This window comes from Aquila chrysaetos, chromosome Z (assembly GCF_900496995.4).
Source record: "Aquila chrysaetos chrysaetos chromosome Z, bAquChr1.4, whole genome shotgun sequence".
Classification (NCBI taxonomy): Eukaryota; Metazoa; Chordata; class Aves; order Accipitriformes; family Accipitridae; genus Aquila; species Aquila chrysaetos.
Window position 1 is genome coordinate 21,499,406 of NC_044030.1, and position 144,179 is coordinate 21,643,584.

Consider the following 144,179-nt stretch of genomic DNA (forward strand, 5'->3'; position numbering starts at 1 on the left):
AATCATACTATTCGTACAGGTTTGAGAAACCTAACTAGAAATACTAGCATTTGCCAGCTTCCTAAATGTTATAAAAGTTAATGGACACTTTTTCTGGTTGGTGACTGCCATCAAAACTCTGGCATGAGACGTTTCCATGCACATCCTACTTGACTTATTGAGTTCTACATGCAGAGGACTTGAGAATGTACCATTAGGGTCTTCAAATCCACTCATCTTTTAAGAAGATTTTTTGTGATCTTGTTAGTCATCAGTCACTTAGTTTTCATTGTTTCTTAGTGGCAAAATCTGATGGCCTTTCTCCCTAGTTTTATATATAGACAATAAACTTGAAAACTCTCTCTTTAATCAAGCAAATATTCAAAATGTGGAAAGTAGAATTCTCCTAATTCTCTGCTTGACTGAGAAACTCACAATAGCTCTTAGTCACACAAAAGGCCCTGATTACCATTTCAGAGTCTGCTGTCTGCTTTTTTTCTCTAATTCTGGTTAGCTTTTCAATTTTTTTTTTTTATATCCTAGTGTTGTGGTTTAACACCAGCCGGCAAATAAGCACCACACAGCCACTTGCTCACTCCCTCTCCCCTGTGGGATGGGGGAGAGAATTGAAATAAAAGTAAAATTTGTGTGTTGAGATAAAGACAGTTTAATAGGACAGAAAGGAAGAAAACAATAGTAATAATAAAAGAATTAAAATATACAAAACAAGTAATTCACAATGCAATTGCTCACCACTTGCTGACTGATACCCAGTTAGTTCCCGAGCAGTGATCCCCCCAGGCCAACTGCCCCCAGTTTATATACTAGACATGACGTCACATGGTATGGAACACCCCATTGGCCAGTTTGGGTCAGCTGCCCTGGCTGTGTCCCCTCCCAACTTCTCGTGCTCCTCCAGCCTTCTTCTGGCTGGGCACGAGAAGCTGAAAAATCCTTGACTTACTATAAACATTACTTAGCAACAACTGAAAACATCAGTGTGTTATCAACATTCTTCTGATACTGAACCCAAAACATAACACTATACCAGTTACTGGAAAGAAAATTAACTCTATCCCAGCCAAAACCAGGACACCAAGTTAGAGATCTTTTAATCTTGGCCACTTGTATTTCTTCATACTTTTGAAGTACATTTTGACGTACTGTTTTGGGTTTGTGTGGTGGGGTTTTGGTATTGGGGGAAGGGCCGCAGGGGTAGTTCCTGTGAGAAGCTGCTAGAAGCTACCCTGGCTCCAAGTTGGACCTGCTTCTGGCCAAGGCCGAGCCCATCAGCGATGGTGGCAGTGCCCCTGGGAGAACAGATTTAAGAGGGGGAAAAAACCTGCAGCGGGGGGAGGAGACTGGCATGTGAGAGGAACCCCTTTGCAGACACTCAGGTCAGTGAAGAAGGAGGGGGAGGAGGTGTGCTGGAGGAGGGGATGCCCCTGCAGCCTGTGGTGAGACGGCAGGCTGTTGCCCCCCAGCCCATGGAGGGGAGTGGCAGAGCAGATGCCCACCTGGAGCCTGGGGAGGACCCCATGCCGGAGCGAGGGTATGCCCCCTGAAGATGGCCGGGACTCCATGGGAAAGCCTGCGCTGGAGCAGTCTGTGCCTGAAGGACTGCAGCCCGCGGAAAGGACTCAAGTTGAAGAAGTTCGTGGAGAATTGTCTCCTGTGGGAGGGACCCCACAGTGAAGCAGGGGATGAGTGAGGAGTCCTCCCCTTGAGGAGGAAGGAACGGCAGAGACAACGTGTGGTGAGCTGACCCCAACCCCCATTCCCCATCCCCCTGCACTGCTGGATGGGGAGGTGGAGAAAATTGGGAGTGGAGCTGAGCCGGGAAGGAGGGAGGGGTGGGGGGAAGGTGTTCCAAGGTTTGGTTTTACTTCTTGGTATTCTTGTTTTGATTTGATTGGTAATAGATTAAATTGCTTTTGTTTCTTCCCCAAGTTGAGCCTGTCTTTTGCCCATGACCATAAGTGGTGACTGATCCCTCCTTGTCCTTGTCTCGACCCATGAGCTTTTCTTTATATTTTTTCCCCCTCATCCCATCAGGGTTGGGGGAGGGTGGGAGGAGTGAGCGAGAAGCTTCATGGTGCTTTGTTGCCAGCTGGGCTTAAACCATGACAAGTACATTTATGATACATGATCATTCTATGGTGTTTCACGAAACTGTTTCTATCTTACTGAATAAAACCTTCAAGTGGTTCTTAATACACAGTTCCTGGTGTCAAAAGTGAAACCTTGGCCATGATAAGTCAAGTGGGGAGCTGTAAACAAAATGGTAAACTTTATTTTTAATAATTAAGCCTAATAATTTTGCTCCCATAATTGGTCCCATAATTTCGGACTAGTACCAAACTAACAGCCAGCATGGAACAATTTTATTCTCTGATCTGAAGTTTGTCTGCAGCTAACTAACATAGGCAAGTCCCCATCATGTGGGTGCTTGGAAAATCATTTTGGTATAGGACAGAGAAACTTAGGGAGAAGAAACAGAGGTAATTTTTCCTGTGAGAGGAAGCATTAACCTCATTGTGAGTTATTGGAGAAAAAAGCAACATAGCACTTCATAGTTATGATGGGACAGTTATCTTTTTATTTTGAGTTTTTCTCCACTGTGGCAGAGATATGTTTCTAAATGAAATTTCACCTTCAATACTTCTTCAAGTTTCCAAAAATATTCTGCCTTTCTCCTTCAGTGGTGTAATTTTTGTTAATGCCAATAATAAATATAGAGCTAAAAAAAAAAATCCATCAAATAACTTCTTTTGTGGGTTGCCTTTGATTTCATGGGTATTACTGTGTTTTCATGAGAGGGAAAGTTATGGCTGTTTCAGTGTGAAATAATTCTTTGCGTCTTTGCTGGGATGGAACCAGTGGCTTCCTATAAAACTGTGAAATCATAAAACTAGGGAAAGACCCTGAAAAAGGACAACTTTGCACAAGAAGAACCAGAAATTCTGTAGGAGATGAAGTGAGCAGAACTGTCTCAAATGGTCCCAAGGAAGATGTATTCCTCACATCTGATCATTATTTTCCATTTTTATGAATCATCTCAGCTCCTCTTCATATCAACTCCGCACAGGGATTTAGCAGTATCGAAAAATTCCCCTGCCCACAGTGAAATTCAGGCTCCACACAGTGTTAGACAAGCAAAACAGGGCAGAGCATACTCACATAGGTCCTGCTGACAGCTCCCTATGGGCATGATGACAGTCTGTGGCGTGCTAGCCAACCCTGCGCTGTGGACAGCTGGGAATCCCTGCCCAATTTCCACCACTGATGCACTGCCATGCTGCTACATACCAAGTGGTTGCCAGGTGGAAAGATTAGCACAGGACAATGAATCCCTGTGAGCAAAGGAGATCCAGAAACTACTGCCCTCTGACATGGACTGGTGCAAGCGAAAAAAGGCACATGCAAAAACCAGCAATACTACCCTCCACAAATAAAACTTGTTATACAAAACATTTAATTTGTCTGAGTGTATCTTAATCCATTTCTAATACCACAAACAACATTCTCATAGTCGATTATGGGGACAACAGTTCTTTAATCAATTTAATAAACATAATCTTATTAAAGCAACTCTTGAATCAACCATAGACCGTGTCCTCAATTAACCTGAGTTATAAAATACTCGGCTAAATGAACAGACATCAAAGAGGCTGCTGAATTCAGAGATAAGCTCCACTGTTTGGATGGTGAGAGAAAGGAGAGAAAACGCATTTTCTAGCAGATGCAGTTTAGCTGGTTTATGTTTGCTTTGAATACAAATAAGCAACAATATTAGCCACAGCTACCTGCAGGAATAAAAGGCATCCTGGAAAAAAACCTACCAGAACACGTGAATTTGAATTATTGCAGAGCTACCCAAGCCTTTATATTCTCTTCCCCCCCCACACACTGCAGCAAGCAGATCAGTTTATTTTACCCACAGATGTCTCATGACACAGATGTTGTCCAAGACTCTCACTGATATTTTTGCAGGGAACTTCAGGTGTTTGAACCACAAACCTACTGGTCCTGTTTATTCTCCATTAAAGCCCTGCCCCACAGGAAAGATTTACAGACAGGACAGAGGGTAGGAAAGCATGTCTTACTATGTTAAATAATTACTCAATCCACAGTGACTTTGTTTGAAGCCTCCCCAAAAAATTAAATGTTAATTTCGTTGCTTTGCAACATCAGAGGTTTCTGCTGTGCTGTAGACAGGAAACAATGCAAAACTTGTGAATGTCTGCACATCTTCGCCTTGCTCTCCACCTGGCTGATAGCAGAGGAATCCACTAGGATTCATATGGAGTCTCCCACAGCATTGCAATTCCTTCTTTTCCTCCTGAAATGGCTTAAAATTAAAGGAGATAAGAACTGCACTCTAGAAAAAGAATGCAGATTACCATACCAGTCTAGCTGTGCCACAGTATCTGAGCTGAGAACAACTCCAATAACAGATTACAGATCTGAGAAAGCACAAATACCCAGAGACATGAGTTATCTATGTTCCCGAACTGCTAAGCATTCTGTCAACAAAAGCAATTAAAATTTCTTAACAAGCTATTTCCGACCCCCTTCTTCCAAGCCCTAATCTGAACCTTAAATGTGTGTATTTTTACAATAGTTGTTAATAGTATTTATCAACCCCTTGTGTATTATAAATGCATTTATTTGTAAACAAACAAATGCTCAGAGTATAGTCACAAAACCAGCTTAAAGATCTGTTCAAATCCATATTAGTTTGCAGTTGTTTGCAAAACAAGTCCGGGGCTGGAATGGTAAGGGGAAACACGTGTAGGCAGTTGCAGCTTCCTGGTCAACCCGTGCCTTATTAGACTGTTATAAAAGTGTAAACATTTAATGCAGCTTCTATATAGTGCTGCTTATTTATACATCTCAAAAAAGCACAATAAAAGAGACCTTTAGCTTTATATACATTTTTGTATGGAGAAACAGAGCTGAAAAATTATTTCCCTATGTTTTTTCTTCAGGCCAGTGGTAAAACTTAGAAGATAAAACAGGTCCTCACAACACGAGGCCATCATCTACTTATGAGGAAAGCATTGACTTAGGAATTGAGAGGTAAGTGAGTTCACAACTAGGACATGAGCATAATTAATATATCTTATTACTTTCACATGATTTCTATGTAATCAATTTGTGCTATTCCTCATTAATTTTTTAATTGTTTAACACAACAATTAATTTCCAATTTTATTTAAGGTTGTTTTGAAAGAAAAAGGACTAGAAAGTTTCTTTTTAAGGTGAGCAATAGATTTTTTTGTTTTAAAATTAATCATGGAGAAACTGTTAGAATTTTCTCCATTATAGGAGAAGACCATCATTTTGCTCTTATTAGATCCACAAAAGGAGTTACATCTGGAGACAGGAAATCAAACATAAACCTAAGATTTCTTTATTTCTTCAAGCCAGTTTTACTAAACATTAAAAAAAAAAGGGGGGGGGTGTGAAAAGAAAATATTATAATTACAGTATCATGGAGGGAAACAATAAACACATTAAACTATGAAGGCATGATCATTACCAAGGCTTAAAGAGGACGTCAGGGTCTAAGTCAGGCATTTCTAACAAGAACATCACCAAGGTTCATTAACTACCCTTACAGCTTTCTGAATATGGTAATTTACATAAAAACGGATTTAGTGACACCAGTTGCTTATTACTGTTGGTTTGCTTTTAGCTTCATAAAGTATCATTGTAAATAAATACACTATCAATATATTTTGAAAGGAATATTCCAAGGGTTGAGAAGGTTGAAGATTCACACTGTTCTTAAGTATTATGCAGTTACATCTATGCACAGACACTGCTAAAACAGTGTCCCAAGACAGGTACTCCACATTCATTTATCTTCACATGGGTTGTGCTCTCTCTTAGACCCCCTCATCTTATTTTGTGCCAGAATTTTAGCCTCTGTTATTCTTTCCTGCACACTTATCAAACTTCATGATTTACCTTCTGCTTATTACTTCTTTCTAGGAGTTGCTGTCTACAGACTGTGTACTGGTTTAACTTAATAATATTTTAACTCAATTTAACTTTTTAACTTAATAACATTTTAACCTAATAACATTAATAACATTTTAGACCAATGTCAAGTAAATCATGAAAGCTATGTAGGGATTCTAATTCAACTTCTGAAGTAGGCATAGGCCACTTGAATTTAAGCACATTCCAACTGTTTAAACAAGTCACTGACAGAAAGGTAGAAGTATTCCCAAAGAATACACAAAGTAGCTTAAATTGGAAAAGCAAGTCTCTTGGCCTACTCTGCTTCTTCAGAAGATGCGATTAGCCCAAAGGAACCATTGCACTAACAGATTTCTTAGGCTTCTGATCCCAAGCTGGATCAAATAAATGCATGCCAGCTAAACATTTAGCAGGCAAAATAATATTTTAATAAATTAAGTGATGGGAGGGGGAAAGGTTTATGGACAAGCACAGTCTTTGGACCTGAAATGGAAGCAATCTATACATCAGTGCAAGAAGGGACTGGAAACAGTGATTAACATTATTAACTTAAATGCAGAACAATTAGTATGATTGAAAGAGTACCTGTGCTGCTGAGGGTGATTTTAACAATGGGAAGGTTATTAGTGCCTTTGGGACTAAGAGTGACACATTTTGTCATTGCCTCTAGAAAGGTGAAAAGTTAAACTCAGGTTGCCATATGGCAAACAAATGTGCAATTAAACAAATATTTCAATTGATACCATGATTAATACCTTTAAAATAGACCTTAGAGGTAAAATTAACAATTTTATTAGTTATTTCCAAAGTCTTCTTTGCAGGGCTGGTCTAAAGAAAGCCAAAGATAAGAGTATTTTTCTATGGAAAATATGCTCCCTTTTCCAGGAGAAAATGGAACCTCTTTTAGTTTTCTCCTGTGCATAATAGTTAGCTGGTTTCACACATACAGTTTCTAAAAGGGTATTTTGTTTTGCTGAATAAAAAACCAGTACAGTCTAGACATACACATAGGAACTGTGATTTTTTTTCTTCCATAGGTGTTATATAAATTTGTTGTTTGATTCTCTATTTTTTGTTTTGGCATTGTTCTATTGGCATACCCACAACGAACAACACATTAACACAAAATACGTTTCTACATAAGGTAACTTCTCTTGATCTTTTCTCCCTCTGAAGAGAAAATATTTAAGCATTACACTTCATCTTCTCATCCCCTCTGCTGCCCTCTCTATGCTTTTTCTCTTTGAAAATAACTTCTCTTCCTCAAATTGTCTATTTTTTCTACATTTCTTCCTGCAGGCTCTACCATTTTAAATTCAAATATTCATTTATATTTCTTTTCACCTCTCAGTTCTGTTCTGTTTAGTCCTTTAACTCTGCTGCTAATTTAGTTCTGTAAGTAATAATGCCAACACATGTTTTGCTAAGAATAATTGTAACACTCCAGACAAGTTAAGCAGTGCCGTATGTCCTGAGCATAAGACAAAGTTTGGATCCCCAGAACCATAAGGCTGAAGATGAAACCTAGTTAGGTAGAAATAATTTTTGAAACAGCAGTATCCTACTCCCACAGATCTGTGTGGCTCTGGGGTGATATGGGTTATCCCAGACATATGTTGCTACAGGGGATGAAGTTGAACACCTCCCAGAAATAGTTCAGAACAAAATAATTCCAGAGGCAGACAACTCTCTTCGTCCTATGTTTGAAATATTTTAATCAGAAGCTACCACTGCTATTTCTTCCATAGCCTCTACATGAAGTCACGATCTACAAGTGCTTACTGAAAGAAAAAGCTGTAAAGAAGGCAAATCCAGGCACTAATTTTCCCATATATACAAAAGCTACTTAGTTTTAACTATAGATAGAGTTGCCACAGGGCTGATATACTGCCTTTTTTGAAAAACATACTCACTCTATTAGCAATATAATACAATTTAGTACTTGGGAAGTGTCCAAACTCAGCACATTACAGAAAACAGAAAATTTTCTCACTGCCTGAAAAATCTTAGAAAAAGCAGAAGTTGAATTTTAAAAGTTATGTATACTACATTATGAATTCCCTGTTTGCACAATCTGTTTTAACTATACAAGGTTGAAAGTGACATTTATTACAATAGGGTTGCATGTAGGCATTTCCAGTGACACCCAAATGGGCTAGTGATATGCAAACAGACAAAAAGACTATTCTAGCTTCAAAGAGTTGACGTTTAACCTTGTTTAAACAGAGGTATGCTGCTGTAAAAATCGAGATACTGCACCATTTGATCTTGGAAACATAAAGCAAGAAGCCAAACCAAGTAACAATCAGTAGACACAGATGTCATTGTACTAGAAGAAACTTCTCTCTGCTATGGAGTTCCAGCAATTCAAGTGTTATGGTTAAATAGCAAAAAACCCACCAAAACCCCAAACAATCACCATCCTCAAAGCCTGAAAAAAACCCCAAAGACCCTACTCCAAATGAGTTACTTAACACACAGTTTTGTGCTAATGATTCCAATAAACACACTTAGAGTGGAAGATGGGGAAGACTTTCCAAACATAAGCATGTATTATGTGAAAAGCTGAGTATTGTATGAATTAAAGAGGGTTGGGAAGTTAAAGATGGGACTTTATGGCATCTTCAACCATTTGGCATTTCAAAAAATACACCACAGATATAGTTTGATGCAAAAAGCCTTACCTGGCTGTTTGTTCATTTTCTTTTTTCACTTATATTTTTAAAATAATTTCTGTCAAAATCTAGCAGAATACAATAATAGGCTTGCCATCTTCAAACCGAACTTTCTTCCTATTCCCTTGCAAAATTTTGAGACATGGTGCATGACAGCATGTACTCTATTTTACTTTAGACTGAGGTCAATTGTGATAGCAGAGTCAGAAGGTGAGGCTAAACAATATTTTTTAGGTCTTGAGTATTCCTAATAAAGTTGGAACTCCCACAATCCTATATTACAAAGCTATTCTTGCTAACTGCAATGGGGTAAGCATTTGACCAGTAATCCTGGGAAATCCCACTCTTTTGGGATATTTCCTATATAGCTTTTTAAAAATTTATTAAAGAATTAATATGATTAATATTAATTAAATATATTTAATATATTAATATGTTTATTTATGCAAGCATAATATACCCATAATTTGACATACAATGAAATCTACCAACCGACAGATAATGGGGAAAAAAATTGCAGAAAGACAAAGTACTTCTTTCTACTGGGCCATGCAAGTCCTATCGGAATCCATTTTTAGAAGATGTAGCTGTCAATACATTCTCCACCACCAAGCAGAAAACTTCCGATGAGCCAGAATGGAAATGTGCATCTCATATTGCAGGCAAGCACCATCTTCAGCAACCTGTGCCTAAATCTAGCTACTCAAAACCTGGGATATGAAACCACACATTAGTTTAGTCATTTGTAACCAACAGGAAAATTGCACTAAGATACTATGATTCTAAATACACAGTATTGTTAAAAAAAAAAAAAAAAAAAATAAATTACACATGCCATTTAGCAGCCAGAACACAAATAGCTGCAACAATTTTTTCCCCATTCCACATGGTTAAGCAGTACTAGTAAAAAAGTATTTCATTTGCAAATATTACTGTAAACACACATGGTCAATTTCATATTCCTTCTAAACTGTTTACTTAAAATATGTTAATGGCAGTGCAACACAAATCCTTTAGTAGATGCTTTATGGTTAAATAATGAGGCAGTATTTATTATATTGTTTGCTTATGAAAGCATTGCCTGCTTTCATGCCAAAGCTTTCCCAATCAGTTGGGACCTGCTAAATATTCCCTATTTCTGAAAAGCAGTTCACCAACCTAGATTCCAACAGAAGGTATTCTAAAATGACACTTAAATCCAGAATAAAATCTCACTAAACCCAGCATGCCAATGCCTAATACTTTTTGCTGTATTTTTCAAAAAGCTGCTGGTCTATTTTGAGCCAAATGTGTTGAGAAAGGAGCATTTATGAAAGTTTTCAGTTCTCTGTTTGGATTTAGGCTACTGCTCTCAGTTTACATCATCCAATGAACTCTTTGTACATCAGAAACCCTTTGTAGATCAGAACCTAAATTTACCATAAAGACTCTCTTAACAAGAAATCTTTTGCTATATGCCCACAATAGCATGCCAAAAATGGAGTACAAATCTACATATTCTTTTTTCCTCTCAAGACAACTGGAATTTAGTCATTGACTTCACCAGTTCAAACACAAGCTCCCAGACATAAACGTCACTCAGTCATGAGATGCTCTGCCTTTTAAACAAGACATAAATGGAAGTACAAGTTAAACAACTCAGGTCATGCATGAATTAAGTGGGAAAATTCACTGTGAAAAATGGGTCCCCAGATTAGGGCTTTTTAATGTCTAATCTCTTAAAGATGAATTCTGAAGAAGAATAAGAATTTAGCCGCTTAGATGAGAATTGTCATGTCATGTCTGAGAAGCTATCGGTAGATAGTTATGACATGCTGGTTGTTATTTAGTACTTATTAGTGGTGCATCTGAAGTTTTGTTAGAAAAAAGATTTAGATATATTAGATTTTCTCTCTACCTACACATGAAAGGGATCTTTTTGACAATTTTTAGCACTATAAAGTTTCAAAATCTGTCCCAAGATGCTTTTTTCCAGTCTTGTATTTTGTACAAAGGCTGAACACGGTCATTTTTGATAAGCACAGGTATTAGACTACTACTGTTCCCCGATAATAATTACCTTAAGAAAACAGTTGAGGGAAGGGACATGTCTCCACCCACTGCTCTGAGCAACTCAGGAAGAAAGGTGAAACAGTCATCACCTGCATCAATTCTGCACATGGTCCCTTTTAATTCAATGGCACTGGGTATAAGCACTTTCATTGCAGATATCAGGCTGTGCTATCCTTCAAACACTTTCAGGGTAAGGCTAGTTTTGAGAGCTAGATGCTCAGCTATTTTAAGGGCAGAAAATTTTTTCTTTGCTTGAAAGTACACCAAGAAATGGTCTTGTTCAAGTGATTGAAAGTAACTAAACTTAAGAGCAAACCCTGTATCTCACAGCTCTGTCCAACTTCTACTTATCAGCTTAATCATATTTACTTTGTGCAAGCTCACTGGCATGGAAATAAAAGCATACCTGTGCTGTAGGTTAATAACATAAGGATCACCTTCAATGCTGGCTGCAGCTAAAGAGTTAATTGTGTGTGGATGTCAATCATCATCAGTCAGTCAATCATGCAACTAATTCCTTCAGGGGTCACAGTTGCAACAAGGACAGCAGTTGACAGGAGAGCTGACAGACTGAGAATCCTACCACCTAGGTAACAGCTTATGCATACCAAGTCACTCTTCACACAAACAGATGGCATAGTCCATTCAGCAAAGGGTAAGCCCTTGGGTATTTTTGACATTTTAACCAAAACAATCCTTTGAAGAACAGGAAGGAAAAAAAGTTTCCATCTTTGTACTGCCATTGCATAAAATTTACCACAGCAAACTGATTTTGTCTTCCTTCTTCTCATCCCTCCCTCCACCACAAGTGTCTTTTGCCAACAATAAAATGGGAACAAAATGAATGCAACTGATTTTTTAAAATATTATTCTTTTAATTGACATACCAATTTATGCAAGCATACATGCAAGTGGCCTGCATCCTGTCACTTCTTTAGAAGAGATAATTATCTTTGCCTGGCTATAATGTATTTGTTATTGCTTTGAAGACAATTTTTATGTAGACAGACTCCCATCTACTTCTATAAGAATGAAAATTTCTACTTAAGAGTCTGTCTTATCATAAAATGAGCCTAAAAGATGCTAACAACTTTTCTTAGTAGAACCAGATAGCTCCAAAATATTTTCCTTCACTTTCGAAGCAAAAAACCCCCAGTGGTCTGCTGCTAAGTCAGTAAGATTTGGAAAGGGGTACTAATGACAGAAACTTTGAAAAATAAATAGCAAAAAACCCTTTGAAGACCCAGCACAAAAGCAAGAAGTGCATATAACAGAGGGAAATAAATGCTCTCGTATATACTTAGAAACTCATCAACAGAAGACTGATAGCCATTACCTGCATCACTGAGTTAAATTCTTTCCTTCCCTGCTAACTCTAAGGTGCCCGTATGAAAGCGAGGTGGAATAAGCGTTTAGTGTACACATACCACAAAACACCTTCCAGCAGTCCAGTAACCCCCTTCAACAACTGCTGTAATGCCCAAACCCACAAACTAAAGCAGTACAGGACAGGAGAAAGAGAACTTAAAGGGTATCACCACTGTCCTAATCCCTGTAGTAGTCAGGCTGCTCTCCTAGGAAAGGGAGCACATGCCTCACAAACCAGCCAGAGGTAGTTCACAGATTCCCAGTACTCCCTAGAAATTTCATGCATGGGAAAATCCTTTCCAGATTTTAATCTATCCATTTTTCCAATTCTGAGTATAGAAGGAAGGTAGTTGGTTTTGGGGGGTTTTTGTTTGTTTGTTTGTTTGTTTGTTTTGTTTTGTTTTGTTTTGTTTTCCCGAATGGAAGCTGCTGCCCAACACTAACAGTAGCCTACCTCAGATACTTCAGAGAAAAGTCTAAAAATCTGCAGAAGCCAATATATGTCTTTAGGGAAGGAGACGTCCTACTCTGCTTCTGCAGTTGACTATTAGAAGCTCCAAAACAAGTGTCTAACATAAAGATGGTGCCAAAAATGCAATCAACAAGCAAAGGTTAAGTCCTTTTTCTGTTTTTTATACCATTAGCTTCACTTCAAGACTATTTCAAACTGCTTTTGTTGGCTGCAGAGACAGTGATTTCAGAAATAGCTCAAATCATTCATTAGCTTCATATTGTGCCACTATTGAAGAAAAATGCTTTAAATTGACTTGGATTGCTCCTCGCATTTTCAGCACAGCCATCAGATTAATTATAGCTGTATTATGTTTTTTTCCTATTCTTTTTTTCTGCTAGTTACCAGCTAGAGATAAAAGCTCATATTACATTCGTGGACTTGCTGCCTTCAGAGAGCTATAGACAAATTTTACACCAGTTGCAGCCAACAGGACTGCAATGTAATGTGAACTGAAGGCAACTGTATGATCCAGTTATTGGCTTAGTTCTCTGATATTGTAATCCTGTCACCTTAAAATGAGGTTTTTATAGTGGTCTGCAAATCAAGCTGTGACCTTCAAGTTGTTACACTTTCTATTAAGGTTATGCACATGAGGCAGACAAAGAGTTAACAAATGCTGAATGACATGTATAAGCAGGTAGTAGATGTAAACATGAAACAAGTATAAGGTGCAGTTAAAAGTGATCTGTTGCATAAGTGGGCTACTAGTCTCCATGAGATGAGCAATGATTCATATATGGATTGGTAATATCAAAAGTTAATGTTCAGAAAGATTTAAAGGTTTTACTTCTAATCATTTGAACTTAAAGGAGCCAAACAGTGAAAACAAACTCTAGAGAAAACAGAAGAAAACCACTAAAGTTCCAAAGTGAAATAACACATCACAAATTAAGTGCAAATTATGAGCCATAGTTGCTAACAAAAATGAAAAAGTCAACACTTTGAACTATAGTATCAGTTTTCATCAGACAGCTTGGGAATTTTCTCCTGGAAATTCAGCAAAGAGGATCCCACACAAAAAGAAGATTTTTGATTGATGGAATTATTTTTTCCTATTGTATAATTTTGGTCTGATTTGGATCCAGACCAGACATTTTTTTAAATTTCCCATGAACCGGAAACTCTCTGAACTCTGCAGCTGTTAAGTGAAATTGATGATCTCATCAGTTTCACTGCTTGTACCCGCAACAAATTGACAAAAGGGTCGAATTTACTGAGCAGCTGGAGGAGGTTCCCAGGGACAGTTTCCCCAGAAGATTGCCTCAGACCAGGAACACAATATTTCTCAGTTTTGTGGCCACAGGGTGGACCCTCCAGGTCACTGCCCCAGGGTCAGTGATATGACAATTAACAGATAAATGAACAGCAGAGTCCCTTCAGCTGCTTAAAAATAATAATAATAAAAAAAATCTTCCAAGCTTTTGGCAAAGTAGAGAAATAGAATTGAGAAAATTGCTATCTATTTCAAGAGAAAGATCAAATCTCCACATAAAGATGCTCTTCATTACTTCCAGTCCTGCCTCCTTGGAGGATAATTGGCCAATCTCATCTCCAAAATAGCACAAAGAACTGCTGACGGATGTATAGGAAATATTGTTCTGCTTTTCCAAAAATATTTCAAAGAGAATCCCCTCCCTAAAGAAATGTTCTGAGAAATTATTTAAGCATGTCCCTAGTTTAAAGCACATCCTTAATGATTTTTCCAAGAATAGTCTGCTTTTCTTACTCAGCTCACATCTGCATTGCTGTTGCATCAGGGTGACATGCACCTTTAAGAAGGAGGAAAAATGTTTTTCCAGAGACATATTTCACTGATATACCATATCTTACATAAACCATAAACCCCCCCTTTTTTTTTTGATACAGACTTTTACATTCCTTTCTTCAACTCTTTCTACCACGTTCACCCTTTTCCACTTCTAATGCAGCTTTTTCTTGCTGCAGTACCTCGGGTACACTGTCCTGGAAGGGGGTGTGAGGCAGTGTGTGGGGGGTGTATTTTTGCTTACTCCACACTTACTGTTGCCAAGGCACATTAGTGTGAGGATACATGTAATTTTAGCTGCTCCTTGATATGCTTGCCGTATATTTTGTGCCCCAGGATTATAAAAGAGGAATGCTCAAATATCCATCAACAAGTACTGTAACAATTGTCATACAGGTAAAGTAAGTGTCTTGGCAGAAAACATAAACTAGTAGTAAACCGAAAGAGCTGTGCAATCACAGATTTTTCTTTTTGATTTGTTTTAAAAAAACAATCAGTTCCGCAAGTCTCTAACTCAAGCTTATGGATTGACCCTTAATGGGCCCTGGCAGAACTCCAGCGCAGTATTCAGGAGATATACCAGTTTCCACCAAGGGTGAAAACATTTCATATCCATCTGCTTGTTAGCCAGTTACTAATCTGCTATCTATATTTCCAAACAAAACGAAAAAGTAATGGTACAAAATTAAAAAAAGGAATAACAATGCAAGAATCTTACCAATGTCTGGCTACAATTACCAAATGCAGCATGCACTTAAGAGGTAAGAGTCAGTAGTATTGAAGTTCTCTGAGAAAAGATTTGAGAAAAGACTTCTCCCCCTACCTAGCTTGCAGTGAATCATGCATAGTCTTTGGAAGCCTACTTATTCAAGACAGCAGGCTAAACTAAAATATATTCTAAGGTGCTGCCCCTAAGGAATTGCTTTTGTTCAGAATTGGAGGTATACAAAAAGTGACAATCTTGTAAATTACAGACACCCCCCCCCCCCCGCAAATTGCTTTACATCTTTCAATGCATAACATTTCGTAACATGAAATTTTTAACTAAATAGCAGCTTGCTTTTAAATCTTTCAAGTTTGCAAAAAGTCTTCACATTTACAAATTTTGGGTGTGGGGGGAGGAGGGAGCAGAGGAAGAAGAGAAAAAGCTATACAGTGGTGTCTGTGGTAAATTCACACCCAACACTAAACATGAAAGGGGAAGGCAGTTAAACTACTACAAAGATGAAGTGCAGTTAAAACCTAAAAGAAGCTTTCATAGCTGCAAGAATTTTACTTGCTTTCCAGAATGGGATGAGAAATCAAGCAAAAAAAAAAAAAAGAAAAAAGAGAATAGAAAAAACAACTTCTTCTGGATTCATTTTGATATACTAACCTTGCCAATAAAAATGTTTAAACCTCAGTTACAACTCCCTGGGGAATGGCAGCTATTATCCCCTATTGAGTTGGTGCTTACCATACAGAGCCTGAACAATTCATACAGAAAAATAAACCATAACATTCCTGTTTATTATTACTTCAGCTGAGAGGTGCTGACATTAAACAGTTCTGCACTGCTGCTATAAATCAGCATGCTGTGGATGTTCTCAGCATGGGACTAGGGCTCCCTGGTAACAGCTCTCATCAAGGCAACCAGCTGTCAGAATTCTTCAAATTAAACTGTTACTACTGTAGTATTCATTAGTCAGTTACTGACTATTAAGATATTTTTATATCTGAGCCATTGACATTGGATATTGCTTTATAATATGCAAGTTATATATAAACATGATTAAGTGATTCATGTGGGGTTGACAGCTTCTATTATAGCTTGATCTCCCCTTTGTAGGGACTACAGTGTTGGAGATAACATCCTGGTCTGTACTAAAATTAATTTTCCATTTAAAAGTCTTGTATTTCTGCTGTGATTGATAGGCTGTTTCCTTAAGCACCAGCATTTGTGTTGCAGAGGTATAACACAATACAAAAGGGATGTGTAATACATTGTTTTGACCATGATATAGAGTGACAAAAATTAGTAATTTTAATTGCATTTCTGTCCATGCTAGACTTCTGGTCATGTTGTTTAGGTAAGAATCATGTAACTGTGGCTGCAAGAAAGATGAGATTCAAAAGCTTTTAATACATGCTTTAGTTGTTTAATTACTTGGTATAGCAATATAACTCATTTAAGTAGGAGCATTCTTAACATTTCAGCAATTTTTTTTTTTGGCTAAAATATTGATTAAAAATTACTGAAGTTTCCAACACACAAAAGTCTTTCGTCTAGGATATTTCTCTTACTTCCAAATAAAGATGTTCAATTTTAATTTTTTCCTGCCTTTCTCTACATTCACATGTTTGGGGACTACTTTCTATGGCCGTAATCCTGCTTGCATCTCAGACATCCTCTTTGTTTTCTGCATTCTTTGGATAAGTCTCCTTTAGCTAAAATACTGTTTTGATCCTGTTTCAAACTGTGTTCCCCATTTCACTCTATGTAGACATTTGTGAGGCATTGCAGAATTTACACCATCACTACTGTAGGGTTTTGTGGCCTTGACAAAGCTTCTTTAAGCTAGGAAAAGTAAATTTTCCTAGCATTACTCTATGCTGGCAAGCACAGCAAAGCTTTGTACAGGCCTACTCTTAAAAGTCTGTACGCATCTAACCAGAAAGCTTTCCCCATTAATTCATCTCCAGAAACTAGCAATGAGTTGTAAGTGCAGCAGTAACTAAGGCAGTATGGTATATGTATTTCCCTGTCATCACATCACAGCCTTTCTTAACCAGAAGCGTATCATAAACTCACATACCAACACTCTGATAAAAACTTTCAGAGTTTCCTATTGATACAGCTAAAGATCATAGAAAAAGTGTCCTACTATGGGTTGCACAACAGTGAAAATAACAGCAGAATCTCAGCCAGCATCTCATCTGCTGGGCGTACATAACCCTTAGTTCCACAAACTGCTTCACATGCCCCTGGAAATAAATGCACTCAGTGGTTGGTTTCAGGCATCCAGAAGAGCCACCTTCCTCCTCTCCCCATTAGCTGCAAACACACACCAAAACTTCAGAAGAAGCAAAACCTGGGACATGTTGTGGTCACATTTTCTCTAGTGGAAATCTAGAGCAGTTTTACTGAAATTAATAGAATTACTAAGATCAGAAAACAAACAATAGTCCTGAAAATTCTTGCAGTGAAAGCAACTCAGAGAAAATATCTTTTCAGAATGCCGTAAAGAGGAAGGTGCACACCATTCTTGGGTTACCTGACAGAACTCCATATACCTCTGTGGTAGTGAAAGCCCTTCAGTACATATGACAATAAAGATTTTTGTGCCTTAACCATGCTTTGATATGAGGTTAACCATAGAACTAAACAATGAGAAGAGATTCTTACGTCCTCCTCTTTTGTCCTCCACTTTGACAGTTAAACACTAGAAGTAGTTAAAAAAGAGAAGATTGGGAAAATCATCCCAGAGAAAGAAAAAGTCAAGATACTTTATACATATCAAAACCCGCACACAGAGTAAAGTTGTGGCACTTGACAGTTGTATAAAGGAGTTCCCTATTCCATACAGAGTTTAGCTTTCTGAACATCTCTGAAAATGGGTTGAGAGAAGTGGTGCTTAATCACTATTGGGGCAGAGTCATGAAGGTTTCCTCCTGCAGTTATCCTGGTGTATGCCAGTCCAGACTGGCATGCTGCCACCTGTTCTTAGCTTATTCAGGCACTTTTATAGCTAATCTACTCAGTTATCTAATTTGGATTTCCATTTGTAGTAGCTTCACATAAAACTAGGGCTGTGTAATTATATCTGAATCCATTGTCCACAGGCATTGGTAATCTTTTTTAAAAAAATATTATGCCTTTAAATTTCACACAGACCTTACAAACTTATCAATCTTCAGTTGTTTCTAAACACTGTCGAAATGCCCTTGAATTTCTTTCTAAGGCTATGGGTAGTGAAAACTTCTATTACTACACTTAAGTTTCAGCAGCACACCAAGTAGGTTATAAAAATGCTTTTTAGATCATTTACAAGAGATGGAGATCTGAAGCCTCAGACTGGAAGAAAAAATCTAATATGCAGGGTAAAAAGATGTATCTGGCTAGTTTGGACTCAGAATAGAAGTTTGCCCCACTGGGAGTAAGTGTACTGCCAGCAAGCCACACATGCATGATGAATGAGACAGTAAAAATGTGCTTATGGAAGTGTGATGACAGTTCTGTGTCCATAAGACATCCATCCCCAAGGTACACTTGTGCATCTGTTATATATTTTGGTATTGTTTCTTCTTCAGCTTCAAGTTATTTAAGAAGGTGAGAATCTATGCCCAAAAGCCCATAAAGAGAGAAAAGTTAGCAGAGGCCATAAGGCAACAAAATGAGTGGCCTGAAAGATTTATCATCAGGAAGAGCAGAGAATATTGTAAATACTCTAGAAGACTCTGCAGCAGATGAAGACAGTTCTGCCATTCACTCTCCCATTACATCAAAGGTGAATTATGTTTTCCTCCTTACTGTGCATCCCCTCCAACTCAGTGCCCAGTCTGTTCTTCTCATAGAGCAGATTTTCTGAAGCACAGCAGCCTCCTCTCCAATACTCAGTTTTCTTTCTCACCATTTCCAAGGCTGGCAAAAAGTAAACAGATAGTAAGTTTTCTGCAAGAACTGTGAAGTCTGTATTTCCTCAGCTAGAAGAGGCAGGCGCAAATGGGAGTAGAAGGGCAAGAAAAAAGGCAGCAAAAACCCACCCCTAACAACCAAACCACAAAAGAAAGTGTTTGAAAACCCTACATGTTATTATGCAGCATGCTGTTTATACAAACTCCTAAATTTTACTGACAAAGCTTGAGCCTAAGGGTTACAACATTCAATGCTCTCCTACTCTTACCTCAGCATGACCTGTTGTTTGCATACAAATAAGCCAGTCTCTAGCCCAGTGCCTGGGTTAGCTATTGTCTGTTTTCTGCTTTGAAGATAGCAAACACACAAAGTACAACATCCAGGACCATGCTGTAAAGTTTATCTGAAGCAACTGGAAAGAAACCCTGGTCTCCAGAGCTTAAACAAAGTGCTACAAGAAATGAAAATTTAGATCAAATGATACAGATGAAAGGAGTTCAGAAAGACAGAGAACACGACAACATAAATGTCCCAGCTAAATGACACTCTGGATACATGGAATGTTTTGCAACATAAAGAAAGGGAAGTTCAGCATACATTGTTAACCAAGAGACATGCTTTGAAGCTGTGTAGTACGCTATAAACAATGCTAAAGAGCCATATCCTGCCATGAAGCCAATTTGCATGTAGGGCAGTTCAGAAGCACATATTTACAGGAATTCAAAAGCTAGACATATCGCTACCTCAAACCAGGTGCTAGCTCAAGGTAAAATTGAACTCGTGTACATGATGGGGAGTTGCACAAGGAAAAAGATTTGATGCAGCCACATGTGACCCAGATATGACAGCTTTCTCCCACCTTAATTGTTCTTCCTTGCCTCAGCAGTAAGTGTAGCAAAGTTTCTGTGGGTCCATTGGATCATGCTTATGCTGAAAAAGTCTCACCAGCTTGATCAGGACTAAGCTAAATGGTCAGTCCTATATGAGATAATTGTACTGTGCTAAATACTCTTATCCATTAAGTCAGTGCATAAACGAGTCAGCTGTTGTTCAGACTTCTTCATGCTAAATAAAAGCAGCAGTGGCAAAATTACCTTCGTCTTTACAGCCTAGAAGGACAAACTATTTAGGACCAATATTCAAACATTTAACTTTACAGGAGATGAAAAATAATAATAATAAAAAAAAGTGGATGCATTTTGGCAGCTTTTGTGCTAGATGTGAACTCCAAGGTGTTTGTAAATAGCCAATACTGCTTTAGGACAGCTTACATACTGTAGCTGTCAAAAGAGAAACCCAGAATTTTTCCACATATTTATTTGCAGATATGGGAGATTAAAATCAAATATAGGTTAAGAACATCCATCATTCTCAACATGGCTGCTTCAATGTCTTAATGCATGCTTTGCTGCAGGTTAATAGGAAAAGAAATTGACAACTCTTTTATGCCGCATTCACTCTCCCCTTCTTACATTTGGCAGGACTTCTCTTCACCTGGAAAGCAAGCCATAATACTCTATTGTTGTGCAGAAGCTGAAGATATAAACATCAGCCTTTACCTTCATCAGTTAAGAGAAGGCAGCAGAAAACACTCAGTACTGCTAACTGGGAGATGTAGAGCAAAGAATGATTCAACCAGCAAAATGATTGGTCTGATCTGATGTTTACAGGAGCAACGAGAAGAACTCTCTTCTTAATGTTAAAAAAGATCCTGTTGGCATGTGCTTTCTAATGATTTGTTTACTGACCTAAAATAGTCTTCAAAACTGGACATACTGTGGCCCATTGCAGAAATCAGGTATTTTCAGTGAAACTATATACTCGGTCAAAACAAGTGTGAAACAATTGCATGTATTTAAACTAACTTCAACTTTATTCCTGACTTAAGTGTCTGATATTGACCAGTGTGACAGAAAGACATGCTTTTAGGGCAGTAGGATTTTATGTGCAGGTGTTACATATTCATTTCACAGCAAGTAAAATTTACAAAAGCTATCTGTGTCAAAAATACTAGGAGATAGTACAGTAACTGAATTCAGTGCATATTCAGAACTTACATCTAAAATGCTTCATGTACAGATATTAACTCTGCAAAAATGTGGCCTAACTATTATACCAAGGCCCACAAGAAGACCATCACTCCATTTCTATAAGCTATGAAACATGCAGATGGTAATAGCCTTCAGGAAACTAAACAACAGTTTTGCAACAATGACGTGTTAGAGCAGGTCATGTTGAGAAAAAACATGCTTTAGATAAGTTAGCACCAGTTCCTCTGGTCACTGCTGGACCCTGGCAGCCAGATGTCTGAAGTTACAGACCCTCAGAGCGTTACCTGGCTTGGGAAGAAAGAATGGGATTACTACAAAAAGTGAGCAACTGGTCTTTATGAAACAAAAAAAATGTTTTTATCTCTACAAAAAAAGCCCAAGAAACAAAATCCAAAACACGCTTTGTCTGATATGTAAAATAGAGAGGAATGAAAATTCTTGACTTCTTTTAAGCCTATAAGAGGTATAATGGAGATACAAGGGCAATGTGGGATGACTGTGGTTGATTGCCTGGATGGAATGGTACATTTTGAAGCCTGGTCCATTTTTTTTTCTTCCAACCACAATCTTGCAACTAGGATCTTCTGGAGAAGGCAGCCAGTAGGAACTGGACTAACTTGTAACCACATTGCTAAGCCAGATACAGAACATGACCTCAATGCCTGAACACAACATTCTGCATGTGTTTTCCCTGCAAAAGTCAGAAAAACAAGAAATGAGATTCTTCCCAAAGAAGTGAGGAAATAGTCTCAGTCTTGGATATTAGCAAGATCAAACAAAATGTATTTATGATGTAGCTTGGGTTTCAGTTTTTAAGGGGTTTTAGCATAGCATACATCTACTTCATTTCATGTATTCATCCAAGAAAACATCAAAATATTTTACCTAACCTAGACAAGACAGGGTTTTGCAGTTTTACTATGTCAGCAAATTCTCTCTCTTAGGAACTAGAAAAGTTTTTCTCCTCACTCTTAGACTGAACTAGGAGGTAAGGTTTTCGCCTACTTTCCTTACAATTCCTCCTAGAGCCGCTCAGCAAGTTAGCATAACAGTCATGTTAGCAACAAAAAATTATACATACAGAGCACTTTCTTATCAACAGACGCCCATTCTAAAGTCATGTTAAGAAAAGTGATCATCAAGGAAAACTCTCTTTTGCTATCTTTTTAACCTGTGTGTAAGGGGAGATTTGGTGGATCCAAGTGATACATTCACCATTATGTTGAATCAAAAGTGACTCTGTGATGGAACAGTTTACTGGGAAAAAATAGCTTGTGCTGGATAAGTTATTGACTGAGATTTCTCAAAACATCTCACACAATGAAGTTGCTGCTGTATCTGCAGCTCACTCCTGGTGCCTCATTTTTTTTATGGTATACTCAGTAAAACAGCATGGATTTTCTAAATTTAAGCTTTCTCATAGTGGTCAATGTTCTGGGTGAATCAGATTTCTGAAGATCAAAACCATTTTTTTTTAATATGAAAAAAGTTAAGTGCTTGACAAGAAAGTGCAAAGCAAAATCAATATTTTGTTTCAAAGAATTGGGTTGTTCATCCTCTCTCTGCTAAGATTTCCTTAACTTTAGGTACTCCTCTTTCCAACACTGTTAAGTAAAATACAGAAAGCAAGGCTGCAGCATATTTTTTAACATGAGACTATTTATTGCTTAGAAAACTTCTACTTTTATTTGAAAAATCATTTAGAAACAAGTTGATGACAATGGTTGGTTTAGTTAATAACTATGTGGAAAAGATAACACATTCAGTGTTACTTCATTAGAGCTATTTAAACAGCAGTGGCAACATGCTGATCTCAGTCAAATCAAACCATGTTCCCTAGAGAATGTCCCAAAGTTAGGATTTCGTCTAGACTTCTAACACTTCACAAGGTTAAGGACCTGTTCTTTACTGTTCGTCACTTGGGATGTGTGACTACTCATTTTCAAAGAAACAGTTGTCTGCTTAAGGACATCTATATATGCTTGTTGTCTGTTTGCTTGTTTAAATGTGGGCATTCTCGGATGACTGCTTAGGACTATCTACTGAGCTCACAGTAAGTGAAATTTAGTTGAAGCTGAACGATTCCCAATTGAATCAGTTTAACCCAAAGCCATTTGTTCAGTTCTGGCTGACACAGGGTAACAGTCTTTCTTCTTCATGTAATGTTTGAGCAAAGGGGGTGGGGACGAGAGGAAGAGAAGAAGAAAGTCACAACCTTGTGAGCATTCTCAAAGTGTGAATGTACAATACTATTTTCATCAAACAGCTTATATTTAAAATATAAGGCAGTAACCACAGGGAAAGAAAAAAACCCCTGTGTAATCTCTGTGCTGTTTCCATGAAGATTGACTGTGACTTAGAATAGCTGGAGGTTATTAACACTGTAAATCTTTCTGAAAGAGATTTCAGTTGCATTCAGAAAAAACAGCATATTGTGGATCTGACATAAATTACAGACTTTCAGGCTATGTTAGAATAATTAAATCATTTATTATACCCAAAGTTATACGACTGACCTTACAAGCCACCCCTGTCCCCCAAGAAAATCTCTAACCAGTTGATCAAGTCCAGCTAGTCCTCCAGTCTGGCAAACTGATTTTTCTCCTGGAATATTTTTAAGTTAGTGGAACATTTTTAATTAATGCATGAGAAGAATCATTTCTGTGTGGAGAATTTTATGGATGAATCAAAATTCATCTACACTATTTGTAATAATTGGAAAAACATTGTGACTCTTCACTATAAAAGCACTTCTTATTTTTGCTAAGGCCCTTAACCTGACCATACCTAAGTATGAATTAACTTTGCACCTGTGCATCCCTTGTCTATATTGTTACTCGTGTATGAGATATAAGCTCCTCAAAGGAGTCATGGTTAGAGGCGTGAATTAGACCCAAATGTTTTTAATGAATGCCACACTTTGTCATGTTGAATATTCCAATAATGTACAAGTGAAGGAAGGCTAGAAAGGCTAGAAGCTCTGCATATAAATTATTTCCTTTGCATTAAATTCACAATAAGTACTGTTACCTTAACGCAAAAATAACTAGATGGTGTGCTGGAGCCTGTGAGATTAGAAGTGTGTAAAAATTCTTTCAGACATGAGATCCTAAGACTCTCCCAATCACATTTTACACTTCCTCTGTATGATGTTTGGGTTATAAACCTATAATATTTTTGCAGTTCCCCCTGGGAGAAAAAAAAAAAAGAGACATTCGAAGACATTATGATGTGCATAAGAGATATGGATAGAAAAATAAAGGTAAATTTACTGCAGGTTCCTCCCCTCCCCCACTCCCAACTGCTTCAGACTAAACTAGACTAACTCAAATATGTAGTACCTAACTATATTTTTTAAACCCCCCCGCTCATTTCCAAACACTTTATTGTACCATAAAAGTTATGTAATTTATATTAAAAAATGATTTGAGGTTTATAACTCAAAATCTTACAAAATATGTAAAATATCATTGTAGTGGTACTCAAACATCAGTTGGACTAATAAAATCAATATGCTTACACATTCCATTTTATTTACTAGTAAATAATAAATGAAACATCTATCCAGGGATGCCCTTATGGCAGTTTCTAAAGGAGAAGAAACTTTAATTGTAAAGCTGAGTTAGTAGAAACTTGAAATGTAGTTTACTGATTGACTGAAATGGTGCACAAATTGCCACAAGTATTCCATAGTAATAAATTAAAACACACTTAAAAAATATTGGTTAAAATCATACTGAAGTTTGATATTTTACTGCACTCTTCAGAACTTACAGAAATACCTGATTTTTGATACACCCAGTATGCTTATTTCCTATTTTAAAGTTTTCACAAAGGAGAAGACAAACTTGGAATGAAATCAGTACAGGGAAATGCATGTAAGGAGAGCTTATGCTGGGTTAACCTGTATGCACAAAAATGTTGACACAAAGAGAGGTTGGTAAAATTCAAAGTAGAAACAGCAAATAGTAAAATACTGCCTCTTAATCCCATGTAAGTCTTCTCCACACCACTGGGGAGGTAAAAAGAATACAACAAGGTTACAGATAAGAGAGAATTTTACACACTTCCACACACTATAATTATGGTATTTTGAAAGGTGTGACCTGACTTTACAAGCTGAGTACTGAGGAGTCATCAGCTGTGTAAACACTATCCTTAACCTTTTGCTTGGACTCCCACAACTGTTGTTTCTTGTCTTTTAATTACCTGTTTATTTCTGTTCATTGATTTTCTAAATACAAAACAGATATAAGGGCTAAACCACAGGTCCTGTATTAAATACTTAATACTAATATTTTGGGCCTCTGCAAAACTTCTTACTTCTCTTAACTGCCTGTGAATTTATTTTATTTTCCACCATGCTACAGTTAACTGTGAAACCTATCACACAGCAAAAATCTGGAAACTGTACATGAAAAACGATGAGGGACTTGATGTGTAACAGAGGTAATCACTGTGAATTATCGGAGTCGATAACACTTCAAAAATCAATAAGAGAAAAAATGTTACTCTTTTTAAGTGTCATATTACAACAATGTTTTGCTGAAAACTGTTGTCTGCATCCAATTTAGGAAGGCATCTGCTCATGTTTGCTTAAAACAAAAGGGTGGTTGACTTAATGAATTATTTACAGGCGTGCAATATGGCAACAGTATCATTATGAACTCTCTTCTAAGATCTCCTCTGGCTACTCCTGGCAGGGTGTCAATTTGCTTGTTTTTATGGTAGGTGCATAAAATTATGGAGCTATTCTCTGAAATGAGATTCTGCTATTCTACTCGCTAAATGTTAGCAAAGTCAATGAACAAACCACATCATCACTATATCTCTGGGAAAAGGCTTATTTCTTAATAAGAGAACAGTGTTCACAAACACAGTTTTAAACCAAAATTTTTGAAGTAGATGTGCAGCGATTTACCACAAATAGGTAGTTTCCTAAAACTACCAAATTTTAGGGAGCAATCTTTATGGTAACAAGAATTTGTCATTAGCTTTTAAGAGGAACCTTTTAAACACAAGGATATTTTTTCATGAGCTTCCCTTATTCTGCAGCAGCATATTAAGGGCCTAACTGGCAATCACACCAGCATTACTGAATTACAGAGGCCAGAGGAAAACTATTTGCCAGCAAGGATCTGGAAGTACAAGGACTTTTTCTGAGCAGCAATGGATACAACTTTCAAACTGGTTGCGCTACGGAAGCATCAAGACCTCAGGTCTACAAAGTTTAGAAACGCCACCCCACCACTTTGTTCCAACAAATAAGGTAAGGAAAAAAGGGATTGATGAAAATATCCCACACTTACATGAACCCACTAAGCAGTTACTAATAGAATAGAAAAGAAAAATTAAGTGGGGATTCCCCAAAGCTCTGCTCCCAATCTCATAATATTTCAGTCACTAATGACCTAGATAATAACTTAGGGTATAATTAGTACATCTGAAGATGACACCAGGCTAAAAGCTGTTACAAGTGCTGGAAGGCAACTCTGGAATGCAAAATGATCTTGACAAACTGGACAAATAGCTGGGGGGCGGGCAAGGGGGGAAAGAAAGAAAGAAAAAAAAAAAGAAGGATTACAGAACTTTATTCTCATCCGTTGGTAGGAACAATCAGTCACTCAAATGTGGGACAGGGAACAACTGCTCAGTGGCAGTACTACACAAAAGGATCTGCAGGTTATGCTTAATCATAAGTAGAACATGAATCCACAGCGTTATGTCACTGCAAGGAAGACACTTAAATTATCAGGATGCGCAAATTATAGCAGGACTACAGACAAGTGAAGTAACACCTCTGCTCAGTGCTGCTACTGCCTTAGCTCTGTTTGCCTCACTCCATGAAAGACATTTTTCTAACCTGTCTCCAACTGGTCTGTAAGAGAAGACTAAAAAACATGGCTCACAAAGACTGAAATAACTGTATTACTTTATCCTGAGGAAAAACAGACAAAGAAGAAGAGCCCAAACCTTCAAACCTTTGCATGCCGAAGTAGTTTTCATGCACATGAATAAATATAAATCAATATTCCATCTATCTAGTTAATTTCAACAATTTCTGTGGTAATTCTTGACTTAGTAGTTATCAGATTAGAAATAAACATGTATTATAACAGATGTATAATTGAGCTGCTTAGGCATTCATCCGAGGAGACAAGAAGTTAGAAACTGCCAAAACCTAGTGTTTATATTATAGTTAGTACATTGTACATAGAAATTAAACACTGACTATCAAAATGTTACTTTGCTCCTTTGATGGCAAAGCTGTTTGCACAGAACTTCTAATACAGTATGATCCAGGAGACACTGCATCATCTCTCCTTAACAGCTGCTTTGCAGCAAAATACCTCACAGGTTAAAAAAAAAAAAAAAAAAAATAGGAAGGAGAAAAAAAATATGTGGAGAAGCCTCATCTCTTTCATAAGCCTAAAGAGCATGGAAGCCATATTGCTTTCAAGTGCACCTGTTTGTAATTGGTTTAATAAACACTGTGGTTTTACAAATTACCTTTGTGTGTTCAGCTAGGGTGATAAATTGAAGTTCCATATTAACACAGACCTCATTCCTCTCATTTGTGGTCAATGTCACTTGTTTTCTGACCCAAGCAGTATGCTTGTTTCTCTTTGCTTTAAGTCTTCTGGGAATTATAGTATTTCCAAAACAGGTCTAAAGTCACATGGAAAAGAATTCAGGGACACTATCAACTTGTTGTATAATTGGTTAATCTGGGCAGGTTCTGGGTGACATTGTGTTCTCTGTGCCGAGGTCTTTTGTCTGCAGGGAGACAAGGACAGGAAAGCTAGTACTTGTGTGTGTCTGGCATCCAGAATGAACCACTTCCTCTGCATTTATTACACCCCAGTTATGTACTGTGAGAGAAACTGCAAGTGTGCTTTTCCTTTGGGGGACAAAAACCTGTCAACTTGACAAGTCTATGGTCAGTTTGAATAACATATGAGTAAATGGGTATTTTTCAGAGCTATAAGAGGGCTTTAACTCTTTCAAGAGAGGCAAAGCTGAGGAACTGCAGTGGAATATCCCAAAACACAGGAAGAGGTAACTGGATAGTTTTTATTATAGACTCGAAGGAATGATCTTTAATGTTCATGTGCAGTGCTAACTCTAGAAAACTCCTTATTCTGTTATTTTGAAAAAATAATTTCCTCTGAAATCCTCTTAGAGGAATCTTCCCTTATCTGATTCGAAAGGGAGACATTCAACCCCTAATATTTACAACTCAAAAATTAACAAATACAGGTTTTAACTGTGCTATATAGTATGTTTACCACTGCAGTATTTCCATTATGTTCAAAAAAACTATTTGAACATAAACAGGCCAGAGGCTTTATAGCTTCACAGAGAAGGGATGAGGCTAATGCTGTTATTTAGTTCTATTTCAGCACAAAGCAGGAAGCAGTGCAGAACACTTATAAGCATAGTTTGCAATTTTAGCTAATCTCCCTGGCTCATAAAGACATGTTGCCATTTAGCATGGCTGATAGTGTCAGTTTGTGACAACGGTGGGTAGACATAGGTTGGACTCAATTTATTAAGTGGGAGTCTAGCTCATGCAGCCTTCAGCAGTTCCAGACTTTCTGCTTAGCTACAGACAGTGTAATCAGTCTTCCCCTTACAACAGCACTAAACTTGGTGTTGGAAAAATACATTGTATTTATGAAGAGAGAGGAAGAAGGAATAAAGAGAACTGTTTAAGAATAACAAATTAAATTAAATTTGTAGGTAGAGTGCAGTCCTGCACTTCCTGTGCTGTTTTAGTCTTAAAGACATTCCTTGATCTATCTTCAGTGAGGAATTGTACTCTTCTAACAGTGTGCTTGTCTGCACTGCCGGGGTCCCAGGATGACCATCAAGCATAGGCAATATGAACATCTGGGTTTATCTGACAGGGGTAAGCACAGAGGTATGTGACAGGGCATTAACTACTTAGTAGGTTTATACCATTGCCTTCCCAGGGTTCAGCAAGGCTTTGCAGTCCCAGAGATGCCACTGCCTTCCTATAATGACTGCTGTACTCCCTTTGTGCTCTTGGCAGCTATACTTCAGGAGTGTTTCTAGCCAATGCTTCTGCTGCCATTATCTATCTGGTCACATATATGGCAGAATATCAGAGAACAAGCCTTGAACTCTTTCAGACTGTTTGGTCAAGGTTATGCTGTTTGTTGATGAATATGCTTTCATGACTTGGTCTTCATCCAAGCTTTCATATGAGGCTGGATATAATGCATCCTGCGGCTCTGAACCATCTCCTGTATGCTTTCACTTCACAGCACAATGTCTGTCTATAAGCTGTTTTTTCTCTCCCTTCCCCTCCGCCCCCCCCAGCCCCAGTTTTGAATTTTCCACTGGAAGAAAAAGACATTTGATGTTTTGAAGAAGCTGAATGGCCTGAATGTTATGGCAGAAGGAAACACTAAAATATCAAAGCCAGTGTTTTCTTAAGTAAACTTAAATCTTGCAAGCTGCTGTCTCAGGTACTTAATTCTGTGACATGTGAGCTGTGGCACCAGTGTAGCAGCTCCAGAGGACACAGAAGTTTTGGGAGATGAGGTGGAGGCAGTGCCTCTACATGAGCCTGGCTCAGCAAGCGTGATACATGCTGGTCCCCTGTTGCTGGTGGGAGCTGCCTGCACCTTGCAGACCCCTCCATCACTACTGCCACTGCACTCAGCCCTGGTGCAAGCAGCTGTCTTGAGTCAGGAGATTTCACTTAACCTACTGTCAAATGAACTTCTGGGCACCAATTTAGGTGTTGAGGTAAAACCAGACATAAGCATTTACACACATCCACTGAGGTGAACACCTGTCTTCCCCTATCCCACTCTCAGGTCCCCTTGTTTTCACAGGTTGCAGGGTCCTCCATGGCCACAGTTCCTCAGGGGTGTTCCTAGCCTGGTACAGGTTCTGAATGGCTGCAGTACCTTGGGGGTGTCCCTGTCCTGGCATGTATGTCCCATGGCCACAGTCTCTCAGGGGCACCTGTACCCCTTTGGCACATTATGACCTCCCCAGAATGCGTCTTCAGCCCCAGCAGCTGGGGCCTTTCTTAAACACATCTTATCAGGGTCTGCCTGTGCTTCTCCAACTGACATAGTCATGGCTCAGGATGGATTTTGTTTCCAGTGTTGTTTCCGTCAGTGTCAGTGGTGGCTGCATCCAGCTGCCATGGGCCCACGTGGGTCCATGGCCTCCTCCCACACCATGCACTGCTGCAGCCCCCACCACTTAAAGCTTGTTGCTCCTATTGGTACAAGCCTTGAGGGAGCCCATCCTGCCTCATACCAGGAGAAAAAAGAACAAACATGGCTGATTTAATCCCTCAGCAGCTCTGTTCTCTGTTTTCCACCTTTCTTGTGTTTCCTGGGTGACCCTGTAATGGCGGCTGAGGGCCTCCCCAGCACTGTGTGCAATACAACTTCCCAGGCAAATGAATAAATAGAACTGTGCTTCCTTATCCCACACAGGTATTTTGAAGATGAGTGCACTCCTGGGGATCTCTGACATAAGCACAGCTCAGTATGGGGAGGATGGCTGGGTGCTGCTGCCCATCCCCACGGGAGGAGGCAGGGATCCCCAGCATGAGAGTCCCTTGCACGAATCCTAAAACTGATGTAAACCCAGGGGGTGGACTGCTGGTTTGCACACTGAAAGCAGCCCCAACAAATGCTGTCAAATTTATATCTGCCATTAATCATGCCATTAGTTGTTTCTCAGAAGTCTTCAGGAAAGTGCACTGGAGGGGCTGTCATAGCCCCGAGCTGTCTTTTGTCAGGGCATCTGTCTTTACATCTTTATTTTGACATGATGTGGATAAAATTGCTAACAGCAGCTAATGGTTTGACTGTTGTTTTTATATTTATTAAGCTTGCAAGCTCAGAAGCTGCAAATACAATTGGGTCCCAAAGAGGTGGAAATAGATGAGGACACATTATTGTCAACAAAAAAATGCAAAGGGAAATAACTATTATCGTGGATGTGAAGAAAGTAAGTTATTAAATAAAGCACAAGAAAATTGCAAAGCAAAGTTTTGTGTGCTTTACATATACTTCTGTACAGAACTATATGATAATTTAAAAAATAGTTAAATTATGCATCTCTAGATACTAATGCCCCTCAGTTGACCTAATAATTGCTTGTAGATGTCATTTAAAGGGGCAGGTACTGTGAAGTCAATTGAAAAGGAAGACAAGTTCAGAGTATTTGTGTGACACAGAGATGAAGCTGGAGAAAACATGAAGCTGGTCATGGCACATGACTGAGAATGAAGGATTGTAATGGAGGAGTGCAATAAAAGAGAGGTGGTGGGAAATAAGGGAGAACAAGTATCAGAGAGGAAATTGTAGAAATTAAAGAGTGCAGGTAGAAGAAGTTATAACAATTAGTATGGAAGAACATCTGGCACCACTTAGGAAATTTCTGTGAAGAAAGCGTTACATACCAAATAAATTGTAAGCTAAATGTCATAAAAATTTTTAAAAGTCATCTACCTCTTGAATTAATCACAAGTCACTTATAATAAGTGTTTGATCTCAGTTTCTAAATGTGTAAGAATGAATTCATTAAAATTGATCTCAGAAGTAGTATGATATTATTTCTATTCTTTAGTTGGATATTTGTGAGAAAATACCTTCTGAAACACATGCATAAAAAAATCATTTTCACAAACCTTTCCAGACTGAAATTAGCTTTCTACAAATATTTTACCAGAAATATCTACTATACAAGTATATGCACAGTCTGCTTACAAAGGAGGTCAGGTCTGTGTCATGCCTTTTTGAAATGCAGATACAAGAATATCCAAATAATAAATCAGTTCTTGTAGTTTTGAAAATCTGAAATAGTCACAGAAATAATAAATCACTTCAGTGTAAAAGGCCCATAGTTGTTACCAGGATGCCTTCTCTGCCATTGTTTCAATGTGAACTATTATTTCCTATATTTTCTATGAATACAGGCCATGATAAAAGCAAAAAGGAAATGAAAGATGAGGCTGATAGATGAGGCCACGGATCCTCAAAGGTTGTTTTTTAAGAAAGAAGGAAGGTCAATTTTATGGACAAAATTGTATGATGCCAGAAATGTTTTGGCACAATTATTTTATAATCACTACTGCATTTCTAAAATTTGTTGTAATCCCTTTTGTTATCTTAGGTCATTATATGATATAACATATAATCTATGAAATAAACTATGAAACAAATACCAATTCAATACAAATTGTCCTATTCTGGTGTTTGGAAAGAAATAAAGAAGAGGGAGAAAGGGTCCAAGAAAGGGATTGCTGGTATGACGGAAGCTTCCATATTGTTATTCCCAGTGATCACTGGATGTAAATGCATCTGCAACTTAAAATGAAGTGCCCGAGCTTTTTAATAATAAGAACTGTCCAGACATCAGTCCAGCAGATATGACATAGGTTGTTATGATTTTACTATTTTCCTAATTAACATTATAACAATAATAATTTTGTCAGATTCCAAGATCTTGTTTCACATAATTATTCTCCAAACATGCCTTTTAATAAGGCTAGTCACAGAAACAGATAGTATTCACATAGTACATCAGATTTAGCTTCCTGTACTAGAGTAAATATGCCACACGAATAGTAACTATTAGTACACAACAATTACAAAAGTCTATTGCAGAACAATGTATGTCATGCATTCTGCTGCTACAGTGATGAAGGCCATATCAAGAGAGAGAAATAATTGTTCATACATTCTCAGAAGTTGACAAATTAAAAAAAAATCCTTAAAATTGTAAAATTAAATTTAGTCTTTGACAATATTCAAAACACAGAAGCTCCTGCCACTAAGCAAATATACTGTACATACTAAACCAGTATCAAGGAATGGAGCTACACTGCCTAGAGTCCTGCTGAGAATGTGTTATATTAATCAGCTCTGTAGCCAAAATGCCATGCAGTGCTGTTCCAATTTAGTCTTGGGATAAATAGAAACATGGTCTTGTAAATGGCACCGGTTAAAGAAGTGTTCTTGCCATGTAGAATACATTGCTTTTCAGGGAAATAGAGTGGTAGGATGTGACATAGGCTTTAGCCCCTCTCAGGAACACCTAAGTTAACAATGAGAAAAATTCTTTGCAATGATATAGTGCAAACATTATTCCCCATGGTTTGCAGCCAGGCTGCTCATGTAAAATACATTTGGAATATAGAAAAGAGTATAATGCTTCTTCCTAAGAATGCTGAAGTGTTAATATTAATAGAATATTTCATTTAAATGTCAAAAATAATTAATATCAGGTTGAAATTGTCTATTGAGGTAAAAAAAACACACGTGAAAGCAGTTGACTTAGATACCAGTTTTCTGTCCTGTAACCAAATGTTGACACTCTCAAAGGAATCATTGTAGCAAATGGTGTAAGGAAAATCAATATGTCCAAATCAGAGACAAGGCTGGTACCCAGAGACTGATGAAATATCTTTATATCAATAGCTTCTCACGATAGCTTCCAATAAATACAGGATTATTCTGATGAATTCATCAGGTAATATCAAGGCTTTATCTAGGTTTCAATGGTCAAGAACAGGATAGATAACAGTATTTCATCATAAAAATTATAGTTTCTACTCTGTTCAGAAAAGGTTTTCACCAGCCCACAGGTATTACTAGAACTAAATAGAAGAGCATAACCTTGAAGTTGGGGCTGTGGAGGAAGGGAGAGACTGATGAAAAGAATGTCTGTCTTACCAGAAAGTAAGAATAAGGTCTTGCTCTCATGATGTAAAGATATGAATTTTTGACATCCTGCTCCATCCCTCTTGTGGGTGCTGGTCTCTTCTGTCAGGTGGCTGGTGATAGGATGAGAGGAAATGTCCTCAAGTTGTGGCAAGGGAGATTTAGACTGGATATTAGGAAAAATTTCTTTACTGAGAGGGTTGTCAGACATTGGAATGGGCTGCCCAGGGAAGTGGTTGAGTCACCACCCCCAGAGGTATTCAAAAAGTCTGTAGACAAGGTAAGCCAGAACATGGTTTAGTGGCCATGGATGGTGGTTGGACTCGATGATCTTGAAGGTCTTTTCCAACCTAAATGATTCTATGATTCTTGATAATATGGAACGGCAAAACACCTTTCCATTTCTTCCAGGAAGAAAAAAGAGTGTTCTTTCTACATTTCAGGTCAACAGTTCATAAAAATTCACAGTAGACCAGGCATTGTGACACAGAAACTAGTCATGCCAGTCTTTGGTCAGGTTTCGTTAGAACAGGCTCCATTGCACCTCTGCATTTTGGAGGATCAAAAGACAGGAATAGCCAAGTTTTGAGGATTCTTCTTAGTGGAAGGATTCCACTGCACTCTGTTTTATATGGTACTGCTCATACAACTTACAGCTCAGATCAGTTACTTCATTGACAATTTTTTAATGTTTTGAAGATCAGAAAAGTAAATTGGGATAACTTGGTCTGAGTCTGCTGGTGAAAGCTACTAGGAACTTTTTGATCCACAAGCTGGCGAAGGATTTATATCCTAACAATTTTGTGGTGAATTAGCAGTAACATATAAATGTACCAAAAAAAAAAAAAAAAAAAAAGGGAAATAAAAAAAAAATAATCCTTAGAAAGGTTTCACTATGCTAGAACTTTGACAGCTTTACTCCTTCAAGATTTCCAGCTTTGCAGACTCAAGAGATTCAAATACTTGAAGAAAAATATAGTTACATTTATTTTAACTTTAACTAATCTCACCCGCCACCATGTGAGCTGTGGTTCTATCTCAAAAGAATTAAAGTAGATGTTATCATCTTTTTGTTTATTTTCTAAACTGCAGAACTATGAATCTTCCTTTTAGCAGAGTGGTTATGTTTTCAAGTTTTCCGATATTTCGCACCCTGCCCCCCCAAAAGACCCACAAACTTGCTGTAAGAAGGAAGAGCAAAACAACAGCTTGTTTTTGTGTTTCTCCTTCCTACAACTTCTCTGAAGATATTTAAAAGCTGTCTGGGCATGGTCCTGGGCAACCTGCTCTAGCTGACTCTGCTTGAGCAGGAAGCTTGGATGCAATGACCTTGAGAGGTCCCTTCCAACTTCAACTATTGTGTGATTCTGTAACTTCAGAGAGTGGGTCACTCAAAGCAATACCTATGTGACAAAGACCATGCAGCTACTGCATACAAAAGAGCCCATGTGGACAAGACATGCCAGTAAAATGCTGTCACTTCCATCAGGACAGATGGATCAGCAAGTTGTGACCAGCTGTGTGATAATACAGCAAACTAACCATGGATGGAACAGGACTACTGTAGACAAGTTGTGTAATGTCTATCAGTCAGAGGGAGGGGGGTTGTTAGTTTTTTTAAAAGATGTTTTGTGTATTTTATGTCTTCTATTCTGTGCTATGAAGGCTGGTACATTATACATACAGATATTAAAGATGATAGGAGAAAAACATAACCTGTAAGAGAGGGGTGGGGGTGGGGGCAAGATTTTTCAGTAATGACGAGTTCCACAGTGTTGTAGCTTTTATCTCCCTCTTCAACTTCCTAATTTCTCCTAAAAAGGTTACATACACTAGCTTTCTTTTTATGATTTTGTTTACCCATTTGTTTATGTGGAATTTGACAAAGCACTGTGATGCTCATGACTATTAATCAATCAATAAAAATTGGCCTCAGTAGATCAGTATTTAAAAAAAAAGAATTAAGTCCTTTTTCAGTTCACAGTATCCTAATGCATATCATACTTTGATACAGCAGTGTGTAATCACAAAGAAAAACCTTGATTGTTTTGTATTTCTGATTTCACTGCAGTTTCTCATGTCATTGGTATGCCCCACTTACGGCAGGAATTTGAGATGGAAGATATATGTTTGTCCCCTCTTACTCTAGCAAGCAAAACTGAAAAATGCTACAGTATTAATAAATGTATTTGTGCTTCAAATTCTTCTCTTCATGGAACTGAGAATTTTGAACATCAAAAAATAATTACGTTGTTCCCTCAGATTAGGTCTGTGTCTTTGAAATACACTGTGTTAGAATGTTAATTGAGTTTGACATAAGCATGGATTTAAAATGCATCATGCCACTCAACTTACCAGCAGTGAAACTGATTACCAATTATAATCATTCTCTGCATGGTGACAGCATACCAAGATGGAGATGTTGAATATTTCAGTTTGCAATATTATCTGGGTTGTTTGAAGTACTGACTACGTGTCCTGAAACCAATAGAGGTAATTGGTATGCATGTAAGAGCTGGCAGGCTGAGCACATCACTTATTTATAGAGTCTTTTGATGTAACTCTGTGGAAAAAAAATGTTAATAAAACATGGTTCAAAGGAAAATTTACACTCACCATTATAATATGACATAAAGTACAAATTATTGTACCTAAATAACTGTTTTCTAGTGAATAGTGTTCCTTTTTCTTTTTATTGAACTAGTCTACTGAAACCTAACAGAAGGGGGGAGGGGAACACAAAGAACAAGAAGGCTATTAACTCTTTTCATTTTGTGATGCAGCTATCTGGAAATTAAGACACATACACGAGACAGAGTGTGGAAAATCACTGGGTATGTCATTGCTTTCATAACCTTCTAATTTGCTCCACAAATTGGTTTATGGTCCTCTTAGGGCACGTTCATCAACAAACTCCATGTCAACAATTGATGTGAAGCTTGAAATGGACCAGAAAACAGGATACAGGAAGTAACACGGTGACCTTACTTGAAAGGCAGCGAGCCAGTTAAATTAGCCTTCACATAAGTCCTTCTACTGCAAGGACATCAGCAATCCTAAGTTCTCTTTGAACAGGAAGGCAAATGTAAAATCTTAAGATAATACTTACTGAATGCTTTGTTTTTGACAGAACTGGTTGTAAACCTTATGGGACGTATGCAGAATCAAACTTTGTATCAGAGGCAAGAAAAACAGAGCTTCTGGTCACCAGATAAGAAGTGAAAAGAGACACAATATTAGCAAATGCTGGTAAAAAGCAGTTTCATTAGACTCTGAATTTATTTTCTATTAAGTGAGGAAAATCTTTAAAACTGGAGACAAAGGGGAAAAAAGGAGGTTAGAGTGTCCAGGTTATCTCATGGGTGTTAAATATTAGGGTACTATATATAATATTTACTAAGAAATCCCACTTAATCTTGTCATTAATGACTGAATTGTTATGTTCATGCCCTCATGGTGGCAAATGAAAGCTGACCAAGCACTGACCACTGTCATTTCCGTAAAGCTGACCATCTGCCTTTCCTGCTGTTAAATGCTTCACTGTGCGACTTCAGTGCTCTGGGCATGTATTTTTAAGGAACTGTTATCATTTCATGTAAGCTCAATAGCAAATTAGTGATGCCTTTTGGTCTTTAATTTTTGCCCTCTGATGCCTGTCCATCATGGCAATGAAAACACCACACAAGCCCAGAGATTAGTCAGTAATGTCTCCCAAAGCCTCTTAGCACCTCACTGATCTTGCCTTACAGAGAGGCAGATGCCAGTAAAAATAATTAATAGTTAAACAATGAATGAATTCCTAATAGAGAGTTCCATACCCAGGTAGTCTCATTAATGTACGTTAAAGCTTTCGGTTATATATGGCATGGAAGGCTACATTTGTCCATCAAATATACTTGTTGATCTTGTGGCTTGTCTGCAGAGCTGCAATCATAAAGATCTTTCTGTTTTCATTTTGGCTCTATGGAATACCTGGGATCACTTTTCAACTCCACTTTAAGAATTAAAGTGGTTGAAATGAAATGCTTATTTACAAGCACATCCTCTTAAGACCATAATTTTGCTGAAGCAATATTTAATTACTTATAACATATTTGCATGATTATAACATGAGGAGAAATATGGCAGTGAAATGTGGGTAAGGCCAAATTCCTTGCAAGTTGACTGCTATCAAGATTGTAAATCCTGAAGAAAATACCATGGATTTGAGGTGGGCAGGAAAAAAATAAATTCTGCTAACCAGTATATGTTGCTGCTGGGCTAACCAAATTCATGTTTTATTCATAAAACACATACTGTAATGCTTGAATGTAGAGCATTATTTCCCTGATGCCAAATTCCTCAATAGATGTCAAGACACAGGAGGAAGGAAGAACACAGGATTGCACATGCTCCATCCCCCAAGAAGCTCTTTAGAACTGTATTGTGGGATCAAGTGAAGCCCAGGCACACTGCCAATAAAAGATATTCACACAACATGGGGAGTTAGGGCCTCTTAACGGTGTGAGCATATGGCATCCTTCAGACAAGTGAGTAATCAGCCTGTTTGCACCCAAACTACATCTGTATAACCTGCTTTGGCAAGGAAAGCTCTAGTCAGATGACTTAGAGGTCAACTTTTTCCAAAGGCTCTTGAGAAAGGTGGCTCTACAGGAGACGGGTACCGATCAATCAACAGGACCTAGATGTGCATACGAGCAGCTACTGCAGGAGTTAGTTTTAGAGAGGAGACTTTGTCCAGTGGTGGAGCATTGAAGTTAGGCCATTGCTTACTTCTGCATCTGTAATTGGGGCACTCGAAACTTATGAGTTATAGCATTGTTTTGTTAATAACTGAAGTGAAAGAATCCTTAAATTCAGAGGCAAAACTCCTGTTGATCTCTGTGAGAAGGGAAATTGGATACACTGCTAGTACCTGTAATGATACTCATTGGTACAGGTACTGTAACTCATTAGTATTCACTAGTAACAGGTACACCTAACACCTGTTAACCTCCCCACCCCTGCAGAGCTTTAATGTACTGTGATGTAAAAATTACTGTTGCAGTTTTAAGTTGTTTTCTAATAGTCTTCAACCAACATGAAGACTTACTTTTCATGGCATCAGTTGGGGTGAGAACATGTCCCATTTGCTCTCATTGAGTTCACTCAGCCAACTTTTTTACCCCAGTCTAGCTGTCTCTTTGTCACTGAGACCCTAACTCAAGTCCATCGCAGTGGTTTCATCACTACTACCTGCTCAAAGCATACTCTTATGTCAGCCACTGCAGTCCACCACAGCTGGCTCTGGGTGCAGAGGCAGAGCAGTCGACCTCTGCCTGAGATCTAGAACCAGTCGAGTCCAGTGCAGCCTTTTCACGGGTGCCAGGTTTCAAGGCTGGAACTATTCCTTGAGTATCATCAAGGATGCAGCTGTCAGGAGGGGAAAATTAGATTGATTTACCCTCAGAGAATGCTACACTAATTCAGGAAATACACACAAAGGACATGAGAAACAAACATCAATTAGAAGAAGAAACATGAAAAATATCTTTCAGCATCTGCCCTGCCCTTTATTATTATTCCAAGTGCATTCAACCAATCATCCTCTCAGTCTGCTTCATTATTAGCAAATTGTAAATTAAATACTGAGTATTTTTATCTTCCTGTTAGCAGTGCTGAATCTCATTTCCTTGGCAGGAAGATTTCCATGACTGGCACAATGGGAAATATCCTGTGGTGGTCACCTCATCCACAAAAAATGTCTTTGAAAGAATGTAAAGCACAATTTGGTCCTTTTGAATTTGTAGAAAAAGAAAGATGTTAATGAAATGACAGCAGCATCTTTATTAGGGCATCAAGTTTTGAGCTGAATATTGAAAAAAACACAACAAACTATTTAGTGAAGAGCCATAGGAGTAAAGAAAACAGGAAGAAAATACAGGCGGAAAGAGCTTCTTTTGTTTAAGGTTTGAAGTGTGATGACTACAGTTATTAACGTATTAATATTGAAGAACATTATGATTTCAGAGGCTACATATTATGTGGGAAAGAAACAGGTTTCTCAGTGACTATTTCGCTCCCATTTCTAGGTGATACAGAATACAGATAAGGTACCAAGAAATCAGAGATTATGTCTACAAAGCTCCTGAAGAGAGGAGTGGCTGTGAGCAAGACGTGCTCTTGATCTTTCTGTGGGCTCTGCACGCAGCCGCTCTGCAGCCTGCAGGAGGAGGGCCCGTGCTGAGGGGCTGTCAGCAGGGTGGCACTTGCTGCCTGCGTGGGCAGGAAATTTATTTTCTTCCCTTTCATGTGAACTTCTAATGCCCTGGAAAACACAATGCAGACAAAGCAGGAAAGCTGCAGAAATTTCTCTCTGTACAAATGTATCTAATTAGTGGACACCAGCCACTCTCCACCCCATATCCAGCTGGGTCCTTCATCTACTTCAAGTGTTTTTTCTTTATAGGGGATTGAGAAAGGACAGTCCGTGTGTCAGAAAAAGAGAGAAGCAAACACAAAAGGGAAATAATGCACAATTTTCAGAACTTTATTCCCCTTTTGAGTGATCATGCTCAGACTAGCAACTAGTTCCTGTTGGATGGCAGCTCCCTGTATGGACTCCATACCTCTGATGTCCTAACTGACAAAAAAACTTCCTAAGAAAAACCCTCTGGTAGCCCTCCTCTTCTGAAAGATCAGCTCATTTTTCTATTGTACTATGGATTATATTCACCTTGAGAACCAATGTAAATAAATTTCTGAGTACTCTTTTAGGTTTAGGTGTTGCTGTTGTAATGTTTTCTTTGCTGGCTATATAGATCTGCACAACAGTTGTTTTGCAGACAAGATGTTATAACAAAACAGGCAATCTGCACCCCTGAGTAAGCAATTTAACCACAGATAAGAAAATGATGGATTCTAGTCTATCTTATTCCATAAACAGAGAATAAAAATAATAATGAAGTGGTCTGTAATAAAAAAGAAACAAATTACAAATATTACAGTATTGATTTTGAAGGACTGTAATTTTAGAGAGGTGCTTTCAATTCTGTCAGCATTATAGATCCTGAAAATGAATGGAGTCTGTTTCAGGAACACTGCCTTCCAAAAAACCACCTCTCATTATTTGCAATGTTTTGAATAAAAACTAAGGTAGCACAAATGTTTAAACAGATGGCTCAATGATAGGCCTTTTTTCTTTACTAATCATAGTTATTAAAGCAACCACTTTATTTTTTATTGTGTTTTAAATGGGCATAGAAAATTTGAGTCTGATAATGACCTTTGTACATCATGCTGCAAATTGATTTTGATGACCTTTCACTCTCAGATAATTAGGCTTCATGTACATTCATCTTGTTCTCACTGCACTGAGACTGTCTACTGCAATGGGCCCTGCAAATTCCCCCCTTTCCAGCACGTTGTCTCTTATTCTCCATCACTGATTTGTTGCTGTTGGAAAAGTTAGTGTTTTTTGTGTGAAAATTACAATTGCAATTTAGCTTCCCCTTAAATGTTAACACTTGTGCAATGTCAGAATGTGAAAATGGTAACAATAGTTTCTCTCTTTTCATAATGGAAGGTTCAAAAAAATCAGTGGCCAAATAGTCTTCTACTCATTGCCATGCCTACCTCAGGTTTATTTTCCCCTCAAAACTAAATCTAATGTGGATGGTTTGGTGATTCAGCTTAACTTCTCATTCAGTCCTCCACAAACTCCATGGATACAACATCATAGTTACTGTAGAAAATACTGTGATAGCCTAGAAAAGACTGATTTCCAGCAGGGAAAAAGCACCAAATGTAATCACTGAGGGGCAAAACCACAGCATACAGACAGAACACATGAGCATAGCTGTCTCTAATGGAATGTTTTTCCTTAGGCACCAGCTGCTCTAAAAGTAAATGTCTTATAGGGAAGTGCACCTGTTGCACCAAGACACACACTATGAGTGTATCTTCAACATATTCTGTGAGTGATCAGAACTTTCTGAATGTGAACTGGCAAAAAGTACATTGAAAGCAGACATCCTGAAAGGTGAAATATATTAAGTCTTTCAGTAGAAAATGCTAAAGGAATTAAAAGCCTCGTATCAGGCTATAGGCAATTACTTAATCCTAAACACATTATTCTAAGCAGGATTCTTTCTGTCTTTTGACAACAAAAGTTGGTCCTATGTTTCATGTCCGACAAGCTAGTACAGGTAACAGATGTAATAGGATAAGAGTTGTTTCTAGACTAATAAAAATCAACAAGTCAATCCTGCATCAGTAAGGGACTGTATGGACAAATCACCCAAAGAATCTGTATGGCTTCTCTGTATGTTTGCATTACGGACCTGAATAGAGGACAAGGGTCTGCAGTGCCAGAGTTCGGCAACCAAAGATAAAGGCAAAGCCTTTTAATCCAACCTGTCCAAGCAATTTGCTATGCATGTGCAAAAGAAGGTGTCGTGGTTTAACCCCAGCCAGCAACTAAGCACCACGCAGCCGCTCACTCACTCCCCCCCCACCCAGTGGGATGGGGGAGAAAATCGGGAAAAAGAAGCAAAACCCATGGGTTGAGATAAGAACAGTTTAATAGAACAGAAAAGAAGAAACGAATAATGATAATGATAACACTAATAAAATGACAACAGCAATAATGAAAGGATTGGACTGTACAAACGATGCACAGTGTAATTGCTCACCACCCACCGACCGGCACCCAGCTAGTCCCCGAGCGGCGATCCCCCACCCTCACTCCCCAGTTCCTATACTGGATGGGACGTCACATGGTATGGAATACCCTGTTGGCCAGTTTGGGTCAGGTGCCCTGGCTGTGTCCTGTGCCAACTTCTTGTGCCCCTCCAGCTTTCTCGCTGGCTGGGCATGAGAAGCTGAAAAATCCTTGACTTTAGTCTAAACACTACTTAGCAACAACTGAAAACATCCGTGTGTTATCAACATTCTTCACATACTGAACTCAAAACATAGCACCCTACCAGCTACTAGGAAGACAGTTAACTCTATCCCAGCTGAAACTAGGACAGAAGGGGGAAAAAAAAAAAAAAGAGAGAGAGAGAGAAAAGTAATCAAACAATTAAGGAATACTGTTCTTTTGTAAAAGGGTAGCAAGTTTCAGCTCCCTGTAAAGAAAGACAGAATTGTTTCTGTTGACATGCTCTGATGTCAACCCAGGCAAGTTCTTTTAACTTCAGTCCAACAAGATAAGAATATCTGTGTATTTCTGTGAGGAAAAGGAAACTAGAACAGGATATGAAGGTCTCAGAGAGGAAGAAGAACCTTAAAACCAGCCAAGCTTAGCAGAACATTCATGCTGAGCTATTTTTATTGTTAATGTTACTGTTATATTTGTCAACAAAGGCAAACTCCAAGAGAGGAAAAAGTCTGGAACATAGCCAGAATGTGTTTACTATCTTATGAGCAGGATGGAAAAGAGCTTTCTATGTTTCTTGCTGCGTAAGATCCACAAGGGCAAGGACTTTGTGTTCTCCTTTATTCTGTACATCTCTCAGCACAACGTCAGTTCTTAGTAAATAATAAATAAAATAATGACTTGGAGAACATATAAAAAGATGAGTGGGGAGGACATACTAAATTATTCATAAATGTTCCCAACAATGTCACTTTCCAATTAAAGTGTCATCCTATCGTCTGTGTGGGTGAGACAACAACCTTCATCTCACACAAATGTGACAGCACTAAGAGCAAAAGGATTTTGTCATATATTAGTACCTAGGATATGATAAAACATTTAGAACAAACTTTCAAGACTGGAGTTTTTCTATAATTGTCTTGCCTACACCACTGAAATTCTAGTTGTTTTTTGTTTCTAATGAAATATATGGACTACAATTTGACAAACATTTTATTTAAGTTTGAATAAAAAGGCTGCTACTTAATAGTTCTCTTTTTGAGCAAGTCACGATAATCAGAAATAATGTCAAAATTAATTATAGCTACCTCCCAACCAGTTCCCCTCTACAGCAAATCTACTGACCTAGGTTATAAGGGACTGCTTCTGTCCTGCCTTGGTCAACCAGGAGCAGTGTGGATCCTCATGTCAAGTTGTGCAGTCTAGTTTACGTCCTTGCCATTCAAGGCTGGCTATATTCACGCTGTGTGTTAGATGAAGTAAAGTGTGAGTTTTCTCACCAACTGTTGTACTATAGGGTGCTGACCTCCCTGATGCCACTGTCATGACTCTCCTGCCTCAGACATGACCACTAATACCAGCATAACCTAAACAGCAAGGGGTGTACTCTGCATCTCTCCCTCTCTTCAGTGCTTTCCTTGGTTCTTAAAAAGACAGCGAGCAATAGGGTGAGAAGGGAGGAAAAGCAGGTGAAACATGTATCTGTTCTTCCAACCCTGAAGAAATTGTCCAGAGCTGTATGTTGCTCTTCTCCAGTGGTTCTATTCTGAGTCATGCAGCATTTAGTGTGGTTCTCATAATTACAGCACTGGGAGCCATGAAGCAGTATGACAGTAAACAGTGAGATTCACTGCAATGAATAGTAAGTTTCTAGCTATCAGAGCCACAAAATTTGAAACACTAAACTCTGGAAGACTCAAATGCAGAAAACAAAACAGAGCAGCTTGAAATGCAGGTTGCTGAATTTCATGATTCCTAAACACATCTTACCTGCACAAAGACAAGACGTAGCTTGGGCTGACAGCATTTAGGGAAGATTTCCAAGGCTGGATGACTGTAGGCAAAACTATCTTTCTTTTTCTTTCCCACTTGGTTTGGAGATTTGGACTCTGGTATGATATTTCCTAACAGTAATGCTGTGCTCATTTGAATGTACTCCCCCTGCATTACGAAAATATCTCGTCTGTATAGAACTGATTAGTTCATTATATAGACAAGTAAATATAGGTCTACATAGCCAGGTGAGGAAATATCGCTAATATTAGTTTGATTTAATTGATAATAGGCATAAACCAAACTGTTGACAAATTTCAGGGACCTGATTTTTAATTTGTTTTACAGCTGAAACTAATGATGGGATCTGAGCATGTGGCAGGTGAATATAAAATGTTATGGAGAGCATCAGTTTGCAGCATATTTCCTGGATCCTCTTTTTTATTTACAGCTAGGCTGATGCACAAAGCCTTTGAGCTGGGTTAGAGCATACTCCACAGTCATTTCATTCACTTTCACGTCAACAAGCTTTGGCTTGATAAATTAAAACAGAAAAATGCTGGGTAAAGCACTGCAGACCTGCACGATTCATTTTGCAGCAATTTTCTCAAGACTGCCTCAAGAATGACCTGCTATCTTCCTCCTCTTCTTATCATTTTCCCATCTGGAAAAGTCTGAGCCATGTGGTACACTGGGGAGTAAGTGGTCTGAGACTGCTGCATTCAAAGGCCATTAACAATCATAACTCTTAAAATCACCACCCGCCTGCAGACAAGGTTAATAGTAGTCTATAGAATAGGTAGGGAGGTCAGTAGTTAACTTTTACTAGAATAAATACCATGTGAATTGTTTGATTTTCTTTGTTACCTCAGACATAAAACAAGAATTATAGGTTTTAGAGGCTGCTACTGAAGATTAGTGTTGAAAACACGGAACTTTAAACCTTTTAGACCTTAATAATGAGTGAAAGACATCCTTTGTGTATATATCTTTTGGATTACTTTATTAATTTTCTTCCCCTAAAACTGAAATACAACTGTATTTTCAAAGAGCCTGGCAAGTTTGATTAATTTAGCAATTATCTTGGTAGTCTAGCCCAAGGTTTTGAAATCCAAAAGTTTGGAGAATTCATTTTCAATAGAGAGGAACAAATCTGAGAAAGACACTAATTGCTAATAACATCAACTCTATGTCAGTCAGTGCAGTGCCATAAATGAAAAAAAAAAAACAAACCAAAACCAATGCAGGTATTAAAAATAATATCAAATTTCAAAGTCTAAATTTCCTAATAAGTCCTTGCTCACCAAATGAAATTCAGAAAAGTTCTGTGAGAAGAACAGAAAATGCTGGAGTTAGATAAAGTTGGGTAAAAAGCAAAACAGTGCTGTCACTATAGACAAATGCCTACAATGGGAGATCATCTAGAAAAATAAGAAACAAACAAAAGAATTAACTTTTGTAAAAGAGAGACATTAATCAGCGGCTAAGAGGGAATTGATAATAATTATAGTGAATCAATAAAAGAAGGAAAAATATAGTTCATCTTAATGGTAAAAACATACACTACATATTACTGGGTGATAATTACTGTCATTATTTGCAAGGTTAGTAAAACCACTGGTTATACTTCCAGTGCTACAGTAGATATGTCTATACGTGGGCATGTGCACACACATGCGCGCGCACACACACACACACACACACGCATGTTCTACTTCAGATGAATGGCAAATGTCAGCACTAAAATAAAAGAAGTCTACCTAATAGCCCCCACACTATGGCGAACTAAATATACAGGTGTGTTTGAAAAGTTCCTTTTCTATTCACTTGAAAGGTTTAGGATTTTAGTATTTTAAATCCTTCAAATGGGTGACACTTCTTTGCTTCAAAAATTCTTTGCCTCATGAAATGAAGGAGAATTTTAAAAATGTATTTTGTTTCAATCCATATCTGTTTGTAATGTTCATATTTGTCATTGCATTCTACTCTTCTGTACAAGTAGATCTAACTTCTGGAATCTGGAGTAGTGAATTCTGCCACTGTATGAGAGGATAAAGCTTAGCATACTTGTGGTAAATCCTCTGAAAATTTTAGTTCCTTTTTTGAGACTCCTTTCCCCCCTCCCCTTCTCCCTGAAGTCCTGAAAGGCTCAGTGAATTGCTAAGGTTTTATGGAGCCTTTCACTCTGGGTCACTGATTTGATTCAAGTCTAAGTCAGCAGTGAACCACGAGCCATTACCATCTGAGGATGGGTTTGTGCTCCTTTAAAATGAGTTGATGGCTTGAGCCAGTTTTTCTTTGAGGCAAGAGTGATAAGCACCTTCACAACTGACAATCTTTTGGTGCAGTCTTAGCTGAGACGACTGAATTTCTGACCCGTGGACCAATCACTTCAAGTCAGGGAGAAGGGATGCTCAAGCTCCATTAAAAATGTCCACCAACTATTTTTCTTGTGTAGAAAAGGTGAAGAATTTGTTTTCCAGAGTTATTCATCTCTGCTGTATTCATGAAGAGCATGCATGGAAAAAAGAATTAAAAATTTATGGGACTGTATGGTCAAGTTGACATAAAGGAAACTTTCTGAGAAAGGAAGAATGTTATCTTGCCTTCTTGCTCTGATTGTCCTCTGGGAATGAATACATCCTGATTAGGAAAGAAACAAAAAAATATTATTAAATCCCAAGAAATTGATAGGACTGTGGAGATGTTGGCTTTGCCATTGCCTGTAGGGCTGCCTCTGTTTTGGTGAGGTAACCCTTATTTTTTAATGGAATGATCCTTTCCAGTAGTCTTCCTCAGCTACAAGTGTAGTTTTCCACTTCCTGCATTCTTTACAAGCAGCATTAATAAGTTATTGCTTAGGTTGACAGTGTCCTCTGTGAAAAGATGGACAATTTCTGATTTGTTTAAATTTTTTTTATGGCTGATAATAGATCTCCACCTGTAAACAAAAAGACATTTATTAAGTGATGGGGTTGCTTTTCTATTGGTGGTCCTTCTTAAATGAGGCTTTTCTCTATATTTATATAATCTCCATCTACATGCTGTCAGAAAGTCTGGCTGATTTCTAGTCCTGATCCCCTTTTCTCCTGTCAACACTATTTGCTCTTTACTCATAACAGCAATATATCTAAAAATGCTGTCTACTTCAGTCTAATCCCATTTCAGCAGGCTTTAGCTGGCAAAGCCTTCTAATTTACTAAATAAGGAAATCTCAGATTTACCAAATAAGAAAGCTACATTCTTATGAGTTAGCACTCTTCCCCTGACTTTGGTGGAACTTATATTATTTCCCTAAATCAACATGTCATTGGTGGCTTCCTAATTTCTTTCTCCAGTTTTCCATTCTACTGACTTTTTTATTTTTTTTTTGTTCAGTACCCATGCAAAATATACCATGCATGCAAAATATATATTTTTGTGCATATAGGATTCTGCATATTGCAAAATTAACTTCTGCTGTTCATCAATTGCTGGTCTTGACATGAAGGTACCTATAGCTTAAGCAGACTGACTAGTGCTCCAGTGCTCCAGCTCATTGACTGAAACAGCGAAACTATTGACTGCTGTAGTTCAGAATCAATCTGAAGCCTCTTATTCTGCAAAACACCTGTACATGTAAGTAGTGTTACACATGTGTGTAATTCTATTGTGTTCAGAATAACCTTCCATCACCAAGTATGAGTTTGAAATTTAAATGATTGTTTAAGTCTGAAATTTTTAGCTCTGGTGACTTAACTGTGAATTTAAATAATTCATTGGATATGATGGCAGAAGCATGCAGTTGATGCTACTGTTGATATTTGCATACAAGTATCTGCTTCTAAAACTGGAGCCTATGAAGAACAGCCCATTTAAAATACCTACACTTCCTGCTAAAGTGTGTGTTTATTTAAAAAAAAAGCTAATTCTTTGTGTTATAAGATTTACATATGGTATGCTCTAACTGGATGACTGACAGCAGATGCTGCAATAGTATATTATTTTATCAAATGTATTTTTAAATGGTTCTTCCACTGAATCAATCTGAGCATGCCACTAAAAGGCAGGGAGAATGGGAGGGAGAGGGGGGCTAATGTGTAGAATTAATTTTGCCCTCTGGAGAAATCCCCATGACTGCACACAGTTCAAAACCCATTATGGTTGTTCCACAACCAAGCATTTGATGCACTGATCAGTGTCAAGAGTGGAGGTAGGCAAGAGCCACAAAATGAGACTGAAAAGCCTTGATGGTGCCAGCTGCTGTCTAACCTTGACTCAGCAGTGTGAGTATTAAAAAAAAAAAAAAAGGAAAGAAAGAAAATAAAGCAAGAGAAAAGCAAGCAAGCAAGCAAGCAAGCAAAAATGAAAGTAAGAAAAAAAGACAGACCTGAAAACATTGCTCCTTCCAGATAACAGCTTTCTTCTTTCAGCTGCTGAAGTCTTATTTTTTCTCTATTAATAAATCAAAATATCAGAGCAGTCTTGTAGACACCAGCTATGGGCTCCCCAAGGGAAAGTTAAAATCTTTTAAACTCCTTGAAGCAATAAAAATGTTGCTTTCTAATTATTAAAATATTTATTATTATTATTATTTGTGGTTTTATAAGAAAAACATAAAAAAGACATGGTGAAATCTGTCTCTTCCTACATGATTTTTGGAGTGGTGGAGGTGTTCATTCATAAGAGACTTCACAGAAACAGGAAGAATAATAAATTGAAGACTTTCTATTAAAGAACAGTATCAGTATATATTGCTCATGAATCAGAGAGATTTATTGTTCTTAACACAAACATTTGGGAAGCAGACACGAAGCCTGGAAAATATTATGCAATGACTAATATTAACATAAAAAAGAAATTCCCACTAACACATGTTGTGGCTAAAGATTTAAAATACTACTTACTATTAAAGTGCTGCTGTCCCTTGCACCCATATATTTTAAAACCAAAGATATTTACTGGTGGATAGTTCTCCTTTTGGAAGCTCTCATTAAATACTTAATGTTAAATGCTGGTGTCAAAGGTTAAGGAAGCACCCCATGAACTGAGTAAACTATGTATTCAAGTAGTCCTCTTTAAATTATTAATTTGTGTTCACGTTGATAGACCTTTCTAGATCTTTGACTCACACTTTGGTAAAAATAACACAGACTAACAAAGTTAGGCAGAGTCAAATGAAGTTTAATGGAGAATAAAAACATCTGAATACCCATAAAATGAGAGAGGCAAATAATGCAAATATTACTAAATTCAAAAGATAAAGCAACCTCTCAGCTTCATCACAACAACCTGAGATTTACCATTTCGGCTGCTTGTTATTTATTTTCATTTGCTTTTTTATAGTGTGTTGTCTGCATCTTACAAAGTTAGAGAAAAGCAATATGATTATACATTCATTGGGACTGGGAAAAAAAGGTGTGGTACAAAGTGAAAACTAACTGGAATCTTTGTTGCAATATACAACTGAACTAAAGTGCAATAATTCTGTATTGCTTGCATTAGTTAAATTCACTTTCTTTATATTTTGTTTCATCTTTCTTTGCCTCTGCATTGAGGGATTTGGAATGGAAGTACCAAGGAATTGAGCTGTTCTCACCTTCTTTCAATGGGACCCTTTTGTCATGGAAATTTAAGTAAGCTTTAAACTTTTTGAACATTTGGAGGCTTATTTCAAACCAAATCTCCTTGCAACTTAACTGCTTCTGGTAATGACAGAAAAGTAATTCAGCAGCTGATACAGCATCTCTTAGTCAAGGTTACACAAGCTGGACACCAATCTGCAAAAGGAAGTTATCAAACTTACAGTAAAATTCACACTATATGGGGATATGGACCCCTGGAGCCTCCCTTTAACCGCTGTCACGCTCAACACTGACTAGTGATGTTTCTGGAGCTCTGTACACACTTACAAATGTGACCTGTCTTTACCTGGCAGAGGAGCTGTGCCACCTGCACAATGCCTTTGCGGGATCCCTTTCATAGGAGGTGGGAGGAATTCAGGGGCTTGGCCAGAGTATAAAGTTTTCCAGCTAGCCCTGCCTGGCAAACTATTTCTGGAGCAACTGTTTCAGCAACAATTCTGAATTTAAAACAGCCCTCATAATAGACAGGAGGACCTGATCATGAATTTATTGTCCTGAAATTTGACAGGGTATTTGATGTCAGCCCTAGCATTTAAGTAGGTCATTTTTCCAGAACAAGAGATTCAAGGCAGCTGGGTCCAGCCTCATGGTTCACATTCAGTGGATTGCTTTTAACTAAGTTGTAGCCTCTCATCTTGAACTGACATTACATATCACTCATCACTATCTGTCAGAAGTTATATCAGTATCTGTAGCAGCTGTTGCATCTTCTGGATGAAAAGTCTCAATGTTTACCTTTAAAATGTCAATCCTTCTGCAGTCTCAGCATTCACAGACCTGCTCATCAGTTTGTTCTCAGCTGCCCTGGAGATGTGTTCAGAATAAATGAAGCAAGCAGGACAATTTAAATACAAGGAAGAAGCTGTAGTCAAAGGCACCTGCAGGTTTCACTTCACAGGCCAGTTCTCAAAGGGATCCTTCCTGCAGTGATAGCACTTGACTGTGATGTACTATTTGCATCTTGTGTGGAAGGGACTGGCATAATTTTGATAACAGACCTTCTCTGCTGAGATTTAAAGACAGCAGATTTTCTTCACTTAGGTGACTGCAAAGAGGCAAGAGATCAAAACAGTGGCATGGCTGTTGCAGTTGATACTCTATCCAGCAGTAACAGCTCTATTCAGACAGCACTATGCACAATCCATGGTGTAAATTAGGAAATCATTCTAATCTTCAGTGAAGGCTGTCAAGATGCCTGACTGCCATCTCTAGAGAGGAGAGGTGTAAGGAAGGAATGGTTAGGCTGTGGTGCTCTATGGCCTGCAGAAAACTTCTGAGTGAGCCTGAGAAAATCAACATCCCTACTGCCTCAAATGCTGCTGAAACAGTTTCCTTCAAATAAAGCCAGCATGCTTTTCTGATGTTTTGCCCTCAGACTGTATTGCACACTTCTGAATATGAAAACCTAGCAGTTTGGATGCGCTACTGAATAAATTAAAGGCTGACTTGGCCTGCATCTGGCCATTGCCACAATGTTCGTGACCTGATAATGAAAGGGTGCAGCAGATAATCATCATAACCCTTAGCCTCAGTGGATTAATTACTTACTATTGATTTGGAATTCATCATCATTCTCTGATAACAGTTCTATATCTGATTTATGTTATTCCTAGAAAATACATAAAACATTTGCTTACTTTGGTGACGTAGCTAACAGAGCAAATATTGTATTTTATTATCCAAAATAAGTTCCTAGGCCTCCTTATTTGTTGAAGTACTAAACACGTCATGAGAACACAAAAGTCCTATTAACAGTGACTTTCACAGCATATCCACAGAAAGATCCATTGCATTTGAGTTTCTAAAACCATGTGGATATTTGAAGGAAATCCATGGAAGCAGAACCTGTCTCTGTTCTATAGCCTCTCTGCTATGGCAGCATGTTTCAGGGCTCCCAGAGGGACTGAAATATATAGGTTACCAATAATAAGAAGTGAAAAGTTTTAGCTATGAATCACGTCTGATATTAACTGTGTGTTGTCCATGCCTGGTGTAGTGGCTTCTAGGGGCTATCTGCAGGTAGTAACATTAACACACACACACACACTATCTATCTATCTATCTATCTATCTGTCTGTCTGTCTATCTACCTATTTCTCTATCTACCTCTTTATCTATCTATTTGCTACATGTACAGAGGAAAGAGAAAGACCTTAGAAGCTGTACTCTATCTTAGCAATTAGTAGTACCCTACTTGACAGCTGGACAAAGCAAATAAATACTGAGTCATGGAGAATGCCTGCCACGGCAACTGTAAACACAGTCCTTCCCATCTGGGTCAGAAACCTCTGGGACAGGAAGCTTCTGTTTCCACTGTGTCCTTTGTGCCTCTCCTCTAGCTGAGTGGGAACACAGCCTCTGAGACTGCCAATCCAACACCTACTGAAAGTACAGCATTCACTAAAAAACGGAAAGAAAAAACATTTTCCCTTGATCTACAATCCATGCTTTGCCCTTCCTCTGCACCGTTCATACATATGCACCACATAAAAACCCCACATCTAGAACAAGTTCCTTTCTGTTGTTCATATGTGTGAGCATGGGATTGATCATCCAAAAGAACGAGTAGGTGGGACACAGCCAGGATGTCATTCATTAAAATCACACAGTTTTTATTCACTGCCTTCATTGACCCTTTTCTTGGAACATTTTTGCAAAGTCCTTGTGCCTTTGTTGTTACACTGTTGTGAGTTTTTAAGGCTATTTAGAAGTGGGATACTCACAGGTGAAAAGCAGACAGTTTCTGTCTGCCTCTTTATCACAGCCAGATCAGGAAACAGTGATGAACTTCCACGCATGCACATTCTCTTCCATCAGAGCTGGAATCATTGGGCAACAGTTGCACATTGTAAATGTTTTCCATCAGTAGGCACCTATGACTATAATCATTCATCCTAAACTGTGGATTTATGATAAGGTATTATAATGCAAACTGTGACTGAAATTTGATTTTGCTGTTGCAGAAAGAGAGGGAAAAATGGATTTTCTAAGGCAGACTGATAATTAAACTCAGGAGCACTGGCAGAACAGCTGAATGTAATGGATAAGTAGTTGCTATCCTGCAATTATATATTAGAGTATTAGCGATCTCAGAAGTGGCTTGCTGTTCCATCAATGAATCCATCTGGATCATTGAATTAAAAAAAAAAAATCTAATTTCATTATGAGTCTTGGGGGCTATTGTATGATGTCTGCTTTTGGCTCTGTGTTAACAGCCTACCTAATTTTCCTCACTCTCTAAAATGAGATGTGGTTTCAAAGGAGCAGCTTTTCAACATTTACATAAGCACACATAACATGCTTCAAAGCAGGTGGGGTAACTTCACTCCACAGAGAAGCTCAGTAGTGCCCAATACACAATATGTCACTATAAAAGTACATTTGAAAAATAATGTACTTGAAAAAAAGAACAGTTGTGCTGCTCCAGAGTCATTGTTAAGCCATGTTTATGGGCATTTCACTGACACAAAGGAATTTTTGTTCCACTAAAAGAGGAAGTTAACTTAATTAGCAGTGGAATCCTCCTGGGAAAGCAAAAAATCCTGTAAAAGATTTTGAAATAAAGTTTTCACATTTCACAATCCAAAGCACATATCTAGAGATAGGAGCTACAGAAATTACAAATGTATCTAGATGGTGAATATGTAAATGTATTTGGTATGTGTGATATCAATGTCCTTTTCATGCACAGACTTGCATCTAAAAAATGACAATTCAGAAACTGAAGAAAACATCTGTTTGTCAGCATGAAAAAAACAGGAAGGGACTTTCTTGGTTTTAAACAATTGAGAGAAAGAGAGGAAAAAAACACAAACCCCAGCCCTAATTTTATAAACCCTGACATTTTAGCAAGCTAGGACTGAGACTCTTTTGTAGTAGATTCCTAATTTGTTCATTTTACACTGTCTGAGTAACTAGATCAAAAAGCAGTGTCAAATGCCCAAAGCAGTGTTTGTCAGCAGTTCTTTTTTATTTCAAAGCATCTGAATAGAGGAAGGCTAGTACTATATTTCCAAACAGACGTAGGAAGGCTCTTGTTGGAAGCCCCTTGCTGCAGAATGAATACACACGATGAGTATAGACCATTTGTCTGCTGATTACAGCAGACCCCGGGGGAGCTGATGTTAGCTCTCATTTTCACCTCTCTTTCTCTCACAGTGTCTCCTTGCTGTGGCAATCCTGCCTCCCCTCCTTCTCCCTGCCTTCATTTCTCACAGCTTTAAGTCAATCTGACTTGGCAGTGGTATATTTAAGACTGTTTTCCAAATTAAAATCAGACTAGGATGTTTGAAATGTGTTGACTTGTCTTGAAGGCTAACACAAAGAAGAAAAAAGGAGAAGCTATTCTCATTTGGAATTCAGCACTGATCATAATGAATGTACTTGGTATTCATGTGAATCTCACATGTATTTCCTTAAGATTGCCACGGTAATTTAACACTGGTACTAAAAACACTGGGGGGAGAGGGGCACTTAAAATAAAATGTCATGGAATAAAAAAAAAAAGGATATACATTGTGTCTCTGTACCAACTCTACAGTTTGCCTGTTGTTTTAATGCTTGATTTATAAGCTTTCTCCCCCATCCCCCACTCATTTCCATAGAATTTTCTCAGAGAAAAGATGAGAAATATTCTTTTACTGTGCTAAATATGTAGCTTTATGATTCAGTACTCCCAGGGGCAGTGGTGATGTATGTGCTATCAAATCACATGGATTTTACACACCTGTTTTCTCTGATATCCAATAAGAAATGTGTACTTACTGCAGTAACCTTGCATTACTCATGCTACACTTTGGAGACAGAGCACGCTGCACCAAGCACATTCAGTAGCCTGCTGTCTCATTTTTTTTCCGTTACAGTATTTTTAAAGGGGAAAACATGTGTTATGCTCCAGCAAATCATTTTCTGAGATTCCTAATTCATTTTTAAAATAGGGTAAATGGCCATATCTCAGTGACAACGGACTTCAGAGCAACACACAACTACACCAGTTGAGAATCATTTCTTCTGATGTAAATTTTGCCATTTTTCCACTTTTCTCCCTTTGTGCACACCCTGATTGTACTTGACAGTTTTCTCCTTTTTCATTAGATTGCTGTTGCTGGAGCAACACAATGAACAACAGCTTTTAAGGTTTAATTGTGGAAAACTCTATGTTTATTCCCATATTGCTTTTATAATTGTTCTAGAGTCGAAGGGTGTTTCACTCTACTCTTCAGTGATTTACATACTTACAACTTCACTCATCTAAACCTTTCTCAGAGAACACTATTTTTGTGCCCTAAAATCAGGAGTTGGTTCCTACTTCTCAGGGGAACAAATGTGTCAGAGAGAGTGAGAGAAGGTAGAGTGGATGCATGAGGGAGTAAGGAGGGGTAGGATGTAAACAAGTTTCTCTGCTGTTAAGGAGAATCTCAGCTTTCAGTTTTTTTCAAGCCTTCCTGTTTCTAAGGGAAGATCTTAAAAATGAAAACCTTTCTGCCTACTTCAATTACCCTAGAAAAACATGCAGAGAGCCTGATATCATGTAAGACATACAGGATCCATTCACCTGCACAGAGAAGCAGTTCCCTTAAAGGAAGTCCCTAATTTCCTCTCTAATCAGAGAAAAGATGCTGGACATCTTGGAAGCTACCTGATGGAGAATCTGTCCTCTTCAGTTAAGGATTTTGTGAGCTCAAGCTGGACACAGCAGATCTCTTTCTGATGTGCTCCAGAAACATGTCTCTCCACTGATTTTTACAGAATTCTTGTTAGGAAGACTGCCTCATTAGGGACCTACATAGTGCTTGGATGCATGAGATAGAAGGACTGAACGCTACACTTGTGATCAAAATAGAGAAAATACTTTAAATTGTTGACTATTTCATTGTTCATCAGTACAGGCATGAGAGGAGACAAAGCATCATGTTATGAAATACATTCTGCTCTGCATAACTCACGGTGGATTTGGCCAAATAAGCTGTTTATACTGCATGAGGAAACAGCCAGGGGAATTATCTTTGTTATGAGACTTGAGCCACTATGTACCTGCATGCATTTTACATACACAAGTAAATGTTTTAGACAATTTCTTTTTTTTTCTTTACGTGGAAATCTGTTCTAAAATACAACATAATTACAGCCAGTCTGGTTGTGGTGACTTGGGGAATAGGTCTTGATTTAGAACAAATTATTTTTTCAGCATGATTTTACAAGCCCCAACTGTATTTTAGCAGCCACTGAAGTTAAAGGCAGGTTGATATATTTTTCCTAGTAGACACCTAACAAAAGGGAGTGAGGAAAGGTGAAATAGTTGAAAATGAAATAGACCCCCACATCATGAAAGAGGGATACAGCAATATGTTACTCTCTCAGTAGTTCCTTTTGACTGAGAGCAAACTGAAATGAAGGGACTAAGGTGGTAAAAACACTGCATAAAGTCTGGCTTCACATATTTCTTGTTCAGAGTGGAAGGTTCAGTGACTGTTGTTGTAGTAATACAGGAGCTTAAGTGAGCAGACAACATTATACATGAAAAAATATAGGACTCCTGACAAAGGCCTCCTTACCCTATACTGAAGTCTTGGAAATATCGATGATCTGAATAAATATTTTTACCATGGCTGTCCTTACTTTGTCTATGCAGACTTTGGAATTAAATTACTCTTCTGCTGTGACTATTGTACTATGAAATGGAATATTCCTTTGCAGACTATATTATAAATGCTATTCTTTAATATATACATAGAGATATGTCATGAAGAGCATGTCAACTGAAGCTTTACTAATAGAATAGACATAATAAAAATTAATTGCTCACTTATAGGCTAATTTTTTTCATTTTTACCTACACTGAGACTGTAATCTTACTGACATTTCCCCTAATCTGTTACCACTGAAAGTAGTACTCCCCTTTCCTTGTCCTCCACATCCTCTTGTCAGATCATTTTCAACATGGTACTTTTTTGTAAGGATATGTGATGAACAAGAGGTTTTTTAGGTAGGAAAAAGTGACTAGGCAAGTGCTGAAAATGGCACTGCTAATGAGAGAAATGTCCCTGGAAACACAACTGAATTACACAGAATTGCAGTGAGTCATCTTACGTTCTTCTTTCAGACAACAGTAAATGGCAATGAATGGCCTCCTCACTTTCAAGGTGATATCAGCACATTTTTGTCTTTCCTTGCCTTTGTTATGGAAAAAACATCCTTGCACTTCTTCAACTACTGTATTTCATATGATCTATGATAGTTTTCAGCTGAGGACTGACAACTTGTTAAAACATGCTAGCTTGATCACTTGATATGAAGTTATATGATCAAAAGCAGTACTTTACCCCACATTACTACTGCAAGTTAGTCTGAAAATGTCCTTTCAGATGCAGGAAGATGTAGAAGGCAGTACCCATCTAGTTACTCAGAATTAAATAGCTTCTAAGAGAAAAGAGGAAAACACTAAGATACAGAGGAAGACGTCAAAAATGTTGTGCTGAACTGGAAATTTTCAATCTTTATAAAATATATCTTTGATTTAATGAAATTGGGAGGAGAAAAGAGAAAGCAATATTAAAAGTAAATCAATAAGAATCATTTGCTAATGAAAGTGATTGAAAAGGGGTTACTTGACCCTACAGATGTACATTAATATGCTTAACTTTTTATTTAAGCTCAGGGATCTGAGTAGGAATATGCTTAGGTTTGGACTGGGAGATGAATAATGTAGGAGCGTAACACACTTACGAGAAGAGAGTTCACTACTGAAAGACTTCAGTTCTTTTATCCACTTTACCTATATTTCCATATAAAGCTGGTGGTAAAACTGGGCCTTGAAATCTCATTGTGGCAAAAATCTAAGTACCTGCTCAGCTTTAGGATTTCCAGCTGTCCTTTGGACATCATCAGGTCTGTCTTATTTCAAAACATGCATGTGTTTAACACATTCGTGGATCAGAGCCTTAGAAAGAGGCAGCATCTTTTCTGCCAGTGTAGCCTTGTTAAATTTTAAAGATTAAATTACTAATTTTAACAACCAGGTGCCTATTCTGTTCTCCAGAACAGAATTCTTGCAGTCTGACATGACACTTTGAGTTCTGGTGTCTTGGCATTCATTTGCTACCTTACAAAGCAATGGCACCCCATGGTAAGCAGCACTGTGTTAAAATATATGTTTTGGGGAGGCAACATCAGACTGCCAGATCAGTGTCAGTATCCTTAGTTTAGGAAGTTTTAAAACACCTCATTGATAGGGAAAATGTAATGTGCATTGCTTTATTGGTTTATAGACAATAATTCTAAATTTCAGGTCCTTAGCCAACCTTTTCATGAGTATCCTGCCTGCTAGACAGGTAAATCCAGCTGAAAACTCCCCATAAGATGTCCTGGTATCATATGTGTTATTCATTAGTTTTGGCCATAGGAAAAACAACCTTACCCCAAGAGAAGTATGGTTTTCAATATATATATTAACTTAAGAGAGAAATAAATTAAAAAAATGGAACCGTAAGATTGCATAAATTCTCTTGTTTCAGCCTGCCAGATACTAAAAATTGAAAGAATGCTTTCCACAAACAAAATTTGCATCTGTAAGTCTCTAAAGTCCTTACAGCACACAACTCCCAGTTTAAGTTAGATGAGTCAGAAAAGATGGCAGCTGCATTAAGGAAGATGGAGCCATAACTACAGGGGAACTGCTAGGAACTTCAACATTTTCCAGAGAAAATTTTTAATGAAATTATTAACCAGATGTATTTAACAGCAAACTCCAACTCCAACAACAATCAGAATTACTAACAATTCTAGGCGGCTTTGGAATTATCTGTTTTAACCAATCCTTACTTTAGGCCTTAAGCTATTATCAGAATACACACAAATAAGAGTATAAATATGAATCATACTTTTATATTAATTTATTACTATTTTTACCATATTATTTTAAATTATTTCAGTCTATACAAAAGAATGAAGATTATTAGTCTGCATAAAAATAACTGGTTTTGAAAAAGAAAAATTTTCTTGGTGAATTACATTTCCAGTCCAGAATATTTGGACCTACAGAAGAGCCTCAGCCTTGAGCAAAGGCTTTGACATGGCTCTTGAATTTCCAGGAAAGGGGTCTGCAAGAGCAGGTCTTGAAAACCTGTAATATTTACTATGTAGTTTAATGATCCGAAAGTCTGTGCTGAATCAGAGGTAGAAATGTTAAAGTAATTACCCTGGAAAGTCAATTTAATGAATGCCCAATATGTGAAAGCATTATTTCTGTAATCTTTTCTATTGCCCAATTTATCATTTTTATTGTTCATTTACCTATGTTATATAGTTCTGGTATGAATTATATTCTCTAATATTCGTTTTTCTTCAATATGACTTCTTAGATAGCTAGTGAAAAGATCCTTTTTAAAGAGAGAGACCTTTGTACTTGAGAAAACTTTGAAATATAATATGTCTAAACATAAATCTATTCCCATCTCATGTTTTTTGGAAAAATTCCCATGCTCCTTACTATAATTATCAGAAATATTTGTTTGAACAAGGACTTTAATCTCCACTATTTCATTTCAACTTTCCATTTGATTTGAAATCATGGCAATATTACTGAATTTGTGGCTTCCAGTATCCAGTCTCAGGCCTTGATTCTGCAAAAAATTATCTGCATCCATAAATTTATTCACACCAGTAATTCACCAACTACTTACCTGAAACACAACATGAGATTTGTGATAATGCACACAAACAAGATAGCTGACAACATCTAGTTCTAATACAACATGTTTGTACGATATAAAAGCAGTATCCCTTCCTAAATTCAGGAGTAAAACGAATTAGCTGGTGGAGAAAATGTGTCTGATTAAGACTACAGGAAACAGCAAGAAAACCCATCTCTCAGTATGCTATGACTCAGAAATTACATTTGGAAGAAGATTGTTGAGTCTGCAGGAACCTTGAATGTTTGGGAATGACTGTGTAACTTCTGAGCTTACCTTTTTCTGTTATAATGTTCTCTCTAGTATTTATAAAAAAGCTTCCCCTTAGAAACCTTGAACTGGAATAATAACTTCTATGGTAGGCACCATAGTAAAGAAGAACATAATTCTGCACATTTGCATTTGAAAAGTTTATCCAGCTACTCAGTCTGGAATGGATTGATAAGTAGATACCAAGAGGTAAGTAGGCAAGGTGCAACTTTTAAGAAGACACTGTTGGAAAATAAAATTAAGTAAAATGGAATACTAGTCCAACAACAACCAGGGGAAAATGGGAAGAAAAAAGGTGAAGATGACGAATGTTTTGACATCCACAGGGTTCCTTTGCTCTCATGGAGTGGCTGATGTGTGGCCAGACACTGGCTTTATGGTCTGTATAAAGGCCTAATGGTAACTGGCATGACCTCTACCTCCCAGAAGGAAATCAGGGCATACTTACAAATATTCTGTATCCCAGCGCTGCAACCTCTCCCCAGGAGGACCCTCCAGATTCACAAGAAAAGAAGGGAGATTAATCTGCACCCGGTCAGAGAATTAGGGACTGTCTGGCGTATTCTTAAGAGGGAGAGAGATTAGGTCTTATTCCTATAAGATAACACTGGCAATTTTAAGTCCAGGTTGAGGGCAGTAATAGTGACTGTGGAATCTGAGGCTGTGCCAGGAGGAAGGGTTTAATACAATATGCACAGAAGACACTTCATGAGATGGAGAGGAACAATTTTGTACAGATATGTACAATTGCTGATGTATTGGGTCTGGCTGAGATGGAGTTAATTCTCCATATAGCAGCCCCCATAGTGCTGTGCTCTGTTTTGGTAGCTAGAAACGTGTTGACAGCAGACCAGTATTTTGGCTACTGCTGACCAGTGCTCCCACTGCATCAAGGCTGCCTCTCCAACATTCCCCCCCTCAACAGCAGGCTGGGGCTGGGCAAGATCTTGGGAGGGGACATAATGAGGACAGCTGACCTAAACTGACCAAAGGGGTATTCCATACCATGTGACGTCAGCTCAGCTATAAAAGCTAAGTAAAGGGAGATGGAAGGCGGGGGGGGCATTAGTTATTTTACGTTTGTCTTCTGGAGCAACCACTATGAGTACTGAAGCCCTGCTTCCCAGCAAGTGGCCAGACATTGCCTGCTGATGGGAATTAGAGAATAAAATCTTTTGTTTTCCTTTGTTTTTGCACACGGCCTTTGCTTTTGTTTTATTAAACTGTCCTTATCTCGACCCACAAGCTTTTTGTTACATTTTCTCTCCCCTGTCCAGCTGAGGCGTGGAGTGATAGAGCAGCTTTGGTGGGCACCTAGCATCCAGCCAGGATCAACCCACCACAGCTGATTTTGGCATTTCTTGGCAAGATGAATTCTCTTGAATACAAACCTAGCCCAATATTCACTTTACAAAAGGACATCCTGGTGAGTGAAATACTGTTGGTGTAAAAAACCAAGACCAATTTCTCCCTGTTGTTGCACCTATGGCATGCTTCAGGCCTTGGTTATCTGCTCTGTCTACATGGCACCCTTATGCAGCTCACGTGCAAAAGAAAGCCAAATTTAAACCTTAAAAACATTGGTCTTGCCGTAAATATTCTATGGGGAACAAAAATTCACAGTGCAGAAATGTGAAGGGTTCATTCACACACACATGGGACAAATAAGGGCTTAGCAGGAATTGGTTTACAATCCTTGTGGACTCCTGTAGAGCTAATAAGTCAAGAAATACGACTTGAATAGAATCATATGATAATCACATGATTATATTTTTTGATACATTGCATAGTGCTTAAGTATAAAAATAAAAATGCATTTAGAGCTTAGACTGTCCTTTATTGTATCAAATTAAATCGGATTTAATGCCTAGTTGTGTGTCATGCAGATCAGATCCATTTGTACAAGACTGTACAGTGTGGAGCTGGTTCAAATGAATGAATAGCTTTCTCATTACTTCACCCTATTCTGCTGTCTCTTTTCCTGTCCTTTGTAATGTAATGGAGGACAGCTGTGGCAGTGAAGTGAATATTAACTAACCTCAGCGCCTCAGCAGATTGTGACTTTAATCCCTGCAAATACCACTAAAATCAAAATTTAATTACAGTCAGCGTAGCTCTGTTAATGCCTGAAAAATATTTAACAATTAGCGGTTGGCTTAATTAAGCAAACTGCCTTTCACAAAGCAACCTGAAAAGTTTTTCCCTGTATTTTATCCCTCAGACTAATTAGTCTGATGTAAGCTTACAGCACTTCATTTACTGTTACTGAGTCTGCTGCGTTACTGATCCAGTTTCTGGGGCTTAACAGTCTTTAATGGAGGACATGTTGTTAAAAATGAAAATATTCGTTGAGCACTACTACCCCTTAAAAACAAAAAATGCTTTCTAGTAAGCCAGGAAGTTTCATTAGTTATTTACTTATATGTAGTTACATAGTTAAAGTTGTCTTATCTATAACCATATTATTTACATGGGTTCATGTGTTGAATAATGTGTATATTAGAGTACAGCCATGCCTATCAGAGGACAATGCCTTGCACATCCAGACCATAAAAAGATTATTATATCCAAGCTTAGTGAAAAGACTCGGCTCTGCGTGGCCTCATGTAGGTATTTGTTCTGAAAATATCTCCTAAAAAAGTGAGAACTACAATGTAAAAGGTTGCCCACAGCTGACTTTGACAATTAAGCCTTGTTATTTCAATTAACATGACATTGCTTTGATCTTGCTTGTTTGTGCTTTTATGGTACAAGATCCATTGCTCTTGTTTCTGTGGATTTTACTAAAGTTGCATTCCTGAATACCTATAATTACAGATAGGCTCTGTTTGTTTTCTGAAAATACAAGCATTGCAAGAAATTCCTGTAAACTGTGGTTTGAATTATAACATTGCCACCCGGTATCCTTGAAAAAATATTGTTCAACAGTTGAAAGAGCAAGATACATTACTTCAATATTTGAAATATTGTTTTGATGTTTTGATGGCACATTTCTCCATACTGTACTGGCTAGCATAGATTCATTTAACAGTGGTGACAGATATTTGCCTGAGGATAGTTAACTATATACATTTTCAATTTCGCAAGATAAAGTCTTGCAGTTCTTTACCTCTACAGCTAATGAGTACAAAATTAATCCATAAATACATGAAGTGTATAAATACGTTTTGGAGGAGTGAGTGTAATCAGCTTAACAGGAAACGGTGAATCCTCTCAGTAAAGACCACTGTCCACACAGAGAACAGACTTTTAAATCCTTAGAAAGTTACAATTCATACAACCCCAGGCAACACCTGGAAATTCATAACATTCAGTCTGAATCTACTGCCGAACCTTTTGAAAAAAGTTTATCATGTACATAAGTATATCACAGTCAAATTATTCAGAAAAGTAGAGAATGCAGCTTTACTGCTGAACTAGCTAGATAGTAAGTAAAACGTGTTTGAGAAATGAGATTGCCTTAATCCAAGTATACAAAACTGAAATACAAAACTGATTAAGACTGTTTTAAATCAGAATGGTTTATCCCTTTCACATGCCTGTCTGTCACTGGGATTTACAGGAACATGGTCTAGCTGTCTGCTTTCTTTTCCACAAAGGATAGATATTATGCAGTATAGCTGAATTATTTGTTTCAATCAAATACCTGTATTTTGCTCCATACATATAGGGGTTTTTTCCATTTTAAAGCAGCTGATTCAGTAAAAGCTCTCTTTTGTGCTAAAGACAAAAGAAATCCGAATTAAATCAATGAGAAACAGAATGTCTGAAAGAAAATGATGCATAGTTTGGTACAATTCAACATAATTGGCAACCTTTGCTTCTGGGCTCATGGTTGATTGAGGATGGAGATTAAATTACCATTCATAATACTGGAGAGGTGGTCCATTCACGTCATGGCTTAAATACTGAATGTTGACTAAAAAATGTAGAGAAACACCTGGCAACTGTATAAATCCTTTTCTGGGAGTAATTTAACTTATTATGAAGGAGACAAAAAAAAGCTACATTGCAAAGCTGAAAGAGGTGTAAAATTTCTTTCAACTATCATGAAAAAAAAGTGTTTTCAAATGCTTTGTGTGACATTTAGATGGACTTCAAATGCTTCTGTCTACATCATCATGTAAAGTAACTATCTCTCTGTGAATGTACACCTGCATTACTGTTAAGCTAATGTTCTTTCACCATCAGATTCCATTCTTCCAGTATGTTTGCTCATTGAAGAATGCATAACAATTCTCCTTAATGGTAGAAATAATCCACTTATAATGGTCTATTATACATACTTTTTCCAAAAGCAATAATGCTTTTGGGGTTTTGTGTCAAATGCTGAAGAATTTCATAATGGTATAATATACTTAAATGGTCTTTGAACTTCACTCTACAAGAGCAACGTGTTAAAAAACAAGCAAAGCTTGATCTAATTTTATTCACCTCAGATCCAGTGCTACAACTTTTACAAGAGCTACCTTCCACTGTTTTCACAAAAGGATCATGGTACAAGCCCTAGGCTTTACCTTCTACTAGGAAACATACTTGTAAACCTCGGGATTAGAGCTCAGAAGGAAGTTCATGAACTAGGGGTTTTTTTCCTGCTTTTCCCTCTCTTGAGCTGTAATTATTACAAAGCTGCAGAAATTTCGAAGCTGAGGACAAAAAAACTTGGTTGTATCTGTGTGTATATGTACTTGTGTAAGTGTTTAAAGGTGAAATCCTGTCTATTGTAGTACTCATGATACTCTTGCTGAATTTTAAGGGAAGCGTGTGTATGTCTGAGGAAGAATGGTCACCTCTTCCTTATGCTCACTGGCATATTTATATGGAGTCTATGGGCAGAAGCACAACTTGGCATGGCTCTATTAACTCATTATGCTAAAATACAAAGCAGGGAATCTCTGCCACATTAACGTGGTAGAGTACAATCATACAGATGACCATTATTAGATCCTTCCTTGCTTCATGGAAAAGGAAGCACCCAGAAAAAGCTGGAAAGTAGAAGGGCTTCACTGGGGTTAAACAGGAATGCCTTGGGATGCATTTGGATGGAGCTCTATAAGACTTATGAGGATGCAGTTGGTTTGGTATCCAGGATGTGTCTTTGATCCCTGGTCAAATTTTCAGACTTGCAGTGCTCCAGCTTCTGCTGGGATTGATGTGTATACATTCACAGGTTGTGCAACTGCTACTCTAATTTATTTTAACGCTCAACCCTGCTTGCAATACTATTTCCTGAATGAGGAAACGAGAGCCATATAACTCTTTAGATTTGAGTTTAAATAAAATCAAGCCAACCAACCTCCCTCTGTAACATGTCCCTTCTCCTATCTTGCATTTCTTCCCCAGCTGAACAAATTCCTTAGCCATTGATAAACTTCTAAGTTACAGTCTAGTAAAAACTGTGCCAGAATATAACAAAAGTTTTCCACTTCTTTATCTTTTCAATTAATAGTCAGCTCTAAATCCCGCATTCCTTTTCTAACAGGTATGATTTCTTCCACTACATTGCAGTAAAGGAAAAAACACTGGATCTTAAACAGGCCTGAAATAGCATAGCACATGTTGACAAGAATTAGTTCATCTATGTCTGAGTCTGAGGTCAATTTTGTTACAGCAAACATAAATCACTCGATTTAGTTCTTTTACATGTTTGTTTTATTGTTATTTCTCTGGCATTTGCCAGTTGGCCAAGTGAGTCTTTGGCTCACACATATGTATGCTAACACAAGTGCTTGAAAAAAAATCCTGGATCTTTGCAAGTTGATAAATATATCTGAATAATACTAATGAATAATATTCTGAAATCTCAGTAAAACCAGCTGCAAAGATCAATGATGATAAATATAATTTTAAATGCATGCTTAGCACAAAAAAAAAGAGACCAAAGGAAGCCCCAAAATATCACAAAACTGAAAAAAAGTTGGCAGCCTTCAACTTTCTTACAGAAAGGTAGGCTGAAATAATATGTATTTACACATTCACTTTGTATCTTAGAATTAAATCTGTCCAATCATGCAATCCACAGATGTAATAGGAAGTTTTGATAACTTTTGCAAAACATTAAGTAGCTATTAGGAAAGCTTCCAAACCTAGTCAGCAAATTAATAGGTCTAGGAAACTCATATTGGATTTGGCTTATATTTGCTTGCTGTGATCACTTTTTATGAATATACCAGGCTTTTGCAAACGGTACAAATCAGTTTAATATATAGCAGAATGAGTTTGACGCTACAATAGTGTTATAAATCAGAAGCATTACAATGGGTCATACTGCAAGTTACAGCTTTTTTCATCACTCTTTGTATTTGCAAGCAGAGTCAAAATCACGTTTTTTCCCTGAGTCTGGCATGTTTGAAAAAGTCATTGTTCATGAATGTTTCCCTTGTTTCCTAGTGACATTGTTACTACTCAAAACTAAACTATTTCTCTTGTGCTGCCTAACTAACTGAATCATTATGCATTATTTCTTGCACATTTTTCTCTGTGATTCAGGAGAGCTCTGTTTCATAAATGGGATAACAATAAAATTCTTGCATTAGCTGACATCATACTTCTGGCCTCTATGACAAAAGTTCCCTTTACCCATTATCAAGTTGGTTATTAAGAAAAATAAGGAGTAAACATTTTATTATACATAAATTGTACTTGTGACCTTCAAAAATATGGACTATGTATTAAGTTATGGAACAAATAATATCATGATCCCTGTGGAAAAACCTTTTGAAGTTAATTCCCTGATAGCATCTGAAAACACAGCGAAACTGTAAGTGGTAAAATATGTTGTTACACTGGTGCTTAGAATGTGTCATGTCCCATTATTATCAAAACTTTCAGGGGTCATATTGTGGTGTCTACGACATGCTCTTGGGATCAAAATGTGATTTTTTTAACACAACACTTTGCTCTCAGCCAAAATTAACTTGAATGCGTTTAGGAGGGTGCAGCCTCCTAGGAGATGTTTCTGCAAAAGGGAAGTTAAGGAAGGGAAATTAAAGAAAGTTATAACAGAATTAAAGCTTGTAGCTAATTCTGTTTCATGTGATACCAGAAAGGGCTCAAAAACATACATCATAGACAGGATGGTATGAAAAAGGATGGAATGAATAGTCCTGACTAACAAGACCTACTCAATTTCTGGTTGAATGAGAACTGCACATTTCTTTGAAATGATAATTTGGTATACTCCATTGATTTCTGAGCCTTTCAATTCTTCTCCAAGCAGAGGTACAGAAAGGCAAATAAGGTTATTCCAGTGTCATTTCGGGTACTGTGGGCAAGCTGGAATCTTATGAAGTCTATTTTCACAAATCAACAAATCCCCCAGTGTACTTTCCAATGTAATTTCCAGGCAATTATTGTGTAAAGTATTTTAATTTATAAATTTCCTGTCTCTGCTGTTTTGACAAGTTTAGGATTATTGAGAAGTAATTATTCAAGAGTCAAAGAAATAACATCCAGTATCATTATACCTTTCCCTCTTAACAGCTGACCATATGTAAAACCAGTTTATATCTATTGTATTTGGTCATGCTGGTTTTCACAGTTACAAATCATCCCATGTTAGTTCTTTCAACACGAGAGTGAGAGCATAAACTCTACCAGCAAAATCAAACTGTATCAGTTTTAGACTCAGGTTAGAGGTGGTCATATTGATATATTCCATTTTTTATTAGTATGGAAGTAAAACCAAAATATAACATGCTGGAACATAAACACAGAGCTCACATAACCTCTGTGCACTCATGATGAAATGTATAACCACACTTTGCATTAAAGATGCTGTAATTTTTAGTTTTAATTCAGAAACTGCATTCACGTCATTCAAGTGAAGCATTATATCAATGAGACATATGTTGCTGTGGTTTAGACTACTGCGTCTTGGATGTGATTAGTCTATCTGCATAAGTCCCGCTAAATGTGCTTGTGTCATGGAACAGTTATGTGGGAAATGGCTGCCTTGAATGTGGGAGACAAGCCCTCCTGTTCCCAAACCATAGGGTCTAAGGCAAGAAGAGAGGGATGGGAAAGAACAAGATGCAAAGGCACATCCTTTGCATTTGCACTTCACAGCTCCTGGATGTGGAAACTGGGCATTAATAATGTAAAGGGGCAGAAGACACTTTAATAAATCAAGGTCTCAGAAGTTTCAGTCTCTGGGCTGTGAAGTCTGGTATCTTTTCCTCTACAAATTTCCCAGGCCTAAACCTTTCTGGGCTCAGGCTTTGGATGCATTATGTGAATTACATCCTTTTGACGAATTTCTCTAGCATATTGACATCGGGCAGGAGCCAATGAAAGAAACATTATATGAAACCAAGAGACTGATGGTGACAGTGGGTAGCACAGTCTATGTGATCCTAAGACACAGATACAGACATCTGCCAACAAGGTTAAAGAAGAGAAAGGAATACCTTTATGTTGATGCTAAGAACATCATCCAGGAAGATGGACATCTGGACTCTGCAGATGTCAAGTTGTACACATCACTGGGACACATACATGACTAGGGAGTGATTTGAATGCTGTGCAGTTGTTTTCCACGTTAAAAAAAAACCTCAACAGCAGAGGTAACAAATATACCAAAGTCACCATGACTTTTTACTACTAAGTAATAAAAGTAATGAGGAATTTGAATTTGGATCACAAAGAGTACAAATCCTAATTACACTCAGTCCATATTTCATGTAGGGAGAACTGTATTTCCTTCTACGTTATTTTAACTGCCTTTTGTCAAGCTATTTTGTCAGATTTTGCATCGACTGCACAGTGTTAAGGTGCAACCAGCTGCTGGGTATGAAAACACAGTGCTAGAACTGTGCTTCATGAAATGCTTCAGGCAGCTGGAATCACAGACTAGTACAGACTACCCAAACATTGAGTCCAGTGGTCTGCAGGCATCTTCCTGAAATGCCCTAAAAATGTGCATCTTGCTTGCTCTCCACATGCAAAAACTTTCCTTAACATGATATTTAGATCATCAACAACAACAAACAAAAAACTACAAGAGATCAACACCAGGAATGACCAGAATGTGCCTGGCAAAGGAAATGAGAAAAAATAACACCATTTTCCTAGGTCCCCAGGATAACCAAGATACCACTAGATAAATTTCCTATGTGAGGCAGAAAGTAGGTGAAGCATTGTGCTTCAAAGAAAGCTGGAGAAATCCCAAAGGGCCCAACAATTCTATCTGCAAAAGGATTCCTCCTTGTCTTGAAATCTCACTTAAACCCTGAGAGATTTTTCACACTCTTAGGAATACCAATACACTGTCTCCATCCAAGATCAATTTCTGATGCAAAAGAGGAAAAACATATTGTCCTGGAAACAAAACTCTGTATCCAGAAATGTGGGGTATGTAGGGAGGGGAGAGAGTAAGAGAAAGAGAAAAAGAAAATGAGAAGGAGAGAATTCCTTTTTTGCTGCCATGGGGAACCAGAAAAATCTATAGAGTAAATACATCTCAAAGACAATCATCTGCGAGCAAGTTTCTTTTCAAAATGCTTTAGGGATACCAGCAAATCTGTCCATCCAGTGGAAAATAAGTGCCAAAATGTCCTCAGAGTGATTTTAGCGGCCCTCTAGTACCCTGGGGTCTTCCAGGTGCCACAAGGAAAGTGTGAGGATCTCCTCTTTTTTTAGGCACTTAGGTTGAACAATCTGATTTTTAACATGTACCACAAGACAACTCAAAGATGACTCTTATTGTGGCATAGATTCATTTCCACAGAACTTTCAAAGTCTGTTTTGAAACTATTATGATTCTACTTTCCTGTGTGAAAGGAAAGTAACCATCTGATGGTTAGAAATATTTTTATTTCTAGTTTAAACATAGTTATGGCAAATTCATATCTTTCTACCTTGTACTTGTGCTATCTTTTCATTTAAACAGCTGGAATTCCCCAAAATATACAGAATGAACGTATGCTGTTCCCCACCTCCAGTCTCTGGTTTTGTAGGTTAGGCATGACAACCTGCTTTTAATCTCTCATCCTCAACAGACTCAAAGCTTTCCTAATATTTTAGACTTTTGTACTTCTTCTGGTTTAAATCCTTTGAATGTAAGTGACCAGAACTGTATTCAACAGTACAATGAGATTTTACTTTGTAGGCTGGTAGTGGTATGTAGCTCATCTGTTTAAAACGCCTTACCTCCTGAATTATTTTTTTTTCAGTTACCTCAACATAGCAACTCTTAGTCATGCCATGAACAGTATGCTTATACTTCATCATCAGTGAGGTTGATAAGCACCTCAATAACATTGAAAATTCTTGTTATAGTGTCTTTGCATTTTGTGCTCTGAAATTTCATTCCTGTTTGTATTCCTTGTCTACAAGGTCATACTGTACTTCCCTTATGATGATATTTTCCTCAGTACGAGTAGCACTTTGTTACCACATGCCTACACTTTTCACCCTGAGATTTCCCGCTAGGTTTTTTCTTTTTAAGTTGAATATTTATTGAGGATTTCTGCCTGAGAGGCAGAGCAGAGAGCCTGGTACAAGTGCTGCTCCCTGGCTGCCTGAGTGAGGGAGATGTGACCCAGTGCCAGGTCTGCCCCGTCACTGCGGCCAGGATTGCAGGCACCCCCATTTCTCCTGTAAATCTGGGGGTTAGAAGCAAATGTAAAATATTACTTTCATATCTGCAGAAGGAACAAAGGCTGAATGGGTCTAAATTTAGTGATTTTTTGTTGTGAGTGCAGTTCATACTAATGTGAGCAGGCAGAGACCCTTTCAACTCAACTCCTGTTTCTGAGTTTCGGAGGGCTTGGGAGGTGCTGCAGCACTTGAAGGGACACCTCTGACAAAGGGAATGTGAATGGTAACGAGGCAGAGCTGAGGGATGTTAAACATCCTCTGCACAGGACTACAGTGTCTGGAGAGGAAGGCCATCATGCAAACAAGGATTCCCTGCTGCCCCCACCCCCCACCAAGTCCTATGCCTTTTATAGATGGTACATTCCTTTATTTTGCTGCCAGGAATGTGGCAGTCAGCATGTATCATCCATATATTTCACCTAGACCTCTCTACTGTTTAGTCTGAAATCACCATACAAAGCAGAATATTCTGAATATTCTAAAGAAAACCCCTAGCCAGAAAGCTGATAATTATCCCCTAAGTATATGCTGTTTCAGTTTCCCTTTTAGTTTCTTCCCCTCTCATCATTCCCATATTAAGGGTCATCATCTCCATCTTACATGATGATTTACTATAGGACACTGTAGGATACACTTTACTTAACATAGATTAGGTCCACTGCATTAACCTTTTCAAAGACATCAGTTATCTTATATATATATAAAAAAAAAGTCTTACACAATCTACCATTGAAAAAGCTACACTTTATTTTATTATTTTCACTTACCTCCATGCCCTTAATCATGCTGTTCTACAAAAAACTGTTTAAGACTTTTATTCCCAGATAAAAACTTCTGCGTTAGAAAGATCACTCTCTGTTCCTCTCCACATACCACCTTCACCCTGTTGGTTAAAATACAGGTACTGTTCTGCCATTGCCCACTTCTAGCTTTCAGTAATACATTAAATTTCTTGGTATGGCAAAGTTGTACCTTTGTAATCTTTACTAATACTTTCAATTTTTACTAATACTTCCAATATTTTACAGCAATTTCCCCTCTTTCCCCAATGCTTTTTCATGAAGTAGTGTAAATTGGTCCTGCATGATAGTTGTTGCAAAACCCTTATTCCCATTTTCTGTCCCCATTTCCACTACAAAATCCATTATTCACTATTTGGAAGTCCCTACTGTTTAATGAGAAGCATACAGAACTATATGAGATTCTCTTATCCAGAGTGAATCACCAGAAATAGGACAGGGTCTGGCAAAATTTGTCTGCCAGACATTCACAATAATAAAACCCAAGTTTTTGCCAGATTGAGCTTTCAGTGAGGCTCACACACCTAAAACCAGCAATAACTAACTACAGCATTGATTATGCATTTAGCAGGTACAAAATTTCTGTCTAGAACCTCTTTCAGACATCTGTGAAGTGCTACTTTTTGACCTGCTACTGACCTCATAAATATAATGGGAAAAAATGGGCCAATTTTACGAAAAGGTTATGAAACTCAGTGCACAGTTGCAACATAACAGAATTATTAGAAATTACATGTGCCAGACTGATTCCCAGTGGTGAAATGGTAGAGTCAGTAGTTAATATGAAAAGAGCACTTACGTATATTCCTGACTAGTACCTTATAACGTGTTATCTATAATCAAGTTTAAATTCCCACAACTTTTAGTCTAGCAGAAAGGATATATACAGATAAAATATGATCCTACAGATCTTTCATTTGAAATCAATAAAATCAATAAAAATGTTTTAAATGTGAGCTTATATATCTTTATTCTCCACATTATTTCCAATCTACGTCTGTAACAAGAAATTATTGCACGTGTAAGATGCAATACAGGAAATCAAGATAACATATTTGGCTGGTCTTTCCAACCAGAGTCACAAAATACAGTGTTTTAGAAACATAAGTATCTGGAAATACATCTAAAACTAACTCTCACGGAGAGTTTTGCCCCAACACTTGTAGCAAACGTACAAATTAATTATATACAGCTCTTTTCTTCCATTGATCTGAAAATGAGATCATGGTATTTTGAAGCTCCTAAAGGATCATATGTATGTTATAGGTCAATCTTAAAACAGTGAGACATATTCCTAACATTTCCCTGTATACAGTGTTACCTTCACTTGCTTACAAACTTGGCAAGAACAAAGACATTCGGAGTAAAAGTTTCAGTCCTTTCTTCTTACCTTGCACTAAGTTTTCTTGTATGAGCAAGGAGGACTGAGAATGGCTCACTCATCGCTCAACTGTGCTAATGAAAGGCTACACATATTCACTTCCCTCACAGCTGGAGTGAGAGAGCAGACCCCTAACATGGCTGGTCTCTAATACAGCAGGTCAAAAATGCTTAGATCCTGTATTTCTCAGAGTGTGCCAAAATGCACTCAGCTGTGCTTTCTGCATTTGTGGACCAGGAATTCTTCAAAAAACTGAAGAACTGCACATTATATACCCGTAACTGGCTTGCTCATGTAAGAGAAAAGATTATTACTGCTCCCTGTCATTCATGAAGTCCAAACTAGAGGACCCAGATAGGGAATGTTGCAAAGAACAAATGGCGGATTCTCCTTCTTTTTTTTTTTTAAGAAGAAATTACATTAGGAAACCTATAAGGAAAGAAGTAGAGAACATCCAGACTGCAGTTGCCTCAGCAGAGAAAAAGGTAAAAGAGATTTCAAGTTGAAAGATTGTGAGCTGAACAATTTAGTTACGTTAAATCTCTGCTATGCAAACTGAGGCCAAAAAACAAAAAATAATAACAAATATTATAGAAGTGGTATACACATAAAAAAAACAGGAACAGGACAGGATTGCAGGGCCACATAGACAGACTTATCCATTTAACATGCGCGCACAGTGACCATGGCTGAGATTGGGGTAAATGACCTGCATATATAACTGATTCCTGTGAGCACTAGTGATATTGTCACTACAAAAACAGGCACAAAAGCATACTTGTCCCTGTGCTCTCACTGATGATGAGCACTTGGATGTGCACATTTAGCTGTGTCCCAATAAAACAGTGAGTATCTGTTAATTACAAAACCAAAAAATCAAATTTACTTGTGGTTCCCGCTGCCTGGAAATTGTATTTAGAACTGATCGGAAGTATCAAGAATCCAAAATGTTGATAGTTGTAAAGTTCAGGCAGGTTTTTGATCATTTCCTGGAAGGCTGCTGAGAATACTGAGTTTCCAATATCCAAGACCCTGGGGCAGGCCCATTCAAGCAGGTATTACTAGCTTTTGTGTCTTGGAGTAGAGAGGCAAATGTTCCACTTCAGAGGAGGAACCAGCAAGTTGCGGGTTTACAGCAACTGAGACTTCAGGCACATGGCTCCTGCAGGTATGTGAGGCCATGCATGACAGAGCTGCAAGACTTCCTGGCACTGCACTATCTAATCCTGCTCACGCTAGGGTGGGTCTAACCTGGACATAGACAGATTTGATCAGCTGTCACTGGAGTCTCCTAAAACTTTGGGCTTTTTGAAAACTCACAAAAAAGTGTTGCGAACATGTCTTCTAAGTACTTGCTAGTTTTGCTTCTAATTGCCTTACAGAACTAAATGCTTGGAAAAAAGAATATCACTGAGATGAGCTGATTTAGAAACCAAGGGAAAAAAGGACATAAAGTGGCTTTTCACCCAGGATCATTCTACTAGCCTGAACAGCATAATTTTTTAATGATAAAAAATGTACATCCATGCTTGTCCTCAGTTCAGGGGGCTGGAAGGAGCATCAGCTGGTCTGCAGCCAAGAAAACAGGAAACAATTACCACAGCCTGGAAAAGTCTTCAGCTAACATCAATTATTGCAGACCAATTTTCTGCCTATTGCTTATCTTTTTATACTCCCAGGCAAATGGTGAATTGATGTCCATGGCTGTGGGAGTGTCCTGGTATTAATGAAGCAGTTTATGACCGACTTAGCGCTGTGCAGGGCTTTAAGAAAAGACAGACATTGCTATGATGCTCCACTAACTTTGGTGGGCTGGGGCTTGCATCAGTGCGCTGTAAGAAGCATAAAGCATAACTTGCTAGAAAGCATCCAGGACTGAGAACTATTTCCTTCAGTTCATTTTAAGGAAGTCAGGGTTTTGATTTATTACATATTTCTTTATACATTTACAGAATAGAGATATCTATTGCAATGAAGGCTCTAAATGCAAATAGAGAAGTTGGTTGTCTTAGACATAATTTCTACAATCTTTCCCAGGAGATAACTATAGTATATACTGATCAAGGCAGGAAAAAAGAAGCTTTTCCACAAGGCCTGACTACAGCAGAGCACAGCAACAGCTGTAAAAAGTCTTTATCATGGCTTTCCTTCAACAATGTCACACTTCAGAAAAGTAGAGAGGAACAAAAACAAAACTTGCAAAGGCTAAGAAGTGTTAATCTCACATAGCATTAAAAGTGTCATGAACAGCATGGAGCAAGCAGTGTTTGCTCAGAGCAATTAGTAAGATCAGGGCTGGTGAAATCTCAGAAACACATTAACTTGTAAAGTTTAAAGGACTAGAAATAATGGCTAGCACTGATGTTGTAGGTCTTGCTGCTGTGGAATAAGGGGGAAAAGGCAGGGAAAGCTGAGTTTTCAAAAAGTTTGGACTATTTAACTAGTTGCCAAAAGTACACAGTACTTGGAAATTGTGTTTATTGGGGATTTACCCATCACTGCCTTAATTGACTATGGAGGCTAAAGGAACACAATTGAGAATTTTTCTAAATTAATAAAAAATTGATAAATGAACATAGTTTTACCCTCTACTGAAATAGAGAAGATGTGATATGACCAAAACAGACAGAATAGAAAATGTTTTATTCCCTTTGGATGCTTGCTCTTTCTGGCGATCTGTTCTTCTCTAAACACTCTGCATTGGTAGGGAATTTGGGCATGCGCTAAGAACATGTTAAGGTCCCCTAGATGGACACGACTTCTAGATCTGACTATAAAAATTTTGTTCGGTTCCTCATTTCAGAGTAACCAAGCAAACACTTCCTGGTGGCTTAAGGAATTTAATTATTTGATAAGTACTTTCCCTGAAAAGCAAAGAGTTTTTTGCAGCTTTTTTTTTAAATCTATTTGTTAAAGATCTCTAAGAGTAGAGAAAGAAGGCTGACATATTTAGGAATCATTGTCCACTGTAGATACAGAAATGTTATTAGTGATGGACGGATCTAGTCATGTGTGTTAACTATTAAAATATATAACAGATAAATGTTTTCATCAGCGATTCTAATCTTACTGTCAAAAGACTGCTAAAATATATGTATTTTCTTCAGAAAAGTACCACAAAGACTAGTAACACTCTGATTATGCAGTTCTCCCAGTGCTAACCCATGTGTGGTGGAAGTCTGAAAAAGAAATCATGTCTTCTGTCTCCAGCTGGATCCTGACGTCCATCTCCTTTGTTTATCACTCAGCTTCTTCTGAGGTCAGCATTCAGGGTCTTATTTCCAACACTTCCCAAACACAAGTCCCTCAATGTAATATTCTTTATTTCCAGTTAAAACTGCCCCTAATTATGTCAAAGAGGACCCACAGAAATAAAATATATGAACAAAGGTAGAAAACAAACAGTGTGCTAACTTAGAAGGCCCCCCTCACCTTGAAAATCTTACTAACCCAAGGTTAGTAATGGGTTGGGATCTGAATAAAACAAAATGATTGCCCCTCCCATGCCCTCTGTAAAAAGTGCCTAGCCATCAGCCTGTCACACTTTCTTTTCCTATCAGGCTCTAGGATTTATGTTTGCCAAGATAAGCCTTTTTAATTTAGGAGAAAAGCTTGGGGTTTCTCAAGTTTCCCAAAGGAAACAAAACCAAAGCTTTTCTATAGATGTAAACTTATTATTACTTTATTCCTGTCAATGGCTCTAAAGTAGTGAGATTAATACTGTTAAAATTATTCCAAGCATTCATAGACAATTTGTAATGAAAATTTCCCTTGATTGTTTCTAAGTGATTTGTTTCGTGCTTTCTGCAGACATTTTAGAACAACTCGACAAATGTCCTGCAGTCACATGTGTTGAAACAAAATAGCTTAAGCAGCTATTGTTGAATATTTACGAAGACACTTTCCAAATGAGTAGCAGTAAGTTTTACACAAAACATGCTTCTAAGAATTTAATGTAGACAAGAAACATAACAATATAACCAATTGTTCAGGTTTCAAATACTGAAATAATCAATACAAGCATTAATATTTTCAGTTAAGAGTTAGTGAGCAACCTATATCTAAACCAAGATTTTGCTGAACATCTAATAATTTTAAACACAGTGGAATTTCTTAAAAGTTTGTAAGAAAATTCAGTAAAATCCAAAGAAATGCAACATGGTACCATATAGAAAACTCTCTCTCTGGGGAGAGAGGCAAGAACTGTAAGAACACAGAGATGCTAAATAAAGAGAAATGTCCACAGGTTGTTTGAAAACAGCTGTTGGGCCAGAAGATAACCTGGGCTGTGCTAAAGGATTAGTCTTTGGACTGGTTTAATTTAATAGTTCTGTTAATAATATTGGTATAATATTCCAAGCAATATATTCCAAACTGGAGCCCATGGCTCAAAGAGGATCAAATTAGGAAGCATTTATCATTGCACAGTAGGTTCATTAACAAACTGGCTTACTCTGAGGACTGATTAGCTGAAGAAAAAGGATACAAAGGTCAAGGTCAAGTCGCACCTGGAGGTAAAAAGAATTTCTGTGACAAGGTGTAGGCTCATCAGTATTAAGCATATGAAGAAGCAAAAATGTAAGTATTTATGTAAACAGAGAATGACGACAAGTTACTAATATAAACTGTCTGTGAAAAAAAGCAAATTAAAATGTAGTGTATTTCAAAATATATTCCTGTAAAGGAAAAATTATTAATCTGCAAAGTGATGGTGAGACCTTATCTGGAAAACAATTCTGAACCCATATTCCCAGAAGATAAGTTTAGACAAAATTAATTCAATCTTCTAGGATAGCATTGAAAATAATGCTTACTTGGTGGCAATAAAAATGGACAGTCTATCTAACATGAGAATGCTAAAAAGCAATTGGCTTCCTCAGCTTAAGAAACAAAGGCTGTATTCTGTAAATGCACTAAATACAACACACACGAAACACCAATGAGGGAAAAGAACTGTTTAAGCTAAAATAGAAATAAATAGACATAAATTGACCATGAATAGTTTAGGAAATCACATGATGGCAATCCTGCAGAAATGGACCTCCAGAGGAGCACTCCCAAACAAGTAGTCAGGGTAAAAACAAATAAAAGAGCTAACTTAAAGTGATGCTCGATGGGTTTATGAAAGGCATTATCCAGCATGGTTTCCAGGAGTGTTGGGATGACAGACAACAGCTAGGAACTCCCAGTGTACTGAAATAAATTCCCTAGCTCTTCTTCTTTCATATGCATTTGTGTTAAACATAGATGACATATTCAAGTCCACATATATTTTTTTCTAATTCACCTTGCAAAGTGGATGTTTGTAAAGCAGATATTTGCAGCAGGATAATAAAATCTGCACACATCTTCATGAAGAGGCTGCATAGTACTTCAAACTGTAAGTTACTTTTGCCCCATTTTATGAGCTTAGCGTTTCATTTTAGTTGCTGTGTTCATTTTATATCAAAGTAAATATGGACACCACTGCCTTTCAGAACTACAAAAGTCTGGTGTTTCATTATTTCTAATTAGGGAGTTTCTTTACTTTCATGCCTGCCCATAACTTGTATTACTGTTAATGGGAATTCTGTTTGTGCACTGATCTGAGAACAGACCCCTCAGATATCATGTAAATAGCTTTACAGTTGACTGGTCATTGCTGACCAACTGAGAAAATTGATATCCTCATGCACTACTTATCAGAAGTTGTAGCTAGGCTAGAAAAAATATTTTATGAGTTCTGAAGGTCAGGGTAAGGGGGAAATAAATAGTTTAAATTAGGATAAAGGCACCATGAAGGTATTAGTTCAGTTCATCCTAAACTAATGACCACACTTAACCCTCCCAAAGCTGTTCAAGTTCACATGACATTTCACCCACTCTCGGTAACACAGAAAGTGGGATTTACTCCCAAACAGAATTTAGCTGTCTTCTGTAGGCTAGTTAACCTGGCTTCATCCATAACCAAGGAGGAAAAACACAGGGAATAAACCTCCTCTTGGAAACATGTCTCTTTTTCCAGTAACTGGATGACCAGGACAGGATGTCTTTCTTTTAATGACCAAAATCATGAGCTGAATCACACCCAGAGTGTGACACACTTTAGGTGAATCCTTGAGTTACAAACCAGCCCTCTCTTTTGTAGAATATATCTGAAAAAGTGTCAAGAAGTCTCATTATCCTTTTTCTGATTTAAATTATAAAAAAAGGCACATAAAACTTCATTTTTTATTAAATAGACAATTTCTGAAATAGCAAATGTTGGTTAGAAGACATGATTAATGGAGGAATACAGTATCTAAACTGGAAATAATAATTTTAAGAAACTTGTATTCTAAAGGCACGTGGTTTATGTAGTATTAGCATAATTATTTATAGCTATCGTACTAGAAATCAGTAATTACTATGGAAATAATCTAGATTTCCGTGCAGTAGCCTCACATGATTTCTCAGTAATAAACTACTATGTTCCTTTTTCCAGGCAGAGTGGAAGCAGTCCCACAGCAGTAAATAATGTTCTTTTCTATTAGTGTTGTTATTTTGCTGTTTCGCAGATAGGACACAGCAGCAAACTGAACAGCAGTTGTGTGAATGTTGTTTAAAAAAAAAAAATAAACAGCAAACCTCTAAGCTTGTAATCTGACTGCCCTATAAGCCTGCTCATCATCACAAGCCTGAATGCACACATAAGGCTTACAGTGAAATGTGAGCCTATAAAATACATGGAGGAAACAAACTTTGCTGACCTAGAACATGGGAAATACAATCTGTCCCATGCACAGCTGTTGAAATTATAAAGAGAACCAATGCTAAACCTCTGATGTGGCCAGGATACTGCAGCTGAATTTTTTATTTTATCCTTTTTCTGTGTTAAAAGTAATAAATAAGCAATTAAAAAAGGAACAATAGCTTAACAGAGAGGGGAAAAGGTTGCACAGTAATTCGTTTTCCTTCCTGAAAAGCATAACTACTTGTGTATATGATATACAAATTAATTCCTTTTTCATTCTAATGTGATGGCCCCTATTGTTTTGTGATTCATTTGCTTCTCACACCTTTCCTTTTTGACTGTGAGAAAACTAAAACCAGATAGCTTCATTAAATAAGACTGTTACAATAAAAGCTCAAGTTCTCAAAGTCATGATAAGAGTCCCAAAATAAACAGAGTGATCATATGAAAACAGCCCCAAAGGGAGTTGAACTGACATTGGAGCTCTAAATAAAATGAGGATAAAAACATACTTGTGATACAAACATGTCTAACTTCAAAAAAATTGGCTGTGCAGATGCATTTTGCAGCACAGAGTGACCTCTAATTATAAGTACTTTTCTTCCGCTCCCTGAATTTGAATGCCTTAATGTTCACACTGAGGGGAACATGGAACATATGTCTACTTGCATATATATGCAACATATACATGTTGTTATGATTTTATCTCCTGAGTGTGATTCAATGGGATTTACTTCCATGTGTATGTGAGTCCCTTTCTTGTTCTCTTTCTTTCAGTCACACAAAGAAATGAAGCCCCAGTGAACTTAGTCACCAGGTGGCTTTTGCTTTACTTAGTAGCAACAGCTACAGAGCCTTATCTGGTTTGGGTTTTCTCAAATGTTGGACTTGTTAACACCTGTCAAACAGAGGAAAAATAAAATGGCACATTCAATTTCTCTCTCAGTAAGAAAGGGATGTGCAAAGAACCAGCATGTTTCTAACTAGGCAGTAATAGGTACAGTGCAAAACATATTTACAACACTTCAAAAATCTGAAAAAGAAAGCACTCCAGCTGAAATATAATCTTTTCACTGGGTCTTTTGGTGCATAATTGTCAATATGCTAGTGGGAAGAAGTAGTATAACCCAACGGGCATCTATTTACAGTAAGGCAACCAAATAATGCATGTTTACAAAAGATGTAGAGCTTGTTTTTGGAGAAAAGAATAAATACCATTCCACTGCTACCAAAGCAGAGTGATGTGTACAGTTTGTAAATCTTTTCTTAGTTGCAAAATTAGTGTCAAATTGCTAAGGCCGTAAACTAAGTCAGCACAAGTCCTCTCATTAATTTGATGGGTGAAGGTAGGATTTTCAAACAACAGGCTTCTCATTCTAGTTTTTATTTTAATCAGCTAAATAATGAGATGGGGGTAGAATTCCTTAACCAGGCCAAGGGAAGAAGAAAGCAGAATCATCTTAAAACACCAATCCTGGATTTAATAGCCTACAACAAAACACTAAGCAGGTCAGCTTCATGGTTCAGCAATTCCTAAAAGCCCTGTCTACTTCTCAACAGCTTATTGGCGGCCAGTGTGTAAGATGTCCCAATGAGACCTGATTTACAGCACTAAAGGGTTTTGCTGGAAAAATGAAGGGCAAGACTGGTACACTGTTTTCTGTACATTCTGTCTGTGCACACATAAAAAAACCCCAAACCCTCAGAAACTAATTCGGCCCTCATGATAACGATCTTGCATTTTTCATTGACATAAACAGGTCACAATGCCTGGAAAAGCTTATGTAGAACTCAGCAGCAATCTGGTTTGTTTTTTCTGGGTCAAAGTCAGAGTTTATCTTGTTAAGCTATCTAATTGAACACAGCCCATGTAATACAACAGGACTAGTGCATTAAATGAGGAGTCAGTGGGAAGGGGGGAGTGGGTTTTTTCTGTGTGGTGCTGGGAGGGTGCAGCTTCCTGGAAGTACCTAAATTACCTTTGAAATAGCTGGTTTTGTGGCTGGAGAAAAAAGATGTCCAACTTCTGTAATAGTTGGACACACGCACTGTCCAAGGCTAGTTTAGTATGTTGTGATTATGAGGTGGTATTTCACCTTAAGCAAAATGAACATGTCCTGATCTCCATTTGCCTGGGCTACATCTGAAATAATTTTAATGTCAGATGAACAATGGCAGATTTACATTGAGGTAACCAAGATCAAAATCAGACACCAAATGTCAAGTGAGTTAAAGCCACAAACAGCATGATTTAAACCACAGTTGCACAAACCAGGCCCTATGCAGATCTCAGTAAAGTGAATTATATATAATAACACTTACAGTTTCCTAGTACTATTAGATTTGCCTTTTTACATAAATGCTAAAGTTATGATAAAAACCAGAGCTGTGTCAGTTCTTTTCAGTCTCAGCACATTTGCTATTAGCATAAGAAATGCTGCTTATGGCAGAGGCAGCCGTGCTTGAAATTTCTGAATTAATGGATTTGATTTCCTCTTGAGACAAACCATCAGCCTTGCAGTAATGGAAATAGATATAGTTGGTAAAACAAATAAAAAGCTGGCATGCAGATAAAATGGGTTTCAGTTTAAAATAGTAATGTTGTAATTGAAGTGAACAATTACAGGGTTGCTTCCAGGCACAAAAGAAATACCTCGAAAATGAAGTAATGTTTTTGTTAAGTATAGTCATTTCATGAAAATGTAGAGCTGCAGATGTCATTGTCTAGAAAAAGGAAAACTATAGTTATTCTCCTTAGCTGAGATCCTCTGATAACATTTTGCTAATTTTAATAATAATTACTAATATTAAACCTAAATTTCACGTGGTGGGAGGGGAAAGAGAGAAGGAGACCAAAAGCTTTACAACTGGTACTAAGCCAAAAAGGCTTCCTTGCCTTTCAAGGGATTTCGGTTATCAAGGGTCAGAAGCCTGCGGTAAGAATTTTTGGAGGGCAGGGAGAGGGAAATAATTTTCTGTCGGTAGAAGAAAGGTCTCTTGTCTGCATCCTTTGTCAGGGCTACAACATTGGAAAGCCCGGCGCAGGAAGGGAGGAATGCTAGCCATGCTGGGTAATCACCAACGGGAAACTACAAGGTTCCCCTGGGGGAACAGAGGAGGAACACGCTCAGCATCAGATCTCTTTACCAAAAACATTTTCTCTAAGTGGGTCGCGCTTCTGACAGTCTTTCAGCTATATACACTGCTGGGGAGAAGCAGGGACTTTCAGCGTATGAGAGCCTTTCATGTTAACGTGTAAAAATAAAAGTAATGAAGCACACCGAACGCCATCAATGTAAGTGTCACCTCAAATCTGAGAGTGCATTCATTAACTCCACCGCAACAAAATGCTCTGCTGTGTCCTATATTTCCTCTTGCTTTGTATGCATGACAGAAAATGTTCTCATTGCAATTCGTTGTAGACATCTATTAATTAACAGATTACGATTAGTGACTTGACAGTCAGTAAAGCACACAGCTCTTCTTGCAACGGGGAAGCCACAGGACACTACCTGGCACAGCAAACGCTGTCCACTCATTACATTTCTATCACCAAGAGTGTGCATTTACACCATCATGCTGCATGATGCAAGGCATGGCCAATGGCTCCACAGCTATGTGGCCAATGCACGGTTAACATGTTTCATAGCTGTACTGGCTTTGTGGTTCCAGGAGCAAGTTTTTAGTTATTTTCAGTCTCCTGTCCTATTGGTGGGGATACTGGTGGTGAGGCATAAGGCGCTGGTGGACAGGCACAGTCTGGGCTGCAGGCCAGCTACCCAGGGTCCGGCAGGCAGCCTTCTGCAGGTCTGGGTCACTTGCCGAGGGCTGCAACTGCATCTTCTCCAGGAGCCTTTCACAAGAAGACTCTAAATGCCATGATTTGTTATAATTCGTTATTTAATTATATCAGCTTCCAGTGTCCTGCGTGGTATTTCACACACCCAGGCAAAGCTCCTACATATAAATGAATTTTCTGCTGTAACTACTGTATCAGGCATGTCTGTACTGCAAGATACAATAGCAGCCTATTTACATATGTCACTTTAAAGTGCTCACTCTGAAATTTTACTGCTTTCTTCACACTCTTGCTCTTACATAAATACACCTACGCAGGTGGATTTCTGAATCATCAAGTGTTTCTCTTCCATTAGGAGACATTTTTTGAAACAAATTAACGCCAAATGCATCATGGTTTAAACGTGTTTATTACTTTATTTGGTGTTTTAAAAGCTCTTCTGATATGTTTTAAACAAGATGATGTGCACCCATGGAATTCAATATACACTTAATCTGTGGAGGAAATAAATGTCTGACATGAAGATTTAAATCTTTATTTTCCTCCCTTGACATGGTGGCTGGTGACACATAAATGTACTTTTTTTTTTTTTTCCCTTTGACAGAGTAATAAAAATCTCATTATCTCTGAATAGGCAGCAATTTTGTTATCTAATCTTTTTACCAAAAGGTTAGTTAATTAATCAGAAACAAATCCTGATTATTATTTCAATAGAATTAGAAAGACAAATCACCAGAGTACGGCTAAATAGGGCAGGCCTGTGGTTTAACCTGCCTCATTTACATCCAAGTACAATGATTGTCAGGAGCTCGCAGTGAGCAAACAGCCCCGAGAACATAAGCCAGCAGATGGTTTTCTCTCGTTGCTAGCCTTTCGTCTCCTCTAATGCCTCTGATCCCATTACCTCACTGAATCTGTTACCAGGGTAACTGTTAAATTGCTGTGAAAGGCATGGTAATAAAGTAACCTGTCACACTGGCAATAAAAGCAGCAGAATTTTCCTGTTCACTGAACTTTTCAGCTCATCAATACTCACTTTATGGAGAAATTCAGCACTACACACAGGTCAGCTGCAGGAATTGTTCCGTGAGCCTTTTGAAAAGCAAACCAAAGTTCATGTAAACATGGAAAAGGTATAATTAAAGACTGGATTCAGAAATGCACACAGAGCTAATGCTTTGCTATTTACTGTAGAAGGTTAGTAGGAGCTTAGAGATATTCCGGTTGCTTCTTTTTTTAAGCATGCTCTATAAATAACCTTTACTGAAGGCAGGAAGGTGATTAATCCAAAATCATTTTGATAGTGTTTAAAAACATAACCTCCGTTGCATCAGGCTGCTTACCTTTAGCAGCTGTACGCTGACCTATTTTCTAAAGTGGATTTTGTTATCACAGAATAATCTGATGCCAGAAGGATTCATTTAGAAGTGTTTTCCTAGCATTTTTGTACATGTCATTTTTTTTACAGACTTTTGAAGCAAGTTTGATATCTTTAACAGGTTTTTGCAATATGTGGCTGTTTCCATTAATAAAACCTTACTGAATGTAATCCTAGAGAGAAAAAAAACATACAGCCACTGTGCCAGTCCTCCCATCTGAAAACAACTTTCCCAGTTTTCTAATGTAACATATCCTACTGCAATTTTGATCCAAAAAAAAGAAGAGCATGATTTCTTTTTCTTTTTTTTTTTTTTTTTTTTCCCTAGAAATACAACGTAAGAGGTTTTTCCATAGGGCACATGCAGTGTTTGCCACTGATCAGAGCTGAATTTGAAAATGTCATGTGGAAAAACCCTCCTGACTTCAATTAGGCTCACAAGAAAGTGTTAGAACATGAATGAAAAAGACAGTGCATATCTAATCCTTGTTATTAGCCATTTGCAGAATCTACACTTTCAGCTCCATTTGGTAATACCATTAATTATACAGCAATAACCTTGGAATACATTGGGGTTTTCTTGTTGAGATAACTTCTTTTCCAGTCTCCTTTTTTTAAACTTGCAGACGCTTAGTTATGAAAAATAGAAAGCATTTTTTTGACCGACAGCAAGCATGAACTACAAGCACCTATTGCAGCTGCAGGCCATAAAAGAGAAGTGTCTTTAAACAGGAGCCATGTTATATAGTCCTGAGAGTATGGATTAAAGTAAGACTTCTTGCAGATAAACCTTTGTTGCACACTGTCTTCAACTTTTAGATAACCCTGTTCAAGACAATACTCTTTGTCAGACTGCTGTGGTAGGGTCTGATTTTACCCTCCTGAATGAAGCCACATTTGCTGCTTTCCTAAAACTTCTCAGAACTCTGGGAGCTGTTTGGGGACGAAAGAGCTGGAAGATTATGTCCTGTTAGATATTTTCACTGCATTCAGTGACCTTTTTTACAATGTCAGGTTTTAGTTCCTTGTACAGGCCAGGTTTCTTCCAAATGCTGGAAATCTTCAGGGCAAGTTTGTATGAGGAAGGAAAAGCTAAAACCATAAACTCACAGTCTTCAGCAGAGATACATGTATTAACCTGCATAAAATAAAAGAATTTATGCTGTCTCTAAACTACAATCAAACTGGACCATTTCTGAGATTCAGGAAACTCTAAATCTCTGTAGTATCTGGTGTGTATAGCACCTTCAGTTATAGATAAAAGTGGAAATATATCTTCAAATAAGCCAAAATTCTTGCTGTTTCCAGGGAACTAGTAGAGGAAACAATGTTCCCATGAGTTCTGTAGACCGATTTGCAGGCGTAAGAAGTCCCAGTAAGATAGCCTGGGCAGAGTCTTCACTCCATACTCTTTTATGTTTAAATAGAGCAAATGTCAGGATGGCTGATATGCACTTAGTTTCAATGAAAGAATCGAGTTTTTAATAGCTGCCATTGTTTTAATTTAAAATTTACTTTAAACTGTGTGCATACTGGATTGTTCACGATTACACTTTGGCAGAATGCAAACATAAATGAGATGTCGACATGGATAAATTCCTTCCTTTGAAAACGTGTATGAATATTCATGAGCAACATTTGTTAGCTCATTTTCCCAGCTCTGGTTCGAATGCACAGAGCAGAGTTTCTGTGCTCTGCGTGAGCCTGTGTGGAAAAGCCTTCCTGCCACAAAGATTCTGGTGGTGTAAAGAGGCACAGTCTTCAGATGGCAGCTCTCTACTCCAATTTGATTTCACCATTCCTGTAGCTGCAATTAAATATTCAAAAAACATCAAGAGTTCACACTGGGCTGAATTACAGCTGGCTCCATTTATATTGGCACACCTTGGATTTGCCTCACTGAAAACTGTAAAGTTATGGCATCAGAAAAAAAAATGGTGTCAGAAAAGAATTAGAGCTGCTCTCTTTGAAAAAGAAAGAAAGAGGAGTCCCTCCTGTGTCCCTCCTTCCACCAGATGCTGTGTCCTTATTATTGTCCTCATCAATAGCACGTTGTGACTAGACTGGCTATCCAGAATGTAGCCCTTTTCTCCTTGGATTAAACTCATCCCTGTGCAGTGGAGCATCGCGCAGCCTTGGCACCATGTAAGATCCATGTGCAGTTCTGCTTTCAGCCCTTGTGTGCTGCACAGGCTTTGCACAGGCTTTGCATAGGTGTGGATTGTACCTTTCAGCTTTAATTCCAAGAAACAAGTGGCTGTGAAAATACCATAAGCTTAGATCCACCAGGCACTGCTGTGGATTTTCCAGCCTCACCAACTAAAGTTAGTTTCTGCATGCCATGGTTAGCCATCAAATCAGAACAGGTTGCTCTGCAAAAATAGCCAAACATTTCCTGCTTCTGGTGAGGTCCAGACACACCACCTTTGACATTTTCATCCCGCTCCTAGCTTGGTGACAAATTAAGGCCTCATATCCATCTGACCAAAATTCCTGCCCTGCCTCTTCCAGTTTTTGATGTCTATTTTGGCTCTTTTGTCTGTTTGGAACAGGAATATTTTCCTTACTCCATTTCTGTCTCTGAACATTTCTCACTGTCTGTCATAGCTGCCAGTAATGAAGTTCAAGGGAGAAAAAGGAGCATAGAAACAAATTTAAAACATATTGAACTACACTTTCATTGCATACTTCATAGTGGGCCAAACTCTACTGAGAACCAGGTCCAGGGAGGAAAAACAATGCCAACACTGCCACAGATTTCAGTGGAGTTCTATTGATTTACATCAGTCAAGTAACAAAACTGCAGCTATTTATCTTCATGCAGTGAGAGAATTGGGAAGGACATCTGTCTCTCAGGGTTACGATATGGCTTATTTGATCTTACCTATATGTATGATTGATCCTGCTAGCTTATATTTTATGCATCTCTTATCCTATGACAGTGGAATAGTGTAAAAGTGCATCTTCCTTTGTTTTCTTTTTTAACATTTTACACTGTGCTCCCTGTATTGTCCTTTTTTCATCCTCAAATTAAAAATTTACAGCTCTCATATCCAGCATGGGCAATTATGTATGAACATCAATCCAATCACTTACCCTGAAATAAAGGTTTATGATGCAAGCACTTTTTTGTAGTCCTTCACATTGCCAGAGACTGGGGTAGGGATGGGAGGGGGGACAACAAAAACCCACATCAACCCTGCATTTTTGATGTCGCTGCTGTTTTGTGCTGTGATTTCATGCTCCCTGAAGAAACAAGATGCATCAAGCAGTGCCTAAAACACATCCTCTTCAAACATTGGGAATGATTATTTCAGCAAGTTTTAGCTTTCAGCAGCAACATATGTAGCGGCAGCTGTGCAGTAACGCTTTGAGACCACGGGTACTTTGGAACCCAGTAAGAAAACTGTGACTCGCATGTAAAGAGCAGGAAAAAAGAATTTTTCCTCATTCAAAATTGTGCTGAGACTTCAGAAGCTTAAAGGACTAACAAAGCAGCTTACTTCACCCACTTGGATCCAATGATCTGTCCTCCAAAAATTGTAACAGATTTTTTGAAATATATGTAAAAAAATATGACCAATAAAAATCTTCTACAATTTTAGCTGACTGGTTTGCATCAAAGTTTCACACCAAAAGAGCGTAAGTGTCTTTGATCCTCCGCTAACCTCTTTTCCTCTCCAGCTCTTCCATTCATAATTATCTGTATTATTTTGCTTTCTATATGTTATCAACAGAAAATTCATGGTCACAGCCTGAAGATCAAAGATGAAGTTTAATCTTCAGATTGTGCTGCTCATGCTTATAAACCACTCAAGCACCACTCTTGCTCTCTGTGACAGCGGCAGAATCCTTGATTCAATTATAGGTTACAGTCAATGGGGATCACACTTTAATCTGTGTACAAACAAAAGGATAAAACAGAAACATGTACCCATTCTAAGGATGATACTTTATTACAGTGTGACATCAGGCAGCATTGCAATAATACATGCTGGTTTCAGAAAATGGATGAGATTAAATTGTCTGCTAGGTTATGTCTGCCTGTTATGTACATACTGGCACATGTACTGCTCTGCTTCTCTGTCATTTATCTGGCTCACAAAGACTCTGATCCACTACACGTTGCGTGATTGCACAAATTTCACTGAGTCTGAAGGATTCCCAGCATTATGCAGGATTAGACCATTATTCTAAACATGATAGGATTTTTCAAATACTACTCGGATATGAGATATTATACAGGAGAGTAATTCCATTCAAACAGACAACATTTTTCTCAAGTGTTAACATGTTTGCATATCAGGATGTTTGGAATCAGTTCCCATGTTTGCCACTGCCTTAACACTCAGCATTAAGTGCTTCTTCCAAGGTCAATTTAAAGGAAAGGTAACTTTGTAGATAGCTGGCTGGTCCATGGCGATGTCAGCCTTCCACGACGTTAGAGTAGGACTCCTTTATGAATCATGCTGGCATTCCCCAACCTCCATTATTATTATTCCAGTTTTGGAAAACACTTAAACACATGCTTAATTTCAAGACACATGTTTCAAATATCATGGGATTTTGGCATTTGCTTAAGTACTTTCACAAATCGATCAACTGAGTGGTGAGGGAGGGACTGCAGCAGGGAGAGAGACTATTTCTGGGAGTAACAACAGTTCTTCCCTGGATAAATTTTAGCCCACCCATCTCACTCCCTCCTCCTTCCTGCTTTCCACCCCTCCAAGTGCTGTGGTCTGAGTGCTGTGACAGCATTTGGGTGAAGGCAGGCACAGGAGCAGAAGGAGCAGGCAGGGGCCTCTCTGTGCCTTGTCCCCTTCCCACTCGCCTCAGCCAGCTTCTGCTCCTGCCCGTCCGCTACTAAGTGCAGCATCTTGGCCTCTTACACAGCGGTTTTCCTGTCAAAAGAGCCTCACTCGTTTCACTGTGCCAGAGAAAAGTATATTTGCATTGTTGAGCCTTTTTCTTTCTTTCTTTCCTTCTTTCTTTCTTTCTTTCTTTTTTTTTTTTTTTTCAATACACAGGTTTATTGTATCAAGTGATGCAAAATAACTTGGCATAACTGTGTGGCGTAATGAAAATTAGAACAACCTCCTTTGGGAAGGAGGGCAAAGTGTCTTGGCACCAAGTGAGAGCAAATAGCAGCTCATTCAATGCTCATATCATCTATAAACCACCAGTAACCTTTGCCAACTATGGGAATCATTTTAACACACCTCAATAAAAAATTGTATTACTTTGATATCTAATGTGATTAAGGTTCTAAGCTTGTACTTTATTAAATCTCTGTGGCTCCTTCTTGTCATTTCCTTTGAATAGCGGTTATAAAAACAAATGTAAATTTAAGTTAATTAATTTAAAATATACTGGAATCAGTTTTCAGAGAAGAAATAGGGAATATCCCCGAACAATGATGTTTTACTCAGGAACAAGGACCTTTCACAAGCTGCACTTCCAGTGCATAGTTCCCTCAAGTTACAGACATTTCACACACCAGGGGAAGGCTGAATGGAAAGGTATATGAAAAAACAAATGGTTTGCTTCCCACTGGTATAGTGAGAGAAGGTCTTGAGGGCTTCCTTACAGTGGGCACCATTTAAAAGCCAGCGTTTGTCAACAGGTACCACACAGTTACCGTAGTTGTTTCCTGCAAAACTCTGGTGCTTCACACACAGCTCGGTGACAGCTCTTGGCAAATGCTGACTTTTAAGTGGCAACCAGTATAATTACAGCATTCATGAAAGTGAGAGATGAACAGTGCTGACTGAAAAGGAGCCAGGTATCATATCATGTGGGCTAGTGCCATGCCTGCTTTCCCACACCGTGCTGCCAACGCCGCTTGGTCCTGAGCAGCAGGGAGCCTGCTATCCCAGCCCTGCACCGCTCCCGAGCTGGAGCTGTCAATTCTTTTTTTTTTTTTTTTTTTCCAAACTTTACAGTGGGTTTTATAATGAGATGGTTTTGAAAGGACAAGGATGAGAGGTCACCAAGCATGTTTCCATGCTTAACATAAAAGTGAAACTCATCTAATCCGCTCTCGTTGTTCTGTACACGTTTTTCTCTGGTCTGATGGAGATCAAGAAATTAGGAGGCTCACAAAGATGGCATGAATCTGGGTGGATATAGGTCAGGCTACACATGTCATAAAGCGACTCACTTTACAATAGCATCCGTTTGTCAGATGTATTCTGTTCTTAAGAGCAGGATTTAATTCACTTTATGAGCTAAAAATCACATATCAGCTAAAATTCTTATATAGGAAGGATTTTGTCCTATGAGCTTAAATTTTACGCTGACATTCATAAAAAATAGTTGCATTGAAAAGAGTCCTATTTAATTTGCAAAGACAAGTTCTGGATGCTAGATTCAATGTTATTCATGCATTAATGTTGTCCTCGTATGTTCATCATCTGTTGTGAATGTTTCTGCAGTCCACAGGAAAAAAAAAGGACACCAGTTTGTTAATGTAGACTATCCTCTGTGCTAAGGGGCTTAATTAAAGCTACGTAGACGAGCTGAATTTTAGCACTTCATTCTTTCACCATGCTGTGAATGTAGCATGTTACAGTCTGTCATCGTACTAATGTTCAATATGTGAGTAGTTGTTCATCTGAATAGTTTCATTGAAATCAATGGGCCTAACTCACATGAGTAAGGTCTTACAAGGCTGGAGTATATTTATATTCATACCAAAACCATGACTTCCTTGTTCACTGCTACTTAGTTTGCCTTATTAATCTGCTGGCATCGTCCCTCAGTTTCACTGAGGCATATCCAAAGCAGAGAAATGAAGCACTTTCTGTAATTTTGGGGGACTCCAAACAGTCACTTAAATGCAAATAGTGAAAGTCTGCTGAACCAAAGACAATTATCTGAGAAGGAAACTCATTGTTTCATCTATAAGTCATTATTTCTGTGGCAGTAGAGAAAATGAAAACTAAAATATTTATGGCTCCTAATACCATGCATTTCAGTACACTCCTACTTGCCTTATTGCATGTTATACCTTCCCACATTTAGCAAGGCAAACCTGCATAAGAAAAGCAGTGCTTACTCAGGATTGCTGGTATATGAGTTTATGGATAACCAGCACAGGTTTCCTTTCTGCACAGATTGTATTGTTCATTCACATTTGGCTGCCTTTGACAGGTGCTTGGCATGGGGAAGGGGTGGAATTGTGTTCTAAATATTCATTTTTTGTATGATTTGTCCAAGGTGCTGTGTGAAGTACAATTTTGCCCCATCGATCTACATTCAATGGATACATGTGAACACACAACACATGTTAACCTGTTTTGTCTATGCCAAGTATGTATTGCATGTGCCAAAGGGCATGTACTATCATGGAAGTTGGTGCTATAGTTCTTGGATATATGTTGTCATCAGACCCTTAGTTCTTTTATATGAGCATAATACAGCCAAATAGAGCCAACAGGGAATTCCCCTAGCATAAGGCCAACCCCTGCGTAGTCAAAAGGCACCATGACAGCCAGTGTGCCACCACCTATGAGACCATTAACAGTAAAGGAGGAAATACAGTCACTATACAGTACAATTAACCTAAGCATCATCTTTTGAAAACTTTGGCTGTGGCACTCTTGTTTACCTCAGAGAAAAAAGAGAATTGTCAGAATCATCTTTTTCGGCACAATTTCAGTACTTAAGATCACTTTGAGATGACTGGACAGAGTAGCAGCAAAATGATGGGAGACAATTTTGTCTTAGATTTGTGTGGTCTACTTGTCCTGGTTAATTATCTCTTTGTCTCCTCTTTTTTCACAAAAAAAGGAGAAAAATGAAAGCGACAAGACAATAAAAAGAAGAGCGAAATAGCTGACATGAAGTAGGACAAGAGATATAGATGTAGGGATACCCAGGTTCCTCTTCAGATGAGCTTATGAAAAATGGGACTGATTAGGTAAATATACACACACAGTTATTTTGTTGTTATACTTTCAGTGCTGTAATAATATTTTAACTTTATGTTTATATTTTATGACATTATTATTATTATTTGAATTTGTAAATTTAAAAAAAAACCACAGCTCTCCACCAAAAATAAAAAGTGACTATTCCAACAGTGCCTGTAACCAATTATGTCAATTTAGTAGTATACAAGACTAAAATTAGGCAAAAAAGGAGGATAGAATAAAAATAATCAGTCTAAAAATCACTGGAAAAAATCCTAGACAAGCAGGAGAGGGAATTTAAGACTTAGAGATTTTATAGATGGTTTTAAGCTTTGCTTAAAATGGTTACTCTGACAGCATGTCTGAAAAAAAAATGAAATACTATGTTTCTGCTATTTTGTTGACAAAGAACTAAAAGTTAATCCCATACTACCTGAATTTGATCTCTGTGGAAAGTTCCAAGAGCAAAGGTTCTGTTCAGCAGACTCGTGTATCCTTCCACATTTTGCTGCCCTGGGAAAATAATAGTAAAAAAAAGCTCCTTGTAGCAGCAATACAGCAATCATGCTGGGTCATGAAACTAATTATGTTTTGTGATGGTGGAAATTCTCCATTTCTGTGTGAAGGGGCACTGCTGCATGATAGATGAATGTTGGAAAGGCAGTACATTGTGCTCTTTCATCTCTGTCACTGCATATTTATTCTGACTGCTCCTAAATTATTCATTTTCTTTAAGCAATCAATATTAATAATCTGATTTGCTCCTTGGCATTTTTAGTCACACTTCTGTTTAACTGACTGTAAATAAAGGTCACTTGGAGGCTTCCTGCTGCTGTTCTGAAGGTCCTTGTCTAATTAATTCCCAACACTTTTTTTCCCTGTGACTCTGATTAGCAGTTGCAATCAAGTTCAGCAATTAGCTGCCTCCTTGCACAGTGATTTGCTCACTCCACCTCCCTGTATAAAGCTACATTTGGTCTCTACTGTACAAAGGCATAAGGAGGAATTAAAATTCATTTGTTTTGTGTTCCCTGACCACGCAGAACAGATCACATTTGTTACTGCTTGCACATAACGCTTGCCCATCTACATCATACCTACTAATCATCCCTGATACCCCCAACAGACATCAGAAATGTAATGAACAGCCTCACCAACAAACCGCTTGTGATATGCCTAATCTCAGCCTCTTGTATCAACAGCTACAGCTCATCAAATCATTCATAGTTATTTAAGAGCTCCTATGATTTAGCTTACATCAAATTACTTTTAAAAAAGGGATCTGTTTCACATTCAATGGATTTATCTTATTCTGCCTGGGGCCTAGGGACAAGCCCCTGATTTAAACGCCTTTGGATGTCTGATTCCAGTTCACAAGAAGACACAGATCTTACCTGTGCTAGAGCTTGAGAAATAATAATCTTGGCGAACCTTTTTTGTCTTTGATTCTTAGAACCATGGAAAAGTTGCTGGAAATTCCAGTACTGTGTTAATTATTAAGAGAGACTCCAGTTAGGAGGGATGTCTAATTTGCAGTTGAAAGTGCAAAGAGGAAACAATCTCCTCCAGGTACTCTTCAGCAGGTATGTATTTGAAAAGCAAGGAACAAGACATAAAGAATTACAGTAAACATTACAGCAGTATCATGAGCATTTTTTACAGGCCTCCCCAATTAGTCTCAGTGTTCTCCATTCTTATTATTGCATACTGGGTAACAATTTCCAGGCAATCCCATTTAATGAAGTATTTCTGCAAAAAAAACCCCATTTTTAGTTTCAGGCTTGTTTATAAATTCATTGATTTAAATGCTTCTAATTCAAACTGATTCCATATGGATATTAATTCAGACAGAATTGTTTCCTTTGTCTGAGCAGAAAACTACAATGTGTGCACAAGAGAAATCCTTCTTTGGCTGAAGTCCATTTCAATGCATTCACAGTTGTTCAATGTATCTACAGGCAGATTTTACAAAGGTGATAGAACTGCATCCGTGAGAAAGTCTGTCATGTCACTACTTGTATCCACAATGTTTTCTGTTAGTATTATTATTATTATTTTGTGCATCCCAGTCCTTGACAAGTAAGTGAACAGCAGGAATGACAAAACACCACCAGAATGGAATGAATATCTCTGAATACATCTTTAAGACATAGCCAGACTCTAGAAGAAGAAAATGATAGGTCTAAATTCCCACATATTGGGCATAAGGATTTAAACTGTCACCTACCTTTCACAGCTCACTACAAAAAGTGTCGTCTTTTTTCATTTTGGCATTGGAGTTCTTGGAGCTTAGGGGAGTTTTGTATTGGTGAGTTTAAGTGCCCTGAAAAAGAGATGGATCAGAACTTAACCTGGTAACTTTGTACTTACAATTTACTAAACATATGAAAGCAGTTCCTTAAATGACAGCCCATTTCTACCATCAGTACCTACAGAGCCCCTCTTCTGACAGCTGCAAGCCAAAGTATGCATGCCCTGAACAAGCAAATTTTCTTTTTCCTTTCTGTTCTGCCAAGTGTGTTCATTTAATCTCACAGGGGATCTGACAGCTTTCCCCAGCTCCTAAAGTAATTCTTTAGCACTTGTTGAAAGTGCTTTAAGCAAAAGGCAGCAAAGCTGACTGGTGTTTGCATGCAGAGACGGGCAACCAGGGCACTAAGCACAGTCAGTCTGCTTCCTCAACGTGTAATGCACAAAATTAAGGCTAGAAGCAACAGTTACGTCACTCTTGGACTTATCACTTAATGAACATAAATACACAAAATAGGCCATTTGTTGGCATGGTGATATGTTGTGAATCATTATATAAAACATCCGGTGCTTTGATATATAGGCACATACACACAGTGAAGCACTTGTAGCTGCAGTGGTTAGGGCTGTAAAAACTTGCACACCCAAAATAGATCACTCATTTCTAGGGTGGCAACTTTCCACATTTGGTCTCATCCCAAAAATGAAGATCTTGGAACAGTTTAAAAAACATTCCTTTCAGCTATTTGAGATTTATGACAACAAAATATATTATTCTCATTGACGAAACAAAACAAAACAAAACAAAACTTTTCCTGTGGAAATAAATTATGAAATCTATTAATGAGTAGTATATGCCTAAGGAAATATGAAAGGAACGCAAAGCTATTGTTACAGAGTCACAAATCTTTGAAGACCCGCTGTGGTGAATTACTCTTCAGTCAAAAATGTATGTGATGTACATGTCTTTCCTTCACCAACTCTCTCCTGTAGTTGTTCTAAAGTTACATATGCAGAGAACATGATAACCAGTTCTTGCTTGTTTTGTGTGTGTTGCATGAGATCACATATCATTACCATTTTCTCTATAGGACATAAAGTATCCATCAGATTTGGAGCAAAGCACTCACGGTAGAGAAACATGCTGTCTATGTAACCTTGGAAAAAAGATTTAGCTCCTCACATTTGTGTAATGGCATTTATAATTACTCATTGGGGAGGTATTATTTATGAAAGCCTTCCTGAATATAATGCCTTGCAAACATGTAAAGGATTGAATAGATATTTGTTGCCTTGTGCTTGGAGGAACAAAGCAAGCTGTACAGGGAGAACATTTTTCCTCCTGGCCCAGGTTTTGCTTCCTTCCTCTGAGCCCAGTGTGCACAGCAGTGGCTGAGGCTGAGGAAGCAGAGGAAAAGCAGAAGTGATGGGTGGTCTGGAAGACACTGTCTGCACCATATCCTTTCTTCATAAACATAGCAGTTATTCAGGAGGATGGCTTACTGGAATGACACTTGAAATCTTTACTTTCTGTTGGGCGTTCACATCCCATTGAGATGTGAATTGACCCTTACTTTCATTCTCCATGTGCCTTGAGGATAGTTTTATACTGTTTATTGTGAATTTTTCCACAACGTATTCCACAACAGAACTTTATACCTATCCTCTGATACTCTATACAGTTCATGGAGTGCAAGAGCAGCAATCGACCTGCATTTGCTAAACATTCGTCCTTTCTGTTAAATCCTTGAGGTATCTGGCTGTTCCTCTCTACAGAAGCAATGGCAGTTCTGTGATACTTTGTATCTTAGTCATGTTTAGAATGAAAGACCTTAAATATTGCATTGAACATGCTATATGGGAGATGTTGTCTCCCAGGATATTGATTTAATCTAATGATAGTGAATAGTAATGACCATTGCTTAACTGAAACAGCATTACCATGAATTTATCTAGTAATGAATAGATTAATGGTGATTAAGCTGGTACTTTTAACATGGATAATCTTTTAATAAAAAAGTTACAAAGTGAAGATGAAAGAGTTTTTTTGTTGTTGTTAAAAAGGTTCTAGATTGTTTTGTTCTGGCATTATTGATCAAAGGCAACTGAGTTCTTGGACTGCCTGATACCTACCTTGAAAATGAAATTAAGAAGCTTTAATAACATTATTTGCAAACTGTAATTCTTCAAAGTCCATGTATACCTTGTAACTTACTCTGATTTTCTCCCTCTCTTGTACCCAATTGTTCCTGTAAAAAATGCTTTAAGAAATTAAGTGCAAAAAGAAACGGTGTCCATGTAACATTAAGTGTACATGGTGAACTACTCAAGCGTCAAGAAATGCCAAAGATAAGGATGAATGCCCAACTCTAAGACTGTCCTGTGTGTGTGGATAGTAACAGTCTTCAGTTACATGATCACACAGAACAATGTAAGTTATATGCCAGGCAAACAGGCTATGAAAGTCATCTGAATGAATGTTCCTCCTATCCTGGGCTATGAATAATATGTGATTAAAGAGACAAGGAAAATAAAACTACTTGGGCCCTAAGGAAAAAAAAAAAAAAAAAAAAAAAGGAAGCTTGACCTCTCAGGGCATTCCCCTGAGAGAACACAGATGATTGTGGCCTAATGTCTTTGCTTCTGTCTGTTGCTACTGATGAAGTAACGGTAGTTGTGAGTAAAGTAGCGTTTGTAATTTCTTGCATCATTCTCCTTCCTGTGCAAGAAATCCTCAGGGCATGCATTAATTCATTATCTGTGATCCCTCCCCCTCCATCTTGTAATGGAGAAGTAGTCTGAACTGCACTGAAAATCTGATTAGTTGCAAATTTGGGGATCACAAAGAAATGCCCCTTTCTGAGGAGGAGCCTAGTAAGGGTACCTAATGGATTCTTTTCCTTTCTTACAAAATCCTGAAAGCTTTGTTTTATCTTAATGAGGAACAAGAACAGATTCTTCTTTTAGTTTTACAGATGGCATTGTAAAGTCACTGTACAATGTGGATGAAGAGTTCAAATGACCCATCTCCTAACAGTGGATAACCCAAGAGATCTCTCTTTGGGTCTATTAGCTGGCAAGAAAAAGACACCTTAATTCTGCACAGCCTGAAATATTTGAAGGATAATCCACACAAAATGTCGTTATTTCCCAACCCCTCTGACATTTGAATCAGGATGGAGCAGTGATTTGTCTTCAGCTGATACTGCATACAGCAGATATTCAAAATAATGATAGTAATAAAATCAACACCATATAATAGTTCTGTTAATGTAAATGCAGCAAAAATATAACTGACCTAATGTATCTAATATATTTGAAGCAAAAAAAAAAATGAAGAGGGGGTGAGAGAAAAGAGTTTGGGAATGGCAGGAATATGATTCTTGGTAAAGGTATCAGGGATGAAAACTTGTCATTAAAAGTCTATTTCTTTATTATTCTTGTGTATGCATGGATCGAGAAAAACACATTATAATATTCTGTGGAAGAATCTTGTGGAACTGTTGCGATGTAACTGTGGTAAAACACATGGTTCTGAGTACAGTTAAAACCTTCATAGGTGGTCTTACAGCACCAGGGCACTCTAACAAGTTGTGTGAACTATTAGTGCAAAAGTTACAGGAATATAGTTTTTCCTGGAGAACAGAGGAAGCTAATTCTGTTCGTAAGAGTTTCAATGACTATACTAAGATCTCTCTGATTCATCAATTTTGGAATAAATGCAGACCAGGAAATATGCATTCACAGAATCACAGAATGGTTGAGTTTGGAAGGGACCTCTGCATGTCATCTGGTCCAACCCCCATGCTCAAGTGGGTCTACCTAGAGCCGGTTGCCTAGGACCATGTCCAGATGGCTGTTGAGTATCTCCAAGGATGAAGACTCCACCACGTCCCTGGGCAACCTGTGCCAGTGCTCGGTCACCCTCACAGTGAAAGAGTGTTTCCTGATGTTCAGAAGGAACCTCCTGTGTTTCAATCCGTGCTCAGTGCCTCTGGTCCTGCCACTGGGCACCACTGAAAAGAGCTTGGCTCTGTCCTCTTGGCACTCTCCTTTCAAGTATAAATATACACTGATGAACTCCCCCTGAACCTTCTTTTCTCAGGCTGAACAGTCCCAGGTCTCTCAGCCTTTTCTCATAGGAGAGATTCTCCAGTCCCTTCATCATCTTTGTGGCCCTTCACTGGACTCACTCCAGTATGTCCATGTCTGTCTTTTACTGGGGAGCCCAGTACTGGACACAGTACTCCAGGTGTGGCTTCACCAGTGCTGAATACAGGGGAAGGATCACCTCCCTCTACCTGCTGGCAAAGCTCCACCTAATGCTTCCCAGGACACCACTAGTCTTCTTTGCAGCAAGGCCACATTGCTGGCCCATGTTCAACTTTGAGTCTGCCAGGACCCCCAGGGCATTTTCTGCCAGGCTGCTTTCCAGCTGGGTGGCCCCCAGCATATGCTGGTTCCTGGGGTTTTTCCTCCCCCGGTGCAGAACTTTGCAATTCTCCTTGTTGAACTTCATGAGGTTCCTGTCAGGCCCTTTATCCAGCCTGTTGAGGCTGCCTGGATGGTAGCACAACCCTGTGGCTTATTTGCCCCTCCTCCCAGTTTGGTGTCATTCATTTTTATTCTTGTTTATTTAGAAAAAGTTTGTCTCTCAGTTGAATTTTCAGATGGACAAAGTGCAACTTGTTTTCTGCATATGAACTCTTCAGGAGCTGTGTAGCACTGGAGGCATCCAGATGTCCCTTAGTAGAAACCCACAATTTTTCCCTCCTAGGGGCTATGTATACAGCCCTGTTTGAACCCAGCCCTACCCAACTTCAGGTAGCATTAGGTACTAAAGCACTTCAGTCACTCAAAAATACACCACAGTTCTCAGAGGAGATAAAATAACTCAGATTATACCATCAGTGACACAGGGTCAGGTGTAGACAGTTTAAGGAAATATCTGTAAGTGCAAGCAACTCTCTGCTTTAATATTGAAGATACAGATGAGAGATGGGAAAGCTCAGCTGACGATCTGTTTCGCTCTTCCCATTCCACTGCTGTCAGCTCTTACTTCTGCTTGGCATGTTAGATGTGCTGGCAGCCAGGATTACCCTGCTGACCCAGCTGTCCCTTCCTAGAGTTTTCATGAGACACATGTTTATCAGACCCTGGCAAGCTCCTGTGTCTCAGACATGTAAGGACAAGGAATAATCTCTGAAGCCCCATGGCAGAGCAAGGCAAATGCAGTGAACAGCTGGCAAGAGGGAGGACTCTCCTGACCTTTAAATAGAATGATTAAAAAGAAATGTATGCTTTAGATGTAAGCCAGCAAGAAGCAGCCATGATTCAACCCAGAAGAAAAGGTATTTGAGTTGAATGTCCTAGACAGCAAGAGATACCATTTACATGCATAACAAAACCATTAGAAATACTAGAAGGAAAGCTTAAGAAGGCTAAGAGAAAAGTTCTGAAGCCAGGACATATTCACACATGGAAAAGTTTCCATGTTTCACGTTAATGTTGCTAGATTGTCTTGATTTCTGGTGATAACTTTACAGCTCCAGGAAATGCATATGCCACAATATACTGCTTCTCCTGGTCAGTCTCAATTACTTCCTTCTGTTTGTCAATATCCAAATAAATCCAATTTCAGTGACAGACTCTAAAAAGGAAACATCAACTTGAAGAGTATGAATAAAAATTTCATAGCTACAAAAGTAGATAATCTGCAAATGACAAATTAACCCCAAAACACTTCCCACTTTATCCTCACTAGTGAGAATGAAATTGTTCCCTAACTGCAGTATTTAATCTATTCTGTGTGTTAATTTTACAAGACATCATAAAAATTATGTGACAAAGCTCTTCACTTTAAAGTTTTTACAACTGTATCCCACCTTATAGACATATGCCTATCACTAAATCTTTGATACTCCATTTGCAAAGAGAAATTAATATCCGTTATTTTGAAAACATTTATTCAAAAATTCATATGGAGGTTTTGTTTAAAGCTTTTTTAGTAAGTTGACAAATATTTTCCTTCTTTCCTCAATACATAACACTAGGATGGCTAGCATGAAAATCGTCCATTTTAATTTGACCATGACACATTTAATAAGCAGGTACAGAGGAAGTTTCCCCAATGACTGGCCACATAGACTGCTTGTAGAACCAGAACCTCCCTCAAGAACATCTCTTGTGGTGAAAGCCTGTTTGGGCCTCAACAGAAAGAATCATAGCCCTTCTCACTTTCCTGACTATTTTAAACATGATAAACAAGGATTTTCGCTTAATTCTTATGCTTGATCAAGCATTCATGGCTTTTATATCTGTAAAAGTACTTTAAATATTCAATGTTTGTTTCATGAAGGTTTGAATCAAGTTTTCATCCTCTGACATCTCTGAAGGTGTAGGTGCCAAGCATCTAGGAAACTGGTGATTGTTGGCCGTTAAAGCTCCCTTTGTAGATAATGCACCTTATAATGAATTTTAATAAGTATTTTCTGCTTTGTGATGTAGATAGCTTAGTTCTTTAGCATGTGGGTTTTAGGGACATAAATGGCAAAGTACTTTTTTTTCCACTCCTGTGAAGGAAACAACATTTTAAAAGTAGATGAGGTGTGAAGTAGCATTCCAGTGCTCTCTATCCACTCTTGGCTTTCATCTACATAGGCAGTTTGGATTGTGAGAAAATATATAAATCCCCATTGTGACAAGCAAGAACTACTGCAAGTGCTTTTTAACTTAAATATTAAAGTTAAATCATCTGTAGTCTCATAAAGGTAATCTGTATGCAAAAGGAAAAATACTCAGGGAAGTTCAAACTTTAAAGTTAAAGAAAAAAATGGAAAAGGTGGGCAGCCCAACCTGCTTGACCAGTACAGTCCATTTTCATATTTCAGAGACATCTGTAGAAAGTAGGAGGAAAAGGTCACACCTCCCCTCCCAGAGTTGTTTCTTTTTCAGGATTTTGGCTTTTAGAATGGTTGATTTTTGTTATGGGGTGAAAAATATTCTATATTCAGTTTTCTCTTCTTTTTACTAAGTAGGTGATAATAGTGCTGCCTCCTTCAGTGGCCTGCATGGAGGCTGTCCTCTGTCCTCCAGTCCACTCACAGCTCCTAATTTTCACCTTCCATCCATCCCATTCATGCTAATTTCAATCCCCACTATAACAAGTGGTCAAGAAACATTGCTACCTTCATGCTCTTCATCCTTCCTGGTAAATGACAGCGGACATTCTCCTGAACATTCCGTGGACTCTTGTCTGATTCTCTCTGCTCTTCTCACAGAAAAGATCTGATTCAACGCCTAATGAAGCTCAGGGAAAATCAGTAATTAAATTAATAGTTGTAGAAGGTGACAAAGGCTTGTGCTATCTCTTTTGTCCCAATGATTTCTATCTTTCTTTCTTCACCTGTAACCCTCCATTTGAACACAGACCGCTTAGCTAAACTTGTATGTCTTCCAAATAATCTAAAAATAAACAGTGTTTCTCATTCAGCCTTTTTTTCCTCCTGTCTTCTTAGTTCACATTTTGTTTTTCATTTTTATTTCATTGACCATACAAATACTCTTAAATCTGGTTCTTGTATTAAAGAACTGTCATCCTCTCTACCTTTTTTTTTCTCACCCTGACCTTCTTTATATCCCAAAGCTGGATGTAGTGTATCCCCTCAAAAGCAGTAATGTTCTCATTATCTTTCTCCCCATTCCTATCCTGTTTACAAGTCTGCTTATCAACTTTTTCACTCTCCACATTCAATTTACATACCTTAATTTTGCCTTCAAAATGGAGATCCCTTGATTTGCACAGCTCTTCTGTGCTGCCTTTGTCTCCTTCAGTCATTCCCTTGTACTTCATCCAGTCTATTCAGCATCAGATTCCTCCCTCACTCAGGCAAGTTTGCATGCCCCAGCTCTCTTCTTTTTCAAATCATTCAACAAAATATTTTGCTCTGAAATCTTTCATTTCCTATAGGGTTTTCTAATAATGTAAAGAGAGATGAATTTAAAAAAAAAGTACAGGCCATGGAACAACAAACCACATGGATCACTTAATCACTTAATTGTTTTCCTTTTCATGGTTCCTTTCTGCCTTCTATTTTTACATGTGTTGCTAACTAATGTAATATTTATTCACTTTTCCAATGCATCTACTTACACAGTCTGCGCATCATCCCTTCCTCCTAATCATTTTATACTTCACATATAAAACACAGATCAATTAACTAGCATGGTTCTCCATCTAGTCTGTAGACTATATAGATTTCCATCCATGTTGCTTATTTTGTGAGAAAAGAGTGAATAATCCTTGACAGATTTTCTAGTAGGTAAATCTCAGCTGCCCCAAGCTTATATTAGTTTGCACACTAATATAATCTGTAGATTTAAAGGACAGTGTTCCGATGATAGGATTAGAATTTACTTGTTTTTAGGGACAGTACAGCTGTGTTAATTTGTATGAGCAGCGGGGACAATTAAAGGAGAGGTCATTTGGACAGATTGCCCTTCTTCTCCAGTGTTTCTTGACTTCTGAAAACAGCCTCTGAGGACAGGACCAAGCCTTTGGGTAGGCGCAACAGACTAGTAGGGGAGTCTGAGCGAAGAAGCATGGAGCGGAGAAGAACTAAAGGGCAGAGGAAGGATCAAAAAGCCATTTCCACCATCACCTCTCAGGGCAAAATGGCCCTTTCCAAATGTACAATCTAAAGTGAAAAGAAAAAAATATTTAAATATTACCTTCTACAAGAATTTTTTTACAGAGTTTGATACACATCTATATCTAAGAAACTGTATTTCTTAGTGACACTGTGTTTTGTAAGTCCTTTTCTATTCTGTACAAACCTTTTTGAGATTGTACTATATATTGCCCTCCAGCAAGGGTCTTCTTTCAATTTCCCAGCCATTGAATAACATCCTTGCCACAAGTTGACTATCAAGAGAAATGCTTTGGTCCAATTCTCACAGTTTCTAAGTTTGTAAACCCTCTGGAATGTACAGTTGTAAGACTTCTCCACAGTGTGTTTTCATCTCATGAAATAAAAATTAATAATAATAAAAAAAAAAAAATCTACTACTTTTCAGTGAAATACTTCTGGTTATTGTTTTCCTTGTGAAATTGCAATTAGCTAGAGTTACATTTAGGGGTTTGCATTCTGGTTCTTAATCTCTTTTTTAGTTTTATTTCTACAAAGGAAAAGGGATAAAATAGAGGAGTGATCTGTATATCACTTTGATAAAATTTATATCTACATAAATATATACACACACATAGACATTTATAAAATCAATTAAAAGCAAACAGCTATTTTAAAATTATTCTTAACTGTGGTAAAATTCATAGTAATTCTCTCCACTTACTATAATACAGGGAGTAATATATATTATTTTCACAAATAAGTCTGTGAGTAAATAGCGATTTAACCCTGTTTCCCTAATTTATCCTCTTCTGCAGCTCAGTCTGAAGCAACTCAAATGAAGAATGGCCATTTAGACAGACTTCAGTTTCAAGCTGGAGAAAAAATAGCTACACAGATTTTAATATAGCGATATCCAGACTTTTTCTACACATCCATTAATATGTCTCAGATCATTCTCTTTAAAACCCCACTAGTGGCAAGCCTTCTGCCTGTCCAACAGGCTAGACAGTGCTAGTGTTTGGAAAAAAAAGCTGCTTTTAATGCAGACAAGTCATTAACCTAGAAAAAAGACCTGGTCTTCAGCCATCCCCTTTATGGGATCTCATAGCAAATTCTCAGGCTTGCTTAAATAAGTCAACAGGCTACAACAACATTTGACATCAGAGGAATATACTGGTTGTTCACATTCACACAGTCTGCAAAAATGTAGGAAGATGCACCTTTGCCACGAGAACAGGGAGCCCAGCTCCCTGCCTCTGCCCCAGCACAGCTGAACAGCATGGGTAGAACCCAACTGCAAGTGGGGACAGAAGAAGATCAGAGGAGACCGCAGGCTGCAGAGGTGATAAACAGAAGTCGGCAGTAGCTCTAACAAAAGGGAAGAATGAAGGAAAATTATGGAAGGGGGAGGCCGTGAAGACTACAAGACTTACAGCAAGCTGTGGGATTAGGGTCATGGGCACTGCTGTGGGTTTGCTCAAATGCCTTGTCACTTGGATAAGCATCTGAAGCATTTGGATAACTCTCAAACCCTTGACTACTAATCTGAGCTACATCTGTTGACTTTTGTCCACTGCCTATGTCTGTGCTCTGGAGAGCAAGGCTTGGCAGGGGATGAACTGACAACAGAGCAGGGTAGCCTCTGGCCTTCACATTAACACATCCTACACTTTGGCATCACACAGCATTCCTAGAGCGGGAGTTTTGGGAAGAGGCAGTTTTTGCTACTTGCCAGATGGGATTCAGAGGATTTAAAAAAATGCGAAAAGCCACACACAAATAAACAGAACAGTTTAAAAAAAAAAAAAAAGTGAATGAGGGAATTTGTTTGGGTTGAGAAATCCCCTTCTTCCTGCTTCTTCATCTGAGTTTGTTGTTATTAATCTTACCTGTTATGAAAAATTGAGACAGAAAGAGGTCTCTGAAAATTTGTGCTTGTACAAAAAGCCAAAATTTGTGGTTTTAGACCAAACACAGTAGACAGGAAACACAACTAGGCCACTTAGCAAACGAAACAGAGCTGAAGCCTACAGAGCTTAACAATTTTACTAATGGGGATTATTTGGCAAAACAGTGTGTGGAATAATATGTTTTACTTTCTGACTGATAGATGGAATTAACTGGACACTAAGTTTGACTGTCACAAGGCCAGACTGGGATCCTTCCCATGTGTCTGCCTGTCAGTGTATTTGTTGCTTTCCTACACTCCAAGTTCATGCCATGAGAATAAAATATGTGTCATGTGCAAGACAGTAATGTCTTTCGGTCTGTTGAAGCACCCTAACAACTGCTCTTATGCAGCTAGACAGAATCATCAGGCATTTCTGTAGGATGCTTGGCACAGATCTTCACACAAGAGGTATTTTTTTTTTTTTTTTTATCCAGTGTAAAACAAAATATGTCTATTCTTTTTCCCTTCACTTCACAGCCCTAGTGTCTAGGCTTCAGCCTGTGGATCCCAATATCCCCTGCTGTATCATGTAGCAGCTATCAAGCTAAAGAATTTCCCTGTCATAAGATTACCTTACTACAAAGACACTATCACCCTCAGACTGCCCTTTGGGTTGCATGACTGTGTGCTGACCCTTACCATGGATCTGTGGTAAAGGCATAACTAACTACACCACATAGCAATTGTGTTGGTCAGATAAGCAACTACAATATGAAACAGGAAAAATAGCGTCAATATAAGAAGAAGGGGAAAGGTTAGCACAGAATTGCATAAAACTTTGGAGAAGCTAAAAAAAGAATTTTTTTTTTTTTTTTTTCTTATCAATGCTGTGCTTTTATGGTACTGACTGGCTTGAGCACTCATTTTAACTTATGTCATTGCCATTTTAAAGAAGAAAACTGGGTGGGGTTTGTAAATGAATGACAAAAGTGCTATACAATAGTTAGACAAACAGCTGAGGGTAGACTAGAACTGCAACTCTGTTTCCTAGGTTCATTATGACATTGTGGCTTTTTTGAACAGAAATTTTCACACACATCCTGGCTTTTTCCACCAAGAAAAAGGAGAGAATTGTGAGGTTTGTGTGATTCTTATCAATTATTTTTATCATGGCAACATGACAGGGCTGGAATAGCTTAACTATAAAAATGGAATCTTCAGAGGGCAGGATGTGATGGCCACTGTTATAGGAAGAGCTCATAATAAAATCCTTCATATGATTTTGCCTGGCTGTAAGATGTGTGGCTTTCTGTTTCTGCTTCTTTCTGGAAGGACAAGACTCTTTAATACATATTCAAATAAAACCTCAAAATCATTTTGTAACCTAGTTACAGGCAACATATATAAAATACTGCAAAGATATGAAATACGCAACATCTCACTATATTTCAGAATATACAGTTTAACTCCATGTCCTCTCATTCAAATTAAAGACCTTTTCCAGAAAGCACTTTGTCTCATTTCAGAATGCAATAAGCCAAAGCACTCTTGCATGCTGTGTAGCAATCAGAGTTGTACTGTAAAATGTAAGAGTCAGTTTAAGGATTATTTAATGAACCTAATTCTTTTCAAATATATATGAAGGCATGCACACATCTATATTGATACAAACACACACACATGTATATTACATAATGTATATATACACAAAGAACATATACCTTCTTTTTTCCTCCCAATGACTCAATACATGATTAGACACAATAAAAACCTTGCCTTATAAAAACGATGCATTTGAGAAGGCTTTCAGTGATAGCTGTGCAGAGATATATCCCCTACAAAAGCATGCAATTCTCCCAAGTTTGCTCTCATAAAAGATTTATTTCTATCATAAACCATCACCTGTCTCTTGGTCCTCTGGCATTACAATGCTGTCACATTCAGCACAGTGGGGTGGCTGGTGTTTTTTCTTTTTTGCAAATATGAAGATTGACAGGTGGTTGACAGTGCTAAAGAACAAGATATGACCAAATATATAACATTTGTACCAGCTGAATAGCTACAGCAAACAAAGCAATAAACTCTTTCCTTTTTTCACCTGTGAAAAAACTCATATAGAGAATGAGCCAAATAAATGGGGTGTATGTAAAAAGAATTGTCCTGGCTGGGAACAGGCATCTTATCATAAAATCATTTCAATCTTTACTATAATTTAGTACTTTCTTCTCTCCTTCAGCTTTTTTCTTGCATTTTGATGCCTATTCTGTCTTGCTCACATAGATTGTATGTCAGAACAAAGACAGTATTTGTACTGCCTTCTCAGCATTTAACTCTGGTGGTGAATTTCTGCCTTGACGGTACCTGTCTCTGTTAACTGGAGAGGAAATTTAGGTGCCTTATTTGGTCCACTTAATTGTAACTAAGCAATACACCCAAAGTGGAATGGACATTATAAATACCCCCAATGCATCCTGTGCTCTGAAAGTTGTTACAAGGCATTGTTGACTGTGGTCCTTACTCTACTGATTTTTGCCGATATTCATTGTGAAGAAGAATATTAATGATAGAGTATTTCTACAGATGTCTCCTTATTGTGACCTTCTATATCCTTAACAATCCTGGCAATCTACTCTCCAGAGGTTTGCATAACCTAGTAAGTACAGATGGATTTCCTTTACAACTGAGGGTCAAAGGTAAAGGAGCATGTTCTCAGATGTGTCACTACATGAATTAAAATGTAGTAATGAATTTGTGGTGTACTCTGTGACTTTATGTTAGACCTTGACCTTAATATCACATTTAACTGAGCACAATCATAGGTCACAAATTAGAAAGGTTTAAGCAATCTTCTGCTCTATCAAGGGAACCCGATTTAATCAGATCTGATTTAATATGCTGCTCAGAGTTTAGGGAACACTAGACTAATATTACTAAGAAAGAAACTGTCACCATAGTGACAACCATGCTGCAAAAGCACAGAAAGGCTTTGGGGTGCAATTGTAGCATTTTGCAGAAGCTTATAGTCAAGCATTGGCATTTTTTAATGTTACCTTTTCTTTATTTTTTTAGAGAAATGGCTCTTTGAAACTCTTCTGTTTACAACATAATAATTACAAAGAATTACATTATTGCAGTAATGTGTTTCATCACTCACTGGGAAAATACCCACAGAGAGGCAAGCCTTCAGTGTCAAAAAGCACACAAAGGAGTAGGAATTAACATGTCATGCAGAGCCAGCAGCTCAAAACATGGCCATGCAAGGGACTGCAGAGAGACCCTGACTACCTGACAGCGGACGTAGAGGTGCAGAGTCACTTCAGCCTCTGAAAGTGGCAGCATGGGACAAGCACTGTCATCTAATTGTACAGATCCTTATCCCACTCCTTTACAAAGCAAAGGAGGAAAGAAGAGAAAGTGAGGATAAAGTGTGTCAGCAGCAGGGGTGTGACTAAAGTTCAGCCCTGCTTTTTTCAGGTGCACTATGACAACTGCAGATGTATTCATAATTATTCAGCTAAAACTACTGGCACATAATTATGCACCATCCACATAAGCTATTTCTCATCTGAGATGAACCAAGCCTGCCCAAATACAAGTTTGCACAGAAAATATAATACTCCAGAACTGTAAGTGTACACTTCATACTGTGCGTAGGAATAGAGAAGTTGACTCCACAGGGCTTCAGATTAGATTAACAAGGCTAATCAATTTGCTGATTTATCTGTCCTTAAATATGCATTTAGATTTAACATAAAAGACATACAGGACAGATACAATCTGAACACATCTGACGAATCCAGATACTTTATGAGGTATAGTAAGATGAATAGACTTAGTTGCCTCCTATGTCTGCTCCAAGTCTTTGCTGATCAAATGTAGATTTTATTTTTTGTTTAATACTGTATCAGTTAATTACTGAATCAAATTACAATACCTGAAGGAGTCAGGTGAAAACAAACTGACTGTTATCTACCAGTGTAATCCTGAGTTCATGTCCAGTAATCCTAATCTTAACCTATACCTAGGAAACACCATGTTTGCTTTTCGTTCTCTTTTAAATAAGGCGATTAACACTGAATCATCCCAGTGTGGTAAAAATGAATTTGCAGCACTGTAACAATTCTGCAGGCATTAGTGGAACCTTGAAATAAAAGGAAAATATATTCTACCTTAAAAATGATGTTGAAAATAGAAGATACAGGCCTTAACTCAGAAAGCCATTGCAGATAAATCCCCCAGAAAGTCAGTGGAAATTGTGTTTATGATTTTGCTTGCATAAAGATCTTGTTTAAGCTTGTTTAAGATCTTCCCTGTATACATTTGATCTATTCTTGATACTAGATCTGTCATTTCATAACAAGGAAGAAATGTGATTAAAAAAAAGTGGGTATGAAACTTTTGACAATTAGAAATTTTAGAGCATTTTAGAACAGTCATTTGGAAATTCCAGAAATCGTATTGTGGTACTACAGAATAACTGTACTTCTCTACAAAATCAGATTACACCTAGAAAACATTTGAATTGAAAAAAGCAGGCAAACATTTTGCAAATTAAATACCACAGTTCATCAGATCAAAACCCTGGGTTAAATCATGTGCCCTACCACAGATGACCCTTGGCTCCATATCACTATAGAAGTAATTTGTCAGTTTTAATGCTAATGTTTAAATGGTTGAAAGACGAACACAGAAACCCATTTTCTATAATGGAAATAAACTTGATATGTCAACAAATAACATATCAAGTGATTTACAAAGGAGATCTTCCAATAATTTAGCTTGAGTCAATACTGTTGGAATAAGTCTGCAATTAGTAGGAGCTTATATAAATTCTCTTGAATGACAACATGAATCTCTTCTGTAAAGAAAAAGAGAAGCTGCCTATTTCGCATGCTTTTTTGTTATTTATTTTGGCACGCCTAACCAAAACTCTTGCCATTTTTGGATGGGGGTAGAAAAAGGAGTCAACGTCAGTACATTGGGAGATCCATCTCAGCAAAGTAACTGCACAACATTTCAACAAAAAGAGTCAAGAACTTAAGTTTCCTGCAATCTGCTTAAATCTTCTCCAAAATTTAGAGGCACCTGACAGTAAACCAAGACAGCCCACAGATTCAAGGTAAAAGTAGGAAAAAGGTGGAGAATCATGAGTTATAAGCAGGGAGAGCCTTCTCCCTTGATTTCCTTTAATTTCATTCTTTGCATTTGAGATTACAAACAGTTAAGTTTTGAATGTTTGCAAAACCTCTCAAGCAGCTATTTTCCTGATAATAGTGAAATTCAATGAGAACATGATCTAGAAAGTCACAGTTTAGCATTTCTGAAGTATGAATCATCAAATGATGTGCAGTGAATGATTGGGACGAAACGAAGAATGCCCAGCTGTCCTTTAAAAGTCTTTCATTTGCATAAAAAACCTAGCAGTAATACATGTAACTTTTAATTTTGAGTAACAAAACCTACAGTGTCAATGAATGAGAAGTTACATCTGAGCAAGGAGCATGTTTTGTATATGTGATGTCATTTCCCTCTGAAAGCAGGGGGGACTGTAAGAAGTTGCAGCCTTCTTTATAGAGCTATTGTAAACTATCTACATTAGTCAAACTTCACAGGGCTGAAAAGTGCAAACTGCTTTCCAGTCTATATTACTGGGATTTAGCTGTAACTTATTTTAGTCGTCTTTTCCCAGCCTTTATCTAACAATTCATAAAAAGCAATCAGCTACGTCAACAGGATGCACATTTGGACTGGCATATTTTCAAAAGCAGAGAGCCTACGAGAGGAAGGAAATAAGAAAAGTTGCAAACTATATTATACTCTCCTTCATCCTCCCAGGTACAAATTGGATTTTGAACTAGTATTCAGTGCCTGAATTACTGCCAATTTTGAAAGGAGTAACAAAGCCAAATAACTTGGTGCCAACTGATTTCTTCCCAGTGTTTTCCTTTCTTCCCAACTCTTCATGTTTCGTCCCAGCTAAGCGTACTTCCCAATGTTTACCTTTCTAATCCTGCATTTTCCAAGGGTCTCATTCCATCAACAAAAAAAGAGATCTTAAAATACTTTCATCGACAATATAAAAAATGGTTGCTATTTACTGATGTCTTTGATAACTGACATACGGATAATCTGAAATATCTGGTGTTTCTCAATTTATAGTTAAAGATATACTTCATAACCAGAAAAGAAGAATAAGCTATAATGCACTGTACCATTTTTTCAACTGGCTTTCCATAAATTAGGATTCACAGATTCAAATCCACATATCAACAGCTCTTCATACTTCCAAAGCTGATACCATTTGTTCCAATTTCTCTGGTAGGCCTAAATTTGATTATAACAAACAAACAAACAAAAAAGTGAATAGTAACCTCCAGACTGCATAAAATGGAGGTAACACTCCAAAGATCTAGTCTTCCTCACCTCTGCAGTTTTTTTTGTCTCTTTTTTTTATGTTCCTGCCTACTTTGTTTCTGTTAGTGCTTAAGAACAGGCTGTGTTCCCATGCTACCTGAAACAGTGGACACAATAATAAATAAATAACAGACTACACATTTACCCTTATATCACATTGTATTGGGTTTACACGGCAAGGTTTTGGTAGCAGGGGAAGGCAGGGCTGCAGAAGTGGCTTCTGTGACAAGACACCAGAAGCTTCCTCCATGTCCGATAGAGCCAATGCCAGCCAGCTCCCAGATGGACACACCGCTGGCTAAGGCCAGGCCCATCAGCAACATTGGCAGTGGCTCTGTGATAATGTATTTAAGAAGGGGAAAAAACTGCTGCACAACTGCAGCTGTGAGAGAGGAGTGAGAACCTGTAAGAGAAGCAACGCTGCAGACCCCCAGGTCAGTGCAGAAGGAGGGAGAGGAGGTGCTCCAGGCACCGGAGCAGAGATTCCCCTGCGGCCCGTGGGGAAGACCATGGTGAGGCAGGCTGTCCCCCTGCAGCCCAGGGAGGTCCACGGTGGAGCAGATTTCCACCTGCAGCCTGTGGAGGACCCCACGCCAGAGCAGGTGGGTGCCCAAAGGAGGCTGTGACCCTGTGGGAAGCCCGCGCTGGAGCAGGCTGCCAGCAGGACCTGCGACCCATGCTAAAGCAGTCTGTTTCTGTAGGACTGTGCCCCATGGTGAGGACCCAAGCTGGAGCAGGGGAAGAGCGTGAGGAGATAGGGACAGCAGAGAGGAAGTATTATGAATGACTGCAACCCCCATTCCCCGTCCCTTTTGCTGCTTGGCAAGGGGAGGAGGTGGAGAAGCTGGGAGTGCAGCTTAGTGTTGGAGGAAGGGGGTTGGGGAGGAAGGTGGTTTTAGTTTTGGTTTATTTTCCACTATCTTTGTAATTAATTGGTAATAAATTAAATTAATTTCCCCAAGTCAAGTCTGTTTTGTCTATGACAGTACCTGGTGAGTGATCTCCCTGTGCTTATCTCGACCCACAAGTTTTTTCATTGTATTTGCTCCCCCTGCCCTGCGGAGGAGGGCTTGGTGGGCACCTGGTGGGCAGCCAAGGTCAATCCACCACACCCATGTAGGCTTAAGATCCACCAGCTGGGATTCTTGGGATCTAAGGTACCCAGAGACTTGCAAAATTTTTTCACTGCCTTTTCTCTCACTCACAATAAATTCAAAGTATCCGAACTCTTCAGAAATCAGTACCAAGAAAATGAGTCAGAGCCTAACCATCTTCTCCGTAACAGCGTCAGCACCTTGTGCTCCAGAAGTAGAGACTTAATTTCTCTACCATCTTTCTCTTGACCAGCAAGGTCCTACACATAGCTAAAAAATGACCCATGTTTTATGCCCATCTGATGTTCCTGGGTTCCTAACAGCTAATCCTAAAATTACATTACCATTTGGATATCTGTGCCCAAGATTTACCTGACACCAAGTTCCACATTTACTAGATTATTATTTTTTTCATTTTTAAAAATTTTATTCCAGACCTTAGCCATTCACACATTATTTAGTAGATAATTTCATTGGAAACTAGGGCAGTTTTCCCAAAGTAGCCTCTGCTAGCAGTACTAGCTCCATGTACCACCCCCTTGCTACAGCATGCCCCATTTGGCTGCGCCATGCAGCAAGCTGTACTGGAGAAATGATCTTTTGAAAAACAAATGTGTAAAATATGTATTTTAAAATGTTCGTATCATCTGTCCATTCAAAGTCACATGAATGGCCATCCAGCACAACTAGGGAGGCAGCAAGGGTGCACATTGGTGACGTGTCAGGAGTAAGAAGTAGAGTTGTTGAGCAGGACAGCCTCAAGCCTGTCCTGCCACTAAAGATTGCTTCTTGCAAAACTGCAGGACCAAAGATAAAGAGGAGGCCTTGTTTTAAAGGAAAGAGAAAGCAATAAAATTAAGATTGAAGAATAGCAATACTAAAATCTAAAGGCACAAAAAATACAGAGGATAATGAAAATATCAATTTTAGAGAATAGGCAGATAAAAAGTCCTCTTTTACCAACAGGAACTGGATTCTGATGCCAACACAAATCAATGGAAACTCCACTGAATTCAGTATAATCCTGAAATCATTATTATTAGGTTGGTGCAAACAAGATCAGATTCCAGCCAGCTTCACAGAAGCTCAGAAAATCCAGAGCAGTTTGTAAAGATAAGCATGCTTACTTGTGATTGAAACACATCAATGTCCACCAGAAAATACAAATATATATACATACCTGCAAAAGGAGAAATTCCACATTAACTATTACCAGCAGGAAGAGGCATGATAATTAAGGTATTAAAATGTTTTTTTGAATTTCTAGCTATCATCTATCCCCTTCCAGAGAAATCAGGATCATTTTCAATCCTATGATGTGATGAACACATTAAAAATATTTGCAATGCCTCCTTTGCCCTTGATGACCTTGCGAGTGTGCTTGACACAATGAATATACTGAAATTTATTGAGGTTCAGAATACTCACTTCAATGCTTCTGTGGCTGAGATGATTTTTCTATTAAGTGGTCTCTGTAATAATTTACTATCATTTTGAGCTAAACAAGTACATTGATTTCTCAAGCAGCTGCACAATTCCTGACACTTAATATCTTAGATATTTTACATCACAACTATGCCGTGCTTCATAGGATACATCTTGTTAAACTTAATGGCGGTCCAAAGAACTTTTTTTTTCCTGTGTATTAGCATTCATTTTAAAATGCCTTCCACTAGTCTAAAATATGGCATCAAAATGAATAAATCACAAAGTTAGGATTGTTAGGATTTTGGGTTTGGCTTGGCTTGGCTTGGTTTTGTGTTAAATATATTGGCATAGGATTCAGGGCAAGAACATTAAAAAAACCATGAACACAATTAATTGATAAGATACATAATTACAATGCTAACTATATCACAAATTATAAACATGCCCATCTGAAAATTCACTCCAGACACCATCATATTTAGAAATGAAATTCTAACCTAAACAAATACATTTTGACAAACTCCATGGGTTGCTAACCCAGTGGTTTGTGTAAATCTTGGAGTGATTTGCTTTCATGTCGAAACACCTGGTTTCAAGTTGTAGCGTGAATGTTTTGCACAGTGTAACTCAAAAACTGCAAACCACAAGAACTCATGACTAATATGCAGCACATAAGCGACAAAAACAAAACAGTAGTATAAATGCAATGCAGCAAATCAAGACCAGATGTAACACATAATAAATCAATCAAAAATGCCAAAAAATTACTAAATATAGTGAATTTAATTAAAGCCTCTGCTGTGTCTGTGGACAATTCGAGTATAAACATTAGCATAGTCCTCCTGCTTTTTTTTCCCCGCTTTTTTTAAGCTGTACCTTGGCCTGCTTTTCTCTCCTCATTCAAACAAAATCCATGAAAACTGACAGAAGACCACAGAGCAAATACTATGGAAGAGGGTGCCATGTCCCAGCCATACCCAGTAGGTGGAAAACACTGATTCTGAAAAGGGGAACATAAAGTCAGACTAGCTGATCTCATCCCCTGGAGATAATCAGTAAAAGTTATCTGTTAAGTAATATTTATATTTATGTTTTTTCCTCTTCTGTCTCCATGTATTGTTCAGAAGGCACTCTCCAGGTCTGATCCACACTGCATACTCTTGCTGGTGCACACCTGCCAGTCCCAAGCAGGGGCGATGCATAGACCCACTCAGCTGGATGGCTTCGGTGAAACCCCTGCCATGGATGCAATGGAGCTTAAAGAGGAGAGCTTTTGCCAAGTAAGCACCCATTGTTCACAAATCCATGGGAATGTGCCCTCAGAAAAACACGATAATGCACATCGTGTCTACTCCTCAAGCAGGCACACACGGTTCAGGGCTGTGCATGTGGTTGATGGCTCTGCAGCATGGTCAATGAGATGCAGCATATAGCAAGTCAGCATGTCTCCATGGAGCTGCTGTGCTAAACCACCATCACCATCTACTCCGGCTAGTGTGTAGCACTGTGCAGAGCACCTCCAGGAGCATGTATTCCCAGAAGTGAAGAATGGTGCATTCCTTTACAATCACAAAATGTGAAAATGTCTCCACTTTATAGATTCATCCACCTGAAAGGGCAGCCAAGTTTTCAGACTCTCTCTTAGGAAAAGTTGACGGAAAATAAGTTAATTTCCATTTTTAAAGCTCAAATCTGGCTTCCAGACAGACACTACAATAATAAACCACTGTGGGATATTTTTGCTAAAAAACCTTGATGTTATGTACAAAAAAAATGATTTCTGATCCCATGAGTAGCATTTCACCTACTAGTTACCACTGTGTATGCTTGACTACAAGTTAAGAAGATGGTGCTTCTTGCATCAAGCACTTTTGCCTTGAGTTATTGACACATTTTAAATTATTCTGCTTTATGTCCATCCTTAATAGAACAGAAATCTGCTACAAAAGATCTTTATTAACTGACTGCCTCAGGTGCTGTGCAGAGATTCATGATTTAACAGCTCCTCCAAACAGACAGGTGTATAGCTTGTTTAATAGGCTTGTTCAACCCTTTGGCATCTGTGAGGTCTAAGTGGATTATGGAGGTTTGTTTGTCTGGCTATCTTTTTACAGAGCTTTCCAAATAATTGTCATAAATATTCCTACTTCCTTAACCCAATTAATGAAATGTAGTAAATACCTAGTCTACCACTTCTATTGATTAAACAGTTGCTTAGGTAACACGTAATCATTGCTACCCAGTGCTACGTGCTGTGCTTCTGGTTTCACAAAGAGAATGGAGATACATCTAAAAGGAAAACAAAAGAAAAACTCATATAAGTCACACAAGAATTTCTTTTGTCACTGCTAATGATTTTTCTTTCTGTCATGAGTTTTCTGATGACAAGTTTAATGGGAAACATATGGATTCATTATTGCTGAAAATCAACCTCACTTCAGACAATCATTTATTTGCATTCTAGAAAAAGCTATTTATGCAGAAAAATTACACTCTTGGAGTTTTAATAGCCATCTTGCAATCCTTGTAATGGTAAACTGGATCCTGCAGTAAAAACAGTCAACACAGGAGTGTTTCAGGAGCAGGATGAATGGAGATTACTCACACAAGCAGGGCTGGCAGTTATCAGACCTGATTTTTTTTTTCTTTTCACAAGCTAAGCAAAATCAAATAGCTATTAAGTAGACTAAACATTTTCATTTAGAATAGGAAACACTTAAAAGAATAATAGTTTCCCCATTAAAAAAAAAAAAAAAAAAAAGGTATGGTAACAGCACAAGGTTCATGAAAAACAAAAAAAAAATCCTATGAAAAGCTATTAAAATATTAAATATTTATGCTTTCAAGGCTTCATCTATTTCACATCCTCTTAACTATTTTAGCATGATTTTATGAATATTTCATGCTATAAAAACATTCCTTTTGTGATCCTGTTGAAATATTCAGCATAAAGAAAAATGTCATTTACACCATATGATTAATGTCCAGGATTCCTAAATCAACAAGCCCAGAGAACAGGCAACATGGGAAAAGCGAGTTGCAGTCTAGAGAGTGAAATGGGGTGGTTGTGTCCTTGAGAACAAAAGCACTGGAGATACCCAGTAAGGATGCTGGCTGTATTACATTTAAAACCGAGAGGAGGCATGTGTTGTGGCACTCTGTGGGGGAAGATGTATGTGCAGTGTGATTCAGCATTGCAGTGGCAGCGGTGCAAGGGAGTGGATGTGCTAGCTGAGCTTAACAAGAACGAACAACAGTAAAACAAATAACCCTTTGTGCAAAGGCAGGCACAACCCAAAGCAAACAAACGGAGTGGAATTAGAGCTCCGAGTGAAATATGCTTGTTTAAAAAGACCATTCCTCTCTGGAGATGGACATTGCCTCCCTCCTAACACTTCTGTAGCATGTACCTTGCTGGAAAGTAGAGTATGTTACATGCAGCTGTTGACACCAGCAGACAACACTAAATGCCCCCAATTTTTTCATTATTTATGAAATGTTTGCTGGGTGCAGTCAGTGGCTTCATGATGAAAAAGCTCCAACAATGAGGCCCTGTCAGATTTTTGGCAGAGACACATCCAAACACATAAAAACAAGTTTAAACAGTAACATTTATGCATAATTCTTTCTTGGCATGTGTCCTTAGTTACCACAATTTGCAGCCAGAAAACACTTACTTCTACTTTTTTTCACTCTGAAATAATCTGGCCAAAAGTGTATCTAATTCCCCTCCTCCCGCAGAAGAGAAACAGCTTTGTCAAGGGCTGGGCTGTATGTGTGTTTGAGATACCAAGGCTTCCATTTACCACACAGCTGCACTGACTCGGAGCAGCCCGGTCCACTGCCAGACGGCTGGAGCCACAGCGCTGCAGCTGCCCACAAGCGTCACGGGTGGCCAGGTCTAGATTTCTCAGTTAGACCCAGCCTGGGCTCTGGTCTGGCCGCCGATCCACTCATTCTGCAGGAAATCCTGTAAAGCACGTGCAGAATAGCAAGCCATGGCGTGCCAAGAAATGGAGTCAGTGCAGACGGGGGGGGGGAGCACAGCACAGAGCCGTGAACGCTGTGCAAAGGTGCACTTCGGAGCTGATTTATGGCTGGAAAGCCCTCTTGGTGCAAATAGTTCGTAAAGCATATGACCTAAGTACTTGCCCACAGGGCCACAATAACATTTATGTAGCATAAATTAATGTGCTTCAACCGCTAATTCAATCTGGCTAGCTAATTCCTCTGGTTTTGGCAGAGTCTGACCTCTGCAACAAAGTACTGTGCTTGTGGTGATGACTCACAGTTCTGGCTGCATTGCGTTTTAGAGTCACACGCACCCTTACGAACAAAGAGTGCTATTCGTTGAGCAGCCGTAAAAATATACCTCCAGAATACATTTGGATCACTGCTAATTGAAACTTCCTTTTTATAGGAGCCTGATCAAAACCAGCTGTGGGAGTCAAGCAGGAACAGATTTATATATTACATTAGAAATCTGACAAATTCAGAGAGAAGCAGCTGAGTGAATGCCTATGATCGGCTGGAGAGACACATACAAACACACAATGGTTTGAGACTTCCCCAGAGGAAAATCCTTCACTGGATGTGGATTTTTTTGCAAGCGTTTTTCTTTTCTGGTTCCCTCTTCTGTCAAAGCCTATATTTAAATAGTGCCCCAAATTCAGAGAGACCTTAGGAGTGCTTTTAATGATGCCACAACCACAGAATAAAAAGGTGAAGCAGTTCTATGAGGACAACATCCTTTTCTGTGCCTCTCTCCACAAAGTATGATCAGTAACATGCCTATCTATAGAAAATCAGCTGTGAGATGTAGCTGGCCAAATATAAACACTGGAGGGAAAAAGCAAGTGGGTAGCAGTCCCATGATCTGTAACTTCCCCAGCAATCAAGATCACCTGGTATTAGACTGCTAATTCTGTTCAAGTCATGAAGTCTTACTAAACTCTTAACACTGAATCCATTCTCTTTCATCTATGACTGGTCAGATGACTGTCTCCAACCCTTTCAGATCCAGTTGTGCCTACAGCAACTGCTCATGGAGATCCACATATTCATAATCTTCATGGCTGATTACTGCAGCTCATTATGCCTGTGAATAAAGCCATATGCTTTGGAAAAATTCCAGGTGCACCAAGCCATAGCAGCCTGTCTGCTTAGCAGCCTATTGCTGTGGATACCTGAGCTCCTCTGTCTGCAGACAGGCTCCCCCTTAGAAACCAAATCCAGTTCCAGATTCTTCTCATGACTTTCAAAGTCACCAGTGTGACCTGCTGTGATAGCCTAAACCCCAACCTGTCCAAAAAGAGTGGGCAGCAAGAGGCTCTAAATGCCAGTTCAGACAGCTTTATTACTAATGTGCTATTTGTGATCTTCACAAAAAAACTATACAGCATACATTGTGAGACTATCAGAAAGGTAATAGTTCCTATGACTTAAAATGTTTTCATTTTTACAAACACATGAAAATGTTAAAATGTCAAATCTTGTGAGAAGAGAGAAATTAAATGGAAGAGGCGTTCAGTCGCCCTATTGTAAAAAATTTATATATCCCAGTGTTATCTCTTTCAAACAATCAGTCAGTGGCACCCAACCCTATGTTTAGCATGCATTCCCAGGGCTAAACAAAAGCATAGCATTTGTTGGTTCAGGTAAAAATAAGGCTGTATCAGGAAAGAAAAAAAAAGGTGTTCTCAAAATATGCTGTGATGGTTCTGTTGCATTAGTAATCTCAGAAACCTCAGGTATAACCGGAGCAAAGAGGACTCACAATATTCTCTCTAAAGGCAACAACCTAAGCTGTTGGATTAGTTACAGCAATGAAGAAAGAACCTAAATGCATCCTTGAGTGGCAGCTAGAACAGGACTGCGGCAGGCAAGGTGTGCAGAAAATCATTGTTTTTCTGATTAGAGAAACTAATTTAGTTCAGAAAAACTGAATACTCTTGGGTACCTAAAATCTTCCTCAGGTGAGAAACAGAATAGGATATACATTTTGGGGTGTCCTCTTTTGAGTTATGCTTCCAATGTTGTAATGGAGATTGTAAACTCCTGTTCCACTAAAATGACACTAGACTTGTTCTAATGTTGATTTAAGTAAATCAGAGGAGTTGAAAAAATTGCTCATTGAAAGGCATAGACCCAAATAAAGCAGTGTTGAAGAAGAACATCTCCTTGGTTGCTCGCAACATAACTTAGTTCTAAGTCCTACAGTGCATAGTGGCAGGGGTCTATTTCTCATGAAACTTTACTCCAAGGCTGATAGCACCTTCTAAGAGGTTTTGGAGAATATTCTACCCTACTTGTGTTTATCCCATGGCTCTCTCAAGAGGGCCAGGGAGTATTCAGCTTCTCCACAGATGGAGAGCACCTGTCAAGACTTTTGGTCTTGCTCTTTGCTCCTGCCCAGTTTATGTTGTAGTAGAAGAAAATTTCTATAGGCAGAAATTTTACACAGACTGGCTTTTTACTTGAAAGAGTTTAAACTAACTAATAAACTAGACAGTTAAAAGCAAAATTAATTTCTCTAAAATAGCTTTATCTCAGCGAATTCCTAACACACCCACTCACTTATGAACACAAGCACAAACAAATAACCAGTTAACCAAGAAACTAATCAAACTATTTGTACCACATCCTCAAAAAGAAACAGAGGTGAAGAAAATAATACTTCATAAGAGTTTCATCATAATGATATTGATCACCAAGAGATTATACATTTTGTCAAGGTGATTGAAGAGAAGATGGTATGTATTATATTCCCCTTTATGGGACAATAGACATTTTATGACCATTATGTGTTTTTACTCACTTGAGGCAAGTCTGTGAATGTAACCTGGCTGTATGTAGAAGACTGTACAATGAAAAATTGCTCTGGTAAATACTGTGAAAGATCCTAAGGCAATGTATGGGAGATTTCTACCCCTTGCACTTCCTAATGCTATACAAATGCAGTTTTGCATTTTAGAGCATTTGCTGTTGTGATGCTAGTAAAAGAATTGGTTTTAGTTTGCTGAGGCTATGTAATTGTTTAGGCAATCAAAGGTTTGTAGCTTCTAGATATGTTTGCTACAATGCACTTGCATGAGGAAATGCTCCTGGAGAGATCTGGAAGCCATCATTTAAATAAAATTATGTTCTTCAATAGTTATTGTATTATGCCAGGATTTAAAAAAACAGTCTCAATATCTTATTTGTTTCTGGATACAGCTCTGCAGACAGAGCTAGTTTTATTATGTGGATGGATTCTTATGTTTTCACTTACACCAGCAGAAGTAGTACCATCCAGCCCAAGTGAGAGTTTCTTGTATCCCTAATTCTTCATTCAAGGTCTGCCACTGCGTTACACTTCCTCATTCTTAAGCCACTGCTACAATGACATGATGTGGCCCACTCGCATCTGCTGGAAATTATGACTTCTGCCATTTCCAACATCTTACCAATCAGCACACAACCTCAAAGTCTTTCAAATGCAGTCCAAAGCTGTCTCTGATTCTCATACGATTTCTTGAATAGAAAGGAGTGGCAAAGGTAATTGATGGTTACATCTCATAACTTCTACTCCTTTCTCATAAAAACCCATATCTATGGATTTTTTTAGTTGATTTATTATACTCATTAACACTGGATTTCTTTAGGGGATATTAAGTGTAACTTGAATGCAGAAGCAGACATTCTTAGAAGGAAACCAAGAAATTATCAAATTGCAGGTGTAATAGTCAATGTTATTATGGAGGCTGCAAATTTCATTATATCCATAATTAGTTCCATGTAAATATTGCATAAATGATGCACAATGTAGTTCTTGTTTGAAAATAAACATGTCCTCAGGCAGGAGAATGAATGTTGAATTTTCATAGCTATAGTAACTATACATTTCTAACACCAGACATAGCAACTAATGAGTGAAGCAGTCACTATGACAGATTAAAATATGAGACGTTGCACCCCTTAAAGACATGGATTTTAAAACACATGATAAGAGCGTCTCAATTTTTAAAAGCCATTTTTACCTTATAGCATTAAGAAATGTATAAATTAAGTTGGTTTGTGAGGCTTTTAAAAATCTTTACACATTAATTTAATGACATGTCAAGCTTGAAAGTGAAAAGTGTCAGACTGATTTGAAAAGAAAGATATCAGAAGTGCATTTATTGAGAAATCTATACAGAATTATTTTATTTTATTTTATTTTGTTTTATTAATTTTATTTCATGCTAGGAAGGAAGAGGTAGAAGCGGGGTAGGGACCTTGTGTAAGCTGTGTAAATTACTTTGATTTTGTGCTATAATTCACTGATGCTGTGCTCACATAAAACATACATATGTCGAAGGGGAGGATTTTATGCACTTAATGTACTTATTTGCCACCTCTTTTGATCTGACTAGAGCTTTTCTAGTTTCATAACCCTAACATGCCAGCCTCTGAGGTAAAAACACGAAGGAAGAATCAAAATGCTGTCCTTGAAGTTTCAGTGAAGCAAATGGAAGAAAATCTATTATAAAGGGTCACCATTTCTCACATCCTACATTACTCCCATATAATGCAGAGGGGTAGGTTCTCATTTAGGAAATAACAGATCTTTTTACTCACAAAGTAAGTTGACTGCAACCCTAGGGACAAGAACAGTTGAGAAAAAAGAATAAAATCAAAAACTTTGTCTGGAGCAGACTGAAGGCTGGAGATCCACTGCTTTTAAAGGGTTTCCAGCAGAATGTTAAACAACCAGAAATGCCCAAAGTAGGGAATCAAAGGTACAATCCCAAAGTGTATGCTGCCCAGAGCTACTTCCACACCTGGTGGACCAAAGCAAGACTTACACAGGTCCCCTTTCATCAGTTTGGCCTCGCATCTTGCCATTTGGCCAGAGGGCTAGGTAGACTATTAGCAAATAACTTGGGCTGCCAAAGCTCTTTTAGTGATTTTGGGTTTGTGGGGCAAGGCTGAGCAATGTGGCATTATTCCCACATGCTTCACTGAGGTGCAGCATACACCTCAGTAGCTCTGTGGTGCCAGAAGGCATCGTGGATTCATCAGTTATGCTCAAGTGGTGCTACAGAGAAAGATTCCTCCCTACTTGGCATAGGTGAGTTATGGGACTTTTTCATCCCTTACATTTCCCCTCAAGTAGTTTGATAACAGCTGGTAGATTTGTTGGACAAATATACATGAGATCTATTCATTTGTATCCACTTTAGTAGTTTAGCTGAATACCTGCTAACGGTACTGGAAGGCAAGACTGCCACTTTTCCCTTTCTTTTTTAACAGTATTGAGAAACAGCTGAACCAGGCTGACAAAGGCAAAGGACAAATGTTGCATTTTAAACTGTCAGTGAAAAGGCATCTGAAATACTGCCTCTCACAGAGCATACATGGGTCTATTTTTTTCAATAACATGGCAATTTTACCTGTCAGTTTCCCTCCCCACCTGCTTCACTACAAGCAGATCTAAAAGTACCTTCACAGAGGTAGATGGCACTTGAAAGCAAATCTGCCAGAACGAAGAGCTCAGTTGGACAAACAAGCCACGACCAAGACATCGTAAGTCAACCATGTCAAATAAACAGGAGAACTACTAGCATGGACATACCAAGTTGGCGCGGACCCAGCAGAATGTCACTGTTAGTCTTCTTATACACCCTCTGCTTGAATGTCCAGAGGATAGAGTAGGAAATTTAGGGAGCATTTGGCAGGTGGAAAATCCCTGGAGAATGCCACCTGCACAGAGCAGCAGGTCTTTTTCCTTCCTGCCATTTGCTTTTTGGCCCCTCCCTCCTCCAGCCCCACCACCCAACCAGGCAGCCTGCCATAATGTTGAAGAAACAATTCCCTGGTAAAAATAGTCCTGAAAATGGACTTCAAGTAACATAAAAACTGATCAAGCTAGGATGGCATAGTTTATAGATAATATCCCTTACAGTAGCCTCAGGAAATTCATTATTCTCATGTAGTTCTGAAAGATGAAGTCTTCATCCCCACATTACTGTATTTTTAAAGAAACTCCTTCCCACTCCAAAATAAATTAAATTATGTTTAAGTTAAATCCTGTAGTCTTTTCAGTGTTCTCACCTCATTCTTTAATTAACAGAAAACCTTTTAATTTTAACCTTATTAGCGAGTGATGAAAACAAAGACTCTCAGCAACTTTATTGCCACTCTATATACTGAGATCTTAAAATTCTTTTTCTGCCAACACTTTGGTGAGGGCTAGAAGCACCCACTTTTCTTCTAGAAGAGCACACCACATGCTTACACGTGTGTCCATAGGAAGGGCTGCAACCAGCCAGGTTCCTGGCCATGCTTGTCAGCCAAAGTCTCCATACGTGAGCTCCGGCATCCCCACTTGCCTCTGGAGCAAGGTTCAAGCACAAGCATCAGACTTAGCAGAAAGGAAGTCTGAGGCTGCTTACATCTTTCTGCTTTCTCAGGGGTCAGTGAGAATACTGTCACCTGGGACAGTGTTTTCCGATCACTGTTTTGCCTGACTTAACGCAGGGACTTAGGTGCAGAGCAGCCCAGGATATCCTCCATGCCTTCAAGCTGTTGGCTCAATGTGATATACTGATGGAGTTTTCTTTTATCACAAGCAATAAACATTGCACAAGATGCCCATGCTTCCTCAAGGTTCTTCATGTCTTCTGTGAATGTCATCAGAGAGAGTAAGGGAAGTGCATGTCAACTTTTTGCAGATATGACCATATTTGGGATAGAAAAATCGAAATTAGCAAACATTAATAACACATTTAAATCAGAAAGTAAAACATATTTTCATAATAATGTGAAAGAACTGACAGATTTTTATGCATAATTTGAAAATTATTATTTTAAAACTCTCATTTAAATTATTTATTAAGATACATATGTTTACGTCTCAACTTCCTGATCATCAATAAGCAGTGAAAATGTTATTCTTTCTATTAAAAGATCCTTCTTTTGGGGAAAGACTTCTGCCATTTTTGTGACATAATTTATTTCTCATAAATTCCTTTTATCTACTGTGTTTCCAAAATCTGTTTGAAGATCAGACAGCTCTAGACAGATGAAGTCACTGGTATGTATTTAAAAAAAAAAACACCTTTGAAATATAATCAACAGTCTGCATGATTCAACAAGGGAGTCTCTAAAGAGGAAATACAATTCCTCTGTGTTCTCTTGCATTATACTTTTATCTGCCTTTGTGACCAGTTCTGAAGTTTGCACCTTTGACTTTCGGCAACAGAAATAATATGACCCATATTGCTCAATAAATCTTCTTCATGAAATGTAAACAATACAACTACTTTAGAAAAAAGATGCCTTTATAGGTGATGTCCAGGATTCTGGAAACTTTTAGGTCATATTGGATATTTTTGGAGGTTTACTATAGGTCTTTATTATCCATTCTAACATAGAATTACCTCATTATCATAATGAATGCTATACCTATTTAATGTAGCCTATCCTGTATTGCAGCATCTTGTGAAGCTTCTTGGACAAATTATTAACATTATTTCTATTTATTAACAATGAGTCTACCCACAACAAACAGTTTGTAGCTTACCTCTCTCTATCACACTGATCTCTTCTTCCAGCAAAGGATATCAGCCATGCATTCCTACCAACCAAATGAAGAGTGAACATGGTGGTTTAGGTCACAGGGAAGCAGGGGAGGTGCTACTTTCCTCAGTACATGGTGCTCCAAGAGAAGCTGTAATTTATGGCAGAGATAACCACAAAAGTAGTGTGATTTCCTACTGGCTGGCCAAGCCGATCCAAGACAAATGACCCTTCAAAACCCCATTGTAAATCTCTTCCTAACAGAAGTTCTCTGAAGAAACATTAACCCACCATGGTCCTCCTTCACCCAGAGAGTCTACTCATTGCTGTCAATGTTCAGCTTCCTGACCCCCTTTCAGGGTGATCAGCCTCATCCCAAGCTGCACATGCTGACTCTTTTCTTGATGCTCTTGTTCTCCTCTGCCAGCATCATTGCTCTTCTGCAGCTTCTGCTGTGTTTTTCTTTAGATGCATAATTGCAACTTATATGACGGCAATAGAGCTTTAGTGGGTTTTCTGACTTTTTGAAAGGCAGAACGTATCCCTGAAGTGTTTGCACTCCTTTATTTGGGTAAGAAAACAAAACATAAGTAGTGGACTGCAGGCCCAAATTGAGAAGATGCAGCAACCAAACTTTCTTGCATGTTAAATCAGAGGTCTCACACTGGAACTGTTTTGCTTCATAAGGATGCTCTGATTAGAGAAAACAGTTTGACCTCATGCCCTGAGAATGTTGCTGACATTCAAGAATTCATGAGTTAATGATAACTTCTAGCTTACCCTACTGCCTGGAAGAAATCATAACACCACTCTGCATTTCCCTGTCCTTTTCTAAAGTATTGGGCTAAGATTCTCGCTATTTTTAAGCTAGGTTTGTGACAATGTCTCTCCACCAGCACTAGCAACAATGCTATTTTTCCAATGTTTAGAGATACATGAATGAAACCTGCTAAAAATTATTGGAGGAAGCATTTTAATAACAAAGTAGCATAGTAATATTAATGAGAGCTATACTCAAGCATGAATGGGAGAAGGTATTTTACATCCTTCCTGCCTTTGGGACATTTTCAACTAGCCTTCCCTTCTGTGTTGAATGACAGAGAGGCCTTCCCATTCATTTTTGCATCTTAAAGTATCCAGATACAACACCTATTCCACACTAGAGTTTATAGCCATGAGAAAAAATCTATTTGGAAAAACATGAAGGGGAAATGTGCAAATATTTGATTTATTATGTTAGAGCTGGTATAATGGGATGAGTTGTGTTGGTCTCATTTACAAAGAGAACTTCTTTTGTCCAAGCCATCTGGAATAATAAAGGCAACTGTGGGACAGTTTAAATGAAACTGAGCCATTTTATGTGGATTTTATTTCTATTTCTAATGTTTACTAGTCACAGAAATAATATCCCCCTGGAAAAAAAAATTAATGACCCCCCTCCCCCCAAAAAAACCAAACCCAACAAACCAAACAAAAAAAAATAAGCAAAAGAAACTCTTGCATATCATCTGTAGTCCTGACAAAAATGTCAGAAAGGCTAAATGCTGCAGCTCAGGAGAAAGGATGTGCTTAAAGAAATTATTTATATTTCCATGTCTGAAGCATTTATAGCTTTTTTCTTTTGTCACTGAAAACCAAGGAGACAAAAGATACTATATATCTCTGTTCTATTTTTCCTGACTATAATGTGGGTAATTATAATTAGTGAGTTTTATGTAACATTGTAATATACTGTTTAAAATGAGTGTTGTTCAGATCAAATACAAAGTATGACAAAACTGAACTGTGTCAACATATTCACATACTATCACAGGCATAGGCAGTTTCCAGAAATGTATTTGCCATACAAAAAATTTCCCTTTACTGCAAAAGGGTCGAGTAGTCTTCTACAGATGAGACACTGACTTTTTCTCTGGCTTCCAAATGGTGCAGTTTCAAGGGCATGATGCAACATAAAGCATTTGATATCTGTTAAAAGATGAATGTCATTACAGTATGAACCAAAATTAAAAGAAACATAGATTTTTGTGTGGTTGTAAATTTGGAATTCAGCCAGTTTCATTAAAAATATCTTTAAAGTTCATAAACCTACCCATCCTTTCAGATGAGTTAGGGATGATTTATGATCCTGTATCAAAACTCATCTTAATATTTTAATGTAAAACACGACAAACGATATTATTGCTTTGCATTCATTGAAAATGACAAATATTTTTTGACAAAGACCAGTAAGTTTTGTCTCTTTGCAGCTAAAGTCTTTACAAAAATTTTTTATCAAAAAATTGAGTATCTGCTCTCCTAAGTTAGTTATAGAGTAATTTCTGTAAGTAGTTATTATCTTGTAAATGGTTTATAAAATATGCTGTGTGTTTGATATAGAAAATCAGAGGTGTTTTGATTATTGTCTCTTGGTCATACTATTAGCACAGATGATTTCATCTTCCTGACTGAATGAATAGGATTCTTAAAATTATATTTGTACTTTGCATACTCACTGCTTTGAAATCAAAGCTAGTCTTCAGCAGTATTTATTAGTTTTTATTTTATGTCTTAGTATTTTCTTTAAAATACCTTCCAATAATTGTTTATGCTTAAATTAAAAAAAAAAAAAATAGTGAGTAGGTAGAATGAATTCCTGGAAAAATTCTAATGGACACTGGTTTGTTTAAGCATGCCCCCCCCAACTTAGAGATGCTACTGCAATTTCATGTGAAACAAAACCAAAGCAAATCTACTGTTAAGAGGTAAAAGTACTATCTTTCTCATATTTCTATATTAGATGACATCCAAATGGTTTAAAAGGTTGTTTCTAATGCTAATCCAACCAGTCTAGAAGTCAGCTATTGACTCCCTTGTTTTTTTTTTTTAAAAAAAGGAGTGGATTAAAGAAATTAATCTAATGCATGTGACAGTGATGGGCTACATTGGACAGATTAGACTATACCACAATATAAAGATTTTGTTGGTTTGGATGTGGGATTTACAGTGAAGGAGAGGCACATTTTTCTACAGCACAAATAGGCAAAAGACAAATAAATGCAGTTAATTTTGAAAATATGCTTAGTACTAAATCTGAACAGTAATTTTGTATAGGAGAGTCACTTCATTAGGAGCTATAGCATGTTGATAGATTTTTTCACTTGATCATGTAGGAATATTTAAATCTTAAATATATAATATATTTTGAAACAAAAATAACTTCCAAATCAAATGCCAATACATCTTAACAGAACTCTAAAAAACACCACAGTACTGGAACAGTGAAAATCAATTGGGCAAGCTGCAAATACCAAATTGAAACTGAGCAAGATCTTAACAATTTGTTTCCACTTGGCTAAAACCTCCACTGGAAAGTGTTAGTGCACATGTCAAGTAAAAAAATGCTAGCTGACAGATTTTAAAGTAAATCTGCTTCATAATGATCATTGCCTCACCAGAGAGCAAGAATGAAATAATTTCTTGCTTTAATTTTCCATCAAAATATGTAAAGGATCAAATCTCTTCCATCTTTCTCAAACCAAGTTTGCTTTCAATTTAAACTTATTTTTACGTTACTGCATTTCTTACAGCAGTGCACAACCTTGCTTGCTTAGAATGCAATTAGTACAGGGAAAGTGCTTTGCTAATGGCACTATCTTCCTTGTTCTTTGGTATACTATTTCCTGCAGCTTAAACCTAACTAATCTAGATATTGCTCCTTAAACCGGTCTAGTGCAGTTGTAAATTCAAAATGACTGAACAATCACAGCAGAGCTTGGTTCGTGTTTAGATAATAGATTTGGTGTTAACACTTATTTTTCAATACTAAGTCAATAACATTGCCTCAAGTTTAAGAACTGTGTCGCTAAAGTTAGAATGCTTGATCAAGATTCAGGATTTTTACTTCAACATTGAAGATTTTGATCAAATCAGCTGTTTATAACCAAGAATCATAACTGTCGTGAGAAAATGTCTATTTGTGAAAAGGTAGCCAACAGAACTTGACAGAAATGTGCTCCAATATAAAATTCTTGAGATTAATCTGAAATCTTACCAATCCTACATGAAGGGCTGAACATTGTAGGTTTCAAGTAAGACAAAGATACTGCATCTGGATTATGATACCTGCATTTTGTAGAGAGAATTGGAATGATGTTATTAAACTATAACATCTATCTGTGTAATGATCTTCTAAAAGTATGGAGATTCATATGATTATCTTTATTTAAAATAAACCTGAGAATTATTAAGGATTATAATAGAGTGTAACTGAATGAACTTACAATACTTAGCAGATTTCATTTTGCATACATTATATACATGACCATACACACATAGGTATGTGCTTATAGACACAAAATACAATGGCTGGTGAGACTCCTACAGATCAGTTTTGAATTGGTGAGTCCAATTAACAGCATCATTGTCTATATTTGCAGCAGCTTTGGCTTTAATTTAATAATATCTCCTAATTCACTACCTAAGAGGGGGGCCATGGCTAATGAAACTAAAAATAGGAATGAAGATAGGCCATTGTATGTACACCCCAACAGAATCTTTCTTATGTAGTAAGTTACCCCAGCAACCCAGTTTATGGCATTTTCCAGTTGAGTGGTTATTCTGCATGGTGCTTGGGTGTAGGCACTGCCCAAGCAGGGAAGGTTCTCAGCAGGCAGCTCGGCAGCTTTGTTTGCAACTTGGGGGCAGGGCTGGTTCCTGGTCCCTATCCTATCCATCACTACAGTTTTACCTGGTGAGGTCCGTTCTGTATTGCCTGTCAAAACTTAAATACCTCAGAGGATTCATCTGACTAAAACTGCTTGGTGAAATGGAAAAACAAGGTTATTATAATTTGCATTTCATGCAAGTTTTGTACACAGGGAGCACCAAAGGAACCAAAGGAAGTGAAACAAAACCAGAACAGAAGTATCATAAATGTAAGTGTAAGAAGTATTACCTCTTGCTTTATGGAAGAAATCTTCCAGTGATTGGGAAGGAAATCAGTGAAGCTGAAAAGTAACTGAAAGTCTGGAAAAATCTACATGTTATCTTCCAGGGTGTCAGAAGCAGTGACTTGGGATATGCCTGTATCATATAGCACTTCCTAAAAGGCTGGAGGATAGAAGATGGAGTACAGGATGCTAATGCGGTAAGTTTTAAGAAACATTCCACATGTCAAGTTTAACCCCTACATTAAGCCCTCCATATTTTCTCTGAAATATTGCAGAAAGTGTAGTTACAATATTCAAGGACAGTGATTAAGTAAAAATCTGTTTCTTAAAATTTAAAAATAATACAAGAAAACTAGGAAAAATGTCTACAAGATCACCCAGCCATTGAATTAATTTAACCCCTATCAGCAAAGACTCTTTTTGCAAGAATGGAAAAGTGGTACCATTCATCTGAGTGGAAACAACAGGCAATGCAACACCAGAAATCAGGTCAGATAAATATCATGGGCAGACTTAGACCAAGATTGATGAATGATGTTTAGGGCAAATCAGAACATGATGGTCTGAAAAAAAATGGAATTCAGAGGTGAAAGCCATGACTTAAGGCTGAAAGCAAATACAATGTCAAGGCAGTCTAAAGCCTGTTCTCAAAACCCACCATTGTTCAGGAAATCCTCAGTACTAATGGGCTGAAAATCAGGCTTAATTTGAGGAGATGGAAAACTGTCTGTTAAAGTCAGTTTTGAAAGTCCTGCTCCAAACCTTTTATTGTTTTTCTGAGGTGATGACCTCAAAAGATTCCAAACACTGAAATAAAAATAAGAGATTTAGATACTTTACACATGCAGTTTTGCAAAATGGGATCTAGCACAGACGATAGAATTACCTGATGAGGTTCAATTATAACCACTGGAATATCATAGTAGAGACACTTGCAATTTCTATTTTTCAAGACAGCACTGACTTCCTCATTTAAGTTTCTCTGAAGCACATTACAGTCAGTCTGTATTATATCTAACTAGAGCTGACAACTGTAGCAGTAAAGATACCCACATACTCTAGTCACAGGGGTTTTTGTGTGTAAGGACAATTTTCAAGCAATCAGAAGTTTAACAGAACAGATGTCTGAATTTCTGTGGTATATTGAAGATCATAGGTGTTATTCACTGAGGAGATACAATTCATGTCTCACCAATTTTTGCCAATTTTACTTGTAAATCGCTATAGCCAATTTAGAGTGCCAACCACCCCCCCTTCCAAAGGAAAATCTGTGCAAAACAGCAGAAGAGTTTTTTGTTTCCTGTGCTATTATATAAAGCATAACAATAAAATGATAAAATGAAATGAAGCCACGTGACCAGGGATGATAGAAAAGCAAAATGAAAACCCAGTTCTGCTTGAATAAAACTTAGGCCTGAAAGATCAGTTTCCAGGCAAAACGCAATGTAAAAAAAAGTAGGCATAAATGAAAACTACCATAAACAGCATAAACATGTTAGTACAACTTTCTGCAAGGACTGCTGCAAGGATTACTATTTCTAATACAATAAACCAACTGGTGCAAGCATTGGTATGGGATCACATCATAGCATCACATCGTGTTTCATGGACTTCTCCTTCTATGCTGATAATACCCTACAATTTTTAACACACAGGCACTGCAGTCCTAATAAGTTATCAAAATCCTAATATCTCTCTATATAAAGTATAGTAATACCTATATCCTGCAATCCTAATAAGGTATCAAAACTTGCTAGAGTCCATCTATACTGGCATCTTGCATGAGAAAATGTGCAATGTTGCTAATAAGAGCTAAAACAATCTTTGAGCACTATTGCATTCAGTGCTGAATTTAATCTGATCATGTTAAACTGCAGCTTTCCCAGCGAAGATGAACAATTTTGTGTGCATTATTACATTGTCTATGTGCCATGGTTTGCAAGAATAAAATGGGAAAACAAGCCACAGTCCCTGGCTGTACACCCTCTTAAGTTCAAATCAGAAAAGAAAACCAAAATTAACAGCAGACTATACCACATGCCAGCTGATGACTTCAAGCTTGAAAGAGTTTAGGAAAATTACCAGCACTAGCCAGTTTAAACCTTCTAGCAGAAACTTAATACACTCCATCCTCTCTCCAAATTGCACAAAACCTCTTGTTTCAAAAACAAATAGCTATGATACAGCATTTGCGTATTAACAGACAACAAGCTTAAATTACAACATGTACTATTAAATTAACAAGTAAAGAAAATTATGAGTAGAGTTGTATGTTAGACAAATTTACTCCATATGAATTGCAGAAGTCTTAAACGTTCAATTAGCAATGAGTAACTCTCTAATGATTATGATATCATGCTATAAACTAGCTAATGGGTCCTAATGAGTGAAAAAGTTCACTGGAGGTATATACATATGAAGAAAATCAATGGAGACTGTGGCACCTAAACGAGTTTTAGAGTACTGCTTTCCAGAAATGTGATACTATTAGGAGGAATTCACATTTTTTAAGTAGTTACCAGGGGTTTTTTTAGCCATCTACCTGCTTTATGAATGTTCTGGTCCTGCAGGTCTCCCTGGGGAGGAGTGGGGGAGCGGGGCTGGTGTCACTGAAGAGGAGGGGATGAGCTGCTGGGTAAGCTGGAAGCATGCAGAATCATGACCACACTCATCCCACAGAGCCCTGCTAATGGGAGACTGCTCCCTTCCCCTGACCCTCATACAGCCCTCTGGAACAGGGGATGGGTTTTCCCCTCCCTAGGGTGCTTGATGGCATTTAACAAACCAAACCGTGAAACTTGCAACAGGCTTGAGCTGGTCATGTCCAGGAGTGGTCACACATTCACTGCTCCATCGATAGGAGGAAAAGGGCATTGCTACAGGCCCTACTTAACAGCAGTAGTCACATTAAAAAGGTCATCTGATGACGGGTTATGACATCATTACCCACTTTAAATAGAAGAAATATCCATTCAGCCCCTCCGAACACCTCTAAATTGAAATACTTCAGCTTTCCCAGGGGTTCATTTAGTTGCAGCTCAGCACAGGCAGTGGGGACAGGATGCTTGAAGACTGATACCCAGTGTTAGGCAGCCTCACTTATTACCATCCTTCTATTCATGAAAAAGACTCCAGCATTTTGTTCAATGGGACTTGCCAACCCTGTGTTACACAGCTACTTTTAAGCACTGAGTTTGAAACAAGAATGTGGTCAGTCTGTCACCTTTAAGGAGGGCAGACACATATGCCTGAAGTGCTCAAGAGTTTTTATCCCTGGCTTTAGAGGAACTCCTGCAAATATGCAAATGCCTTATTCCTCCCTCTTAAACATCTGTTTAAGATTATTTGTTGTGTATGCACACTATCCCCCATATTCCAAAAGTCACAACTCTCCAGAATAGTTTATTCAGAAATAGGCCTTTAAAAATATTCTGAGAAAATTTCTCCCTGAACCCAGCATAATTTTCATCAAGCAGTACTCTAAGTATTAGAGAAGGGCAAACAGATGCTCACAGTCTATCTTATGGTCTAAGAAAATGCTGAACCTATTGATAGATGTAGTAACAAATCCAGCTTTACATAAGTGGAACATCCCAAATAATCGTGTTAAACTTCTTGTTTATTCTGGTAGGCAATAACAGGATTTAAACACAGAGTGCTGCCGAAACTGTAAAACACACTTCAGTACCAGAGAAGAAAATGTCATTACTACTCAACGCAAATCAAGGGAGATTATTTAATTAGGATCACTTCATCCTTTAAGCAAATAAAAGAACCTGAGTCTGTTTCCTTCCGCCTTACTTGTTTCTGCCTCCCACCATCAATTCTTTGAATCATTTTGATCAAAAGCATGGTTTAAATCCACATCATATGCTTTCACAACACCTACTTTACACTTATTAGCCATTTCTGAACTTCTAAACAAAATAGGGGGAAGTAATTTCTGACCACATCTTCCAGAAATAGGTTCCTTGTTAGCATTTAATCTTGCTTTCTCTCGTTTCCTATCTTCTCTATGGTCAATTATCTCATTTTCTGCCCCGTTATTTCTTTTTCTAATCACAGCATTTTACAGTCTTGCTCTCAAGGCTATATTCTACACTGTTAAGATCTTATTATATCTTCACGCTACAGATATAAGAGCTCTTCAGAGTAGGTGCTGTGTCTTAGCCATTACAGCAAATTCAGCACCTACTACTTTGCACCTTTTGTCCTGTAAATGCTTTGTCTTAAAATAGCGGTAATCATCACAGGTTTTTTATTCTTTAATGTCTTATGACTAACACAATAACTAATTATTATGCCAATGCAGGTAGAGTGTTTACAACAGTATCAGATACGCTTTATTACAGGGAAGGCTACTTATGTATTAATGGTTATCAGAAAATACTCACTGGACCTTCAAAGGAATACTATCTCAATACATAGACACAGGATTCCTGTAAGTCTTTTCATTTCTGCCTTATTGTAATTATTTATTTTCCTCTTACTCTTTTGTTTTCATGCTTAAATTCTGATCAATTCTGAGTAGTTGCTTTCATAATACTCTTTTCTTTCCTTTTCTTCTCTAGAAAGGAAGACAAAAAATCCCAGAGGCCAAAATTTCTTTTCATGTTTTCTACATCACAGAATCAAAAAAGACCATTGCTTTGGTATGTATGAACACCTCTGTTGTACATCTGGGTTGAAGAACACATGACAGAATTTGGGTTGGGAAAAAAAACCAGGTATTTTGTGCAGTATTACTAAAACATTCAGTATGATTTTACCCAAAGGGTGCTTTTTCTTAAGCATTGCAGTAACAGCAGTCACTAACTACCACCAGTTAGTACCATTATTTCCAGGTCCAGGAAATTATGAATACAGTGAAGCTTATCTTCTTTAGTAATATGCAGTGCTATGTACCTGACATCCAAGAACCAGCTTAAAAGGGAACTGAAGTCAACACACTTATGTAAACATATTTTTTTAAAGTAAAAAAATAAAACCAAAACATCAGGCATAAAAATATTCTAATGCATAAGAAGAATTGAACATTGTGGAAGTAAAAAAATTAAAAAAAGAGTAAGTGTTTGGTTCATGCCCAGAGCTTTTCTTGATTAATTTTTTCCCCATTGATCTAGAGTGGGGGTCCGCGCTTCCAAAAATATTTTAGGAATAATTGCAAAGAAAAGTTATAATTTACAGAATTACTGTGCTATTTTTAAAAAATAAATTTTTGCACCATTTCCCTGCAATCATTTTTTTCAAAATAGCGTATAATAACATAAATGAAGTTAATATGGCAAAGATGTTGGTTTTGTGGCTACATGGTACACAATCATCCATACTAGGTCTATTTTGTAAGTGGTTGGTAAAGACTTTTACAGCCAAGATAAAAAGTATTGCCCAGATTTATATGGGCAAAAATTCTTATTCACTCAGAATAAGCCTTCTTGAACAATACCTGTCTACAAATGGATGGTGGCCTGTACCACCAGGATTAGCAGGCAGAAGACACTGTTACTGTTTTTTATAAACATAGATTGAGCAAGACCAGTCATGTGATTTAATCTTTCTCCCACTGCTGCACACACCCACTCCCAAGCAGATGCTTTGCAAGAAGTGTGATCCAAATGGAGAGCAGATATAGAGCAGGGTGGATATTGGGCAGATAAATATATTGTGGACTGGGACGCTTTTGGAAAACTCAGGACACAGACGAAAGCTGAAGGCCCATGTCCAGATTACAACACTCAATGCAGAAGCCTGGTCTGAAGCTGAATTTTTGCAATATTTTTCTATAAATAAGAGGTTAGAGCTACTACAAGAACACCAGCATTCAAGTGCTCCCATATTTTGGTTTGCCAACTGGTTAGCTCAGAAAGAGCCATTATTTAGTATCTGTTTAATCTAGGTGGAGCTGACACACTTTTTTAGGTTATGCCTAATGCCATCTAGTTTGTCAGGCCTTGGCTAAGCACAGGACTATAGCAGTAAAAAATCGTGAAAGATCATAACTTCTTCAGTAATCTCTACAGTGGGAACCACATCTCCAAGGTTGAGAGCACCTGTAGTCAGAGAGAGATCCTCTGAGGCTTGCACTAGGCCTGTGATTTCTGATTTGAATCCAAAATGAAAGAACAAAAGTTTAGGATGACAACGATAGTGCCCAGAACTAATTTGACATGCAAGGAGACAGTAGGAATCTGTTCAAGAAGTCAAAGCTATCCTCTTGAGCACAAATAATAGGAGCAGATGCACAAATTTCTCAGGTTTCATTTTCGGCTTTGAATTTATTTTGTTCTGATACGCTGTTCCAGGAGCCTTGCCTGTGTCCCAAGGATGCCTAAGAGCATATTCTTTTGGGTAGTACTTCTTCTGCCAGGCCATGCCACCTTGTATCTCTTCTTTTCCACAGCATCCACAAGAAGTCAAGAGTGCAAATCCCTTCAGGGCTATTCCTCCTCCTGCCTCCTAGGAGCAAGGGCAAAGGATGATCAATTCTTGCATTGCTTGAGCCAGCATTTCTTTGAGGTTCAGCACATTCTCACTTTTATGCCATAGTACTTGGCATCAACAAATGAAAAAGTATCAGAGTATATATAAAAGAAAAAATTAATTTCTACATCGAGAGCATAATCTAAAATTTTGCTGAAAATGCTAGCAAGAGAAAAACCTACTTTTAAAGTAAGCTTTCAAATGGAGATGAGTCTTACGAAAGAACATCAGAGAGCAGTGATAGCTGCTGGCTCTTCACTCACCCATGTGAAAGCATTGTTTAATTATGGATCAAGTTCAGCCTTTAGCTGCTTGACCAGTGTCGATTATTCTTTCCATTTTCTTCTGTGGGATCATGCTGAGCAGAGGTGATGCACAGATAAAATTTGATATTATTCACCTACCTATATTCTCTAGAGAACATCAAAAACTATAAAAGGAAGGAAGAGGAAATAAAAAAAACCCTTGGAGCACTTTGAATTAGGAAAAAAGATAGAATAGCAAGAACTGGGTCTAAAACAATAAAGTACAACTCTCTCCAGGCAAGAGATCTGAGAAATATAGACAATGCTCATTTTTCTTAGGTGCCTAAATTAAACAAAAAATACATAATTCTTTGATGAAAATATATAAAACAGAACTCTTGTAATTCTAACACTTTTATGGCTAACCTAAAGCTGTATGTGTCTGAATTGACCATTTATTTTTTTATTTTTATTTTTTTACGGACAGTGTAACCTAAAGGGCAGTTCGCTCTCTTGTTTATCTTAGCTTATGTCTTCTGTGTGGTGCATTTGGCCCTAAGAGGTTTATCCAGCACAAGAAAGCAACTTGTCCCATACCAGGCATTTGGAACATTGTTACTCCTTGAAGCGATGAAACGGGGAAAACAAGGAGAATTTGCAATGTAAGACCAGGTTTTTTGAACAAAATTCCTCCATGCCTCACCAGCCATTGTCTGTGGTTTCAGAGCTTTGCATTTATTGACAGTTCAAGAAATTAATGAGTTTCAATATGATATATCAGGATCACTCCTGTGCACAGCATCTTCTGGATAAAGACAGCGCAAGAGATAAAACTGATAGTGTGCACTTATCTCTGAACTGCATTGATTGCCTTTACCTTACCTTCAGTTCCTCTGTAAGAGTGTGGTTCAACATGATTTCAGCAGATGTGTTGATCTCCTGTGAGATAAAATATTTTGAATAATGCTTTGTCCCAAACATATTTTAATTACTACAAGTGCAAGAAAAGAACAAATTAGGAAAAGTTTCTGAATCTTAACCACAAGTAGTACATTTTTATAGACATACTTGAACCAAAGCCTGTAACGTGTGATTAAGACTGTCAACTTGGCCTAAACAAGTGACGACAGTATACTGAGAGGAACTGAATAAAAGCTGAGTATAGGTCACTACAGCTGCCAAGCTGATGTATCCAGCTGTACTTCTTGAAGAGTTCGTGTACCTCTCTGTCATTCTGGAAAGCATTCGTGAGAAAAGAAAGCAAATAGCAACATGGACTAATCAAAAACTAGTCTCTATTCAGGACAACAGGACCTGTCTTTCCTATTGAATCTATTCTTTATCTCCCTGTTGGTCCCCTCTGTAGTTGTATTAGGCTGAAAACTCTTGAGAGTTTAAGTGAAAACATAACCAAAACGCCCAGCATCAGTGCAGCATTCGCTGTACAGTGTACACAGTCATGATAAAGTACTCATTAATAAAACAAGAATTCTTAATTATTACAGTGATTACCACAGTATAACACAGTCAGTCTGTGCTGCAAATCCTGAGGAAGGTTTGCTGAAGGACCAATTTTTTTAACCTGGGATGACATAATGGTATAATATAAAGAAGGGCAGAAATCTATTCTAAACAGCAGCAACCCCTATCTTCACCTGTAGCTTATGTCTGCCAAGCCACAGTGTGAATGTGGCAGATATCATTGGAGCCTGAGAGCAGAAATGTCTGCTTGAAGACCTGCATTAATATTCAAAACATAAAATTCCAGAGGTGTCCTTCATAGCTGTATATTTTTTCATTAATACCACATTGTATACTTTGCAAATCACTCCAACAGAGAAAATGTTTTGCTTCACTGCAGGAGAAGAGCTATATCATGTTTCGTTGTCAAAACAGCAGCAACAATTCTGCAATTTTTTTTTCTGTTCTGCTATCACATCAAAAAGTGTGACTACACTAGTCTAGTAAACATCAGCCTAATAGAGGGGCTAAATCCAGGGGCAAAATTTCACTGCAATTTATAAACCACTTCGGTAACTTCCTTATTTTGGGGCGTCTCTGCCAGATGTAGTTACAGCCCACTTACTCCACCTGTCAGCCACCAGATGTAGATCAGCTGCTGTAAAGTTCATGTAGCTTAGATTACTGACAACTAGGTCAGTTATTATTTCCTATGCAAAACTCAGTCACCTCAGCAGAAGTACATGAATAGAGCTAGTTCTTACCAGAATCTTAAGAGTCTGAATAAATGTTATGACTTTCTCTGTAGAGCTGTACTTTGTCCTCTCTTAACATTTCACAGACAGCAGCTAGTTCAATCTTTTTTGCCATCCTGACATGCATCCAGTTGCTAAATAGATTGCTATTTAGGGTATGTCTATTCTGCAATCCAAAAGTGTGACTGCTGATGAGGCAGACATATTTAACTTACCTTTTAGAGAAAAGGAAAGTGACAAATGTGACATCAATCCTTAGAGGTGTTTCAAGGGTAATCCTGAAAATGACATACTTGAAAGTCAGATTTCAGGCCATTAAAATTCATTTCCAGAAAGAGGAAAAAAAAGAATTAATGATCACTGGGATCAATATGACATACTGGGAAATAATCAACATTGCTTTTGTAGCTGGAAGTCATAGCTAGTATAGCCACTAGATTTATCTGAAGAAATCACCTAGTATCTGTGACTAAGCATGAGCTAGCTGATAACATGTAGCTGGCTTTCAGCCTTGCTCCCTATCAAAGGCTGGTTCCAAAGGTGTTACAAGATAGGAGAGAAGACAAGGCCAAGAAATAACATTGTAATAAAAATAGGAAATAAAATATAGAAATGGTCATTTTTATCAAAGGGGAGAATGCCACAAGATTGCTACCGAGATCTATGTATTTTACATATTTATAAATAACCAGGAAAAGAAGACAATTAGGTAGGTGATAAAACTTGCCAGCAACATCAGAGACATGAAGTGGATTCCATACAAAAAGAAAAAAAGTGCCAGGGTGCTTTATTTTGAGTATAATATGACCAAAGGGATACAGCTGCAGTTAATAAAATTACAAATAGGGAATAATTCCAATGAAATAATCAAGGAGGAGGTTTAACAATCATCCAAACAAGAATACATTCACTTCTAAGCTTTCCATTGAACATGCTCAAGTTTTGCCTGCAAAAGCAAGGTTCTTGTGTGCAGATTCAGTCAAAAGTGTAGATGAATGTTCCTTAGGTGAGGAAGCTGGAAAGAAAATCTAGGGTTTTATTCACCTGATTAGATACAAGAAAGAAGGGAGCTGCAATTACCATGGGGAATACTGCACTGCCTCTGTGATTTCCCCCAATGGACAGCTGTGGTCCCGCAGGAGTAACCCTGGCAAAGTACACTTATGGGACTGGCTGCATCAGCACTTCTCCCAAGTACTTAGCTCTGCATCCTGCCCTGTGCTATTAAAGATCAGGCATAGATGCATGCCTTGGGAGACTGCCTGCTAGCTGGGCTGAGACGCGTTTGGCATTGTTGATTTACCCAAATAATGTTTCCAGCACCAAGTCCCACAGCTCAGCTTCCACCAACTGAATTCAAAAAGTGAATCAAGCTTATTAAGTCTCTCCAGTAAGACTGGAAAAAGAGTAAGAAGGAGGATTAAATACCTAGTAATATCATGGAGAAATATAAACTCCCAGGGCTGGGAAACTTGTTCCAGCTCGGGGGAACATTTTGTATGAATATGTGGCCTTAATGGCCTTCTTTCGTAGTCCAGTACTGTAAAAGAACTGAATTACTCTCTTACTGAATAGTATCTACAGAAAATAACAAAATACAAATGTTTCTCAATACACTACATATGGGCCATCTGTAAGTCATATCATCTTTTTCCTTTCCTTAATGTTGCAGACTCTACTAAGAAGGACTAAGAGCTCAATCTTTCCCTTTTGGCTTTCCTCAGAGCAAGCCAGCTGCCTCATGGAGCTATCAGCAGGGTTTATTTTTCCTGGCTTCAATGCAAACCTCTAGTTATTAATATGAGAGTGAGCTCTGCTAGCTGACAATTTAAGGTAAAGTAAATTGGAAGTGACATAAAGGAGCGTGTGGGTGTTAATGTGCGTCACTGAGGTTCTTTTCTGACATCCTGAAAGGTCTCGTCTGTATGGCCGACACTAGCAACCTTTACCAGTGACCCTGTGCTATTAAAGGGTAGGCACTCTCATTGATTTGTAAAAGTGACAGATGCGGCATGTGGTTGTAAATTAGCCATGTGAAGTCAGTCTCCAGAGATTTCCAAGCATGTTTTTTCCTTTGCAATGATTTGTGTTCTTCCATTTGCCAAGCTGCACAAAGTGAAGCACTTAACTCTTTTTCACCAGCCATCTCGTTGTACTTCACTTTTTTCTGAGTTTGGGGTTTTTTTTCCCTTATCCCACTCTCCCTAAGCTATCATGATTCATAGGGCTAAACTTCTGATCAATTGTTTCTTAGGATATTTTTCTTTTTCTCATCATAGTATTTCTGAAGATGTTTAGCAAAGTCATTTCAGTATAAGATGAATCCTTAAGCCCTAGCTTTTATTTACAAATGGGTATATATGTATGTATGCATAAATATGTTCATTAATTTTGTGTATAATAATGTCTGTTCTGCTGAAGGCTTAAGCAAAGGCTTTTTAGCAGCTGAACTATACCCGTTGCTCATGTACATTGTAGATACAGACTGCGTGACCTTCCAAGTGTCTTCATCTCTTACACAGAAACCCAGCTGTGACAGGATTGCACAACTGGAGACAGAACCAAGTCATCTTATACAGCAACAATTGCATAATGTAAAGGGTGATAACAGGAGATTAATTATATTTTCTAGGCTCAATCACATGATTTACCTCAGTCTTGCAACAGTGATTGCATGAAATTAAGACTTATGGGTGACTTGGAACCACTATATGGTCATCCCCAACAGGCAGGCATTAGTTAGAGCACACAATCTGCCCTCTCTGTTTAGTCTACCTGAGAATTTCTTTCCATGGAAATTCGATCATGTCTTTGTAATGTTGATTTTAGATATGCACTTGCATTGTAATTTACCTGCTACAATAAATCAGAATTTCATTTATGTAAAGATTAGCTAGATAATCAACCTTCTAATAATTAAATTTAGGGCATCTAAACACTTATCACAAAAAGTATCTATGTGCCACTGCTACAAAGCCAAACCCAAAGCAAAACAAAAACATGTCAAGACAAATTATTCCCTGGACTAAATGTCACCAGTTGTAAAAAGTACCATGACAAAATGTGCAGGTTAAAAGGTCATGACCCCATAAAACTACTATTCTAGCTCCTTATCCTAAATCACTTCCAATTATGTATGGTAAGGTCTTTCCATTTTGAAGTAGAAAATACTTTTTCTGAGAACTTCAAGCTGGGCATTCAGCATGGATCCAGAGGTGAAAGGTTCAGAGTTTTAGCTGCTAAGCCACCAAATCTCTGTCCTCTCTTCTATTGTCTTTCCTTTTGAAGTTATTTGCAAGAGCTATTTCTAGTGAGTATTCGCTCCATGGGGAGGGCTTGTGCAGCAGTCATGGTGGACTCTGAAACCATCTTCCAGGCTCTTTAGGTTTCTACCCGTTCATAACACTGCCATTCTTCTTTCCAGCTTTAGCCAAGTGCATATAAGCACCCCTTTAAGAAAGTGGTGTTTGAGGTTGAGATGTTGGTCCCTAAAGATGACTTTGGGGAAAAAAACAGAAAGTACCTATTAAATTTACAAACTTTTTGCTGTGCAACTACCATGCAATCACTATTAAATCTTAGTGCACTGAGATCCCTCCAATGCCTGCGCAGATCATGTCAACACTATTGCATGCGACTCCATCACAGATGTTGCTGGGGCAAGCTCCCTTCCTGAGAGAAAGAGGAATGATTGCAGAAATGACAGGACTCTTTAGTGTTAAAATTTAGTACCAAGCTACACTACCATAATCTTCACAGTAGAAACCACTGTCTCATCAAGCTGCCAAATCTCAGGTCACAGTGTCAATGATTTATGTGTTCAGAACTGCTGTTTGGAGTGGTTTTGGAAGGCTAGGTTAATACTGTAAGGGGCTGGAAAGGGTTTAAGGTTTTTCAGTGGTGGGGGTTTTTTCCTAGTAGCCTCTAAATGTTTTATAATTGTTCATTTTAAACCTATTTCCTGGTCAATCATTCTGAAGCTACTCATTCCCACCCTTTAGTAAAGTCCAAAATTGAGTGTTACTATGGAAACTGGTACAGATGTAACAGCTGCAATTCACAAGAAAGGGAAAGAAGAGGAAAATGGATCAAGAAGTGTCACTTGCGTTATGCAAAATTTCATAGCTATCTATGAATTGCATACTGTGAATAAGGTCCTTTGTGAACCCAAAAAGTTAGAAAGGTCACCCTAGCATTAGAAGAAATGATTCCTAAGTTGGTAAATGAATTGCTTTCAAAATTCCTATGTGAAAAAAGAACTGTTTACAATCTCTCTTTCTGAAGTCCATCGGTCTTTTCATACAAGAAAAATATATTCCTTTTTCCTCTTTTAAGTGTCCTTAGCTTATAACCTGATTTTGCGCTCTTTTTTTTCTTTGTTTTTTAAACAGAAAAGTTAATCCTAGATGTCTTTAGGTCTTGAGGTGCTTTAAGCACAACAGACATGCCAGCAGTGTTTGTTACAAAGTTGCCAGTTATGTCTGTTATTTGCATATTTGAAGGTATTTTCCCCTACTCTCTTGAACACA